Genomic DNA, 133,837 nt, shown 5'->3' on the forward strand with positions numbered 1-133,837 from the left:
GGCCCCGGAAATAACATTATCCCCCAAAAGAGAGAACCCTGATAAGTAAATCCAATGTACACTTTAAAGTCAATAATATCATAAACTGCAAAAAATATTTTTTTACGAATTTTATTAAAATTACTATTTTTTGTTGGATTAGAAAATTGCTTTTCGTAAATCACCGATATTATATATATATATATATATATATATATATATATATATATAATATTCGATGATTTTAACTATAAAGCAAATTGCTGTAAACAGAACGATCGCAACAATAATATTATAATTGCACTATTGTCTGTTTATCTGTCAATATCTGTTTGTAATGTAAAAGATTGCTACATATTGAAACTTAATATCTTATTAATTAAAAATTACAATGTACCTGAAATATAATGAAAGTTGCCAAAATTCCAAAAAGTAAAATTAATTGAAGTCGGACGAATTTAGATTGCTGATAAGGCCATAAACCAACTACAAGTAATAGAAGCCGATTGAGTCTGATATGCAAACAGTCGATACAGATCATTTCTTCATTGAGCATTGAAATGCAATTGACGGAAAAGAAATTGATTCGCTTGTTTTTTGTTTACTTGTCGGTTGAATTTTCTTGTTTCCTTTTTTTTAATTTTAATTTAACACAAATTGTCTAATTTAATGTACACGCAAAATATGACGATATACCACCGTGTGATCAAAGTACCTTATAAAACAATTTTAATGGCTATTTACACCTTTTTTTTAAGAGAGGAGTGTGTGGTGCAATCGATTGATTTGAGTATGGCAGCAACGTAATAATAATAACAGATGTTTATTTCCCATAAAGAAATTCACTTCGTGAAGAGGCTTGCGTGACAGCGGACTGCGCAGATGCGATTCCACCCCTTCCAGCGCGTTATACTGTAACGTTCCTCATTCTAGTGCGTGTTGTCTTGAGTTACGGTTATGTCTTCGCAATGGTACAACTTGCACACTTGAAATGTCGACGTAACGGTTGTCAATATATATTGCTGATAAATGTTACATATAATTCTTTCTTGAAAATATCTTTGATTCGAGTATATTTGTATTTCCTAAATGGTGTTTTCTTACTTTTGTTTGCTGATTGAATATTCTATAGTTTTGTTTCTTTTTTTATTTAAATATTCAGCTGAGTTGCCTAATTTTATTGACATGCAGTGCATAGTGAACGAAACACCGCCGTGAGATCAACATAATTGGCCATTTACATTTTTATTCTAGAAGGGATGCACAGTTAAGTGATCGATTTTTATGTGACAATAAAGTAACAGATGTTTCCATCAGCAAGTGTTTTGTTGAGGGACTTGTGCGACAGTTGACTGTGCAAGTGCGGTTCGACCCCTTCCAGCGTAATATATTTTATTTTAACGTTCTTCTTTCTAGTGTGTGCGCTGTCTTAAGTTGACGTTTGATTCTTGAAGAAGAATCTTAGCTCGATACCTCGACGTAATGATTATCAATATACATTGTTGGTAAATATGAAACTTTCAGTGAAAATATCTCTATTTTGTGTACGTTTGTGTGTTTTCTAAATTTTATTTCCCAAAATCTTACATCCATATGTGTTCAACATGCCTTATATCTGTACGATATATTTTATATTTACATTTCGGACTTCATATCGCAATATCACCGTTCGTAGGATACGTAGAGGAAAAATAAAAACACTTTCCTTATATAAATCGAACCCAAGCTATCGATTGAGCTTTTACTTAGAACTTAATCGATTTATAGCCAATTTCTTCACCGTCGGATAACTCTATCCTTCGGTTAACCGCACTCTTCATCTCTTTCTAAAGGGGCAGTTAGAAAGAAATGAAGAGTGAGATTAACCGAAAAATAGAGTTATCCAACGGTGAAGAAATTGGCCCTTAGCCGTTATTGAGATCCGATAATCTCGGGTACTCGCAACTCTTGGGCTCGCGTAAAGCTACACTGGGCGAACTCGCTGTGAGCATACTTGGCGCGAGACACTACCGTGTCCCTTGATATTATTTCTGTAACATTACTTGTGAACAAAGTTATAATTTTATAAATATAAACTTTTGCCACCTGTAGATATAGTAATTAATATTTTCTTTACATTTTTTTTACAAATATTGTTCTCAAGTTAATTATTGTGCAAATATGAATTAATTTGTGAGAAACTCTTTTATATGAAATAATTAGATATTGAACATATATCATATTAAATAGTATTCGAAATTAAATAATGTTTACGTTTATTACGTTTTATATGAGAATGAAACTATAATGATAATTTTCGATGTAATTTAATAGTTAAATTAGCCAAAAAATTTATTGTATTTACAAAAAGGAACTTATTTCGTAACAACAATTAAACAAAACTTGAATAATGACGCATTTATATTATACACAACATTGTCATTTTTAAATTCTGTAGTTTTTATAATTTAAAGTACCCCGATATTTTTATTTAACTAACGATTTTCTTTCGCGCAAATAATATTACAGAGAATATTATCTAAGAAAAAAATTAATTACCTTAAAACATTTAATTTGTGCAAGCTTTACTTAAATCACATTTTATTCTGTAAATTATAAAGATTTATAGTCGATTTTTATTAGATAATATACTTTAATATCATTGTTGCATAGAATACATGAAGGTGAAATAAGACATCGATGCTTTTAATAACTGTAATAAAATATGTCTTTTTACATTATCAGTGGAAGGGTGAATAGTCATTTTTAAAATACTGGTATGAATCTAATTATTATTACCATGGCGAAACATTCTAAAGATGCCACGAATATCTGGCCGACATTTAAAGCAAAGGCTTTGCTGCTTTTTCGTAATATAAAGAGTATCAACTTTTGTGTGTGCACGGGGACTACATACCATCGAACATTGTATCTATAAAATGATGACAACAAATGAGAAGAATTTCGCTTACTAACAAAATAATCAACTATATAATGCCTAAACACTTGCTGATATTTTAATTATCGTTAGTTTTAATTGCACACACCGAGAGAGAGAGAGAGAGAGAGAGAGAGAGAGAGAGAGAGAGAGAGAGAGGGAGAGAGAGAGAGAGAGAGAGAGAGAGATTGACCACAAAAGTAAGCTGAAATTTGAAACATGCATCCAAACATGTGTTTTTTCAAATTATCACTCTTATTACTGCAAATGTATAAATACGTATCCTATGCGAAATTAGAGTTACAACGTCGCGCAATGAGATGCTGTCAAATATGTTCGTTTAAGGCGTAACCGACGTTTTGTTCCCCGGAAAAAATCTCCCGGAAATCAGTTCCCGGAAAAAATCTCTCCGGAAAAAATCTCCCCATCAAAAAATCTCCCCCGGAAAAAATCTCCCTCGGAAAATATCTTCCCCGGAAAAAATCTCCCCCGGAAAAAATCTCCCCCGGCAAAAATCTCCCCCGGAAAAAATCTCCCCCGGAAACATTTTCGGTGCCCAGCAAAAACCGAGGTGCCACATGGGTTTACAACTTTCCACGTGTGAAAAGCCCACGCACGTACTTTGCAAGGCACACTATGTGTATAGTTTAATGATAGTGGAGCCCCCCGCAGGGCCGTGACTAAAAACAAAGACAATAAATACATAACTCATGATAATTTAAAACAACGAAAGATTGACAGCAACATTCCTCAGGAATTTAAACGCATTCAACAAAGCGCAATTAACATAATACAATCGGCGTAACTAACAACAAAGATAAATAACACATAAATCATAACACATTTTTATAACGACAGATTGGCAGCGACATTTTTCAAATATTGTAACACATCCTGTCGGTTGTATGCTGCAACGAGACTCTTCAATCGCGCATCGTTGTCTTTGTAGCGCTTGTTTCTATTATTCGCAGGAGCGTGAGCATTCGCGCGCGCAATGTGAGCCTCGACGAGACCCTGCTCTGCCTGAAGCAACTCGATCATTTTCCACAGTACGAGATGCGAACCATTTGCTCTCCGATTTAGTGCATGGTGCCATCCTTCCACTGCATTGTTGGTACGAGCAACAGCCACCATCACTGAGGAGTAGTGGTTCCACAAAGAAACATCAAACATTGCGCCGCGTCGTACTTTACGACGACCTAACACGCCAACCCAAGTGTGCTCAAAATAATCGAGGAAACCTCTCAAATCCTTCTCATTATCAGTGAAAAATTTCGACTGTAGCAAAGCATCGTACGCGTAATGTACATCGCAGAAAGGAACGAATGCCAATGCGAATAACATTCGTAAATTACGAGCCACGCGGCTGCTCTCGCGGTACAATGGCGCAAGGTCGTGATCTTGTATACTACGCCAAAGTGCTTGACCGAAATGGAATAAACACCCCTTGAGTTCACATTCGGGAAATTCTAGTGTAACGGCTTTTAAAAATGCCATCTCAAAATCCGACATTACATTTTTTGGGGCCACCCCGGGAATAGCATCTTTTAGAACCCGCAACAGAGTTTGATATGTTCTCTTGCGTCGATTAGGGCATAACGCATATACAAGAGGCACAACCTTGCCATTCACCTCCCCATGTACGGTGTACAGTTGGTCGAATATTTCAGGCACTACTTTAAAAGTACCATCACAATACTATGTGTCACATCCTCGCAACACCTGCAGATTATCCTCCGTAGCAAATATAAGCAGTCTGTTGTTAATATCCTCAGAGTCGAATAACAAGAATTTCACGCTCTTCAATGTCTGTTGAAAGTGTTCTGGTATTTCATACAGTGTGTTCTTCCTGGGATTAGGCGGTAAAGGATTGTTCCTTTGACGGATTCCTCGGACAGTCCGACTCAATGACTCAGCACTCGGTAATTGTGCAGCAACAGGAGACGACACCGTACCCAGCACAGACGCCACTAATGACGATGATGCTTCCTTGCTTGTCACCGCTTTCTTCCGTAATTTTGCAACAACGCGCTTTGTCTCAACTGCTGCAGCGTTAGGAGCGTGAGTTGTGTGCTCAGTTTGATGCAAAATGATGCCTATAATAAGCAAAAGTAAAAGAGTAATGAAAAATTTCCGATACTGCTGTTAAGTACATTAATTTACGTACCATCGCGTAACACCGACGACGTGTGACAAATCCCACGACACCCGGTTTTATACTGCACACACCGCCAAATAACTTTTCCATTAGACCCCTCCCCATGCTTGTAATACAATTCACCATCAGCAATCAGCTGATTCTTTCCCTTGTTGCTTTTTACAAATTTGAGCGGCATGGTGCACGATAATATCGCTACCAGTACTTACAACAGACTGATTACTGTTAATCGAGGTGATATTGCTGACGATGAGTAAACACAGCACAATCAGTTGACGGTTCCGAATAATAACATATACAAGCACCAAATAAAGTCGCACAGTCTAGTGTAACGGCCCTTCAAAATGCCGTCTCAATTTGAAATACAGTAGTGCTGGATTTTTTCCGGGGGATATTTTATCGGGGGGAGATTATTTCCGGGGGAGATTTTTTCCGGGGGAGTTTTTTTCCGGGAGAGATTTTTTCCGTAGGAGATTTTTTCCGGGGGAGATTCTTTCCGGGGAGATTTTCCCGGGAACTTGTTTCCGGGGAGGATTTTTCCGGGGAGATTTCTTCCTAGAACCGTTTAAGGCGGCCAATGAAGAGTCAATAAAACTCTTCCCTCCCCCTCAAATAATTGAGGAGGTTAATTATCGTAATAAATCTAATATTTGTATAATTACTCATTATTAATATTTGATTTCACTACTCAAATACGTACGACACAATTAATGATATATAATTATATGGACATTATATAAAGCAATTTCTTACGCTGCAACATATATGTAGTTACTGTGATCCATAACTTCTTGTCCGGTATAGTTAGCTAAGAACATATGGAGGGGTTAAAGCCATAGTGGTGTAAGTCAATTTTTTTGACCACTTTTTTTTTCTTCTTTTTTCAACATATCTGCATGTGTAGACTGCATCTATGAACTTAACTCGATAGGTAAAAAAAAGTGACTTACACCACTATGGCTTTAACCCCTCCATATATAAAAGAATGACCGACACCATCAAAAGATGAAATAGGAATTCCTCTTTGTTTGATCCGAGCGACACACTCTGAAAAATCTGAAATATTATGGTTATAATCAATGTTCTAATTATATTTAATAATTATTTATTTTATATGCAAATATAAGTTATTATAAAATTACAAATAAATAATACAAAAAATAATATCCATAATTTTTTTCTCTTTTCTCAAAAATTTTGATTGATTAAAAATAAATTAACACTTGTTTTCAATTACTTTTGTAATTATTGATTATATTATTCTTTATCTGCAAAGTCTTTAAATATTATGAGATAATTTACAGAAGTCATTGAATAATATGTTTAAAAATGTGAGAAAAAACTCACTGCAAAAAGATTGAGACTCAAAGAAATTACATTAATCACTATTAAGAAGAAGAAGGATTCCTTAAAGCTGGATAATAAAAATTGAGAATACCTTAAAAAAGTAAAATATTATGACAAATACTATGTAAATAATATCATGTATGAACACCAACTTTAAAGCTTTGCTTTGAATGTCAACGGCACAAATTATTTCCTTGTAAATCATAATCTCGTTTTTTGTGGGGGGAAGTGGGGATCATTGATACAATTTTTTTCAAGAGTTAAATAAATAACTTTGCAGATAGATTAAGATAAATGTAATAGGTTAAATTTAAAGGCTTGTCCTTCTACTTACGTGTTTTGATTGCCTTTTTGCTGTAGGTTAATAATAAGAAATGTTATAACATTTTTTGTAAAAAATGAAATTCGTATCAATGTGCCTCATATGCGGGGTACAATGATACGAGCATGGGGCACTGATTCTCAATGATCTATATTAATATTATTCAGAAATAAATTGGATTATTATTAAAACAAGCTATGTTTATTGTATATAAAGATATAGAGATATTTATTTATACGGAATTAACAATTTTACGGCATCTTCATCAATATAGACCCTTCGGTCTTTTTTTGGTACGTTCTTACCATTTTCGTCTTAATAAAAAAAATAAAAATAAAATAAAAATATCTTACTTAATACTATAAACTACATAGATACATATTGATATGTATCAAAGTGCTCCACGAGTCAGTGTACGAATCTGCCCCACAGCGTCATACATAATAAAATATATTCTCAGCCGAAAATAATACAAAGTCATGTCAATATTTTCGACAAATTAGTAAGAGATATACTGTTTCTTACTTTTGACGAAATATTTATTTAGTATTAATCAGATTAATGTGAAAAATCACGCTTCAAAGACTTTTGAAAATATTTACCTGAGAGTACGCAAAACACGTTTATACCTGTCATTCATCAAGTGGCTACTGCTCGCGTACGAAATTTGGTTAGGTTATTCGTGTATCATAACGCCATATATGCATGGATACGTGACCTTCTTAGATGTTTCTCATGCAGAGATATGATGACTGTATCAATGTTCCCGCTGTATCAATGATCCCCACTTCCCCCTACTGATATTTTCGAGCATTTTTATCGTCATCGCTTGCTCGATACGATAACTATAAATTAATTTTAGGCTATAAATACATAGTTCTCAGTAATTTGTTTGTACGGAGGCATTTGATGCAAAATAAGTTTTATTTTCAACTATATAACTTTTGTATTTTTTCGTAGATTTGTTTTTTACCTGGCAATTTTAAACAATCCGCAAGCGTATATGAGATATCCTCTGAGTAATGTCCCTGTTGCTGCCACTGTAGTTGCTCCTATACATATGACTGCATTTGAATGTAACAAAATTATGTAGAAATATTTTTCTTGATCGATAAAATATTCAGTCATGAAATGCAGTACTCGACGTGGCTGAGATCCATTTATATGCAAAGCAATATCAAGAACTGGCATCAAAATTGGCAATAAAATAACGATAAATAAACAGCACATGCAGAATACTAAGAGCATTTAAAAAAAATTATTATATAAATTTTGCTTTTTTTAATGTCACATTTTTCTCCTTTTATTGAATACTTTATAACTTACTACTTTCTTATAAATTGCATCATAAATTATCTAATCTAGCATAAGCGTAGCAAAAATTAGCGAAAAATATTACTCTGAAATTGGAACATTATAGCAATTGAACAATTTTACTGGAGAAGAGGTCGGCGATTAAGCGATCAATATAATATGGGCAATTGAACGGATGTTCATTTCTCATAGAAATATACTTGCGTATTCCCTGACAGAGAGCCGCACAAGCATTTCGCCAATTTTCAGTAACGCAATAACATATATGTCTCTTCGTTGCATGATGCGTGCTCTCATAAGTTATGTTAAACCATTTAGAGAAATGGTAATCGCTTAGTCTTACATATCGCACCCCAAAAAGAATACTGTCACAACTCAAAAAATTTCGATTTTGAGTTAAGTATGCCATAAAAAGTATGCCTAAGGTGTTCCCTATACATGTTATAATAGTGTTACAAATCTATATGCAAAATTCGCTGCACGGGAGCAGAAGTATCGTTATTCTTTTAAACGGATTAAGTTGCAATCGCTGGATGAATAGTGTCATAAGTGAATTGACAAGTGAATCACAGCAGACGTCTTCAAAAAAACAGTATAAGTTTCATTATAACAAAATGTCGTAATTGCAATTGCGTTAGTTGTCTCACAATTCAATAAAAAGTTGAATTGTTTGTTTTTCCTCTCTCCCGAAAATTGTGAATTTTTGAGTTGTGACATTGTTTTTTTTATGGTGCGATATATATATTGATATATCAATTATTAATATATTATTGCTAACTTACTGTAAACATCACCGTTTTACACACTTTTATATTTTCTTAGAATTAAGAGTTCTTACAATTTTATCGAGATTATCGGTCAATACAACTTTTTAGATTATAGTATGTAATTTGTTTTAGTGTGCTAATTAGGTTCTCTTAACTATCATTATTTCACTACACTATATCAATTGATTTGCTTTACATCAATTCTGCATCGAATGAAGAACGGTGAAATACGACACTGCCGTGCTCAGTAACTATAATAACACGTAACTTTTTATTTTTATGTATCTATAAAATATATTTTACATTTAACACTGCTATTTTGAAAGATATTTTTCTTACCGTAGCAGCACCTTCTAACGATCCCACGAATAGTCCAGCAATATTCATAGTGAACGCCTTGGTACCTCTTTGCAAGAGGAACAGGATCATTTTTTGAATTTGCAACGGAGTAACGTACCACTGGACATTGTATCTACATTATGATAAAATAATTAATGATTGAGAAATATAAAAGAAATCTGCCAATAAATTTGATACACGTTAAGACTCCTACTGGCTTAATTGCCTAGTCTACGTTGACAGTACAAACAGTGTTACACGTTGCAAAATTGTGAACTGAAAAGCGTAAAGCTAAACTATTCTTTCGACGTACAACGTTATTTTTCGTTTTAGTGCAGTGTTTTTATATTTACTAGCACCACAGACGCGCGCTTCGCGCGCGCTATTTAGCTTTAACATTATGCTATTACTATTACACTATTAATTTCTTGATACACACAACTGTCAAAATATACGATGACAGCTGCAAATGAAGTAAGCGCAGCGAGAAAACCAATCAGCATCGCGGAAAAGCGGCAACAATAAATTCGACTATCGACTTAACATGCCTTTTTTTAGAAAGGACTAGACATTACAGACGCGCGCGCTTCGCGCGCGCCATTTAGCTTTAACATTATGCTATTACTATTACACTATTAACCCTTGATACACACAACTGTCAAAATATACAATGACAGCTGCAAATGAAGTAAGCGCATCGAGATAACCAATCGGCATCGCGGAAAAGAGGCTTCAATTTTTCGATACAAACGAAATTCACTCAGTTAACACGCCTTTTTTAAAAGTGGATATAAAATAATTGTCGTAGTGTTATAGAATAGGTACCAAAGACTCCTGTTTATAATATGTGAAAGTAAATATTTATTTCAATTTGGCAGCTATCGGCTAAGGATGGCTTGTTTTCGTCCTTAATTAAGTACAATTCAATTCGACATGTAGATTTCGCTAACAAAAGGGGAGTTTGTGGTATATTCTATCGATTACAAACGCTATCTTATTGAAAAACATTTTTATTTTAATATACGTCGTAAGAATTTTCATGATACACCTATTTTTCTCGCTTTTGATGTCATCAATTCAAGATGGCTGCAGTGAGTGAACAGAGGCCTTAACTGTGTTTTTTTGCATTGATCGATATAAATGCGCATGTAATTATATTACATAAATATTATCCTTACACGGTGGTAAATACATCATTATTGTGATTCGTAATTTCCTGTGCGAGATAGTTTGCTGCAAACATGTAACAAAAATGGATGATGAAAAATATTAATCGTAACGAAAGTTCTTTAACGTCACAGCTAAGGGATACCATCTGAAAAATCTAAAGTACAAGTGCATCTTAATGATTGTCGTAAAACTAAATTAATAACGTTAAACAAAATAATAATGAATTAGAACTCTTGATGGAAATTTGATAATAATTGGTCTCCTTACTGTTATTAAATATATTATTAAAAGAAGGCGATACGTACCCGAAAAAAATTCAGACTCGCGCAAATCACCCCGACTATTATCAACAAGGAGAACATTACTTTAAATCTGGATATTATCGATTCGGAGAATCTTCAAAAGAAAGAAAACATTATTCTATACGCGATATTATCGATTATTATAAATGTTGTATAATTACTGTTGTATGAATACCAACTTCATAGCTTTGCGATGCATATCCACGGCATAAATTAATCCCTTATAAATTAAATTCTCATTCTTCAAGCTGTTTTTTTGCAGAATTTCAATTGTTATTGCTTGTTTAACGCGATAACTGCAAGTGATTTATTTTCCATAACTATATGGTCTCTTCAAATTTACGATAGAGTTTTCTTATATTTGATTTTATATTTATATTTTTACCTGGCAATTCGAAACATTCCGCACGCATGCTTTTGATAAACTATGAACATTGTTCCTGTCGCTAACATTACACCAACCCCTATGGTAAAGGCCGTGTTTGTATGCAAGCTAATCAAATAGAAATACTTTTCTTGGTCGACAAAGTATTCTGTTACAAACAGTGGTGAAATATGTGGTCGAGTTTCATTCATAGGCAGTAAGATGTCAAAAATGCGCGGCCAAATTGGATATAATAATAAAGCAAATACGAGCAATATAGCAGACACTGAAAAATGTTTAAAAATAAATTCTTTCGAAATCCTAGGAAAATCCATTATAAAATCGCTGGTTAAGTCTCCAAATATAACAAACAATTCGCGTTTAACTGAAATCGAAATCAGTTATCTTACATGTAAATATAGCCGTGTAACGTTTTGCACCGCTGGCGTACTGTTTCATGATGTTGATTTCATGTTTATCAGTTAGTTCGTTACAAATATGCTGCAGTTGCTCCAGCAAACACTTTATCTGTTGTTTTAATAATATTGCATGCTCTTTTTTTTATCATGTTGGAAAAATATTATCGTATTTAATTTATATATATTAAAAATTTTATCTCGCGGAAATATTTATTCACATACACACGTGAATATAATACATAATATACAGGATGTTAGTCGAGAAATTGCTGAAACTAAATAGTTATTATTTTTGTAATGAGTAAACAGAATGGAATAAATTGAAACTCTGGAATCCCATTATTTGCGCAAGTGCGCATCATATGTCTCATGTAGTGTGAGAGTTTTTATTTTTAAATATATAAAAAGACATTATAAAAAATAAAAAAGAATCTGGTTGATTGCAGGATTCAGCGATATGCATATAATCATGAAGTTTTAAGATAGCGAAAGCATAGTTATAGTTATTAATGTTAGATAGCGTTTATTTAAGTTTAAAAGTTTGGAAGAGCGTTTCGATTATTGTGTCAGTTCAAATAATTATTTTGAATAAATTTTTGAGCTATGCAATCAGTCGATTTGTTGGCCATTCTTATACATAATTAATATACATATTTATTCTTACAAATATACATGTATATATATCAGGGTATCTCACAATCATATAATACTTTATTATTGTGTTCTAAAGGTAAAATAGAGTAAAAAATTCTAATTCAAAAATTTTGAGGCTGCAATAGTTTTTGAGTTACGAGCGATGAAAGTTTTCCAATGATATCACGTAAAACTTGCTCGCTCAGTCCAGTAACTACACCTACACCTACACTGGTATTGATTTGTCATCTCTCATTGATTTTCTCAAGTCAGGTGATATTGATTTTTACTGCAAAGCTGATTTTAATTTGTCATTTCCTGTACGTGTGTATTACGGCTACATCGTACATTATGGCAATAGGACTAATATTAACAAATTATAAATCTTATACGGAAAACATTTAATTCTAATAAATAATTTAATTAAATAATTAAATAGTTTAATTAAATAATTGATCATTAATAATAAATATTAATAATAATAGATAAAATTATTAATAATAATATTAAATAATATAAATATTAATAAAAATAATTATAAATATTATTATTATTACTAGAAGAAGTGAAGTGAAGTGTATACGTATAGGGGAGACCGGGGCAAAGTCGGCTGTATTTTTTCGGTGCCGATTTTTAACAACAAAATAAATCATTTTAGTGAAATATAGTATATCATTGTAAAGAGTGAACTCTTGGCTACAAAATTTATATAGGCATTTTTGGTCTACGTCGCTTTGTTCAACCGGTATAGAGTAAAAACGACAAAGGTGCAAAAATCGAAAAGTCAAAATTCCCGGAGCGGAGTCGTGTCTTCATTCTCGGACTGGATTTTGAATAAAGATACATAATTTTGATCATAAAAATTAATAGAATACACTTTATTCATTGCTTTTTAATAGAAAAATGGAAAGCGGAAAATAATTTCAAGAAAATCAATTTTCTTTTTCGCTAACAGTTAAAGTATGTAAAAACAGAGTTTGACGAGCGCACGCAGTCGTTGTGTGCCTTACGCCTGCACGAAATGCACTGTTTTTTATCGGCTCTGTTTTCTATTATCTCCGAGCATACGCAGCACATAAGCTTTCTTGACTTCGTTTTAGCTTGATCACGACTTCGCCCCGAACACAAGTTTTAGGTTTGGTCGCTTATAAAATAATAGAAATCAATGAAAATAAAAAAACTGCACTAAATTCGTGTTCACAGCATGCATTACTCTTTAGAATCACTTACTTTGAGATTCGGAGAGACAATAATACTTAAGATATTACAAACTTTCGACGCGGAAGAAATTTTACTTTTGACCTGCGAAAACATGTTTGCTTCGATAAGAATCATAACATGGCACGTAACCTCACTAAACTCCGTTGGTCACGTGGGCACCATAAGCCGCGTTTACAGTATCAATGGCGAGTTCACACAACATACAGATTTCGAGATAATTGCAAAAACGACTCCGCCCCGGAGTTGACTTCGCCCCGGTTTCCCCTACACGCATATACATATGCATATATGTATACATAAGTATATATTGTATTGTGTGAAAATGAATACTTTTATAATATAATGTATTTGATTTATTTTATTCTGTTTACTCAAAATTACATCTATTTAATTTTAGCAATTTCCAATCGTCACCTTGTATGTTTTACTTACGACTTCAAAGTTAATACTAAATAAAATGTATTTAATCACGAAAGTAATAGAAAATAATGCGGAAGAAAGAACATTGATAAGAAGATCCGGAGTACATTGTGAAGTCAGAAACGTTGTGAGCTGCAAAAAGATATTTTTTATTTACCGAAATTTCCATTAAAATTACTATTTTCTTATGCAATTAGAAAAAGACCCCAAGTCATTAATTGATTGTTTTTCAATATGTAATAATTTAAATTAGAAATCTATTTAAATAATCAAAGTATAAAATTATAAATTTTGTTTTTTTCTGTAATACACACATGCGCGTGCGTATTATAATATTAATATTGATGTGTAATATACACAACATTGAGTTTGAGTGATATAATGGTTTTAATATGTGAAATTGCAAAGTCAATTGCTAAAAATAACTTTTTGTATTTTGTAATTAAGGATGTATGGGTGACATCTCAAAGCATTACCAAAAATCTAAAAATTTTATAGATTGTTCTATTATTACGTCTAAGTATCTGTGTAAAATTTCAGCACAATTCTCTTACTGGTTTAAAAGTTATTGTAATTAAAGATGTATTGGGGGTATTTCAAATATATTCAGAAAGTGCTGTAAATTGTTTCTAAATTAAATTAAAAATACTCTGTAAAATTTTGAAGTTATTTAAGAGTTATTTAAGTTTAAAGTTGATAAAATTAACATTATCTCTTATAGAGAATCGACACTTTGCTGTAAATATAAATAAAATATAAATAAACCATTAAGATATTTCTTAAACTTTTTTTATATGTAAAACATACATTATTGATATTGTATTTTAAGTTCCAAAATTTTTGCCACAAAAAAAATTTTTTAATTGTTTAAACAATACTAATTATTTAAATAACAAAAAATCATACTCAAACTGTTAACGGTAATCCCTTCTAACATATAAAAAATTTTGAGTTGTTTGACATACATGCAAAGTCTTCTTTTATTGAAAGTTTAACTTTTAGCAAGGACTGTACGACCCATACATCCTTAAAGTCCCATATCATGGAATTAAAACTATTCACGTACCTGAAATAAAATAAATGTTGCCAAAACACTAAGAAACAAAACTAATTGGAATTGAACGAGTTTAGATTGCTGATAAGGCCATAGACCAAATGTAAGTAGTAGATACCGATTGAGACCAATATGTAAAGAATTTATACAGATCATTTTTTCACGAGCATATACATGCATGTAACAGCGAAAGGGTCGATGCGCCTATTTTCTTCTTTCGACTAGTTTGCAGTTGCGTATTCCCTTATTTATTTAGTTTAAATTTTAATGTAAATTGCCCAATTTAATGCGATGTAAAATGCAAAAAAATGTTACCGTGAGATCGGAACATTCGTCAGGAGATACATTTAGAAAAGTTTTTTTCTTTCCTGAGAAATAAACGTTCAATTACCTTAAATTACATTGATCGCATTTTCGCAACGTCGGGACCTGGGAATAGGTCGACGAGTAAGCGATCAATGTAATTTAAGGTAATTGAACGTTTATTTCTCAGGAAAGAAAAATACTTTTCTAAATGTATCTCCTGACAAAGAATCGCGCAGGCGTATTTTCAGTAGCGCGTTTTGTCGTGTCTCATTCGTTTCGTAGTGCGTAAACTCATAAGTTACATTTTGATTTTAGAGGAAACGATCAGTTATAGGGTGAGTGCACCAGTGAATGAACAGTCACCAGTGAATGAACAGTATCACGTTTTTCTCGAAAAAATAAGGTGTCAGCGTAGTCTTTGGTTTCCGCACTTTTTTGAAGCGGAATTTATGTATCGTTATGTAGCAGCATCACTCGTCACATACGTGAAGTTCGCTCGTGAAGAGATATAATAAATTGTTTTCGACGAGAGTGTGCGGCCCATCGCGTGAAATTGATAAAAATAGTAAGTATGATCGCTTCCCCTCTTCACTTATAGGTAATATTATTTACTTAAGAAGTGTCGAACAAGTCATGATATTGTGTTCTCTGATCAATAAGATGCTTAAACCTTCGTTTTGCACAATTTTTATGATCCTATTTAACCTCAAAATACTCTCAAACTCAATGTTTACTTACTGGTTCTGACAACCGCGATTTTTCCAGTGAATGAACGGCACCGTTCATTCATTGGAATATGTAAATCCAGTAAATGAACGACATGAAATTCGATTATCTAGTAATGCTGTGAGATGTTGTTATTTGAATTAGAATGTTTTTTGATAATACTAATATCTATCAGAATTAAATTATTTTCGTTGCGGGGTACAGGAAATATCTAGTTAATACCTATAACTACTTTATTTGATAGTGTTCATTCACTGGATTTTGCTGTTCATTCACTGGAACGTAAATGAACGACATGAAAACGACGGCGTTCATTCATTGGAATCCGTAATTCCAGTAAATGAACGACATGAAATTCGATTATCTAGTAATGCTGTGAGATGTTGTTATTTGAATTAGAATGTTTTTTGATAATACTAATATCTATCAGAATTAAATTATTTTCGTTGCGGGGTACAGGAAATATATAGTTAATACCTATAACTACTTTATTTGATAGTGTTCATTCACTGAATTGGTCTGTTCAATTACTGGTGCAGGGGCTGTTCATTGATTGGGTCCGAGTGTTTAATTACTGGGGGAACTGCTATTTTCACTTTCAATAGGGTTTTTTATATATATTTCTGTTCGAATAATACGTTTTAACGATCTAATCCAAATATTTAGGATATAATATGTCGAATAGAATTGGTTTTGTCAGTCCATAACCGTCCAGTACAAAGAAAACCTTTCCCAAAACTGACCGTGCGCTTAATCGTTCATTCACTGGTGCACTCACCCTACATATCGATATATTGGCCAGTAATTTATTATTATTAAATACACTTTCCAATGTACGTGTTGCTATATATAAGCACCACTTGCTTTATAGATGTTTTCATATTTTTCCAACTTTTACATTCTCCTCAGAAGTATCGTTATATTCTTTTAAACCGATTAAGTTGCAATCGCTGGATGAATAGTGTCATAAGTGAATTGACAAGTGAATCACAGCAGACGTCTTCAAAAAAACAGTATAAGTTTTATTATAACAAAATGTCGTAATTGCAATTGCGTTAGTTGTCTCACAATTCAATAAAAAGTTGAATTGTTTGTTTTTCTTCTCTCCCGAAAATTGTGAATTTTTGAGTTGTGACATTGTTTTTTTTATGGTGCGATATATATATCGATATATCAATTATTAATATATTATTGCTAACTTACTGTAAACATCACCGTTTTAAACACTTTTATATTTTCTTAGAATTAAGAGTTCTTACAATTTTATCGAGATTATCGGTCAATATAACTTTTTAGATTATAGTATGTAATTTGTTTTAGTGTGCTAATTAGTTTCTTCACTATCATTATTTCACTACCCATACAGCATGAAATATTCCATGAATGTTCTATAAATATTCTTTAGAATATTCATGAATTTTCTATGAATGATCTATAAATGTGCAAAGAACGTGTAATGTCCCGCTTTGAATGTCCTTAGAAATTTCTGTAAATATTCTCGAATAATCTACAAATGTTTTATAAATATTTCCGCATAATCCATAATTTTTTTATATATGCAAAATATATTTATTGAACATTTATAGATTATTTTAGGAACATTAAAAATGGGGTATCGCATATTCTGTATACATTTATAAAACAATTATAGGATATTTGTGAATATTTGTGAATTTATTAAAACAATCTTGGAATACAGACATTTTTCTTAATATATTTGGGAATATTTACAAACATTTGTAGATTATTCGAGAATATTTATAAAATCTTTGTAAAATCTTTTAGAAATATTACTTCAAAAAATAAAATATGTTTAACCCAATCAGCAATAATTGTGTGTTTCATGTTTGAAAGATTTTTTTAATATCTGTAAAATAATATAGGTAGGGGAGACCGGGGCTAGACCGCTAACGGGGTAAATCCGCCAAATCAAATATCTCGGAACCTGTATAATGTGCGAACTCGCTATTAACATTGTAAACGCTGCTTATGGTACCCATGTGACCAACGGAGTTTCGGCAGGTTACCTGCCGTGTTATGATTTTTACGGAAGCAAACGTGTTTTCGTGGTGAAAAGTGAAATTTTCTGCGCGTGGAAATTTTGTAATATCTGCAATAATATTTGCTCTCCAAATCTCGAGGTACGTGATTATAAATGCATGCTGATTATAAAGAGTAATGCATGCTGAACACGAATCCAGTGTAGATATCTAATATTTCATGGGCGATCAAACCTGAAACTGATTTATCCCGGGGGGGTGGCGGTTCAACCTCGGCATTTTTGAGATTTCAATTTTTGCACCGTTGTCGTTTTTGCTCTATACCGGTTAAACAAAGCGACGTAGATAAAAATTTTCTGTATAAATTTTGTAGCTAAAGGTTCACTCTTTACAATGGTATACCACATTTAACTACAATTATTTATTTTGTTGTTAAAAATCGGCACCGAAAAAAAACTAACGGTCTAGCCCCGGTCTCCCCTACATCTTGATATTTGAAAAATATACATATCTTGCGAATGTCATACTCTTGCTTTGCCAGAGACCTGCTTATATTAGCCCTCAACTGAAATTTACTTACGAGTTAGTCTTACCATCATGCGCCGCTTAGCGGCGTCGTTCCAAACTAGCATGGAAAAATGCGCTACTATGCATCTTTTAATTAAGAATATTTCATAATATTTTAAAAATATTTTTAAAAAGATTATATGGAACCAATAATAAATTTAAAATATTTTTAAATATTTTGGAACGAGATTATAAAACAATAAATATATAGATTTAAATTAATATTTTAAAAATATATTTCAAATATTTAAGAAAATATTGTCTGGGTGATAAAAAAGAACATTTTTATAAATATTTTTAAAAGATTCTTAAAATATTCTTAAAAATGTTATCACAAAAGGTTTTTTAACTTTTTAAAAATATTCTTAAAACCATTTTAAAATATTTCTTGTAATATTTTTATAGAAATATTCAGAAATATTTTTTAAAAACATTTTGTGCTGTATGGGTAGGTCCGAAGTTAGAGGGGAGACTGTGGTAAATCGCTTACAGTAATCACGACGATGAACGTAGATACTAAATTTTTATCAAATTTTACGGGAGACCAGTGGCAACTTTCTACCTGTATAGATACATACCTGCTTGTGCAGATACTCCATTGAAATAATTATATTTATTCCAAAAAATTTTTATTAATGTTGATTTCTACGGTTGACGTTGACAGATACTTATCATATTTGTTTTCTTATTATCTCGATCGTTATGGAGGTTCTAGGGTTGAATATGAGCAAAACGTTTGCAGAATATTCATAAAATATTCTTGAAATATGCATAACATATTGTAGATACTTCAAGAAAATCACGAAATATTCTATAAATATTGCAGAAAAATTTCTAAAAAGTTTTTATTAATGTTTTCCAGAATATTTATATAATGTTCCAAAATATTCTTTAAATATTCCTAGAATAGTTAGAATGTTTTCAATATTTTTCCTAAAATGTTTATAGATTATTTTAAAAATATTCTACTAATATGTAAAAAATATTCTATTAATATTCTGAATATTTCATGTTCATCGCAATGTTCACAGATTATTATCGAAATATTTATAGCAATTCTAGAAAAGTTTCTCAGAATATTCATAGCACATGCTATAAATGTTTAAGAATATTAGCAAAATGTTCTGTAAATATTCCAAATATTCTATATTTGTCAAAATATTTATAGTACATTCTATGCATTTTTTAAATGTACTACATTTATTAGAATATTTGTAGAATATTCTATGGTTATTCCAAATAGACAAAATTTCATGGAATATTTACAGAACTTCTACAGAATATTCTGAATAACCCGTGGAATATTAAAATATTTATAGATTGTTTATAGCACATTTTTTGCATATTCCATGCTGTATGGGTACACTATGGGCCAATTCCTTTTAGCGACACAAGTCGACACAAACATCGTTCTATCCTTCTTGGCATTCAATGAATAACAAAGACAGAACGACACTTGTGTCGACTTGTGTCACTAAAAGGAATTGGCCCTATATCAATTGATTTGCTTTACATCAATTCTGCATCGAATGAAGAACGGTGAAATACGACACTGGCGTGCTCAGTAACTATAATAACACATAACTTTTTATTTTTATCTATTTATAAAATATATTTTACATTTAACACTATTTTGAAAGATATTCTTCTTACCGTAGCAGCACCTTCTACCTCCCCAAAAAATTCTACCTCTACTTCATATACAATTCTTTGAGATTCAGTCCGAATCTCAAAGAATTGTATATGAAGTAAGAGTAGAATTTCCCGGGAGTGCCATAAAGTGTATAATTTTTTGTTACCGATTTTTTTGGAAACCGGTATCAGAAATTTTTCCAATTTCTCGGGAAATATGAAGTAAGAGTAGAATTTCCCGGGGAGTGCCATAAAGTGTATAATTGTTCGTTACCGATCTTTTTGGAAGCCGGTACCGAAATTTTTCCAACTTTTCGGGAATTAATTGACCAAATCTCAAAGAATTGTATATGAAGTAGGGGTAGAATTTTCCGGGAATTGCCATGATGGGTATAATTTTTCGTTACCGGATTGCCATAAAGTGTATAATTTTTCGTTACCGATTTTTTTGGAAACCGGTTCCGAAATTTTTCCAATTTTTCCGGAAATAATTGACCGACTCTCAAAGAATTGTATATGAAATAGGGGTAGAATTTCCCGGGGAGTGCTATAAAGCATATAATTTTTCGTTACCGATCTTTTTGGATTTTTCCGGAAATAATTGACCGAATCTCAAAGAATTGTATATGAAGTAGGGGTAGAATTTCCAGGGGATTGTTTATAATTTCCCGAGATAAAGTTTATAATTTTTCGTTACCGATCTTTTTGGAAACCGGTTACGAAATTTTTCCAATTTCTCGGGAAATAACAAGTAGTTCGCGGTAAGACAGACATACAGACGTCAGTTACTTATATATGGAGGGGTTAAAGCCATAGTGGTGTAAGTCAATTTTTTTTACCACTTTTTTTTTCTTCTTTTTTCAACATATCTGCATGTGTAGACTGCATCTATGAACTTAACTCGATAGGTTAAAAAAAGTGACTTACACCACTATGGCTTTAACCCCTCCATATGTAGATAGGGATAGAAAGAACTAAAGAATGTAATAGAATTAGAAAAATTGCTAATAGTAAAGGGGTTTCCAATTTCTGTTAAAAAAAAAAATGTACGTGATTGCTCCAATTTCAGCAAACTTTGAGATATCAAGCTGAATTTTTTTATGGATAATTTTTTTTATGGATAATTTTTATGGATAACTTTTCGTTACCGATTTTTTAGAAACCGGTTTGGAAATTATTCAAATTTCGAGAAATAATGAGTATTAATTGACCGATTTTCTTGAAACCAGTGCCAAAATTTTTTTAATTTTTGGAGGATAAGTTCAATTTTTTATTAATGGATAATTTTTTATTAATGGATCGATTTTCTTGAAACCGGTACCAACATTTTTCTAATGTTTTGTTGATGATTTTGATGAAACTGGTACCAAAAGATTACTAATTTTTGTAGAGATGGTTACTATGGGGTTAAAAATTGGGGGTTTTATGGGGTTTTATTGGTGCTTTTAATTAATGGGTGAGTCTGGGGAGAGGGGAATAGATTTTGAGCCCGCGCAAAGCGCGGGCGAAAAATCTAGTATATTTATAATGTTTTACGCGGTAGAGAGATATTTATTTACAAACCATGGGAGGAGCCATGTTACTTCTCGCATCTTGGATCAGTTTCTGATTGGTCAAAGAAGATGACTACTGCGCATTGGACTTGCTACACCTGTCTTCTTAGGTTGCGTTCGAAAACGTCACCCGAGTGCACACGAGTATACTCCCTTCTCTCTCTATCTCAGCGAGTTAGAAGGAGAAGGGAGTATACCCGTGTGTACCCGGGTGACGTTTCCGAACGCAGCCTTACATGGGGTGCGTTCGGGGAGACGCTATTAGCGCTACCTAGCGCTACTGGCTGTTCACGGAGCTCTATGATAGCGCTACCAAACGCTGTCGTGACGTCATTACTGGTAGTGTTATACGTCATAACTGCTCGCTACCAACGCTCTTCCTTCCGAGGTAGTGCATTAAGGAGGTTCCGTCACTACAAAAATATGCAGTTAGTTTCATGAAATTTTAATATGTTGTTCTGGAATGCAAAATAGAATTATGTGAATTTTTGGGAAATTTTTCACCGTCACCAATTTAAAAAGTACAATTTTTGGAGTAGATTTTTTCAAAACGGGACGGTGAAAAATTCCCAAAAAATTCACATAATTCTATTTTGCATTCCAGAACAACATATTAAAATTTCATGAAACTGGCTGTATTTTTAACATAGGTTCTTATGGGAAATGACATATTGCACACCTTCAGAATGAAATAAGTGCAAGAAAAATGCAAATAATAAGGAAAAAAAATATGCACATGTAACTTAATAATTTACAAATAAATGAGTAAAAGAAAGGAGAAGGTTATCGCACATTTCGTAGAAAAATTAATTATTAAAGCATAAATTGCTTGATTTTTCGTCTGCTAGACTGCCACGATCGTGAGCAGCTTCACGCACTATACACGCGGCGACCAATCAGAGCAATCCCCTTCTCTCCCACTACTTCAAACGCTAGTGCGCTGTTGCCAGAACCCCCGCGTCCCACTACTCCCCCCGATGAAGCAACCGAACCTCCTTAAAGCTAACAAGCTGGCCACACACACTTTCCGTAGAACGTAACAGTAGGATTTCGATTCGGAAACGTACGACCGTACGTTCCCGAATCGAGCAACGCGATTGGTCGAAATCTTACTGTTACTGTTACGAAAAAGTGTGTGTCCGCCCTGGCGAAAATAAGAAGCCTTATAGAGCGTTGACAAACGTTTGGTGAGGGTTTTCTGAGCGTTTATACGCTTTCAAACGTTGTAAGAACACTTACACAACGCTGTTGGGTTGTAAACGCTTTCGGAACGCTTATCAAACGCTGTATAAAACGTTTCGTGAAAATTCTGTAATGCTAAGCCAACGCTTTTCAGAGAACGCTTAGTGAACGCTAATACAACTTCGTATAGAGAGTTTGCTGTCAGACTTTACAAACGTTTATCAAACGCTTTTCCCAACGCCGTAAGACAAGCGTTTTCCCTTTGCTCAGCAAATGCTCTTCTAACGCGGCGAATTGTAGGGCGTTTGTGCAAACGGTTTGAGAACACTTAAGAAACGCTTTATCCGGCGCCGTAAAGCCTTGTGTACACGATACTAGAAATCGGTCCGAGTTTCGGTTTAAGCCAATGAAACTGCTGCTTTTCTGTCAGAGCTGCAATTTGATTGGCTTAAACCGAAACTCGGACCGATTTCTAGTATCGTGTACACAAGGCTTAAGCCCGGTGTCCACGATGCAAGAACTGTGTCCAAGTTTCGGTTTAAGCCAATCAACTTGCAGCTCTTACAGAAAAGTAGCAGTTTCATTGGCTTAAACCGAAACTTGGACACAGTTCTTGCATCGTGGACACCGGGCTTTATGACAAGCGTTTTCCTTCCGTTCAACAAACGTTCTTCTAACAATGCCGCTAGACGGCGCATCTTTCTCGCATTTAAATTACATCTAGCCGCGTATATAAGCAGACCCTCTGCGAGGCGAAAAGCAGATTTTAACATTTAACGCTCTTTCCGCCGTTTCTTCTAACAACAAGAGTAAACGCTTGTTAAACGCTCAATAGAGGCTGCACGCAGTTTCCAATGATGAAAGCAAACGCTTTCGACTTATTAACAGAGGATCTCTAAATGTTTTAGGCCCGGTCTACAATGGATGTATTGTAGGTCGTAATTCGTAAGAATTGGCCAATCACAGTTAATTATTCTTCGACCGCAAGAAGAACCCTAAAGCGATGCAATTTCCGCTTTTCAAACGCTTTTCAAACGGATTACTGGCCGTTTTCAAACGCTCAACAAACTCCCGTAAACGCTGTGCAAACGCTGTGAGAATGCTGTGCAAACTTTCAAAACGCTTAATACAAACGTCTTTCAAACGCTAAAGCGTTGCAATTTCTGCTTTTTAAACGTTTTACTGACCGATTCTAAACGCTCAACAAACTCCCGCAAACGCTCACGTAAACGCTTAACAAACGCTTATAAAACTTCCTATTTTCGCCAGGGCGGGGCTTTAGCGTTTACAGGCTCTATGAACAGCGCAATAATGAATGGTAGTGAATTGCGGCGTTTGAAGCAAAATAGTTTGGCGGCGGCAAAGTTCGCCGATAATTTTCTCTTTCAGCGGCGGCGGAATTGGCAGATAATAATTTATCGGCGGCGACGACGAACGGCGGCGTTAGTAGGTACATTTTTTTAAATCCTCCTGACTTAAAATAAAGTTCAATTTTAATTTTTCATAAATAATATGAACAAAAATAGCAAACAATAAATACTCAGCACTTGTTTTCAAAATACGATCACTTTATTAGCATTACTAATATCTTTTTTTTAACAAAAGAAAATAAAATTTATCTTAAAATTTTATTCCTGACCATCATACGTAACAAAAATAAAATGTAATTCACTGTATAACCATCAGATATCAGACTTCTTTCTCTCTTACTTATTAAACATTTCTTCACATATTAAGTTGTATAAATAATATGAATAATATAACTTATACTTAATGTAAAACTTATTTTACTGACTTTAAATACATATCTTTTATTAATTGAAATTATCGTGAATAAATAATATTTTATTAGATTTTGATGGTTTTAACGAAGAACGTTTTGCTGTGATAAGCAAATCTGCAGAAGAAAACGCGCGTTCAGATGCTGAACTTGTAATCGGTATGGCATAAATGCAGCATACCAATTTGTACAAATTCGGCAGTGACAACTTCATTTTATTCTACCATTGTAGAGGATCTTCGATAATAGATTCTGACATATGTAAATACTTTTTAACTTCGACATTGCAAGAATAGGATCTTTAGGAGGAATAATGCTTGTATGTTTCGCAGCCAACTCCAATCGTAATTTTTTAACTCCAAGAAGCTCACACTACCCTAAAGCCGTGATCAGACTACGGATTGGGATTGAGATTGGATTGAAATTTGACCAATCAGAGCAAAGTTTACTAAACTTGAGATCAGTTTTCTCTGTTCTGATTGATTAAATTTCAATCCAATCTCAATCCCAATCCGTAGTCTGATACGGGCTTTAAGAGCACAGTTGACGGAAAGTCGACGGCAAGTCGACTTTTATAAGTCGACTTCTAGTCGACTTCTAAAAATGGCGGAAAGTCGACTAAAAGTCGACTTCTAAATAGTCGACTTCTAAAAATGGCGGAAAGTCGACTAAAAGTCGACTTCTAAATAGTCGACTTATAAAATTAAGACGGAAAACAGTCAAGCGGCGGGTCATGCATCATGGCGGCGAATCTCGAGGAGGCTGGAGGACCAGAGTGGACTAGAGTTTACGCGAGTGCGAGGAATACGTGCCGCGAGACAGGACACGATAAGACGTCAGATAGTTCTTGCAGGTATGGCGGATCAAGTCGCGAGAAAGGTTTTGCCCGACGAGGTAAAAGAGGATCAGGATAAGGCCAAGTGGAAACATGCTTACAGGTTAGGTATGGTGTGTTATTAATTATCATCGATAATTAAGACCTATTGAATGCGACCTTTCCATTCTGTATCATCTTTCAGAACACCAGAAATGAAGGAACCTGTGTTCATGCATTTTTCGTGCGTTCTACGGAAAATCAGTCCGGAATAGGTGGTTTATAAAGAGGTGTACGAAACGAATAAGATGTACATGCGAGGTGTCACGGTGATAGAACCCGAATGATTGCCGAAATTCGCCCATGCTATGCCATCTTAGTGAACCATTGGTTGATCCACCGCCAAGGTATTTTTATCACAATTGTTGCTTTATAATGTTTTTCCTACTTATTTATAAAGATATTTATAGATATAATCAATGAACCGGGAAGATCATTTGCCGCGTGTCTGGTACATTCGGAAAGGCCGAATGGGCACTACCATCGATGGATATAGAGCATCCGTGGACGGTGTCAAGTGGTTAGCGTATTTCTTCTTGGAGGGTCAAGTGTGCCCTAAGCTGAAACGATTTGTCCCGTCGCTGCTGACGACACCTGGGAGCATCACCAAGTCATGGGCCAGGTAAATCGTTATTCTATCTCCTTTCGATTTCACGTTGATTCATCGAATAGATTACATTAATTCAATACGATTTTTTCAGGTTGATACCACGCACTCAAGCAATAGTACAAACGCTGCAGTCGCAGGGAGTCGTGTCCAAACACAAACTGCTAGAAATCTGGGGTTCGGATAAAAAATGTGAGATTTTAATTTATAAAATAATATTTAGATATTATCATAGACTTCTATATAATACTAGACCGCTGACAGACATCTCGGCCGTGATGCTTGCCGCCATGTTGATTTTAGTCAAGATATGCTATACTACTATTCTATACAAGTGGTTTTATACAAGATTTCTATACAATAGTCTGGCATATACAGAATGTCCAAAAGAAAGGGTTTAATACTACAGGAGTAGTGGTTCGATTTCGGCATCCAAGTACGCTACACGTCGAAGGCATGACTTAGGCCGGTATTCATAGTCGGTTCTTATATTTAAGACCATCTTAAGTACAATCTTAAGATGTCATTAACCAATCACAGAGCCGTATTAGCATCTTAAGATATTACTTAAGACTGTCTTGAAATAAGATCTGATTATGAATACCGGCCTTACAAACTTATTGATAACATGTACCAATATTTAACACAAAAACATTCGCCTGCTTCGTTATGTACTGTAATAACGAATGCAGATAAACGCACATCATGAGCAACTGAACACCCGATAGTGACTTATTGTTAATTCAATATGGCCGCACCCTTTACTAACACTTGCACCTTGCACTCGCATCAGCTTTTCGGCAGTGCGTCCATAGATGTTAGTGGTCTAGTATAAAAGTCTGTGGATATTATATATTTATAATAATATATATATAATATATATATATAAAACAATATTATTATATATTTACAACATTATGATAATAATATGATATATATTTATATAGCTAATTTTGCATATTGTTTCGCGATTAACGCTGGAATGTTTTAATTTTAGTTCTGTTATTGTCAGCTTACCAGAAGTGGCTGCCGGAATCCGCGCACGCAGAAGTGGCACAGATATGGCCGCCTTTGTAATTAAGAATAAAACATTAGGATTGTAATTATACAGTTTTTTAGATAATTAAATTATTTTATATATGAAAAAAAATCGAAATGCATCAGTTTTAGCCCTCCAGCAAGTGGTCGATTGTGTATCTTGAAATAATGAGGTAAAAATTACAAAAGTGAGAAAATTCATTAGCGTATCTACGATTTTATTTATCAAAATCTAATAAAATCTGTTAACTTTTGTTATTTTTACCTCGTTTCAAGATACACAATCGACCTCCAGACGTACGCGGCGGTTTATTTTATCGACTTTAAAAGTTGGCGGGAAGTCGACTTTTCGTCATGACGGGAAGTCGACTTTTCATCATGACGGGAAGTCGACTTTAAGTCGGTGGTTTTTGCGACATTCGCCGACTTCAAGTCGACTTCAAGTCGACTTTCGTCCTTAAAAATGTCGACTTCTCTGCCAAGTCAGTTTCGGTAGAAGTCGACTTCAAGTCGACTTAAAGTCGACTTTTTGCTCTTAGGGTACTTATTAAGATAATCTGCTTCTTTATTAGATGCCTATTATAAAAAAGTAAAACTAAACATGAGAATCTAACTTATGTATATATCATAAAAATAATAATCTTATATTTGGTGATTAATATAGAAGCTGTTGCAAATATAAACTATGTAAGACTTATATATACGAGGCTTAAGGGGTAACGCCACTCTAGCGCCCCCTAATTTTGACAATTTTTTATGGGAATATAGTGAATAAAATACAAAATCTGTTTAAAGGCCTTTATTGCACATACTTTAAAGTGTGTTCACAATTTTTTTCAATTTTTTTTTTTTACAAAATGGCGGCGCCAGAGCTCAGTAAAGGAAGCCGGAAGTGTTCTGCGGCCGGAAAGATTTCTCCTCCAATTTTTGACCTGGAACAAAAAACCAAAAATTTTTTAGTTTTATATAAGATTAGCTCGGGAAGTACATACGGAAATTAAAAAATAACATTTTTTGTAAAAATGGTCCCTTAAGCCCGTATCAGACTACGGATTGGGATTGAGATTGGATTGAAATTTAATCAATCAGAATAAAGAAAACTAACTTCAAGTTTAGTGAACTATGCTCTAATTGGTCAAATTTCAATCCAATCTCAATCCCAATCCGTAGTCTGATACGGGCATAAGCCGTGATCAGACTACGGATTGGGATTGAGATTGGATTGAAATTTAATCAATCAGAATAAAGAAAACTAACTTCAAGTTTAGTAAACTTTACTCTAATTGGTCAAATTTAAATCCAATCTCAATCTCAATCCGTAGTCTGATCACGGCTTTACTCGATTGGTCGAAACTTTACTGTAACGCTAGGTCTACAATGCGAGTCGTAAAGTCGTGAGTCGTAAGAATTGACCAATCACAGTCGATTATTCTCCTCAAATTCGATTGTGATTGGTCTATTTTCTACGACTCAAGACCCACGACTCGCATTGTAGACCTTGCATTAAGGTGCGATTTCACGATGACGCTCGACGCTGGATTCGAGCGTCAAATCTGGTCACGTGATAGATTCAGAGGGACGCGAAATATAACCTAACCACTGGATTGGCTGGAATCTATCACGTGACCAGATTTGACGCTCGAATCCAGCGTCGAGCGTCATCGTGAAATCGCACCTTTAGCGTTGATAGTGCAGTAGCGAGCTCCCCGAACGCACCCATGGTAGGCTCGTCTTGTCAGCTTGTCCTTTATGTAAACACAAGCTGCACAAAGCTAACCCCAAAGCTCTTGCAATATATGTTTCTTGCTCAACAGTTATAACGGTTTTGTATATTTAATATATATGTGTGACAAAAAAAGCAAAGCAGATTAAAAAATCGTATAAATTGCTTACAATGGCGTTGTCAAGAGGTAAGTGAACGACTCTGCAAGTCTTCAGGATATGTGTCAACACGTGACTGCATAACCTGTTATATACATACAATCTGTTGTAATGATAATTATTACTGGTTGACGGCACGTTAAACTAAAAAAAAATAATGATAATTATGCATTTTTTACAGTAATTTTTACTACATACATTTTATTCATACATTTAATGCATGCATTATTTATATAGTTATTATATACATTATTTATATATTTAATGCATAATGCATACATTATTCATACATTTAATGCATACATTATTAATACACTCAATGCATACATTTTACAGAATTATTAAAGCGATTAAACTCGGATGACTATCCTTTAGCGAAGCGATTAAAATTAGCGGAAACAGCGTTTTGTACAGTGGATTTGCCACTCGTTCGGAAAGAGGACTTGCTTCTGAAGTGGCTGTGCAATAGTTGTGCTACGAATCAACATGCTTGGCAAACTTTGAATAATTGTTTGAAGTTTGACCATATCAATATTAGGCCCGATGTAAAACAATGTTTGATCGATATACTTGTACAAACATTAGAGAGTGATATGGAAAACATATACGAGGAGGTCCTCCAATGTTGCACTTTAGTTCTCGCTAATAATAGTATACGACAATATTTTACAAACAAGCCGAAGATTCTAGGTCTGTTAATGAAAGCCCTGTTAAACAACGTGTTAAAACGTTCCAGCTATGGCAGTGTGACGCAAGAGGAATGCAGTCAATTGTTTGAGCCATGTAAATTGTCTCCAACAGAAAATAATGCTATAATAAATATTATCGAAAGTCTAATGCAAATATATAAACAGCTAATTACTACGAAAGATGAACTGAGATTAATTTTTATACAGGATATTTTATATCCTATATGCACTTCGGTTGATCACACGCATACAGATAATAAAAACCGGCTTGGTATAGCAGCGTATAAGTGCATCCAACAGTTGTTGCTAGGAAAAAGCAGATCTGTACAAAATAAACAGATTGTAGAAAGTAATCAAGCAATGTTCTCAGACTTATTTTGTGTGTTATCCGAACACGTGAAAACGTCAAATCTTCAGAGTAATCTTTTAACTTACCAATTTATTTTCCGTACCATAATAGGTACTTATAAATCGGATGCTGCTTTGTTGGATACGTTCTTCAGAAATCTAATTAACTCCTCTGGAAAGTATAAGTGGGAAATCATGGATTCTTTCCTCAAACTACTGACTGACATAACGCTCGATTTTGATAATACCATAGATGGTATGACATTGACCGGGTACTTCCAGAATTTTATAAGTGAGATTTTGACGCTTGACGACGTAACACGTGTGCATTATAGAGTGCTTGCACAACTTTCGTATATCAATCCACTTTTGATAGAGAAAAACATCTCAGATATCTTAAATAAGATACTTATGAAAGAACAAACTGTTGATTACACAAATTTGTTAATTGCACTTTTGTACGCTAGCACGAAATTGCGACGAGAGCAAAAGTTTATCTCACAATTATTAATATCGTTGAAGCAGCACGCTGCAACAAAGAAGACATCTGAAGCAAGCACGTCTGCATTTTTCCCAGATGAATTTAAAATCAAATTAATGAAAACAATTAGTAATTTTTCCAGTTCACAAACTATTGCAACTCTAAGAACATTAATATATTATTTAAATACAGATTGTGTAGAACTTTTGCAGTCTAATACTTCATGTAAGTATCTTGTATTATTGAGTGATTATTAATTTAATGACAAAGAGAATTGTAAACACATGTAATATTGAAAAATAAATTAACTTCTCTTTTTTAATACGCAGGTAAAAATATATTGATATTAAGGGCAACAGTAGAATTGCTTATTACACTTTTCGAAGGTATGCAGGTTTTCGAATATACCAGAACATTAGCCGCTCATGAGAAATTCGTCAACGGCCTAGATGAAATTGGGAATGCACTATCGCTGTTGATAAACAAGGCATTGTGTTTAAGTCATAACAAAACCGTTATCATAATACTGCTGAGTGCAGTGCAATCGTTGAGCGAAATACAGAATATGTTCAAATATTACATACTGAAAGATGCTACCGTTACAAAGAAGCTACCGTTTCCGATTCTGGATGATCCTTGGCAACAATTAATTCAAAGGATTACCAATTTCGGAGAAGACAATTGCAAGAACACCATGGTATCTTTAGAAATTATATTTATTTGAAAAGAAAAATTATATTTTTGTCAAAATGTAGTCAATTTTGAAAATGGAATGTTATTCAACACTCTTGCAAGAACTTATCCTTTATGTTTCTATATCAAAATTTCAGAATAAACTTATTTCACGTCGACTGAAACTAGGTATATCAGATAAACCTATTAAACTTCATGGGTTAATAGGTGGCCTTGAGTATTCCTGGAGTGCTATTTTGAAACATGACACAGATATGCTTTCCTTGTTACATGATAAAGAGATATCGAAAGTGACGAATTTATTGTTGGCTGATATAACATCGAGCGAACAGAATTTTCGTGAATGGCTTAACATATTAGATAAAGAATGCCTTCAAGAAAATAGACGCTTTGTAATGTGTCTCTTAAGCCATATTCTTGTCCAAATTGGACAAAGTTTTTCATTAACTATTACCGAATACATTAACGTTGTAAGTAACACTGCATATTTAATACTGTCAAAAATTTTTTATTTTTCTAATCATTATAAAGCAATCCCTGGTTTTCATACCCTAATTATTCTAATAAAATTTTAGAAGCTGTTGATGGAGAACGGGCATAATGATAAATTATTAGAAGTCTTACAAGTTCTAAAAGAACAGATATTACAGGAACAATGGATGCAAGCGGCAAATACAATTTCTTTTAATATTGATTTATATTTAGAAATATTTCTTCATTTACCGACTATGTATTTCAGCCCTAATGTAAGAATGTTAATATTCCTGATCGTGTATTCCATTAGTACAAAATATGAAAAAAATGACAAAGTATTAGCGTTATGCAACATGATATTTTCAGGTAATTTAATTTTATTTCTTCAAAACACTTGTATGTTTGACCTTAATTTTGTAATCACTATTCGCACTCAGAAATTTTCAATGAAAACATACAATAAAAATATTTTTCTAGATTTACTAGAGAAAACCGGAATGGACATATTGCAATATATAGAACCAAAAATATTGATAAACCAATTAGCACAGCAAAATAAAGCATTTTCAAGAGCTTGCGAGTTCTCTCTTCGGAATGTGAAAACATATGTTACTTTAAAGAATCTCGTAAAAAGTTGTGCTCAATGCAAGGAAGCTATGTGCATTATTTTGGAATGTATGGAAGTAGTCAAACCAAAATTGGATACTGAACAAAAAGTCATTTTCAGAAAGGCAGAGAAAAAATTAGCCAAAGCTATTTTAAAAATGTTACCTGAAGACATAAACGACACTTTTGATGTGAAATGTTTAACAGCAGTGTTAAAGGTAACTGTTCGAACTGGAAAAGTTACTGACACTTTAAAAAGATTCACTGAATTAACTCTCAAAAATATATTCACGGTAAGTAATATGGAAGGAATTATATTTCCTTATATGTGATAATTTTGCCATTCAGACATTAAATTTATGGAGAACATTCAAACGATTAAAATAAATTTTTTGTTACAGGCAAGAGAAAATTCAAGCAGTACAAATAATAGTAAATTGTTGCAACAAAGTGTACAATTGTCTATCATTGTTTTACAACATCGCAAAATGTTTGAAATCCAAGATACGATCATCAGAGACTTATGGTTTGTAATGTTGAAGCATCCTTGCAAGAATTTAATCGAACTTTTATTAGCATCTACCAGATTAGAAGAATTTCACGAGCTTTTAAGACGGTTACACGATCAGACGGTAATATCCTCATTAATATATTTCTTATTTATATAGCAGTTAATAATATTTGTGCATATTTATAATTTATTTTTTATTTGTGTAGATCAATAGCTTGTCGCAGAAAGATGAATCAGTATGGTTAAATCTGTTTATCATTTGGAGCAGCATAATGAAAACAGACATGAATGTTAAACGTAATAAAGTACGTTTGGGTGCGATCAATAATCTGATTAAAACTGTATTAATGTTGGATATCCCACACGAATATTGGTCAGGACTGTTGCGTTTATCTCAAGATGTAATCAGTGCCAAACACTTGCTTATTCCTGACATTACGGTCGATCTTATTACGCTGATCAGTTTAAAGTCGCTCGACGAAGCGAATATATCGTCGTGCAAAGATGTGCTCGCTATATGCAGAACGTTGATAAAAGCCAAAACAGACTTGATAATAGACAGGCTACCTAATTTATTGCTGTTGTATAGACATATAATAAACATCGTTGTCCTTGCATCGAAAAATGTAGCCGATAAATTCGACGAGCATCGATTTAGATGCTTCGCACTCGATATCACAAAGTAAGTTCAATTAATTACAAAATATTTTAATGTTACATGCAAATAGTGTTGACGTGCTCGAGAGTATTTTGGTGAAATTTACTTATTGATAAAATTGATTTGATAAGAAAGTCATAGACATTTTCTCTTAGATTTACAACCATGCTGGTAAAATTGAAGAAAGATATGATCCGGCTAAGTCCGTATGTGATCGCTGATCTCTTGCAATTGATTGTGGAAGGCACTATACCATCCTACATCAAGGTAATATCTTTACTTCCATCATTATCCTATTAGATTGCTCTTAATCCCTTTTATTATTTCTGTTGCAGATGGCTTTACACGAATCTCTATGTCAATTAATTAGCATCTGTGATCAGCATGGACTTGCATTTTTATCCCGTACATTACCAGCATCATTGCAGGAAGTCTTCAAAGTACAATTAAATACGTTCAAAAAGTTTTATAAATACTCTGGAAAAATTTAAGTGTCTCTCTTTCTTGATTGAATTTAATTGTAAGAAGCTCTGAGACCCCTTTCTCTTGTCTGAAAGGTAAAATTAACAGATTACAAAGAGAGAAACACGCATTGTATAAATCTAATTGTACAACTATTATATGTATATATATATAAATATTTTCTGGATAAAAAATATATGTAAAAAAGATATGTTTTAACAAATTATTTTATATATTTCCTACAATTCAATTAAAATAATTGTATAGACAATGGTAATTTTAACTGATAAAATAATTATTGCATTTTTATAAAATTTATATAACGACGAACATTATTTATTGTTTGTTCTTTGCACGTTCAAAATTTCCTATAAAGCGATTCGAAGCAAAATTCCTTGTGATAAAACACAAATAAGGTCATCATGTGCACTGGAAACTGCGTGTGTATATATGGAGGGGTAAAAACCAGAGTGGTGTAAGTCAAATTTTTTAAAATATTTTCTCGTGTGCATAGATGCAATCTGAACAATATATAAATTGCATCTATGCACACGAGAAAATATTTAAAAAAATTTGACTTACACCACTCTGGTTTTTACCCTTCCATATATATCTGGTGTATAACGTCGTTTGTGTTTATGGTCAATCTGGTCGTCTGCGACCACGGTCGACCGTGTCTGCGACGTAGGATCCAATATGAAAATTAGAGTACCACGAGGAATAACCAAGGATCAGATTTATGTCGTAATCTTTTTAGGAGTGACAACCGGTATTTACGGTTGGAGGGGTCTATTGCAGGATTATATGAAAGAACGTGAAAAGGAACTGCAGTTAAATGAGGTAATAAAGCAAATTGCTCCAAACATTGGCTCTATAACCTATACATCGATTATATCAATCAAATAATTTTTCGTGATTATGTGATGACTTTTTCAGTTATATTTAGCGTTTACAATACTCAATATATATTAGTAATATTATTATCAATATATAATATATATTAATAGTATTAATAATATTTTGTAGCAAAAGAATTTAAGTTTGTTTGCACATTTACTTAGAAAAAAAAAACGAAAAAGATAATAAAATATATTGCAAAGTTTCTTATTATTTACTCTTTGTCTTTAAAGAAAGTCCGTCTTTGAAAATCAATGTGATTGCGGGCAGACTTTGTGAATGACATTAAAATATAATTAATTATTTACTTAAAAATATAACATACCATAATTAATCTTATTTAAAATATAATATAGGTACTGTAATTAACATTTTATAGTTTGATAACACAAAGTAAGAATCTACTATCTAATAAGTATGGACGGTGGGGACTTCTGGGGATTGGCGCAGGCTTTTCTATAGCAGGTTTCGCGTAAGCACATTTTGCTCTATTTTTTATGAACAATGAAGACGAAGTAGGCACACGTCAGATTACGCGATTCACACTTTCCTTTGCAGATTTTACATAAAGCCATGGTACAAACGGCGGAAGGCAGCGAAAGCGGAGGAATTTGCCAACTTTGTTTACGAACAACGCGAGAAAAGAGCCTTGCAGCAGAGCAAAAATTAAACTCAAGCTCATCAATGTTACATACGCCGTCACCAATTGTACATATGTTTCTTTATTAATATCTTATAATTTAAATAAACAGAACATGTGTAATATAGTAATGGTACAATAGAGTCTCTATCGTTCCAATACGACTGTTACATAATCTTGTCGAGGAACTCTGTAGTCTATTCTGCTTCTTCAAACTTGCTGCCGTAGAATGGAATATATCGCACTACTACTTTCCAGTCCGTGAAGTACAATAATCCTAGCCACGCAGTGGCTCCATAGGCCACTGCAGTTGGAGTCCTAAAATGCAAAAGGATCACTCGATATAACTTAGAGATAGTATTCATGACATAAGATTCTATTTGTATTGGAATCAATTAAATGGATGTGTCCTCCAAAATACGTTTTGACAAGAGAGAAAATATAAAAATTAAAAGACCTTTGTTATTACGCTTATTTCGTGCTGTTACTTATTAGACATAATGCGAATAAAGACAATAATCAAATTACTCGCACCGTTAATTGGGTGGTTTAAATACGCTAAAAGTACCGAAGGACTCACCACTTCGACGCCAACTCGGCGTGTTTTCGGGTTATTCGCAGAGGCATTTTTCTCGATACCGCTCGTATTCGGCAGTAACAAGTCTTTTATTTTTATTCCGAGGAAAGTAAAATCGGGGAGGAACAGAGAACAGAGAGACAGAGAGGTCAGACAGGTAAATTTAGTTCAGGAACATGCTGCGAGACGGCGAGATTCGCTGTCATCGCTAAAGCCCGGTGTCCACGATGTAAGAACTGTGTCCAAGTTTTGGTTTAAGCCAATGAAACTGCTACTTTTCTGTAAGAGCTGCAAGTTGATTGGCTTAAACCGAAACTTGGACACAGTTCTTGCATCGTGGACACCGGGCTTTTGCCAATCAACTTGCAGCTCTTAAGCCTTGTGTACACGATACTAGAAATCGGTCCAAGTTTCGGTTTAAGCCAATCAACTTGCAGCTCTTACAGAAAAGCAGCAGTTTCATTGGCTTAAACCGAAACTCGGACCGATTACTAGTATCGTGTACACAAGGCTTTAGAGCCTGGCGTACATACACCGCAAGAACATAGCGCAAACGTAAATAACGATACACAGTGAGTATATTAAATACTTGAAACTTGAATATTACGAACTGAATTGCTTGCTCATACGTTTTATAGTCCTGGAAAATAACGTATATACAGTTTCAGATGCTTGTGACGATTTTGAAGAATGAATAGCTCAACCACAATGAAAAAATTAAAAAGGTTGTTAACGCTTGCAACTATTGCTATGGCTGTAGAACATCATGAAAAGCAGCAAAAAAAACAAGAAAAACAAAAGCGACGACGGAGATGGTGGACAAGAGAATGGATTCTACGAAGACAACTTCAATTAAGTAATATATATTTATTATATTATATTATTATATTTATATATCTTATATTATATGTTATACTATACATATAATAATTTCAGGATCTGTGGACTTAACAAAAGAGCAAACCAGGATGTTGGTGTTATTATACCAGCAACATCCTTGTTTATACGTACAAAAGAGCGAAGATTATCATAATCGAGATAAAAGATTGAAAGCTCTGCAAACAATAGCTCAGCAGCTCCTCGAACTGAGTGGTTGTGTGGTTACCGTAGATGTAATAAAGAAAAAAATTGCTGGTTTAAGAACACAATACTTGGAGCAAATTAATAAAATTCAAAAATCTAAATCGAGCGGAGCTGGTGCAGACGACGTATTTAAACCAACTTGGTGGCTATTTGAAGAATTAAGTTTCTTGGCACCTCATGTAGCATCCAGAAAAGGCGAATCCTCTGTATCAAAAAATATTGTCGCAAAATCATATGTTGATACATCTACATCCTCTCAAGAATGCGAAAACGATGAGAATATGGATAACTTATTTTTCACGGATGTACAAGTATTGAGACCAAATAACAGCCATAATATATCAAGAAAAGGTAAAATCAAATCCATTATTTATTTGAATATGTATCAAAAATTACTGGTATAAGATAAATTTACGCACTAATCTATTTTATTTTGCAACAAGCCATGACTATAAAGTCTTACTTTACAGATTTTTGTAATTCAACCCCTATCAAGACTACAAATTCTTCAGCAACGACGTCTATTCCACATAATGAAACAGAAGAAATGATCGAAACACAGAGTGTGCATTCTGAAACTTCCAGTGCGTCAGGTTCGCAGCTCACATCGGGTAAAGGAAGCAAAAGAAAAAAAGTAGAATCAAACGAAAATACTAGCGAAGCATTTTGGACAAACATCAACACTGCGTTGAAAGACATAAACAAAGATGATCAGAAACAGGAAGATGCTGGTCTTCATCATTGGATATTATTTTTGAAGTCAGAAATGCAGTGCATAAAAGACAGACGACGTTTACGGAGACTACAAATTAATATTTTAAATCTCGTTCAAGAAGCGCAGGATATAGACAGTGCTGTGGAAAAGTGAAAATGATTAACAATAATTTCAAACTATATCGATTACATTTTTTTATTTTTATTTTTACATGTTCAGATTATAATGTTTCTTCGTTTTTTTCCTCACAGTGCCGCTCACTTATGCCGAACAAAGTTTTTTGTAAAAAATGGTATCAAAAAATAAAAAGTATAACTATATTTGAGCTATATGTCTACAATTATTCTGACGACCTAATTATTGTTTCAATATACTTGAGCTAATTCTCATTACTTATATCTCATATCTCATTAGTTCATTACTTATATACTTATTATTTATTACTTATTACTGATACACTTACTATTATATAATATACTAGTTATACTTAATATACTTATTATTATTATATACTTATATTACTTATTATATATATTTATATAACTATACTAAAATATATACTATATATTTATACGCGGGCGTACATGCGTTTCTTCAAGTTTATTATTATTAACCGGTTATTGTGATAAATATTACCACATGCCTCGGTAGTCGAATTAGTAAGACGCCCTTCACGGAATGAAGGAGGTTCCAGGTTCGAATCCTGGCTGAGGTAATATTTTTCGCAATAAATTCTTTACAGTTTTTTAAACAATTAAATCGTGTCGATTTAATTCCGGGGAGGGAAGGGTATTAATGTTCCAAGATAGCTGTGTTTCAAGTCCGACAAATTTGCGGCGCGCAGACTATTAAGTTGGAATATATGATGTATATGTACAGTATGTACCTACATTATAATTCGTTACTTCTTTACTTAAATATAGAATATACGAACACCAACACCTTGTTACGGCTCAACGCTCCATTTTTCTTCGATTGATTTGTAATCTTGTGAGCCTTTTTATTATATATTATATTATTTATATCTCATTACTCATATTATAGTACCATATTTTCTTGCCAAGGAACCGAACCGACTGTATTAAAATATTGTTTAAACGTTGAACGTACATGAAGAGAATTTCGATTTGGACGAACATTAGTTACATGTAGACTGATATTATTATATGTTGATGAGTCAAAATTGATGTCTTTGACATTTGTTATTCCATTAAATGCTGCTTTACCTATAAAATTATGCAATGCACAGCAAACTAAAGTTACATTTTGTACTGTCTCAACCGGTAAGTACATTACAGTTTGCAGTACACGAAATCGGTTTGCCAAAATTCCAAAAGCATTTTCTACAACTCTACGACCCCTAGAAAGTCTATAATTGAAAATGCGTTCACTATGCGTCATGTTTCGGAATGGATACGGCTTTAAAATATTGTTGCGAAGAGGAAAAGCAGCATCCGCTAGAATAACATATGGCATTGGTTCAGTCATCCCAGGGAGTGGTTTATTTGGTGGAATATTCAGTGGATTTGCAGGACTCTCTAGTAATCGAGATAAATCACTGTCTCGAAAAACTCCACCATCACTCACTCGCCCATTTACTCCGACATTTACGTACAGAAACTGGTAATTCGCATCTACTAGTGCCAGAAGGACTATACTGTCAGTTCCTTTATAATTACGGTACAACGATCCTTGGCTCAGAGGAAATTTAAACTGAATATGCTTGCCGTCTAATGCACCGATGCAGTTTGGCACATCCCATTGTGTCATATAGTCGTCAGCAACACGATTCCACTCATATTCTGTATCTGGAGTCTACAATATTATGTGTTTTACGTTAAGTATTCTTGATGTATTTTGTACTAGAAAATAAAAATTATAGTTTAAATATTTACCTTCAAATACTCATCTTTTAGGACTTCGTAGATTACTCTGACCGTTTCAGGTATGATGCGTGATAAGGTACAAGTAGGTATCCTTGTTGTGAATTCTAGACTCCGATATGATTCCCCAGTTGCCAAGTATCGTAGAGTTATAGATAATCTTTGAATCGGCGGAATGCATTGTCGCATAATTGTGTCTTGTCTTTGAATGAATGGAGATACTTTATCCAATAGAATGTTAAATAAACGCGGATCCATCCTGAAGAATGAATGAAAAGATTCAACATCTTCATAGAGAAGTTCACTGTGTGCTAAATGAAGAGATCCTCTTAATTGAAGTTGTCTTCGTAGAATCCATTTTCTTGTCCACCATCTCCGTCGTCGCTTTTGTTTTTCTTGTTCTTTTTGCTGCTTTTCATGATGTACTACAGCCATAGCAATAGTTGCAAGAGTTAACAACCTTTTTAATTTTTTCATTGTGGTTGAGCTATTCATTCTTCAAAATCGTCACAAGCATCTGAAACTGTATATACGTTATTTTCCAGGACTATAAAACGTATGAGCAAGCAATCCAGTTCGTATTCAAGTTTCAAGTATTTAATATACTCATCACTGTGTGTGTGTGTGTGTGTGTGTGTGTGTGTATCGTTATTTACGTTTGCGCTATGTTCTTGCGGTGTACGCCAGGCTCTACGGCAAGTAGCACGTGATGGCTTACAATCTGAATCGAGCGTTGATACGTTGTCCAGGGTCCAGGCGTGGAGCATTAGCAGTCGTGGAACCACATAAAATACCAGTCCCCGTTACCAATTGCCACGAAACTCCTGAAGACGTCGAATCGTTTCGTTATCGAACATGCGAATTGCGTGGTATGGGAACACTAATCGGAGATGTAACGATTTGCAGGCAATGATGAACGCGATTCTTGTGCAGCATCACCTTCTTCACTCGGAGATGTAGAAAGTGTCCCATGTGCAACATTTCTATATATGTATATACAAAGATATGTTAGAAATCTGATCAAAATACATAAAAGATGACGTTATTATGAAAATGTTGCAATAACATTTTTTTTGCATAAATAATTAAAGTAATCATACACATCGTTTCGTGCATCATCTTGATTGTCCAAGGAGTCAGAAAAAAAACACAGCTAGCAATGAATAACCATCTACGCTATTTTGTTCAATAGAACTGGATGAGCTGTTCTTGAGACTGAAACCAGAGTTTGTAATGATTTCAAAAGAATCGATGTCAATAACAAAAGTGTTCGATTCGCTATGCTTGGACGTTCTCTCGCAATGCTTGTGTATGCTGAAATACTCGTTTTCAATGTATTTCTTGATTAATCGAAGATCTTCCTTCTTTCAGGTTACTGGCACCGGGCGGTTAGATCCGGAGAAAAATCAAAGGTAAGAAGGTAAGAATTTGTTAAATATTACAGAATATCTAAAAAATTTTGTAGATTGATTTATTATTATTTTTCATATGGGTTTACATCATAGATACACAACGCTATTAGAATTGATTACAAAGTCGTATGCACTGTCGTAGTTTAAAATTGTATCTTTAAAGTCTTTTAATTTGATAACAGTGTGTTTATGTACTTTCAAGTTCTTCCTTTTGTATCTTACTACCGTAATCATTTTATCCAAGATGTAATGTAACCACAGAACATTCGTATATGGTTCAAATTTTCGCCAATTATTCCTACACACATAATGAAAATACGGTATAAAAGAAAAGATAAAAAATAAAACATATGCAACTTACTGAATTTTGTCACGCATAAGACGATAAATCTCAAATTGATATTCGCCATGAGCAGTAAATAAAGCTGGATCTCGTGCAAGATCATTATATATGCAGCACCCTTGGTATAGCATTCTCGATAATGTAAAATCTATTATAGATACCTTGAAAAAAATTCATTAAAGTTATCATCAAAGTTGTAATAGTATTTGAAATGTCTTTCGTAGAACACACCTTTACACCTTTGCTAGGAAACTTGACCTCTCTCCCGCCAAGATTGTAATATATATATGGTTCTTTTGTTCTTGATACCAATACATTACTCCAATGCAAGTCTCTATGTTCAAATTCAAATGCCTTTTCTGCAATTGCTAATGCCAATGCTATCTGTAAAAAAATAAAAATTTAAATACTGATGGATGAATAATTAATTAAACATAATTTTCGAAAAGTGTATTTGTACCTTACCGTAAATATAAATAACAGACCTGTAAAAATAGAGCATAAGCCTCTTCCGCGGTTTCGAAAACGAAGGCTTCGAGATCTTCTCCACCGTGCCCAAGTTCAAGAGCAATATATAATTGATTTTCACCAAACATCGATGGACAATCGTTATCGGATGTTTTATTATTATCATAAATATTCCAAAGTTCTACGAGTTTCTCTGGATATTTTCCTTTAATACAGCTGATATTTTTAACTTCTACGAATCCATTAGTTTTGTATGTAGCATTTAATTTCAGATCATCCAATTCTCTGCAAACATCCTCTTTATAGTGATTTTTATCAACAATGTCTGCATGCAATTGACTCACATGATAAGTTGACTCACTTTGCAATCACAATTTCTGACAATATTTCACTGAATTTCTTTTGTGGCTCACCATTGACTAACTGTTCGTTTTCTATAGGAATAATTTTTATAACAGATTTTTTACCATCGTACTCATAAAGAAAAACTTCTCCATAAACACCTTCGCCTATTTTGCAACAATGTTCCAAATAGCTGCCAATATGAACAATTAACAATACAGTTTATATATATTATATAGTGTTAATACAACTATACAAATATATACAAAGATTTACATACGAATCTGGGAAACGATCCGGAAAAGACATATAACAGTTTTGGGAACATTTCTGTAAGACAACGTCTCTCGCAATTGTGGAACTACTGATAATTCGATCATCATGTATCAATGATTCCTCTTGATCTGTAATATTCGTTTTATTCATATCAATTAATATAATATTCCGTGTAATATATAAATATGCAGTGTCGTAAAACGAATAGAATATAGCAATATATGAGTGAAAATACTTACATGATAGTTTCAAGCTTGGAGATTTTTCTGTTGTTATTCCAAATGCTTCAAGAAATGGAGTATCTTTGATATCACGCTTGATGCTTGTATTATTAAGCACAACTCTCACTGAGATTATTTTAGAAAATCTAGCATAATTCGTTAAATTGAATTCTTTACAGCTGTTACTGTCAAATGGTGATACGTTTGACGCATTGAGTCTATCACTAGATAGATCCGTATCATTTTTGCCTTTTTTCAAGCAACTTTGGAAAATTCCTGCAAATAATGATTGTTATCTGCCACAATTTTACTAGTTGTCTACTGCCACACTATATACAGGGTGTAACAAAAAAGTTGTCCGCTACTTTAAGGGTGAATAGTACATATAAAAATAATGAAAAAAATTCTTAGACACAAGTATCATTCTGTCTTTGTTACATTTAATGTCAAGAAAGATAGAATGACGTTTGTGTCACTAAATAGAAAGCATTGTCTGTTATAAAAATAACTGAAAAATTACATGTAAAATAAAAATCATTTTTATAAAAAAGATATAGCTTAAATTTATCGATTTGATGTATAAGAAATGATTACTTATAATAATTTATGTAAGTTGCATTACGATATGCATGCATACATATGTACATTCTTTAACGTGTTAGTATTATAATTATTTAATATAAAAAATTACCTCTTTTCTGCATATCCAATATATTTCTAACGCTGTGCCTCCATTTTTTCCCTTTTCCAATACTTAACTTGTCTAAATCGGATCCATTGTTTATATTGTTTAATATTGACAAAGATCTAGCCCAATACTTGCCCGGTTTAAAAGAAACAAATTTCTCTATTTGTTTATTTGTACTATTGTATTGAGTCGTACAATTGAATGATTCAGAATGATCACAAGACGAATTTATTGCATTTTTAGAACGCTCGGAATTATATGCTGATTGAACATTAGAAAAATCTTTATCAGTTGCAACACAACAAAATATTTCGTTGTTCGATTGTGTGGTTTCATTATTCAAACTATTGGAAATATTTGACATACTAAGATGCCATTTAGGATACTGTATTCTTCTTCCTATTCTGATCGGATCTTGCAATCGTGTAAAAGAACAAGCATCAACCATGTTATCTTGACTTTTACTGAGTACACTATGTTTACTAATGTCAATAGTTTCATCTTTAAGATTCTCGTGAACCGTTTCTACAGCATTTATTCTTGTATTGTAATTTTCTTGAAATTTACTGTCATATTTTTGTCTCATATACATGTCATTATCTAAATCTCTGAGTGTTATACATACTTTGGAAGGTATGTATCGCGAGCTTGCATCAGCTTGCTCATTGTCACTTAATAATTGCTTTTGTTCTAAGCACAAGTCAACGGATGAATCCGCCTTATTTATTTTTGCAAATTTACGTGCCAGCGCATCCGCAAAACATCTTTCTTTTATGTTATTTTTATTTGTACTTTTCGCCAAATGATTATATGCTGTATCGTCAAATAATGATCGTGATTGATTAGTACTTATAGCAGACATATTTAAGGAATACGGAATTTCAACATTACATTTTGTTTCATATTTCTGAGTAACTGTATGAGTATTGTCCTTGTAAGATGTTATTTCGTTCTCAAGAGCGGAATCTGTAGACATTTGTGATTTCTGGGACAACAATAAAACTTGTGTTTGTTGTTCCTGTATTTCTGCAGAATCGAGTTTATAGCATTCTGACATCGTAATCAAAGAACGAGAATCTTTCCGATCAATGTTGGAAATATCTTCCTTTGCAGTTACTAATGAATATTCATGGCTCCAATGTAACTTGTCATAAAGATTAGAATTAATAGGTGAAAAATTTATTAAATTGGTGGAAGGTTTGACTCGTTTGCCAATAGGAGTGCTAGAAGCCAGATTTTGCTTTTTTTCATTAGATACTGTACCATTTTTCTTTATAATCTCTTCTATTTTTAATCTTTCCACTTTTACAAAACTATTTTTAATTTTTTTCGTATCATTATACGGTGCAAACTCAATACTTTTATTGCAATTTGGAATAATTTTAGATGGATTATGGGAAACTAAATGCAATATATTTGACTTGTCACTTATATTGATAGTATTTTTCATGTTTCTTTTACTCTTCAGTACGTAGCAATCTTTAACAGTATTATCGCATATTGCTACAGAGCATTGTTTGACTGACTTGTGTTTAAAGTTTCCAAAGTCATTATATTCAGTTGAGACTGATCGCGAAATAATATTCTGTGTTTTAGAAACATCTTTGTCAGTCTGTAAAGTATCTGTACACAAGAATTTTACACTGTGCAGTATATCTTGCTTGTTTTCTGCAATCTCTTCACGATTTAATGTGTAATTTTGAACAGCGCAAGCATTTAGCTTAACAAAACATGGCTTGATGATTTGTTGATAATTTGCTATTTGTTTGAAATCTGTGATGGAATCACTTGTTCTAATTGATTTATTTTGTAATGTAATTCTCTTGTCGATCTTTAAAACATTTTGATGCAAACGTTTATAGTTATTGTCATGTGAAATACCATTCTTATATGAGGCGTCTTCCAAATTATCCATAGTGTTAGAATTTACATGAGATACCTGTCCATTGCACACGCGACTAGACTTGAACTTATCTTTTAGCATCTTTTTCTTTTGTATCTTATTTACTTGTCTCTTCAGCTCCTGCTTATTAATACATATTATTAGAAACAAATTTAACTGTTTATTCCTATAAATATACTGTAGAAATATAAATAGAAAATATATTGTATGTACCTGTGCTTTTCCTGGCTGCGTTTTATTTTTTATTGACATCACTCTTGTTCTTTTAGGTAATATTATTCCCGTGAAAATTTCTGGCTCCCATCCTTTTTGTTTTCTACGTTTCTGAGCTACTTTATGGCTAACATATGTTGGACTAGGTATACTATTGCACGTAAAAAGATTGGATGTATGTTTAAGAGATTTTATATTTGTTACATCATTAATATCACTATCGCTACTACTGCCTTTCCATGAATCATTTTTGTTTATATCCAATGGCATAGGAGGCACACTGTGTTAAAATAAATTCAAGATTGAATAAATATACATATACATAATTTCCAATATATGTATATTATATGTTTTACAGGGTGGGCCATTTTAATTAATCTACACGATTATCTCTCAAATTATTCGTTATTCGAAAAAATGTTTCATACAGAACTTACTCTATTTTGAGGGGTCATCTTAAGAAGATGAACACAAATCTTGCATAGGTAGAGGTAGAGGTGTCTGTGAGATTTTAAGATTATAATCTGTTTTTTTTAATTTTAGAAAAGGATAAAACCCTCTATTTTTTATTTTATCACCTTTTTCTATTAATCAATTATCATCTAAAATTTATACAATAATTCTATTTTCAGGCACTATTGCAACTGCACATTCTTGAAACTAAATTAGATCAAAAAGTTCTGTGTCACTTTTCCCTCAAACAATCATCGAGGTATTGTAAGCTAAATATTGAAAAATGTACCAAATTTTCATTGAATATCTCATAAAATCTTAGACAAATAAAAAAATGTTTTAGATAAAAGTTGTTCAAATTGATTAGTAGAAAAAGGTGATAAAATAAAAAATAAAGAATTCCATTTTAAAAACACGAAGGTCACCTTGAAATCTTACAGGCACCTACGCTTACGTAGTGTCCATAAAATGTCTCTATCAAAATAAAATAAGCTTATTTAAAACATTTTTTCGAATAAGCAATAGTTTTGGAGACAACCGCATGGATTAATTAAAATATATAGATTTATTCGTGTTGCTTAAAATTTCCACAAATTCCTACACTTTAAACAAGATAAATATACATTGGACGATGGAGAAAGAAAAAGCGAAAATTCTAAGTATATAGAGGCAACATGAACAGATCTATATACATATATACATATATATATATATATATATACACACACACATCATATATATAAAACACAAAAGCACTGAGTAAATTCATATTAAATATAAATGCATGCTTAAAAATATCTACTTTATTACAAATTTTTCTTACACTGCTCCTTTGGCGATTCTGTCGAATGTTGTTTCGAATGGATCATGATTTAAAGAATTATTATAAGTTCCACTTTTATCGAAATGATCGTTTTCCACAGAATTATATTTTTCACTGGATATGGCAGACAATGCTAATGAACTTACGAAAGGTTTTTTCGCAGTTTTTCTTTGATAAGTTCGAATTGGTTGTTTGCTCATTGTTTTATCTAACAATGAAAATAATATTCGCTTTAGTTTATAAGTCAGGTTAAGTTAGGTTATTTCAGAACATACAGATAAGTTACAAAAAATGTTTAGAAAGTTATGGCTTCTGCCCACAAGACACGGAAAAGTCGGAAACACTTGCCGCGCGGCGAGAAGCGACGCGGTACCCAATAAACTTTTGGTTCTTCTTACGAAAAAGCGACACGTCGATTGGCTACCGCGTCGCTTCTTGCCGCGCGGCAAGCGTTTCCGCGTCCTGTGGGCAGAAGCCATTAAGTTAGGTAATATTTAAATAAACGGTAAAGTAATAAACGGTAAAATCAATATTATTGAATTTATTTGCGGTTAAAAAAGGTTAAAGACTTGCGAAAGCTTCTTTTATAAGTAGAAGTAAAAATTGAGCAACGCGATCGGCGATTGGTCGAAACCTTACTGTTACGTTCTACAAAAAGTGTGTGCCCTGCTTTAAGCCCCTTGCACAATGCCAGGCAACAGGCATAGGAACAGGGAATAGAAATCAGAAATCATAAATGCAGAATAAACAGTGACACAGGCAATAGACACAGAGTTTCCGTCACGTTCGAAATTCTGTGCCTATTGCCTGTTGCCAACCAATCATAGCATTCGAATTTTTTAGGTTGTAATTAACGATTTTTTGGTTATTTCCTGTTCCTATTGCCTGTTGCCTGGCATTGTGCAAGGGGCTTTAGGCCCAACGAACCTACGGCTTCAACCCGAGTTCAGGCACCACGGACATACTTATGTACATACATATAGTCATACATACGCGCATACACAACACATTTCCGAGTTTGAAGATTTCCACTCAGAGTTCGTTACACAATCACCGATCTAGACTTAAGGCCTTCATACATAAAATGCCGTAAGGACGTAAAACGTAAGCATAAGAAAATCGATCAATCCCAATCGAGTATTTTCCCCTACTGGGGTTACGGACAGCACAATACTTAATTGGGATTGGTCGGGTTTCTTACGCTTACGTTTTACGTCCTTACGCGATTTTATGTGTGAAGGCCTTTAGTTAAACGAACAACGATCAAAACAGGCCGTATTGTCCTCTGAAAAGAGGCAGGAAATATAAGAGCCAAGAAATATAAGAAGAAGAAGAAGAAGAAGAAGTGTATTGAGATAATCTAAAAAATCTGAGACTACATTTTCGTTAGGACGTATCTGACGTTGTACAATAAATTTTCGATTCTTCATTAGCATTGGAAATTTCTTGAAATCTTTATGACCGTTAAGGCCATTGCACGTAACAAAGTTTTAGTTTTAATAATCGTAAAGCCCCTTGCACAATAGGCGATAGCGATAGCGATAGCGACAGCGACAAAGCCCGTATCAGACTACGGATTGGGATTGAGATTGGATTGAAATTTAATCAATCAGAATAGAGAAAATTGATCTCAAGTTTAGTAAACTTTGCTCTGATTGGTCAAATTTCAATCCAATCTCAATCCCAATCCGTAGTCTGATACGGGCATAAGGCCGTAAGAAAATAGACCAATCACAGTCGATTATTCTTCTCGCGCTTGAAGAATAATCGAGTGTGATTGGTCTATTTTCTTACGGCCTTAAGGGGATGCTGGAGACAGCTCTGTTTTACCGCGATATTTTCAGACACACTAATCTTTTGATTGATTTCACCGAATTAAAAATGTTTTGTCCAGAATTAAAGTATGGACGATAACGAAGACAGCAGACACCATTTGCGTATGAAAAACGAAAAGACATTAGAAAATTACAGTTTTATTTTCGATTCTGCGGTCGACTCATGACAACATTTGCTGCACATAAAAGTTTTAGACTGTGTACGTATACAAAAACCTTGCAGCTGTCTCGAAAATACAATAAAGAAGAATCCTGCGCTTGCAGAAATGAGCTGCGAGCTTTAGTATAAGAGAAAAGTGTGTTTGAAAATTTCATATGCACATGTTACGCGTCTCCCCGAATTCAGTCAAAAACATACGGATCAGTATAACGGGTAGCCCTAGAGCAGGCGCTCTGTAGGTATGTGTAAAGCCTTGTGTACACGATACTAGAAATCGGTCCGAGTTTCGGTTTAAGCCAATCAACTTGCAGCTCTTACAGAAAAGCAGCAGTTTCATTGGCTTAAACCGAAACTCGGACCGATTTCTAGTATCGTGTACACAAGGCTTAAGAATCGGTGAGCACTTCTTTATCGACGCTGATCGAGTTCGCCTGCGTTCTGTATGTGTAATGCTGGGTCTACAATGCGAGTCGCAAAGTCGTGAGTCGCAAGAATTGACCAATCACAGTCGAATTTGAGGAGAATAATCGACTGTGATTGGTCAATTCTTGCGACTCACGACTTTGCGACTCGCATTGTAGACCCAGCATAAGAATCGGTGAGCACTTCTTTATCGACGCTGATCGAGTTCGTCTGCGGCTCCAGCATCCCCTTAAGGCCATCGCACACAAAATTGCATAGGGCCGGTTTCACCATCTCCGATTAACTGTAACCTTCGATTAAACTCACTCTTCGTCTCTTTCTAGGGGGACAGTTAGAAGAGTGAGTTTAATCGAAGGTTACAGTTAATCGACGTTGGTGAAACTGGCCCATAGTTTAGCATAAGCGTAACATAAGACCGGTAAACCAATGAGCATCCAGTGTAAAGTCCGCCATATTGATTTACGTAAGATGCTCATTGGTCCAGCGGTCTTATGCTACGCTTATGCTAAGCTATGCATTTTGTGTGCGATGGCCTTTACGATTCAATTAAAACATTGTTACGTGCAATGGCCTTTAGTAATCAATTCTTATTGGTCGTAAGCGTTTACAACTTCGACCGAAAATGGCGCATCGGCGGTCTTTCCTTCATAGCGCCTCTAGCATTTCATAACGGCGCATGCGCGTCGCTCGCGATGGCCACCGTGTCGCGGGCACTCGCGGCTACTCGCAAGTCTCGCAACGACGTTAACAGAAGCGTCGGCGTTCGCGTGTGTATCACCGTGCGCTCGCATTTGCGCGTGTACAATCGCGCGTTTCCCAGTAACGTCCTATGACGTAGCGCGCGCGCGAGAGAGAGGGAGAGAAAGAGAGAGAGAGAGAGAGCGTGTATCGAACGGCCGATCGACTCCGCTGCTCCGCTCCAGAGTCCGGTCCCGTGACCGACAGTCCCGACGGCTCGCCGAGCACGCCCGACGTAAAACGTCACTCCGGTGTGGTGCGCGAGTGCCGCGACACGATTTTTCCCCCCCTTCAGTGCCGCGGGACGACGCGTGCGGCGAGGACGAGGGCTTGGGCATTCTCTCACGCGCGTTTCTCCACGAGTCCCACGTACCAACGCGTCTGTTTCTGCTCGCGACGCGTACGGACGTCTCTCGGTCGCCTCACCGAGGATCGGATGTGCCTGGATATGCGCGCCGAGCGTACGCTCGGCGCGGCGGATCGGCGTTCGGCTGCACGACGTGCGAACGCAGAAGCGGCGACGGCGGCGGCGGAGCCGCGCGAGGCATTCGGCGCGTATTGGTGAGACGTGGTACCAAGCGGTGCCGGTACAGTGGTGTGCCAGCGGCGGTGCCAGTTGTGGAATTTTCAAGGCGGCGAACCTTGGGGAAGCCGCGTCTTCGTCCCGGAGCGGACAGGTAAATACGCTACTATACGCGCGTGGCACACGCTTGACGAAGCCCCAACCGAAGCCCCAGCGATCGTCCCGCGTTCTCGCTTTGTGTCACGTCCCCGTCTCCCCGCGACGCGGACGCGACGGTGACACGATGCGTCGCGTCGCGTCGCGTCGCGTCGGCGGACCTGTTGATATCGCGCCGCTTATCGGCGATATCGCGCCGACCGCGACCCACCTAGATCTTTCCACTGGCAGGTGTTTGTTTGACTTTACGGAAGAACGTGAACTTCGCGGATCGCGCGTGTCGTCGAGATTTTTGGGAAACGGCACCGATCGCGTCATCACCTTGGCGATCAAGGTGACGTGTCGCGACGCTCCGTGCAAAATTCAATCTCGCAGAGGCAACCTGCGAATTGTTGCTTATTTTCGTATATAAACGTTATATTTATATGTTGAAGGTAAACGATTTAAATTGCCACGACTCTCGAGAGTGCGCAGCACGGGAAATTAGGTCTCGATCCGCTTTTACGCAGGCTCGAGGGTGATACAAGTATACCTAACCGGAGGAGAACAGGAGCGATTGATCAAACACATGGATATACGTATAACAACGCCGCCGTAAACACAAAGAGCGTCGATGGAATAGAGACGTATGTTGACCTCTCCGTCGCGACTAGTCGCGACCAAGTTTTGTTATATCACGCGAGGAAATAAAATAGCGACGCTGTAATTGCGCACCGCGCTTTTAAACGCTCTCGCTCCCACGCGAGTGTGTGTACGTACGGCGACAGTAGTGCGCGTATACGCTAACTTTTTTAACGACCCTTGTAAACGCCGCGCCGATTATTAGCGCCTTTCACTCGCGGGGTCCCTTACGGGAGCCTTCGGCGATCAGCATGTGCGTGTGTATATACGTATATGTATAACATATATCGGTACTGGATTTCCGAACCTCATCGACGGATCTATAACTTGAGCGATCGATACGAAGCGGATATACTTTCTAACGAGACTCGAAGCGATAGGTATACCTGCTCGCGGATCGCCTTCGTCTCGTACGCGAAGAATGCGTCCTCGCAGATGCTATCTGGGATTTATGTTTGTTTTAGCCTCGAGATAAACGCGAGGACATATATCTTTCGAGTTTCAAGTGTCTCAGCGAGAATTCGCGGAAATCAAACGGAATATCGTACGGCTACTTATCGTGTGTGTATTAATTTTCGTTTGTGTTTTACATGGATTTTTTTTATCGGCGACACTCACCCGCTGAAATATTACTCAATTCGCGTATTTGTTTCAATTAATTTACCTTTGGTTTTCGAACTTATGGTTTATCTTTGTTTAACAATTGCAATTTATCCTTGATTTATTAATAAAAAGCAAATCGCGACTCAATCATAGCGACGTTATCAAGTTATAAATCCGAGGTTGTTTTGGATTTAAATCGTCTTAGAAAGGATTTGCCATAGTAAAGCTTCACATTTGCAGATACAGAACCTTAGTCGATCGAGTTGACGTATGAGAGCCGCTGGCTCTTTTCATGTCACTTTATTTCCAGCCCGTTCTCAATGGCTTCGTGAAAAAAAAAAAAAAAAAAACGTTTACGCGGGCATATGAAAAATATCTCGGATTCGTTGGTCGGGCAGCGACATGTGTCGCAGATTTAACGCACTTGGAGGTATTCATTGTAATGACGATGCACCGCGACGCAACGCGACATACCCGCGACCTTCGTGCTCCTGGGGCTTCCTCCGGCAGTGCCGTAGGAAAGATCTGTGAGAACCGGAATCGGCGCGAGAAAAGAGCCCCGGGTACCACACGCGTGTCGTGGTAAACGTACCGCGTGCGAATCGAAAACAGTAGTACGAACGAGCGGTCAGCACTTCCACTGGAACGGCGATAATGTTTATAGAAAGTATGAATGGGTTAGAAAGTATGTATCCAACGGCGTTAAATCTGACGGCCGCGGAACGCGAAAGCGCGACGGCGAATTAAAATCCCGCCGCTCGTCGCCGCGCTCTCGCCCCCGGAGCGAGCAGCTGATAAAATCTGCCGACCGTGCACGGTGTCCTGCGCTGTGTCATCGACGACACAAGTCTCGACGGAGCCGATCCTTCACTGTCAAAAATTTGAGTCGCGATCTTCTTGACGATCTCGTGGCGATGAGGCCGCGTAATTGTCCATTTTTACCAATGCGGATTAACACTTTAATCACGGCTTAATTTACTTTTTATCCTTTTCTAGTTGTAAGAATTAGAAAAAGATAAAAAGTAAGTTAAACCGAGATTAAAGTTAATCCGCGTTGATAGAGGCTGCGGTCCACTTGACGCTACAAATGCTTCGAAACATTTCTCTTCTCTTTTCTTTCAATGAAGAAAGAAGGAGAAGAAGAACGCTCCAAAGCATTTGTAGCGTCAAGTGGACCGCAGCCAGAAATGGACATAAATCTCTGTTAATTTTCCAGTGAGCGCGTGAAAATTTGAAATGTAAAAGGGCCGCATGGGGTACAAATTACACCCCACCCTATTTATGCTATAAATATTAATATTTTTTGTTCAATATTATTCAATGTTGCACACATCTTAAAGTATATTAAGATTGAAACTTTAATTTTAAAGTTTTTTCAATAATAATCTGTTCTACATTGAAATGAGTCCAGGAGACTAATTTTTTACAAGCAGTTGTGGGGTGTAAGCTACACCCCACGCGCCCACTGAAGAATAAAAGCAAATTCCACTCGAAAATTCTGCGAAAAGTGCTCACGTTTGTACTTTCAAATTTTAATTTGTCGAAACATTTTATTTAAATTATCAAGTAGATTCGAGGAGGAACAGACAATGGGAAAGTAGGCAGGTAAAGTTCACTTTGCCTACGCGCGGTTGAAAATGCGATATGTTTACTGTACAGGGCGCGCCAGGCATAACGTTTGTACCACAGAGGTTTTTTTCAAAGAATCTGTTGGCTGAGAGAAAGCGCGCGGTGAGTGTGGCCACCCTGTATAATTTGCCGTTTTAATTCACAGAACGACGGACGCGTGTTTCGTGATGGGGACACTCGCGAGTTAACGAAGAAGGGGGAGGGGAGGGGCCAGGGGAGCGATGCGTGCCTCTTTTGCCGCAAGAATGAAGAATGTGCATCACGGAATGTGCACGGAGGGGCGATATACCTAGATACACGAGGACGCGGCAGGAAATGGCCGCTTAAGTGCAATAAACAAGCCGTTAGTACATATGTACGCATCGTCTGCGATGTATATTAACGCGATAGCGTAACAGTATGGCACAATTAAACGCGCGATAATCGCTACTCCGCGCAGAAGATCCAGCATCGCGCCGAGCGTCAGTCGAGAGATAAAATCAGTCGCGACCTAACGAATACGAGTGGCCCTTGGTGGCCCTTGCATTAGATTAAGGTAAATATATAGCAATGCCGGGACACGTATGTCAAAAATAAAAATATATTATTATCTTTGATTCTTTGATTTTAATTTGCGTTATACTTATTTAAAAACTAAAATGATAAAGGTGTCCAGACATGGGTCTTAAGTGTCTCGGCATTGCTTACATTTACCTTACGTTATATATCTCGTCGAAGAATATCTCTTTCCGAATCTTATTGTTAGCATTTCCGGAAGTCCTGATAAATCCACCTGATAAATGCTAAAGGCAGTAGTTCCCGTTTTCCCATCGCCGTTCGATATAAACTATTATCGTAAATAAAATTGTTTGTACTCAGCAAGAATCAGGTGCGAAGGCATGAAAGCTACGAAGATATGCTAATGAGAGTGAGAGATATTGTTGTTGTGTCGCGCGATAACATACGTAATAGGCCAGACGCACAATGGCGCGTGATTTCGCAATGGATAATTCTGGAACGATCAAGTGTGACAGCAGTTGTCAACACGAGTTGTCCCCCCCCCTCCCTTCCCGAGGCGAGAGAGATCGAAATGTGCACACCTTTGAGAAATATTCTATACATACACGTAACGCCGGAGACAACATATCTGACATATTTTTCAATCCTTTATCAGATAACAGTGATTACATCGGGAACAGACAAACATTGAATAAACTGGAAAAATCATTCGCGATTACTCTTCGTCGATAACATCGTCGTAAACGTGTCCAAGAAAACTGGCGTATAAATTATTTTTTAATAGAAGATTTCGCATTTTTCTATTAGATACTTTTGCAGAAACTTCCCCTTGGTCGTCAGATTTTTAATTTAATTTCTCTTCTTCTGTGATAACAATTAAAAGGATGAACCCTATATACGTAGAATATATGTGCAATAATCCTTTTTTAATAGCAACAACGGTGTTTTTGCGAAACCGTTGCGATCGGAATTAAACGTTCTTCTTCGGCAACTTCGTTCCGTTAAAAACACGACAGCCGAATGCACTCCTCAAATCGAGGAAGTGGTTAATCCGATTCATCCTGCAGCTCGATTCGGCTCGCCATTATTATATAGGTACTATCCGATTGCGAATCGGTGATCGAAACGAGCGCGATGACATTCGCGGCGATCCGCGTTATTATATCATTATACCAACGAGCACATATGCTCACCCTTTCGAATGCTCCTGCAAGGCAGGTATTATATTCCCATTGACTGTTCCTCGCGTCCTACCGGTTTTTCGAAGGATAAAATCAGGTATTACTCGTCCGAGACGGGGCCGTTCATCGATCGAATGAATGCACCGCCGAGTATAACTCGAACTTTACGCAAAATAATAACTTTGTCGCAAAAATATAATATTATTTAAATATAACAAAGAGAGGGACAAGTTTAGATATCGCGATATCTTTAAAGATACTCGAAGAAATCGCTTTTATTAACGATATCGTCGCTATTCTCACCGTAATATTAATTTGCGATTTAAATATCTTTCTTGCAGAGCGGTTTATACTTCGGTATGTTACGGACGTCTCCTACGAGCTATTAACGGTTATTGCTTCTCGTTCAACGGTGTCTTATCGCATAATGTTACTAATACCCGAGTATTGCTACTTGAATGGGAATTAGGGTGGAGATTTCGGGTCAACGATTCACGCGCGACCTCCTCCGCTCTTTATTTCTAGATCGACCAAATCTCTCATGCGAACATTTTCTCGATGTCACGTTACCGAGCTTTCCGGTGCGCGCCGCCGCGTCAGCTAAGCACGACGAGCAGCAGCATAATGAGCATGATACGCACGACAATTACACGCACCACCGAATCCGATGGTGCCGGTATGGAGCGTCTGGTATATCTGGCAGCGGTCTCTCCAAATCTTTTTCTCGCATTGTCGCGAGATCGGAAGACGGTTGCAATCAATTTATATGTGTGTAATCGTGTGAGGAATTTAGAGGAATCTTCAAATCTTTCCGCACGGAGCACCATAAAGCTTCCGTTATTGAAGATGATGCTGATAAAGTGAAATAATTCGCAAGTCAAATTCGACGTGGTAAAGTACGTGAAAACATAATTTTTTGATCGCGATATTTACACGATACGTCGATATCGAATTATCAATTTGATATTAAATTGATATTTCTGATTTTCTTCTCTATCAGAATTTTATTTTACCTCGTATTGAAATCTTAAAGCTAGCTATCGGAATAATTATATTTTGAATAAGAATGTTTGACGCAAAAAATTTGCTGACAAACAAGGCTTTGTTGTCTATCGCGTTGTGGAAGTATAATTTACAATGGCTCTTTGTTTTTAATCGGCTACAGCTTGAAAAAGTATTTGTGTTTCAATGCTTTTCTTTCTTGTCTCAAGAACAACTATTTTAGCGATATGAATGCGTTTACTTTCCGTCACTCTATATAAGCTCATCTACATACGTGTGTGTCACCGAAAGATTTGGGAACCACTGGAACGGTGTACGTCACGTGCGTGCGTACGGTTGGGGCCGGAGAGGGGAGGGTGAGAGTGGGGGGCAGGGGGGACGGGAACAGGAAGGGAGGGGAGGGAGAGGAAAGGTGAGCAGGTAGAGAAGCGTACTACTACCGCCGGGTGCGTATCCAGAGAAATTCGACGTAGCGTAATGCACGACGACGTTGAAAATTCGCGACGTAGCGTAGCAAAGCGGAACGGAACGGAACGAAATGGAACGGCGCGAAACAGAACGGCACGGCCCGGAACGGGACCGCGAGCGGGGCAGGGGCCGGTTACGTCCGGCAGGTCCAAACGAAATCGGGCGACTTGCGCATTTAACGACTCGCCCCCGGACGATTAATCGCCCCGGCCCCAGCCCCGGCCCCTGCCCCGACTCGGCGGCGGGTGTAACCGGAAAAGAAAAGGACCCGTGACCTCCAGGCACCTTGCCCTACAAGCTTTCGTTTTAACCCTTTATCTTCGCCTTACCTTCATCTTATATACCTTCGTTTTACCTTATTCGTCTTACCTTCGTCTTGTTACCTAAAAATGTCGGTTTTTCGGTTCTTTTTTTCTCTCTCTTTTTCTTTTCGATTAGTGGAGGCTGCATGGTCAAGCCCCCAATTTTTTTTTCTTTTTTCCCGTCTTACTTTCGTCCATTTCTATCACCATTTCTATCGAATTAACTTTAATTTCGGTTTAACTTATCTTTTATCCTTTTTTTAATTTTAAGAATTAGAAAAAGATAAAAAGTAAAAAAAATAGACGTTATGTCCATTTCTATCAATGCGGATTAACTTTAATCTCGGTTTAACTTATTTATCTTTTTTTTTCCTTACCTTTTTCTTATAACTTATTTTTATTCTCCTTTTTTAAAATTATTCTTATTCTTTATTATTCTTGTTCTTTTTTCCGTTATTATTCTTACTCTTAGAAGAGTATAGGATAATTCTTTTCTTCTTAGAAGAAAAGGATAAAAAGCAAGTTAAACCGAGAACCGAGATTAAAATTGATCTACATCGGTAGAAAATGGGCATTACTCTGACGATGGATCGAGGCACCACGAGGGACCACCAAACGACCCTAACGGCCGGTGGGACTCTAGCCGGGAAGCGGGAACGGGAAGGCCGCGTAGCGAGGGAAGGCTCTTCTCCCTCCCTCCATCTCCCCCCATTCTCGGGGCCCGACGGAGTCGCCTCGTCGGTTTGTCAGTCGCTTTGCCGTACGCGCGAGTGTATGGCCGGTCGTCACACACGCGTGGAATTCCAACGAGCGTCGTTGGGTGTGGCGGGCGCGAGTACGCGACGCACGCACGGCGTGCGTGCATACTTACGGTATAGCGACGGTGCACCGTATCGCCGAAAAAATAAAGAAGAGAGTGCGCGGCATTCTCTTTCCCTTCTCTCCCGCGCTTCCTTTTCCGCGGGGCGAACAAGGAGAGGCGCGCGAGGGAAATTCCGTCGCGTCGCCGCGCTCTCCGCGAAAGTGAAAACCGCGAGGAAGGAGAAAAATATTTTGGGCGTGAAACACCTTGCTCTCGGAGTTTCTCGTGCAGAGCGAGTAAGAGGGAAGAGTCGATCTTGAATCGGAATTCGCTGGAGAGCCACTGGAGGAGGAGGAACCCTTCGAACGGAGAATTTTCTCGCGCGACGGTTCTACGAGAGATAATCCAGAAGCTTACCTGTGCTTGTTGAGGAATCTTATCGTAACTCGCTATCGAAAGGAATCACTAAACAGGCATGCGACCTGATAAATAAAGAGGGGCGAGTTTGTACCTATGTTGGACATTTCCGTTATCGTGGAGTAAACATTCTTTGTTGGCGACGATACTCGAGAACGCTTCTCCAGTATCTTTCTTTCGAAGAATACCGGCTTTGAGCCGATAAAAATATTCTCGAGGGAGAGCATAGACTTTAATTCACAATTTTCTTTTATGAAAATCATCGTTATCTATCGTCGAAAGACGCTTTCGAGTATACTCATTACCGAACTGGTTTATCCAGTGACGTAAATTCTACGTTAGAATTGATCCGAGGAATATATATACTCGTAGATCTTTTTCAAGGAGTTTATTTTTACGAGTCACTTCTGGCAAAAAAAAGTGACAAATCGACGGCGTGTCCTTTAACGTGGAGGAAAGTGCGAGGAGCGTCTCTCCGGAGCGGAAAGAATGACGGTGTCTGAAGAGTGAGTACTCTATCGAAATAACGAATGAATGCTATAGAATAATCGTCTTTCATCGCGTGTCATTAAGGAGGGTGGTTGCTCAAATCAATATGATAAGAATTAGTTCAAATTTATGAAGGATATTCGTCTATGGGAATCTGTCGTCCATGCCAAAGTTGAAGACAATTTTCTGCATGGTTGTCGAGTAATTAATTATTGAAGTTATACTCTTATACACGGGCGACATAGCAAAAATGTTACGACACCTGTAATGTAACTCTCGAAAGCATACTAAAAATAAAATTGTAAAAATAAAACAGCATATTGTAGCTGTTTTCGTGTAAAGCTATCGAGCACGCTACGGAAAGCGTGCATTTGAGTCGGGCAACGTCACATTTGAGTCGGCCCTGACAAATGGGCGCCAACAAGTATAACTTCAATAATTAATTACTCGACAACCATGCAGACAATTGTCTTCAACTTTGACACGGACGACAGATTCCCATAGACGAATATCCTTCATAAATTCGAACTAATTCTTATCATATTGATTTGAGCAACCACTCTCCTTAAGAGAGGTAGAAATAATATTGGGACGTTTACAATTAAAAAAAAAAAAGGAAGAGGAGAAACCAGAACGTACGAACGCGTAAATATTATCGAAGCGAATTGCCGTTAAAAAGAGCAATGTAAAGTAACGAACGACATTCGTTTCGAGAGAAACCGGAGTCGGAGTCTTAACAGGACGCACGTAGCGAGATGCCATTCCAGGGCTTTTCGAATGCGTGATCACGGACGAGTGTGCCGGTGCTATAGGGTCCCGTGGCGATCCACGCGGGTGCTCGGAAAGCGGAATTTGTCCTCGAACAAAAAAGACAGGTTGTCTCGGACACGGGTGTCGTCAAAGATTTAAAAAAAAATGAAGAGAGAGAGAGAAAAGGATCGCCGTGACGCGTCTAAATAGGCACCTTTAAGGTGCAAGGCGGTCGCCTTTCGTTCGGTGTTTACCGATGGCCCCGAGATGCGGGAGCCTTGAATGCTCGTCGGTCCTCCTCTCATCTTACGGCGCGTAATAGTAAGGAACGGAGTAGCGGAGTAAAAAACCGGGCGGCGGGGAGGAGGATGGGGGAAGAGGGGGCTACGCCGGTGGTCCGTGTCGGAACTTGTCGGGACTTGTCGGTGGCGAGTCGGACAGTCTGAACTGAATAACGGTAAAGAACGGACGCAATAACAAGATGGACCAGGAAAAATTAATTGAAATGGTTAAATCTTGTGAGCCATTGTATGTAATGAGCCATTCAAAATATAGTGACAATACATTTAAAGAAAATGCTTGGAGAAGAATTGCGAAAGAAATGAACCAGCCAGGTAAGATGAATATAATTTATTCTATTGTATTAATAAAATAGTTTTTATAAAATATTTTTTAATTTATTGTGTCTTGCCATTCAACACGGCCATGCTTTGTCATAAAAAATTCCTTGAATGCATCTCGAACAGTAAATGCAGTATTTGTTGCACTTCCTCCTTGTCGTGGTAAATTTTGTAAACCAATGTCAGCTCTATCAGCTCTATGCGCATGGTCTTGTTGTGTGGCATTAATATTATAGTCTCGGATATAATTGTGCAAAATGCACGTAGTCAAAATGATTTTATCTGCATTTTCTGGTTTTAACTTCAGTCTTCGATTGTAAAGCTGAAATTTTTGACTCAATATTCCAAATACGTTTTCCGACACTCTTCGTGCGCGTGAGAGACGGTAGTTAAAAATTCTTTTTGATCTATCTTCTTGAATTTGAGAACCAGGATATGGTCTTAATAAATATTTTTTTAACGGAAATGCCTCATCGCCAACTATGACATAAGGCATAACATTCTGCGTATTAGGAAGCGCATTATCTTTCGGGATATTCAATTTATTTTTTTCGAGAGCTTTACCCAATTTAGAATTGGCAAATAGGCCTCCATCGCTATTCTTACCATATCCGCCTATGTCTACCGCGATAAATTTGTAATGTGCATCGACTAATGCTAAAAGAACAATGGAAAACGTTTTCTTATAATTAAAAAACTGAGATCCACTATTTGCGGGAGCTTGAATGGTCACATGTTTCCCATCAAGAGCGCCTAAACAATTTGGAAAATTCCAAATATCCCAAAATTCTTCGGCAATTTTTTTCCATTTATCCACTGTAGGCTTTGGCATTGTTAGTGGCATCAAATTCTCTATTATCGCTTCGCATACTTGAATAACAATCGATTGCACCGTTGAATGTCCGAGTCTATAACTGGTAGCTATTGTTTTATACGAATCACCAGTAGCTAAGAACCTACGAAATATAAGATAATAAATAAAAAATTATAAAATATAAAATATACAATAAATATTAATATAAACAAATTGTTCGTTTTTTTCCAGCGACTGCTTGTAAAAAAACATGGACAAATCTTCGAGATTCTTTTAGAAGAGCGTTAAAAAAAAAACGTGAAACAAAAAGTGGACAGTCCGCCTCAAAAATAAAAAAATGGAAATTTGAAGATGAAATGTCGTTCTTACTACCATTCATGCAAGAAAGAGACACGTGCAGTAATTTAGAAGATGTCAGTGATGATAATAATGAAGATGAACCGAATGAAGACGAATATGATGATACAAACAATGGGAGAGAAGATGATAGAAACGATGATAGAAGAGATGATCGAAACGATGATAGAAGAGATGGTAGAAGAGATGATCGAAACGATGATAGAAGAGATGATCGAAACAACGATAAAGACAAGGATGATAATGTGGATGAGGAGTTACACGTTGAAAATGAGAAAAAGAGAAAACAAAAAGACATTAACAGAAAAAATATCACTAAAGCTAAGAATAAAGAAAATAAATGTCAAACACAACCAGAAACGGCATCAGAAGTGATGATAAAATATTTTTTGGAGAAAAAAACTGCAAAAGCGCAAATAACTCCACCGACTCAACAATCTAATGATTCTAATGCAATAAACACGTTTTTTTCAAGTATTGCAGCAACGGTAAACAGTTTTTCTCCTTACTATCAAAATATAGCTAAATCACAAATATTTTCCATTATCTCTGATCTTGAAATGAAACAAATTTTGCAAGAGCAACCTCCTAATGCACCTATACAACGTCAACATTCTGCCGAATTATATCACACTAGGCCGCATGTATCACGTCCTTTATCATCAATATCAGTATCACCATCGTCACCGTCATTGTCAACTATACCAGCATCTCCTTTAACAACTCCAACTGTATCGCCATCATATTACGATATGTCAATGCCAATGCCACATCTCGGTGAACAAACAGGTTATACACAGAATACAATGTAAATTTTATAAAAAATGTTTACCTTAAACAAACTGCAAGCCTTTCTGTCGGTGAAATTGCTTCACGAAACGACGTATTTTCTTTTTCTATCGCAGGCTCAATTAATTTTAACAACTCAAAAAATTTGTATTGCGGCATTCGAAAATATTGATAGAATTTATCTTCATATTTTAATAAATTCTTGAACAATGTGCAATACTCTCCTTCAATTTTTTTTTGTTTCAATATGGGATGTACCCATTTTCTCTTTTTCTTGATTTTCTTTACCTTTCCTTCATCATCGTCTAGAAGTACCGGTGGAGTAAACCGTGTGTGGTACAGACAGGCGCAGAAACGGTATTTTTGCGCGCGCGCGCTCAAACTCTCAGCGATCGGATATCACCGCGATGCTTTTTCGTTCTTTGTTTTTTTTGTTACTCCTTTTTGCCGATCGCTTCGCGCTCGAACGGAAAGGAAGTCGCGGTGAGTCGCGAAGCCGCAAACGCGACGCCTCTGGCTGCGTCAATTTTCGGCGTATTCGTACTTCGCGCGAACACGTACGGATGTCCGTGCGTGCGTCATGATTTTCGGTCGTTCGAGGAAGTCCGCCTCTTGCTCAGGCGCGTTTAGATTATTATTTTTTTTTTTAAGCAACGATAAGCATTGATACTAATAGCGATATTGATCGAAACTAGGTGAGGAATGTGATCGTGGTTGTTTTACTGTCGATCTTTTTGGCATTAAAATTAAATGTTATTCAATTTTACAATGTACGACTGGTTTGTGCACTGTAAACAGTGTAAACTTATCATATGGAATGTAGTATTGGATGTAGAACATTATAGTGACTGTTAACGTTCTCATATTGCCGCCGAGTCTTATGAATTACCTATATAGGAGCAAATTTTGGTTGTATATATGCAATATAATAAATATATAAAATGTTGTATAGTATGTGACTGTATCGCATAATAAATATAGTATCATAAATTTTACTTTACTAAAAAGATCGATGCGAATAAAACGGTTGCGTTTTCTCATTTTATCAATGTTCATTAATTGATCTATGTACCTATATTAATACATATCGACCAATATATCGATATATATCAATATCGTATTGATTTATATTGATTGATATATTATTATCAATGATATAAAACGTGCATCGCAGGATGACAATACTGTAAATCTCTCACGTCGTCTTGAATCATCTTGAAGCATCAATATAACCGACTGTACAAGCGGCGAGAAAGAAAGAGGGAGGGAATGAGAGAGATGGGGGTGAGGAGGGAGACGCGCGTCATGTAGGTACTTCGCGCTTTGAATGTATCATGAGGTTGACACTCCCGAGATCGAGCGCTCCGCGATCGAGAAAACGGCAGGGGGGCAGAGAGGAGGGAGTATCGTTGAAGGGCGATGAGGATCGCGACGACTGACTGATCGCGTCGAGGACGGGCGCTCGCGATACGCGATCGCGAGATCGCGAGATCGCGAGATCGCGCGCGGCTCGTCGCTCGTCCTCGCGTTCTCGCCGGATTCCCTTTCCCTCCGCGCCGTCCTTCCCCCTCGCTCGCGCCTGATGCGAAATACTCGCGTATACGCGAGGCGAACGAACGAACGGCGCGCTCATATTTTCGCGTATGAGTCATCGCGCGGGTTTACCTGCACGCGCGGAGTAAAACGCGTCGCGATGTTGACGTACGCACCTCGCGGCGTTATCGCGACGTCGATCGCGCGGTGATAGGCGGCGGCGACCTAGAATCCGCGATATTCCGCGATCTTCTTCGTCGTGGAGCGCATTTAAGCACGCTAAAACGCTACTTTCCAATCCAGAACGGTCCCCCCGTGTTTCGTACAATTTTCCTTCCGCGCGCACGCGCGCGCAACTTTCGACATTACCTTGCAACATCTTATTTTACTTTCAAATTACGATTATCTGTCACTTTTAGTACGGATCGTTTGAACGCGACCTTTGCACGTTACCTTGGACATGTTCGGTCGAAATTCGGTCTCAGAAAAGTAGCGTAGTAGATTGAATTTCCTCCTGTCTTTTAATTTTACTTGATTTACATTATATTGCGATTCTCGTCCAACTTGCATTATTCTACAGAATAAATTAACATTGACATTTACGATCATCGAGCGGAATCTTATGTCTGACGAACTAACTTTTGTGAATTTTATACACAGAAAAACAGGAATATTCTTGATTTGAAAATATCTTGAAATGAGATTATATTGCGTTAAACGAAGAAAATTTTCTTGCATGAAGTCATTATATTATTCAACCAAGAAAAAAAATTTGAAATAAAAAGTTGAAATTCTTAAAGAAGAATAAGATGTAGATTGTTTCGTATATACGCAAGATTACTATAATCTTCTTATAAGAATTTCAACATTTTATTTCAACATTTCATCAGTGTTGATTTGACACTTTTTTTTTTCTGTGTATATTTTGCCTTATGCCTTTGAATGCTTTTGAACCAGGTGTTAATTATTCGGTTGTAAAACACAATTTTATACTAAAAATGTAATATTACATTATTGAATTGACGATCAATTTAATATCACTTATGCTAATAAGTATCTAATAAGCCTATAAGGAATTTACTTACTAAAGGGTTACGTTATTTTACAACTTTGTGTCCTCTGAATTATGAGCTTTCTTTTAAAAGCTCATTTAAATTACTTTTAGATGTCAGGTCAGGTGAGAATTAAATTGGTGCGTCAAAGGGTTAATGCTTGCGGTGCAGTGAACCCTTAAAAGAAATGCGCGGACGCGCTTTTAAGGTTTTAAGATCGAGGACAAGAGACGTGCCGTGAGAGGGCATGAGGCGGGGTACGGGGAGGGGCGACAGGAATGCATGGCACGTGACTGCCTCTCGAGGATCGTCTCGCTGTCCGGAAACTGCGAGGCACGATCGTGCAGTCTCTCTGTTTGTTAAGATTTAAGTTAATTAGCGTCGCCGCGGCCGGCCTTGACGAGAACTTCGACCTTAACCAGCTAAAGTTACTCGACAACTAATCGAGCGAAAAATCGATCGAGCGAATAGTTTAAGTAGTTAGCGATATAAATTAATTCACTCGGATTATTGACCTTGTTTAATTAGCCTTAACATCAAATAATTGCAGTAATCGAATTCGTAAATGACGCGGGTTTGCCAGCGTCACCCGGTGCGCATTTTTTTTTCCCGGGCACCTTGTATTGTTGCACTCGAGGAGGGTCGTTTCTGAATGCATCGCATGCATCGGACACACTCGTGCCGCGCAGTGCCGCATAGCGAGAATCACAACATACCGAACGTGATACCACGGTGCGGGGTGCGGCAGCGGTGTGGTGCGGCCTGGCGCACCGAACAGACGCCTCGCGCTTTACGTCTGCTGTGATAATTTATCTCGTGGGTATCACAACAGACGGTGCCAGCAGCCCCGCGCCGGAGGCGGAGGGAGGCCTGCGAAGAGGCGTGAAACAAAATCAAAGCGGCCGCGTGTTTCTTGGAAAGTTTATTTAAAAGTTCCCCCCACACGGTTCTCGAAGATTTAAATTCGGTTTCTAGAGACAATAGGCCTGTTTTATCGAGACGGGAGCTTGTGCGATTAATCCGGGAACGAGCGCCTGATTTTTTTTTTGCATGAATGGTTACCTGGGGTGACTTTTACACCCTAGTTAAAAATCATTGTTGTTAATTATATATCGCATATTTTTTGTATTGTTCTATATAATTTGTATTAGTATTTGAGGACAATATGTATATACACATTTACTCCATTTTTTCTGAGAAAAAAGTAAGAAGGAACCAAAGAAAATATTTAAGAAACGAAAGAAGCACACATTAAAATGACGTGAACTTATTTTTTCGAGACTGGAGTGTAAAAACCACCCCAGGCACCCGTTCTCGGGGTTAAGGGAACGAAACACAAGAGAATAAATATTGAGAATTTTGATCCCATGGTTTTGTAGCGTACAAAACTTTCTAAAAATGTATCTGTTCATCCGTTTGGTTCTTTAATTAAGAAGCCAAGTTCGCGATCACGCGGTCTGCGGCTTCCAAGAAATCGTGACGCGTTCAGTAACGTTAGACGTTCTACAAGTTCCGCAACTGTGTCGGCTACTTACAATTACATTTATGTCGTCCGTCGTGTTTTTCAGAATGGCAACGGAACTGGCGAATAAAAAGGCGGAGCGGGAAGCTCTCAGGGGGGTCATACAGCAATGGAACGCCAATCGCTTGGACCTGTTCGAACTTTCGGAGCCCAACGAGGTGAGTGTTGCCGAGACGACGCATTCAAATTTCGCGTGATCGTTTAGCTCCCGCAAGATTACTCGAATTATGCTATTTTTTCTCAACAGGATCTGGAGTTCCATGGCGTGATGAGGTTTTACTTTCAAGACAGCGGCCAAAAGGTCGCTACCAAGTGCATCAGGGTCGCCTCGGACGCGACCAGCCAGGCGGTGATAGAAACTCTCATAGAAAAATTTCGTCCCGACATGAGAATGCTATCCATCCCAGAATACGCCCTTTATGAGATTCACGAGAATGGAGGTGAGTAAAATCGTCGAGATTACGTGAAAGAACAATATCGATTAAAACTAAAACTGCGCATTTAGCGAGAACTTTTTATAATTAGATTAAATTAAAAACTGGTTTATACATCTTTAAAGTAACGTATAACGTATATGTACGTTCCTTAATTAATAAATTTTAATATACTTTTAACATACCATGAGTTTCTGTTAACTGAATTATGCACTTTAAATATTATACGTTTATATTTAATTATATTTGAATTAATGACTTTTTTTTAGTTGAAGAGAGATCTCAGTTAATTTTATCTTTTAGTAATGTTATTTTTTCTAAAGTGTTTTAATATCGTTTGTACCTTGGTTTGTACTTTGTTTATAGAAGAGCGTAAACTCGATTTAGAAGAAAAGCCATTGCTGGTTCAACTAAATTGGCATATAGACGATCGGGAGGGACGCTTCTTGCTGAAGAGGATCGACGATAAGACCAATGCGCAGGGCGTCGGTTTTACTTCAGCCGAGGGTTCTAGCTTCCGAAGAAAGCTGAGCAAGCGGGAGAAAAAGCAGATCAAGAAGCAGGAGAAGCTCAGTCGACTGAAGAGCTTGGAGCAGGACGAGAACGCGGCGCCTGGCGATCAGAACGGTGTCGCCGAGAAACTTTATACGGGTTAGTAAACATTATTTTTAGACTGTTTGTATAAAATTACTATTTATATAAAATTATTAAAGGATTAAATAACGCGTGAATATAAATAATAATAAATACAAATATAAATATAATCTTTAAACAATATTTTGACTGAAAAGTGTTTCAAAAAGGGATTGAAAAAGGTTATTATGACTGCAGTCCATTTGATACTACAAATGCTTTGAAGCGTTCTTCTTCTTTTTCTTTCTTCACTGAAAGAAAGAAGAAGAGGAATGCTTCGAAGCATTTGTAGTGTTAAGTGGAACGCAGCTTATATTACACTCTATAGTTTAAGTATTTTTGTGCTTTATTGTTTCGTTTTTCTTAATGCAAGATTTAAGAATAGTTTAGTATATTACGTAAAGTACAATAATTCAATTATCTTAATTTGATTACTGATTATCGTGTTGTAATGAAAATAGCAAAAACGAAATAAAGATACTTCTTTGTCGTGACTCGTATGAATGTTTTTCTTTTCTGTATTAATGATGTTATTATCGCTTTTAGAATTGCCTGAGACCAGTTTTACGAGGAGCATCTCGAATCCGGAAGCGGTGATGAGACGCCGCCGTCAACAGAAACTTGAAAGGAGACTCCAGCAATTTCGCAGTAAAGACGGCGGTCCTGACACGGGCGGCACATTGAAAATTTATGGCGAAGCGTTGTGCAAGGACGTGCCATACAAAACGCTGCTGCTGAGCGTGCGAGATTCCGCCGCTCAGGTTGTGCGAGAGATGCTTTCTAAATACGGCCTGGATAAAGTGGACCCGCAGTTATATTGCCTTGTGCAGGTATATACGAGACTGTCGTTTATCCGCGGATAGATCGTCATATATGGCAGATAAATTTGACAGATTTTAGAAATTTACTTCTTCGACGAATTTTGATCAAAAAGATAGCGCAATTCAAAATTTAATAATTAATGTTAAATTGAACTTAATTGTTAAGATGTTTATTGCTGAATATTAAAAAATATTAGCATCTATTCTGCAAATAAAATTTTACAAAAAAATATCTCAATTTGTTAAATGTATGATTTGAAAAATGAAGGCAAATATAAAAATATAGAAATTTGTAAAATACAATATGTATTTAAATGTATACACATCTAAAATATATATTTATAAAATAAATTATTATTATTAAAGGAAGAATAATATAAAGCTAATAAAAAATAAATAAATGCGAGATAGTTACAATAATGAGATAAAGTATATTAATAGTTTACGAGATATTTATGAAGTTAATAAAAACATTTATCAAATAATAATAGTATATTTTGCTTAATTTAGTTTAAATAAAACATAATTGATAAGAAAATCTATCCTCTGATATCATATGAAAATTAAAGGAACACAGAAAACATAAAACACAGTTTTGTTAGTGAGCTGCGTAAATACTAAATATTGTAGACAAAAATATTTTTTGTATAATATGATACATTTCTGTACTTGACATTTAATTACCTTCGCAATTTCTGGAAATTATGCATAAATATCAGATACTTTTTGTTAAAAGCATATATTGCTTTTAACAAAAGCAATATAATCAATTTTAACAAAAGCATACAAATCACTATCTTATTTATGATGTAGGTTAATAGTGAGAACGTGGGTGGCAATGCACATCAGGAGTACATATTAGACGACGACGAGTGTCCTTTGGCGATATTAATGAATCATCCTTCCACGCGAGGTAAGAACACTTTACTTTTACATCAATACTTTATGCTTAGCTGCACAATCGCTGCATAACTCTAATAAGCAGTGTTCTGTGTATATTCTAACTATTAAAATGAAAAAGAGGAAAGTGGACTTAATACGATTGGACTTAAATAATTTTGCATTTAAAGTGTTTAATATAATATAAGTGTGTTTGCAACGATTTAACTTTGCCCAGGATATATTATAAAATTAATCTTTGTACATTTGGAAATACTAAATTTGTGTCTTTTAATATTTTTTTATTGAGAATTTAATAGCAAGCTAATGCCGCAATAATAATTTGATGTAAAGTACGTCAATAATGATTTAACAAACTTGCTTATTTTTATATTCAAATTTAAGAGAATTATGACATAACTTTAATCTTTCATTGAGAGAACGAATTTTTTGCAAACTTTTTACTTTTGTTGATTCTAACAAAAACTAATTTAATTTAATCTTTAGTTAATTTTATAAATTTTATATAATACAATTTTAATTTAAATTTAAATAATAATATTAAAAAGTTAATTGATATTTGATTATGTAATGAATATTATTGCACGAAGTCAAGTAAAAATTCTGAGACATTTATATATTACGAGAATAATAAATTGGATATAGAGAGTTTTGCAGACTATTTTAAGTTATATTAAATATAGAGATTTTTAAAATATTCGTAAAAAACTAATTTAAAAAATAATCAACTTGGAAGAGTTACATATGTCTACAGTAGAAAAGAACGGTAGAAGAAGATAATAGAAGTTAACGGGTGCGGAGGAGGAAAGAATTCTTGAAACATAGATGATGGAACAAAATAGGAGGATTGATCTGATGAGACAGATTGACATCAGAATTCACGAGATGAGAACAAAAGTTTAATGAGAAAGAAGGCTAGAAAGGAAAAAGATCGCATTAAAGTGAGGATTAAATTTATAAAGTTGACCGTAAAAAAGAGCTTTTAATATCAGCTGATAAGGACGAAAGTTTGTCGAGAGGAGCGACAGAAGGGAGAGAGGAGAAGCCGAAGTATAGAGGGTAGTTGATGAGGGGGACGTAAGGGTGGCAAAGAGAATAACCGATACCAGCATCGCCTCAGTCGGCTCATGTCGTCGGTACCAGCGCCAGTGCGCGGGCGCCGTCGTCGCCGCCTTGTCGTCGTCTTTGCCCTCGTTTCGACTTCGTCATTCACGGCGAAATAATTGCCCGTGATGTCCGACAATTGAGTCGTTTGAGCCTAAATTCGTGCAACGAATCGACCAGTCGTTAATTTTACCTGAGACCGAATTACAATTGATCCAGCATATCTTGCGTGAAATATGTGAACATTTAGCGCCGTGTTGCCTTCTCTGTACAGTAATCCGTACATTAATTAGTTGCCTAATTATTTTTTTCACTTACAAACGTTTGTATGTCGAACCCGGAGTCCTTCAACCATCATCGAATTTACGTGACGAAAGTGTACTCGCCTACGCGTTTGGTGATCCATTGTAGCCTGGATTGAGTAAATAGACGTGTTATTCTTTGCAACAACATGTATAAATACGACGCAACATATTAATAACCATTCGTTTGACTTGTTCTATCGAAGCGCAGCAGAGAATTCGGAGTGACAAAATTGGATCCATCCACGGCTGCAATATCCCTATAATTGCACGAAGAAGTGAATAGTCGTTACAATTACACGCGCATAACGCGGAGCGACCAAGGCGTGGCGTCATCGAACACGATTAGCTCATCATCGACGTATCAAAGACTTTTCATAGTAGCGAAAGTGGAACCACCCACTCACACGGTCGCGATAATGCGCCGTAATCCGCACGAAGGAATAAATAACTACGTACGTGACTGAAGGAGTAAATACGATTATACACGCGAACGTAAAGCGTTAATGACCAGCGTCATCGAACCCGAACACGACATATCAAAGAGAGTGAATTGATGAAAGTGAACCCTACGCGTATAATAACCCGGTCACTCTGCGCAATTTCGTGAAATTCCAAGTGACGATCTTGAGTCCGATCTACTAATTAAGTCATTAGTAATCATAGCTCAACGTAATTGAACTTATTCGATTTATTACAGATAAAGAAGACATGAAAGATTTGTAACAGCAACGTGATACCTATTGTCTCGTGATTCACGTAAAGGACAGACGGCCGGCTATCGATTACATGCATAACTTAGAAGCGGAGAGTGCAAAAGAATTCGATTGGTCTGTCATTACTGAGGCATCATAAAATAATTGTACAAATCGCGCAAAACCTTGACGAAGTGCGCAGGTGTCTCCTTGACCAATAACACATGACACCTGATTGCAAGTCTCAAAGTCGACCTAATCAAACGATCGAATATATCTCATCGATTATACTTCTGGCGGACAGTGGTTATTATGGCTATTATAGGATACCTCCGGGAGATGCCGAGGCAACGACTTTATCTGATCACTAATTATCGCGTGATCATTACAGATTACGGATGGTGCATCGCTACGTGAATTAATGCGTGAGCTGTTCGCCTTCGTTTTAACGCATCAGCAAAGTTAAATATCAGATTTGCATGAACAACGAAGAGACCGATTTGAAAACTGTCAATTGCGTGATCGACAACGTACTATTGACCTATTGTTGCACGTCAGTGCAATCATTCAATTTAACGTCCCGAGTAAGCTCTTTATCGTCGATAAAGGCTTTCATATAAATCGCGCAACCTGCAGTTATGATCTGTAAATATCCTGCAATCTGCTCGAGAATTATAAAAACGATCCACTACGGTCAATATCAGCACGGTCCAATACTGTGCCATGATGTGTCACTGTGAGAACCCGAAGTAACGTTTTAATGCGACCATCAGCAACCATCGTCCTGACGATGTTTACATGACTATCAACAGATCGTAACTCGTACCTGAATGAACGTATCAATATTTTCCTCAATATATCACCACCAATATCGATTATCATATCTATAACGTTAACATCGAGATTCAATTAAGAACACGACCAATTGAGCAGATTTATAATTTCTTCAATCGAGCTATTATTAGAGATAGGAAGCATAGAACGGTCTCCAGTTTGCTTTCGTAGTCTAAGCTTGGACAATGTCAGCACACATATAAATCAAACATCGAGCAGATCGATAGAGATAAGATCAAGGATAAATTTGAGTCAATTCGCTTTAAGTTTATCAGCATTATAGAGAGAATTGATGCCGAAGAGATTTGATTATACGTCCTAACGTCCTAACGTTCGTGGACAATTAATTGATAAGATTCACCTGACCAGTTTGAGGGGCCAGCGGATCCTCAAGTTTCACGGGAAAACGGAGCAACGAAAGAAGGGAACAAAGAGGGGACCAATATTTAGCAGCAGCAATAACCGACGAAGGGACCACGAAATTTAATTAAATAAGGCAGTCGTCATGATGGATTGGGGAATACGACGTAAGCTCCTATTAAAGCTGACCGAATCATGCATGACGCATATAAAGCTGAACTTTCTTCTTGATGTGGTTCTATGTGTTACCTAGCCAATGTTAATTTGTTGAAATATATTATTTAAACGTCCCTGCTGTAAATTAGCAATGTTGAAAACTTGAAAATTACTTAGCGGCAATATACATATTTTTTTTCCTGTTTATTTAATTTTTTTTGGTAAGATACCTCCTCTGCGATCATACTCGTCTGCTTTTTACTGAAGGAGAATGACCGTTAAAAGCAGCAAGATTTTATGTTTCATTATATACAAATTTTGCGCATTATTGAGTTTTTCGATAACTGTTGATAAGGTTTGCAGCCTGTCCTGTTTGCATGTATATATTCCTCGTTGTATTAAAAAATAATAGCCCAAGAGATAATATTAAATATTATTAGAACTTAGAACACATAAAGCTTCATTACAGACAATGTATATCAAGAGACAAGATATCATCATCATTTCGGAAAGAAATATCGAGATTTTATCGTTCGATATCGTCGAGCGTATAAAATTTTCTCGATTTAAGACAACCATTATCTGTTTAATAACGAATAGATATTAAAGAGAAGATTAATTTTAAAGGGAAAGAAAAATACGCGGGATATAGTTATACATGATCAAGTAGAATGTTTCTCTCTGGATTAAGCAGGTTTTACGCGCCCTAAGGGCGAACGAAGGGCCGGTAGGATAGAGGAGGGTCAAGGGATGAAGGCACGCCGATCTCTCGTGATCTCTTTTACGTGCGTCGTGCGTATATACGCATCGCGCGACGGCACGTCGCGTCGCGGCGACGACGACGGCGACGGCGTGTGTGCACGTCGGAATTGGGTCCGCGGGAAATCAATAAAACGCCGGAACGATCTGCGTTATATGTCGACCTACATTCGAGCACTAGCGTGCTACCTTCGTTTTTCTAAAAATATCTCTCGGGTAATTTCTCCTTTCCGCCTGGCGGAATAGTCGCGTGCACCGATCCCGATCGTTTCGACGTGTTGCTCCGTGTCGAAGCGAAATTTCCAAGTTTCTCGATTGCGAGCGGCGATGACCGAAACCGCGATTTCCGATCGAAACGATTCGGATCGCATTCAGCGCGGACTAAATCCGTGGAACTTTCCGCTACGATTTTAGTACGATGAATTTCAGTCGAATCAATTATTTTTAGTTGTACAATTATTTTTATGCACATATAAATAGGTACGTGGATAATTTTCTCAAATAAACGAATATTTTTGTGTCTTTTTCCCGAATCAATTTGCATCTATGTATAATATTGAAACAAGTATTTTGACATAAAAATAAAATTTTAATGTCATAATTCTGATGTGCTTTTAGAGGTATTAAATTTTTCAATTTGTGAGAATTTCGAGATTATGTTTTTAAAGAGACTTAACTTCTAAACGACTTAAGATAAAAAGCCTCGAAGATCAATCAGTTTAAAGTCCGTTTATCACGCTTTAATATGTAATTTTTTAATGTATAATTTCTGTGTGTGTGCGACAAAGTTTTATTCAAATATTTTCTCATAGGATTATACCTTCTCTAAAGATTAAAAAATTAAATAATGCGACATTTCTTGAGTTCTCAAGAAATTAAGGAAAGAATTTTATATGAAATAACAAGAATTTTTAAGGAAAGAATTTCTTAGGAAATGAATTGCAATTTCAAAATTTTGAAAATAACAAAATATTTGAAAATATCGTAAAAATCATATTTATTAAAAACTTGCTTAGCCGTATAAAGATAAATGTGACTGATTTGAAAATAATTAATTGGCAAACTTTTTTTTCAAACCGTTTAGAAAAACGCTTTAACTTTGCGAATTCTTAATTTAAACTAAAAATTTTATTATCTTACAAACTAAACTTAATTTAAACTAAAATAAATATATTTTTTTAAGAATTACGATTATTGCATTAAAATTGTATTTAAATTCACGTTTCGTTATTATGTGTACTTAAATATAAAAAGGAGAAGACAAGAAATACTCGCAACTATTCGGTATCGGATTCAATATATAAGACCCGCCTAAGTACATAAATCTCACTTTAAGGGTGTAACTGTCTATTTATGTATTAATGTAATATTACATCAATACAAGAATTGTTAAACAGACAGTTTATAAATGGACTAATCTTTATATCTGAAGAATCGCGTACTATTTCAAATCTCTTTTTATCGATATCTTTTTATCGACGTGAAAATTGGACCGATACTTATGAATGGTCGGGCCAATATGAATGGAAAACATTTCTAAGAATACCTGTTATTCTTAGCAAAGCTTCCGGTAATGAAGTTAAACTGAACCCCACGGAATTCTTATAAAACGAAATCTTTCTTTGATGATTGGGATATATTAATAGTACAAACCATTATTTGATAACGTTCTATAAGATACAATTAATCATAATTTAAATGTCATCGTATGTTGGCTCTTTGATTATTTAATTGACGGAAATATTTTCGCTTGTCTCACCGTCTGTACTTACACCGTATGTAATTACACCGTAATGTTATAATGTATAACAATTCGATAAATTCGGAAAACAGGATTATATCAGGATTGTGTGGAATATTGTATCGTTCAAAAAGTGTCTTTAGTCGTAGACATTAAAGACCAGGCCAAGAGAAAGTATCAATAGTTGTAGATTAGTAATTTAAAGAGTCTAGTAAAAGAAGAGTTATTGCCTGCTAATTAAATAAAAAAAATAGTTTTTTTCTTTCTCTCGGTGAAGTATTTAAATAAATCCTTGCATGAATGTTTCTGTATATATATATATATATATATACATATTTATATATAAGAACCAACGCTAACGATAAGCATATATCTTTTTTCAGCGTTTTTTTTTCTTACTTCTATTTTCCATTAAAAATTAACCATCGTATGAATCCCATTCGATTTAATGCGGAAGCTAATAAATAATTTCGCAGCGAATAAATGAAGCCGGCTGCTATAGTTCCGTATAGTGCAAGGGACACTCGTCAACACGCTTGCGCCGCGCCGGTCTCACGTGTGCAGTCTATCGTATTCTTGTTTCTATATACACACCTGTGTGTTGTACGGGACAGAAAGTAACAAGAAGTTATACACCAGTGTTGTTTTAACGGGCGAGCCGCGTAGAGTATCGTCCTGCCGTCCTGCGCGTCATGGACATTAAAGGTGTTACGCTTTCGCTTTCGCGCGTATGGCTGTTTCACGCGACGCGAATAATTACGTGCGAACAATTAGCATTTTTCGGTTGCGTTTATAAACGACGTGCTTGAAATAAAAAAATGCAAGCTATTAATTCTCTCGTAAAGTGCGCGATTTATCGAATGTGCTTGACGATGATTTACGTCGGCTAAAATTTAATTAAAATTTTAAACGGAATTTTTAAACATATATTAATCCCTTATATAATATATATATAAATTACAAATATAATTAATTAATTCCTAATAATGTCTGTGTGAAACTCATTACTTAATTACGTTATCTTTAATCTTGTTGGATTTTAACATTTTTCTTCACGCATTACGTCTCTCTCGTTTTTGTGTTGCTTCTTGTTCGATTAGAACTTTCATAGTTAATAAAGTACAATTTTTTAATGAATTTGATAAAAATAATATGCCGCGTAAAGAATTTACTAAATGATAAATTACGCGTATATAATTAAAACGATGAACGACGAAAATTCCAGCAAATTATTTTGATTAGGATAATGCGTTGCCCTAATTGAATTGTTCTTCGGCAAAAAATTGATTGACAATTTAATCGATTTTTATCAATGACAAGAATCACGAAAGTGAATGAGAGTAACGTGGTTGAAGATGCTTAAAGATTTATAATACAGTATAAAAATTTTTAGTTATTTGTAAATTCAGGATTATCAGTCAAGTATATCGAGCTATTTTCATTTATTTGATTCTCGCTTATCGTGTATTGTTTACGTGTGTATCAAGCTAACGTTTGTAATGTCTATAGTCTATATAAATCTTTTGCGTTGCAATATCACGTTGGCATTTACGCGTGAACTGAAAAGTTTAAAGCTATGTACAAATTGCAACAAGTGCTTTACTGACATGTAACGGAGTTGTTTTATATCGTTCCCAGAACTTCGTATTTTATAAGGATATTTTATAGCGCTTTGATACATACTAATCGATTTGTAAATGTACCGTTCTGGGAAAATCGCCATAAAACGTACGTGTATACTTGTTCGCGATGTCCTCGGATAAAATTGATCTATTAAGCCAATCGTTTTCCTGCTTATCGCTTTATATTGCGACTTTGATTCCAAATGATATGAACTTTTACAATATACTTTTTATGCACCGCTTACAAATATCTCACTGAATAATTCTTCATACAACATAAATATTTCGCTATTAATTTCTCACAAAAATCTGGTTTATTAATAAATACTTTACCCATAAAGATTACATATAACTATTAATGGAAAAACATTATGATCGACAATAATAGAGAATTTAAGATAACATCATATGTCGATTGTTGTTTTTGTTATATTAAATTAATAATAAAAAATATAAAGTTTGAATTAAAGAAGTGAAAAATTTGCTTTACAAAAAAGGTATATTTTTGCGACAGTTTGATGTGAATAAAGAGACACAAAACGTGTCTACAAAACGTGCCACTGATACGAAACTGTTGGAGTATCGGTTGTGATTCGAATAGAAATCTTCTCGTGATTATATATCTATGTTATTATTCGTGAATCGATCTAAAAGTGTTACATGATTGGACTTTGGCCATTCAAGCCACGCCGGAATGGCAAGGCGGAGGTGATGTTAGGTGAGTGCCGCGTGTGCTTTTAATGAAAATTTTAAGTTTCTTTGAGTTCTGGAACAATTTAAATTCAAGCAAATTTCAATCTAAGATTGGACAATCAGGTTCGAAACGAATCGAAGACTTTCAAGACGTTCAAGACTTAATTATGAGTCGATTGTGCGATTAAAGCCTTTAAAATCGCAGATTGTTCGGCGAGTCTACGAAGCTCGCTGATTTCCATCACTCTCGAATATCGAACGCTTATTTATGACTCTCTGAACTTGAGAATTCTTCGAGATTTGGAAGCTATTAAATTCGATGATTCGTCGGATATATATTCCCTCGTAACGCCTACAATTTAATTTAGAACTGCGATAAACCCGATATTTGACATCGCGACGAAAATCTTTTTAACGCTAATTCTTACAACAAATTTTGAAGACTGCAAATTCTAACAATATAAATAATTTTGGACAATTTTCTAAACATTAATTTTTACAATAGATTTCTTTCAAGAAATAAAAGTAATTTTGGACGGAATGAAACTTGCAACATGCCGTATACGTGCAGGTGAAAAAAGTAAAAAATATTTTTTTTACAACTTTAAACATAATTTCTTTCTTAAAATTGCGATAGAGCATTTTATACTCAAATTATATGCAGTGAAACTACTTTCTTTCTACGGGTTTGGGAGAAAGCGAATTTTTTCTTTCGTCGAGCCGTATAATACTCGATGGGTTCGCTGCCGAAAGCACGAGGCGCCGCGCCGTTTCCAGATGCAAGGACGAGGGAAAACGTGATGAAAACGCCGGCGACGGCGGGTGCAATGACTGTGCGGCGCGCTGACCCGAAGCCGAGAGTCATTCTCCCTTTCCGTTTTCTTCCGTGAGAAGCCACCGTGTGCTTTGAAGCACGCACACGTGCGTTGCCGCGTAGGAAACGCACGGCAGTGCTGTAACGCGAGAAAAATGCACGATCGCTATCTAGCCCATCATACTAATTCGACGATTTACCGCGAAGCTTCTCATGCGCGATTATTACACGCCACGCATCTTTAAATCAACGACGAGCGTTCATACGATGCCGATATGAAGGAGGTCCCCTTCCCTTTTTTATTTCCCTTCTTTCTTTTCAACCGCTCTCATCCTTCGGCTTCATTCCCAGAACTGTACCGATAAGATCTCTGATGCCCTTCATTGCGCTCATTATCTACTTTTATTTATTGGCGAATTATATTTATTTATTAATTTCTTTATATCCCTTATCAATTTCAAGAGAATTTCAAAGATCCTTTTGTAAATTTTGTGTGTACATCAATTCTTGAAATATTTCTTGTTCCTCAGCAAGTTATTGTAAATGTATCAATATTATAATCTTTATGATTTGTATACTTTTCAGTATACTGTATGAAATGTATTATAAATTATAGTATAACTTTTTTTTTGTTTTTATAAATTTATAATTTATATATGTATTAGAATAAGAATATATATATATACATATATATGTACATAGTCTAATTTGTTCTCGGCGTGCTTGAATAAAATTTTACGACATGCATTCTTCTCGCAGGTTCCATTATGTTTCACGTGAGGAGGAGGCCCGCAGATTACATGCCGCGGAAACGTAAAAAGAAACCAGCCGGAAAGTGGAACGAGTTGGATCATAGGTACGTCACAGTTTTGGGGGAAATTGTTATTCAAAGGACATCACAGACACTGCCTATAAACGTTTAGTCCATTATTAATTGCTCATACTTTGATGATGAGTTTATGATTTATCCAGATATTTAATCCTGCAGTAACGAACATTTTAATGATAGCTGCGTTTGCTTTTTACAGGTACGAGGACGAGAGGCTACCATTCCTACTGGAGCTTAATCCTGATGGCAGCGATATCCCGAACGGCGCCGGAGTGCGACACCGATTACAGCCGAATGTCACGGAGGTCGGGTCGGAGAGACCGATAGGGCCGCAAGCGGTGCAAGCGCAGACGTTGACGCTGCCAGGACCGACGGTGATGCCCAGGCATTGCGTTATAGCCTTTACCGAGAACATTGTGACCCTCACGCCGTGTTCCAGAGACGCACATACGTACGTCAATAACCAGAGGATACATCAGACGACCATTCTGCAGGTGCGTGTCTCGTCCGTTTTTGCAGTTGGGATATATTCGCATTTTGTATTTATATGACCGTTTATGTAACTTTTGGTTGCTTTTTTAAATATGGATTGCAACGAGTAAAGAAATTAATATTTAATTTAATATATCGAATTGTTGGCGCATCGATTTGAAGAGCAAATGTAATGATAAGCTTCAACGTTGCATGCTTACAGAATGGAGCTATCATCAAATTTGGCAGAATGCACACCTTCCGATTCATCGACCCGGCGCCGGAAGAGCGCATTAGGCAGAGACAGGATTCTAACAAACAGATCGACTACGCTTACGACCGGTAAGTTCGAGACACGTATTCCTTTCTCTCGTCATTGCATTCAGGTGAGAAATAGACGTGATGCACGAATGTTGCTCGTTCGTTGCGATTAGTCGGTACATGTTCTTTTATGTATCTCAATGTGAATGCACTTACAACAATAGTGTTCAGCTTATTACAATTATCAGATACTCTTAATGCCGTATTGCATTAAATTTCATGTATATAGATTTTTATTAGTTACTTGAATATTAAAGTTCTTTATATGTTGGCTATGAAAGTATGGAACACTTTCAATAAATACTAGAATTTGTAAATTGAAAAGCATACTATAAATCTCTTTATTAAATCAAAAAGAAAGAGAAGATTATATATAAAAAACTTTTTGATATTAATCAATAAATTTATCATACTTTATTAAAGATCTTCCATACTTTCGGCGGAGGCTGTAATTTGTTAGAGAATTAAAACGCATTTTCCCACGAATTTTTATTACTTTTTCATTTACGTTTATTTCGCTCGATGTGCTTTACGTTTGCTTTTCCCGTCGTGATGTTCGCTTCGCACGCGTGTAAACGATAGACGCTCGCCGGACGCGACCAGTCAGGACGTCAGCTCGGAGAAGTTTCATCCGGGATCTGGAACACCGAACGGCGGTGGTCAGATCCCGGGTCAGGCCCAGGAGCGGGCGGCCCCGTCGAGCCCCTCGAAGTCCGCTGTCGCAGCAGTCCGTAGCCCTCGTAGTCCCACGCATCCGCCGGAGCCTACGCACAATTACGAAACCACATTCGATCTGGATGGAAACGTGGAGACCGCTAGTCTGAGCAGCAGCAGGGACGGCAACAGGTAGCAAATCGGAACGATAAATCTACGACGGTTTATGATACTTGACCTAGTCGAAAAAAGATACTTAGAACTTATTGTTAATATATAGAGTCGCATTTATAACGAAGAAAATCTCGATATAATGCAAAGCTCTTTATTATGAAACCTTCTTCATCACGAACAGTTACGATGTAAAAGTGTTCTTAACAAAATTCTGTTAATTTTTTATAAAATGATTAAGAAGTATGCTTGATGTAATTTAATTATTTTCGCGATTTAGAAGCTTCTCTGAAATTCTACCCCTTTACATTTACAGCTTGCCGATTTAGCCAAGTTTTTTCAGTTTATCGAGTGCACAATTATGATACATTATTAAGCATTCTTTTAGAGTAGCAATGCATCGTAGAATGTACACTATTAATGCTTTCTTACAATATATTGCAAATACATAGAATTATTCATATTTAAGGCAGATGTAAAACACAATGTTGTATGAATTTATGTCGTTAAACTATTCTTTCTCGAAATATTAATAACATTTACTTTTGAAAAAGAAGATTTAAAAGTTTGAAGCCAAAGAAAGGAAATTAACGTCTATCGATTATTGGCAGGCACTCACAATACGATCGGCAACCGCGAGGCACGGATCCGATCCTGCCAGCTGTCTTAGAATTCCTCGAGGAGACAGAGGAGACCTTCCTCCACGCTGTCATCACCGATGTAGAACCCTCGGCGCCACAATTTAAGTTGGCGCCAACCTATACCCTCTATCTCAGCGCGAGATATCGCGCCAGCACTCACTATAAACCAGAATTGCAGCCCACGGAAAGAGCGCACCGACTTACCGTCATGTTGGCGAATGTCGCTACCATGATCCAACGCGTTATTCAGGTATTTTATTATGAATTTTATTCTTCTATTTTGAGCAATAAAATACCTGATTTGGAAATTACTCATATAAACTTCAGAATGTTCCTGAACTGTTTCAGTGAATATATTAAAAAAGAAGTGTACTAGTTCAGATATTTGGAAAAGTATAACTATAGCATAAGTTATGATAGTATATGTCAACAGTAGTTTTTTAAGGAAGATTATGTTCTCAGGAACGTTACATGGACGCTTCGTCGTTGGCCTTTTGGTTGGCGAACGGCTCGGAACTGCTACACATGTTGAAGAGTGACCGGCACGTGGGCGCATTTTCCACACGGGCACAAGACATCCTAGCGGATGCGGTGCATACAGCCTTCGGTTCGCTAGTGCGTTGCGTCACATTAGAACTCACGCCAGCAATGACACAGTTCATGGCGGACGCAGATGAGCCGGCAAAGGAAGCTGGGGTGCTGCAGATCTTCTCAAACACGATGGCCCTACTGCGACGATGTCGGGTGAATGCTGCGTTGACGATACAGCTGTTTAGTCATCTGTTTCACGCAATCAACGCGACAGCTTTCAACACTCTCGTCTCGAACGGAAATCTGTGCGTCAGATGGTTCGGACGTAGACTCAAAGCGAGGCTGAACGCATTGGAGACCTGGGCCGAGAGGCAAGGCTTGGAACTTGCCAGTCAATGCCACTTGGCGACGATCATGCAGGCGACTCATCTACTACAGGCTCCCAAATACAATGCTGAGGAGCTAGCAACGCTAAGCTCGACCTGCTTTAAATTAAATTCTCTGCAGGTGAGGGCGTTACTACAAAAATATCAACCGGCCGCGGACGAGCCTAGGCTACCTGCCGAATTGATCGAGAATGTGGTGAGAGTGAGTACATTTAAAAGTACAATAATCTGCGTCTTGTTGACATAAAATGTCATTCTACAAAATATATATTTTACACAATATTATAGGTAGCAGAGAGTGTCGCGGATACACTTGCACGTGCAGATGGCCGCGAAATAAGACTGGAAGAGGAACCTGTTCTAGGATTAGCATTATTACTTCCTGAGGATGGTTACAGCTGCGAAGTAATAAGAGGAGTTCCACCAGGACTGGCGGAATTTCTGGCACCTCTGCAACGAGATGGTTTATGTCGAATGGCAGCCCAACCCACCAGTAGTGGCTATTGGACCATTTACATGATAGACCATCACAACAATGTAAGCTGCAAATTCTTATAACTTTAAAAATCTTTTAATATGAAAATTAAGTAGTAAGCAGATCGTAGCGTTTATCATCTTCATGTGTGTTAGATCTTGGATCTAAGATCCAAGATCTAATTAATAATTATTTATAATTATATTAATTAATTTAATATAATTAATTTAATTAATTAATTATAGAGAATTTAATTAATAATTATAGAGAAATATTTTTATACACACATATCTTTATACACAATTTTTTCAATTTTTTGCAGTTGCGTAGTCCTAGCGCAATGAGTAATAGGTCTGGTGGCTATATCAGTCACATTAATCAAAATCAAACTCACCCTGAGATACACGTTATTAAATTGCACAAGAGTACCAACGGCATGGGCTTAAGCATCGTTGCAGCAAAGGTGTGTATCTTTAGCTGCATATACTTATTTATTATAATGTAATTTTATTATAAAGTAATGCTATTTTAATTCTGGTACACGTAGGGCGCAGGACAGGACCGATTAGGTATCTACATCAAAAGCGTTGTTGCTGGTGGTGCCGCTGATGCTGTAAGTAACCGTCATTTATTTAAAAATACTTTACATTTAATGTAGATATTAAAATTGTGTTTAAAATGTGTAATGATATTCAATGCATATTAATTATTATTAAATAAAATTTTGCATATGATAGCATTTTAAAAATATGACAAGTTTTAATCACAACATGATACGCTTTTAAATTAAATTAAATTATGTTATATAACATTGAATATGATTAATTAAAATTTTTTCTTTGAAATAAAAAGTAATTATACATTGAATATAATTTAAAAATTTTAGTTATAAAATTAGAATTTAAATTTACAAAAACAATTTAAAAATCAGTCTATGTTATTAAGTAAGTTAATTTATTTTTATGTATGTTTTCAGGATGGTAGATTGACGGCAGGCGATCAATTACTCAAAGTAGACGGACAAAGTCTGGTCGGGATTACGCAAGAAAAGTACGATATAATTTTTAGACTTTGATCTAATTTTAACTTAATAAAATTATTTCTTAACAATGTTTAAAACACTATATCATTAAAATTGATTCGCAGGGCTGCCGAGTATCTTGTGCGTACCGGTCCGATCGTGACATTAGAAGTCGCAAAGCAGGGCGCTATATATCATGGACTCGCAACGTTATTATCCCAACCTTCTCCTGTGATGACAAGAGGTAAGTTCGAAGATTAATAACTAATACCATAATTTCCAGAGCTAATTTTGCCTTTGGAGCAAGAAAAAGATAATGCAGATCTTATAATTAGATTCTATGTAATCAGTTTTTCAATTGCTAAAGCTCGCGAAGAGAATATATTTAGTCATACGATCTATAATATCTTACAAAATATTAGTCCAATTTTTTTTCTATTGTAAAATTATAAATAATTTATTTGTATCGAGACAGTAAAAAATTATTAAGTTATTGTAACAAAATTCTATCGTGAAATTATGATAATATACAATTAAAATAATCTTATTACAAATTGAATTAATTTAATGATATATAAAATAACTCTAATTTAATGATATATAAAATAACTCTTCCAAACGATTAAGCTTATCACTTTCTTGCTTCAAGTGCACACGTGTCAGCAAGATCCTATTTTCTACGAAATATTGGCCAGATTTATCGCCAGCGGACATTTTCTAATCCGAATAATCGCTCCGTCAGAATAACGCCTTTCGCTTCGCTTCGCTCGAGAAGAGCCTGCTTTACTAACGCTTGACTAACCACTTGTTTCATGCAGCATATAAGACTCGGCCAAGATCCGAGCTCTTAGAGCCGGCGGTAGAGACGACGGAGACGACCAATAGTCAACCAGCCACGTCACACTCGATGGGCGACTTATTGTCCTTCCCGAAGCAGGCGCCGTGTCAGGATTCAGTTCAACCAGGTGCGATCCCGTCTCAATGCGTCGAGACATTCCCTTACTATAATCAAGTTGACCGAGGTTTCCCACGAGTCAACGTCGACGAGTACCGTTCCACGCGGCAAGATCCGTTCTCCATTTTTCGTCAGAGAGGCGCGTTTCGCGGCGTCGTCGACGAGAAAGAACACGTCTATCGTCCTTCCACCCCCACCGTATCTCCCGTGCGTCTCCCGAGATCTCGTATGCCCTGTCCCTTAATCTCTATCACGAGCGACAACGAGATATCATCCATCTTGTATCAGGACGAGAGCGACGAGAGCGACGATAAAATCATAGAGGAAGAAGAGAGTAACGTGGAACAAGGCGGAGCTGCGTCGAGTAATTCGACGGACACTTTAAATCCATTCGAAAGGATCACCACTCCGCCGCTAGAGTATGCGGGGACTACGAAAGATTACAAACACTCGTTACTGACTTTCGAAGAAAATTTTTTCGATGCTATACCCTACATCGATCAAACTGAAGATATTAATTACACGGAATCCTCTGAATGTGTTCAAGTAGAGCCGAGTAAGAAATGCGAGCATTGTATTAAAGCTGGTTGTGACGACAACTTTAATCGTAGAAATTCTCAGAAACGTATAAATGTAGATCGCGATAGAAAACAGACTCTAAGTGTTCCACAATCTAATTTTGAGTTAGATACGGGTAGCAATCAGAACTTTTCATCAATTTCTAGCTCCTTCCCTACAAATAAATCAATATTGTTCGTCAAAGACGCTACAGCTGGGTCAAGTTGCATTACAGAATCTAAGTCGGGTGACTTTTCGCGTCTTCAAGGTGTGGACAATATCACAAAACGTACGTTGAACATCGATGAACGATATGGCGATAAATTAGACGACATTTCCAATTCCGAAGATTGCGCGGATGAGTCTAGTTCCACGATTAACGATGATTGTGCGTCGAGCAGAGCCGATAGAGACGCCGAGGGAGGAATCTCGACTCCTAAGATGTACACGATAATGCCAGAGTTGCATCTCGATCTGAGCGGACTGAACAGCGATGTGTCCAGTGACGAATCCAAAACGGAGAAATGCTGGAAGTCGCCGGAAGAAGTGCGTTTAGGGTGCGGCAGAGTTGCAGCGCTAGCGAAACATTTCTCGAAGCTTGGCGATGCCGGTCTGATCAAATTCAAGTCCACCAAGTTGAACGGTTCCCGTCAGTTTGTGTCGGAACCGAATATCATAACGCCGGATAAAAGCGACGAACATTTACATAGACCTTGTCACGCGCAGAAAGAATATAAATCAGATTCGGACTTGACAAAAGAAGGAGATGAGAACTTTCGAATCTGCTCAGCTGAGAGGCGCAACAATATCGTTCTAGTTGACGTTGAAACCGATGGCGATTTCGCGATCGAGGAATGTAGATTTCATCATTGCGGCGCTAGACGAGTTACAATTGCCAGGATTCCAGTAAAGGAACAAGTTACGACTGATGCTAAGGAAAGTTCAATTCTAGCAATAGACGAGAATCATGATAAGAATATTTTCAAAAATAAAAATCAAAGTTTAGTTGGTACGAAGAACATAGCTTCGACTAAGGTTGAAAACATATCGAGTAATGGTAGCAAAGATCAAGTGTTTCTTGGTATCAAAAAAGACGCAACTTTTGCAGAGGCTGAAGATAACAATATGGCAATCGATGACAGCAAATCCCAAGCTTCTTTTACAGTGGAAAATCGAAAAGATGTGGAAAAGTTGTTTCCAGCAGAAAAAGATAATATCAAAGATAGCAGTTCCAGACTCTCGCTCGAACAGCAGCAAGTAATCGCAGAACAACTCGAGCAGTTCTCAAATCTGGATAATACCGATGCGCCTTTATTTATTCCGGAGCAAGACTTGGCGCGATCTTCTGCCGTTTCCACAATAAATGAGAATAACGGTACATCCGCTTATAGCGATTCGCCTCAGTCAAATTTGATAAATCAATCAGAAACAACGCCTCGAGAGAAATTATCGTTGTTGACCGATAACTTTCAGAAAATGTCGAAAGCTCCTGACTCTTCATTATCTTCTTCCCTGCCTTCCGTTCATTCACCTTCCCATTCTTCCATCGTACTGTCGCTATCGAACGTTGCGAAGAGTTCTCGGTCCTCGGAAGATATCAGGTCACAGGTTCGTCAGTATTGCGAAAAGCATCCCAAATGCCTATTCATAGACATTTCTCATTCCGCCGCTAAGAATTGCTCCAACAGCAGCTTTTTAGAGAGCTCGTTGATACTTCCGCGACATGCGAATGCGTATTCACGATCGGGTGATAACAAACTGAACGTCCTGCGAATGCGAATTGCTAAACCTCTCTGTAAGAGCGAAAGCAATCTGATCGGTACTGCAATTTATGGAAAAGAAGAGATTGAGAAAACCATAGATCTTCACAAGTCCACTAAGACGCGAAGCTGTGAAAGTATCTTGAACAGCAAATTTTTATCTGATTCTGACGATCGATCGCGATCTTCCGAAAATCTTCGCGAAGATCTTGATTCATCTCACAAGTCCTGCAACAGATCGATCTCGAGTCCCAAGGGAAGTACGCGATGGCAACGTCATCGCTCTCTCGAAGAATTGAAATTGAAAAAAGGCTCCAGGAAGCGAGACAATCCGATGAATTCTACTTCAGTTCAAACTGCCGAAGACCAAACAAAATTTGGTGAATTCTTTGGCGAAAAATTAGAGAACGGCACGCGATGGAATCGTCATCTGTCGCTTGAAGAATTGGAATCAAAGAGAGAACCGCGCGAGAAAGACAGATGGACGAATTTAGATCGAACTACTGAAGTACAGAGATCTGACTGGAAAAAAAGAATTCGTACAAAGCGCAAGAGCTACGATCGGCTGAAAGATAGCTCTTTTAAATTATCGCGTGAAAACGAGACAAAAAATATCGGACGATTAAGAGCGGAACGGAAATCTCAGAGCGAGTTTGACATTTCGAGACGGAAGTCCGATTCGGAGAGGGACGGTTGGAGCTTCCGCGAGATCAGCTCGCTGAAAGATGATGACCGGTCCGCCTTGCGTAAGCTACCACCACGTGTTATACATTGAATGTGCATTTAGTCGAATTTTTCTTTCTTCAAGCACTTTCATTCCGCCTGAATGAGACGAATGGAAAATCGACGTTTGCAGACGGATCAGTGTCGCACGATTTATTATATCTGTTTACATACATTACGTTTGCTCCTATATTTATTTATAACGCGGCCGTAGTGCCCGAATGATTTTCAACATAAATCATTTTCACATCTTTTTTACAATACTTACGTTGTTTTCTGGCATGGTTTATAAAACGATGAAATCAAAAACTGATCAAATTATTTTTATAAAATTAAGATAATAAGCTAAAATAATACAAAATTTTTAGAACAATATGTTTTCCGTCTTGTCATAATGAACTTAAAATTTTTTTTCCTAAATGAAGTTGGGGAATCCGAAGACTTGAGCAGAATTAAGAAATTGATTTGGCCAGTTTTTGATATAAATGCATCGATTAACATTTATGTTTAATTGATTTCATCATCTGGTTTTAATTCAGAAATGGATTTGCAAGTATTATCCTGCAAATTATAAAATATGACACTAATAGATATACTTTTGTTCCATAATAACACGATGTTCCGCTGATACGCAAGCATGATATATTAATACAATTTTCAGGTACTTTCTTTTGTTGCATTGCTATGCCTACAGTAGTGATATATTTAACAACGTCTGCGATATTACGTGCACATAATCATAGTTATGTGCGTAGAGAGAATACTTTATGTAATTCGATGTGATTGTTTAATTACGATATTGCACAGTAATTGCGACAAAATAAGTACCCTTTATTTTATAATTATATATATATTTTTATTTAATTAACTTAATCACATGAAATCAAACTCACGAATTAATCACATGCAAACGTGCACGCATGAAATACATGTTTAAATATTTAATATTTACTATGTATAATACCTTTTCCGCAAAATCCAATGCAATAATTTTTTATTATTCTATTGCAATTATAAACTATATCACTTTTAAACATTAAGTAATCATATCATACTTTGTCCAATCACTGCATCCAACCAACGAGAATTATTTCATAGTTTTGTTGAAACAATATCACAATGCATATCACAATATCACAATATCACAAATTTGTTCGCTGTAGCTCGTCATTGCCATAAGTGTCTTTACAGTTGGCCGTATGACATTTTCTTTTTCCACCGCTTTCAACGTGTCAAAGTTAGACTTCGATGATCCAAAAGAGAGCGTTCTCGTTCTCGACAAATGTGTGCTTTGCGTATGTGCATGAGTGATCATTTTAATATTGCGCCTCGGCACCTTCGTGTTCACCGATGCATTAACTCAAAGCTGTCTCTTTGTGTACCCGCTTGGGCTACCGCAGGTCCTCGTCGCATGAGCGAGCGAGATTTACCGTCGCGGCTTGGACACGACGCCACTCCTCAGCAAATCCACAGCAGCAAGTCTGTGCCGGCATTGCATAGTAAGTAAGAGCGAGCTTTGTGTGTGCATATCATGCCCGAATCACACAGCTTTAGCGAGTTTCACTAGACAGATTAGCATAAGAGGAACGTCTATCTCTTATCGAATCACGCAGCTTTATCGGGTTTCACTAGGTAGATTAAACGTAAGAGGAACATCTACCTCTTATTAGACGATTTAAGTAGGATAAAGATGTATCTGATAGAAGAGTATGCACGGCTACGTTTACTCGTTTGTACATAAAAATTGGATTTACGTAGATATGGGTACCGAGACCAAGCAACAGCATGAGGTGTTTAATCCTGGATACAGCAGAGCTTCTTCCAGTAACAGCGTTACACCGCCTGTTCAACCACCTCCTATGGCGACGATCAACAGTGCAACTTCTTTACGTTCCAGGTATATATCTTCAACTCAATTCAGATCGCTCTCGATACATATTTTAATATATCTTTGTATTTTATACAACTTATCCCCTAAGCAAACTGGAAATAATTTTCAAGAATTATTAAGCGCAATTTTTCGAAAATGTCTTTTATAGGACAAATCAAAAGATTAATTTAATCAACTTTTTCTTTATTTGTTAATATATTCAGTATCATAATTGTATGTAAGTTGTAAGTTGTACATTCTGCTTGTAAAATATCATAAGAAACAATATATTTATCAGAATAATGTATGCAATAATGTATTCTAGGTCGAGCCATAATTTGCACGATTCCATGAGAATCGGAACTTTACCGCCCACTGGCTTAGTCAGCAGGCAGCAATCGTCGCCTAATTTGAATCCAAATGCAACGCACATGAACGCACCGTCGAGTGCACAGGGCACAGAAGCAGAGCGATTTTATCAGAATCTGAGTATTTATCGAAATCAAGACCCGACTGTGAAACAACAAATTAGTTTACAACAACCAGATGACAGGTATAGATATACAGTACAACTTTTATATATCTTTAATTTTAGATTTTCCTATTTTAAGCACTTCTTTTCTTACATTTGACATTTGATTATACGTGCATAAAATGAAAATGTCATTGTGCACATGGATCAATTTAGAATAATCTCATAATTTTTCCTAAATGTTCTGAACATTTTCTAAATTTATCGTTGCATATTGCAGGAATCCTCAGCATATTCAAAAGAGTTCCCTGAGGGGTTCGCAGAACTCGTTGAACCGTCCATCTACCATGGAAGTCGGCGGTCACATCCGAGACCGTCCGACGTCCGCGTATGTCACCCCAGGCCAGCAGCAAAGCTACTCGGCGGTCAGCAATCAGATGCAACAACACAGTGGAGGACCACCGCCGCGTTCCCAATCGTCGCGCGACATTATCCGCCAGGAGGCGAAGATGCAGGAGATGCAAGAGGAAGTTCGTCGACGAGAGTTGCGCGGCGGCGCGCCGCTGCTTAATCAGCATAGACCGCCGGGGATGTATAACATGGGCGCTCGAGTGGCAGCTCCTCCTGCTCAACAAATGCCGAATACCTTGAATGTACGCACGCCGAGACCACTCGGTTCCACGTCGAGCCTGGGCACGACCTCCAGCTACGCCGCGAGACAAAACGCGCCCAGTTACAATTATCCGGATGCCCAGCACACTCAATATAACAGCACGCAGTATGGTCAGTACGGCCCGTATAATCAGTACCCTAATCGGTATCCGGTAATCGGAGGTCAATACGGCCCGATGATGCCCAAACCGAAGAACGAGGCGATCGCGCGCGGCCATCAACCGATGCCCAATGAGAATCTACTCGGTAGAGACTCGAGCGGTCAGGAGACGAAGTCGTACGCCGAACAGAATCGACATTTCGCCGGCTCGCAAAACAGTCCACATTATCCAAACGGCAATCTGGACCAGCGCATCGATCAGTATGGAAACGATAACGTCAATCGCGCGCAAAACGGAGAAAGCCACTCTGTGACGACGTCGGAAGTGCCGCCAACGAGACCATCTTTACCGTCTGGGGAGTTTAACGAAAGTCCACCACCACCACCGCCCAGTACTTCGACGCACCCTCTGTACAAGCAAGCCGACACAAGGTATGTATCTTAACGCATCTTGGAAGTTGCTTGTTGATGATTAAATTTGATCCTAAATAATGGAAGAAAATGTTGCAGGTATACCGCAAGCATGCAAGATCCACCACGAGGTAGTTATTACCCTGCGGGAGGAATCAGTGCCATGCAGCAACCGCGTCAGTATCAATATAGCGCGACAAATCCTTGGCAACGAGAAGAAAGAGAAAAGGTAATAAGTAATAGTAATTAGTAAAGGAAAATAATAAATGAAATGGTAGCTTTAATAAATGCAAATAAATCTCCTTAAAGCAATAATTTTTAATTTATAGATTTAGTTTCTTACATTGAAATTTTCTGTTAGTAATTATTGTGCAGTTAAGAATTTCAGTAACAAGTTTTTTGGAATTTGTAATTTTATTTTGTATTTTTCTTTAAGAACATTTTTATTTGACATTGCTGGTATCTTTAGGAACAAGCCCGTAGGAGAGAAGCCGCTCGACAATGGCGAGATCAGCAGATCGCCGAGCTGAGCGCGCTGGCGCATCGAACGCAGCAGCAGGAAGAGCAGCTGCGAGCTCTCCAACTGGAGAGAGACTTCCAGAAGAGGGCGGAGGAGACTGCCAATCAGGACGATGACGAGGAGAGTAACGATTTAGACAACGAGAGCGTGCAGCGCGTTCAGGGCTTGCTGAGAATGGCGGCCAGTCAAGACAGAACTGTCCAAGGAACTATGCAGCCACCAATTTTATCGAGAACGATCGCAGGCAACCAGTCTATGAGAGGTGGTTTGCCTCTCCAGCCCCTCAACAACCAACCTGTCACCAGTAGCCATGCTCATATTCTATCCAATCAAACGGTGTCTCAGAATGTTGGGATGAGTGGTCCTGGTCAAGAAAATAGTGGCTTGCATGTGCAACCAAATCAGCAGCAACACCAGCAGCCGCAACAACAAACAGCAACAAGTCAGAGCGAAGAGCATGTATCGACCCCTAGTTATGGCACACCTATTAGCCATTTCAGTTCCGGTCAGAAGTCCTATTCCATAGGCATGTCACACTCCGTGGAAGACAGGGAACTACAACGGAGAATGGACGAGGTGAAGCGGAAGCAGGCTGAATACGAGGAGAACCAGAAGAAGCAGGAAGAACAGCAACAATTACAGCAGCAAACGTATCAGCCGAGCCAACATTCGCGAAGTCAGCTGCACCCCGGCATGTTACGCTTGGATAACTTGATTATTAATGGCCCCAACGTATCTATGCGTTAGTAGATTAAACATAAAGCTTTTAAAACCTTTATGGATTAAATATTGAACTTTGATTCTCTGTATTCTCATATTTCTTTAAAGAGAAATTGTCTTGAAATATTTGTTTTCTACCAACGAAAGATTTGCAAATACACTATATTTTTGTTGTGTTTATTGAATGTATTACATATTCGACTCATGTATTTTTATTATTTTATTAAAGATATTTTTTTATCGTAGCTTCGCAAAACAACGTAAATGATGCACCCCCGCCACCAGAACGAGGCTCCAGCTACGCTGTTATGTCTCAGCAAAGTGCTCTCAGATCAAACGGCTCGACTACATCTAATCTACCTCCCACTTCTCAACAGCCAGCATCTATGAAAAGGGTCTCTTTTCATGATTCGAATGCAAATAGCGAGTCCATGCTGCGCAATGTATCATCTGGAACATCAAACCCGCCGTCAATCTCAATGGACACCATTAGAGAAGATCCCAACGTGAGTAATTTTCTTATATCCATTTTTGTAATTCTTATCATTTCCCTGCTTTAATTTACTTCTATTTTATCCTATGCTTTATTTTGATAAGCATAATTGAGCCACATATTTCACATAATTGATATTGTTTTAAAAAATTTGAGTGTTTCGCGTTTCCTTTATAATATTTTAGTATCTAGTCATTATCACATTATCTTTCATATTAATTTCAAGAGAAGTAATTTGAGATCATACCATACAAATCTCGTTCCTATTTTCTGATGTACGGTCTGTAGTTTAAATAATTAATTAAGAAATTAATATCCCCTTAAGGGATTAATTTATATCGCCAATACGAAATTTATTATAAATATGAATATCCTGTCGAAATGCTTACGATGGCAGATAAACAAGTAAGGTACAAATGTTAAAACAGATCATGCTACATCATGCTGTCTACATTACGATGTTTACAATGCATGAACTGTCAGTTATAGTAATTATCATCTAATGATCATGTATCTCTCATTCGAGCATTATTCGCTGTATCTAAAATTAGATGTTTTATTCATATTTTTCATCCTATGTGATCTACATTCATGGTTTCATGTTGTATATGACTGATGCTAGTCTCTATGATTGTTGCTTTACGCGTATACCACGCTGGTTGCTCCCAAAAATTACATACTTGTTGCAATACGTTGCAATACGTTTGCATTTAAACTCGACATTTCTTCGATAAGAATTTAATCTGGGACTTATCATACATCATAATATGTTAGATATTAGACATTTTGCATTGAGTGTCAAATTTATTATCCATTAAGCTAAATTACATTAATTCAACGAACTATAATAGTTTAATTTATACAACACTAATTGATAATGGTGATGCACTCTTATTACTTAAGATTTTTTAATTTAGTTTATTTAATAAATTAATTATAGCATCCTTCAAGTTTTTTGTTTATTGTACATATATTAAATAGATTATTTATTAATCTTAGCTGTCTTGGATTAGATTCCTATCGAGGTCCTTGCATACGCAAATTACGCAAGACATAATGTGCTGCTATATTGATATTTGGAGACTTTTTGGAGTCATTTACCCCTGGGTTCCGTAAAGCGCATATGCACGCATTTTTTATAGTAAACGTTACGTATGCTATAGATAAATGCGCGCATATGCGCTTTACGGGGAACCCGGGGTACATTAATTTATATTAGACAAGTGCAAAAGATTATGCCCGATTTCAGTAAATGTTGTTATTGATGTTGCACAGTGTGTTCGACAGTGTCGACAGTATTATATGTATATCAATATATATTGGCAAATATATATTAGATATATATTCCATTATTCAATTGTGCTTTCAGAATTTTATCAACGACGCGGAGAATTTATTAGCCTCTCCCAAGACACCAGAAGGGTCCGGGACTTCGTTTACTGGCGCCACCCCCGGTGTGATCGGGGCTCAAGAAGTCTATAAGTAAATTTTTGTTGCATACATACACTTAAGATTTAAAGAGCTACTACTGAATAAGCAAGTCCTTTGGCACAAGTATGCTAAACAATTGGTTGTTCCAGGGATCCGAGGCAAAAGCGACTAGCGGAGAAGCAGAAGCAGCAGCAGAACTCACAGATTGGCGCGGTGCCGGAGAAGCTCAGCTTCAAGGAGAAAATGAAAATGTTCGCGATGGAGACTGGCGAGGACGGCACGCCGCGGGATAAAGTTAAGATCTCGCGCGCCCAGCGTGAGATCGACAACATCAGCAGTCCGCTTAATTCCAATAGTAACAACAATAATAACAACAACACCACCACCACCAGCGGCAATAACACCAATAACAATAGGACCTAAACGTTGCATTCTTATTTTCACAGGCCTTAGCAATTAAGATAGATCAAATATTTTTCGAAATATCTAGGACGCTTGGAGAAAAGTCATGATTGCGAACTACGAATTGAAGAAGCACGATGTACGTGAAGAGGTAATCTTTTTAACATTTACATTATCTAGCCAAAAGACATCATTGTCTCGCTGCTAACATAATAATACATCTGTAGATATATATCTCAATTTTTTACAAGAATGACAATTATTTAATTGAAGGCGCTATCGTTAGCAAAAAGTAAAAAAAGTTTACACAACTTACATTTATCTTTTTTATCCGAGAGTTCGTATCATACATAATAATTAAGATTACCGAATTTCTGCCTTATTTTTCCCCCGAACGTCCTAGATACTTTGTCGTGCGTTTTCCGCTCAGATAAAGAAAGAGACATACAGAGAAATATGTATACCGCGCATAGTTGTAGTTCCACAAACGACGCATTAATTAATTTTATTACTAATGATACCACACGAGGGCTACTTTGCATTCAGAATGAATCCGATTAGCCGGCGGCGACTCTTCACACAGCGTTGAAGTACAAATAGAAGCTTTTGTATAGCTCTTTGACCAAAAATGTTGTGTGTTCTGCGAAGAGAAGGACCAATAAATAACGTAACGTTGCGGACGTACTGCGTTAGTCGCGACGAGAAAGGAAGCTGTCCGGCCGTTCTCGTACGCGACGCGTACCAATATTCCTGACTACTTCCGGACCAACATAATCTTATTATAAAGTAACTGATATAATCTGTCGAGACTAGTATGGCATAGGATAAAGGCTCGCGAGTACTAAATAAGCTTTTGAGAGGCGCGGATTGTTTCGCGAGGGTAGCTCGCGAGTGTACATAAGGAGGAGACAGACGGTAGGCCGGGCAGCATGATTATCGTACACTTTAGTTTTATATTTATCTCTCGGCAGTGGAAGATTCTGATAGATATATATATATATATATATATATATATATATATATATATATATATATTTAAATTGGTACCACTCTATATTTACACACTTATGCCATTATGCACTTAACAAAGTACGACAAAGTAGCGAAGGTAGATAGAAAATAGAACGGAAAATAGAAAAAAGAGAAGGGGAGAATATGTTCGCACGAGCGGGAGCGTATGTGCGTATAAATGAGAAAAATGAGGAGTGCGAATATAACGAAAGATTTATATTTATATATAATACCTGTCCCAGCAGTATAGACGGCACTAGTTTAGCTCTCGTATTAAAGCTCTATTTTGCGTAGAGTTCGAACGAGAGTTCTATTCCTCATAGAACTCGAATGACGGCCCTACCATTCTGTAGAACTCTGACAAAAGCTCTTAGAATACAAACGGAGGCTCTACTTGCATAGAGTGTAGAATAAACGCGTTACGCGATATGGATAATGCAACCATGATGAAAGATTCCTATTTTGAAGTGTCGCCATTCGTTTCATTGACAATTTCTAAGGGAACCGAAATCTTAACGCGATGCATTATCGATATTTTATTGAATTTAGATGGCGAGAAACCAAATTTAGTTCTTGCTAATCTTCGAAATATGATTAAGAATTGTTTTTCTTTTGTTTCATTAGTAGTACTTAGAAAGAATTGTTTTTGTCTATTAAGCTTGTTCTTACAAAAGCCATCTTTTGCTAATGTACAGGGTGAATCACTTAAGATGTTTATCGCAATATAATCATCACTTATATATATATTTTTTATACAGATTTATAGAGCTAATTAGCATTGCTTATTTTTATTAATTGGTTAATTAAGTGCTTATATTTACTTTGAGATGTATTTGAGGATATCACATATAGAGATATAAAATAAATCATGGATTGTTCGCAAAATTTATATTGTAATAATTAATATTTTTATTATACATATAAAAATGTTATTGCAACATACATTTTAGCACATTGCCGCAAAATTCAATATTTATTTTATATTGAATATGAAGAATCACAAGGAGTGTTGGAACAAATTTGTGTTCTCAATAAAATGTTTCAACGTATTTTTTTATTATTGAGCGATTTTTTTAATTTACGATAAATAAACAACGCACATAGGCGGCATTTTTATTTGTCACATAATGTATTATTATTTCGCAATTTCTATGATCATTAATAATATATTGTAAAATTAAGAGATATCGATTTTTTTAAGAACGCGTAACTCTCGAATTGCAACGCGTCGCGTGTGATCAGCCGAGAATCGACATCTTAAGTGCCTCACTCTACGTAATCCCTCTGTTAAGCGCCTCAACGCTAAGTGATAATCAAATTGTTATCGTTGGGCGCGAGATTTGCTCGAAATGTTTCTTCGCGTAATTCTAAAACTTTTAAGTTTAATCGTATTCGATTTTTTCACACCTCGAGTATTTCGCGGATGTGGAAGCAGTATTCCAAAAAAAAAAGAAGAGAGCTTAGTGATCTAACGTGAAGAACAAAGTGTAGCAATATTAGGATGTAAGGAACAACTTATGTAGTAACTGTACAAACGATCGTTGAGAATGTTTGTTGATTGATCTTGCGCGATAGGAATCGGCACTCGGGTCGGTCCGACTGACGCTGGAGAAGTATTTCACGTTCCACTCAGTGCTTCGGTTATATTTGTTAAAATTGTGTGACATTCCTCACCGTCCAAGTCTGTGTTCTGTGTTACGACATTTTACAACGTAAAATTATCGGCTGCTTTCGTGTTTTCGACAGTATTCTCGGGAACTCCGAGTATGTATGTGTGTGTGTGTGTGTGTGTGTGTGTGTGTGTGTGTGTGTGTGTGTGTGTGTGTGTGTGTGTGTGTGTGTGTGTGTGTTTCGAGTATTATTTGTAAAAATAATTTGTTTCCGACGTTTCTCTTTTTGAAATTCATGAGTATTATAAAGCTTATTTTCCGGCACACAGAGATAGAGAGAGAAAGAGAGAGAGAGAGAGAGAGAGAGAGAGAGAGAGAGAGAGAGAGAGAGAGAGAGAGAGAGAGAGAGAGAGAGAGAGAGAGAGAGAGAGAGAGAGAGAGAGAGAGAGAGAGAGAGAGAATGAGAATGAGTGTGTGCACAGAATGCAATACTAACATCGCGTAACTAACAATACAATATTAATACAGATCAATACTAATATCTTCGCTTCCAAGAGAAATCATTCGCGTCTCTATTCTCATGTAACATTCTCGAATTTGTCTGTTCAGCTCTGCTTGAGAAACGGAGAGTTGCGTTGCGATACGGAATATCTATATGGACGATCTCTTAAAAAAAAAAACAAGTGACTAGCGCATTAAATTGTTCGCTTAAATAAAGCATTTAATTTTCTTCAGAGAAAAGCTCTGCGATTAATCTCCAGCGATTTCAGTAATCGCTTTCCACATCCATAGAGAATGTCTTCATAAATGCGCTTTCGTCTTATTTATCTGTCTCTTTTTATATATATTTTTCTTATTTCTTTCGCGCGCTTATGTCGAGATCCGATATTCCAGTCTTTATCATTCCTCCACCTGGGAACGATAGTGATAATCTTGAGCAGCTTGTTACACACCGTCGTGCGATAAATTTTGCTCGTGATCACAACGAATTTCCGCTTTCGAGCTGTACGCTGATTGTACAATTGTCGCGCGAGCGAGGTTCCATCGTCCGTAGTCTTAACTTTTTAGTTTTAATCAGCCATATCGTAGGTCAAGATCGACGTTATTAATAGCGACTAATTACTTTTGAAGAAAGGCTGTAAGAAGGATCATTCAAACGTATTCGTCGAGGTAAATTTTAAACTCGATGTTAATCAAACATACATGTATTAATAGATGAAAAAAAAATCAGAGGGAGAGAAAGAGAAAGAGAGAGAGAGAGAGAAAAAGAAAGAGATAAATGATAAGAGATAATCGAAAACTCCCTTATTGTTGTGTATAGCGAGCGTATATATTTGCACTATATTTTGTAAAACTGTTTTCATAATCTCATACAGAAATGAAAAGAGAAGAGCGATGATATCAGCCGTTAGGTTGACTAAACGCCGAGAGCGAATCAACACGTCACGAGGATGTTATTAATATTACTATATTTTACTTATAGTACCGATTGTAATTTCGCAAAGTACAGTATATTTTTTAATTATTGTATCATGTAATGTTATTAGCGAAATACGATATTTGACGGAAAATATATGTCAGCTGTATTCAACGCTCGATGCCTCCTTCCCCTTGTCTCTCATATTTCTTATTTATTTATTTTTCTATCGACGGAACGCGCTGATATCACCAAAATGCATTTCCTTTCTACTGACGCGACGTGCCGAATAAAGTCTCGTAATATCATTTAAAAAAAGACATATATTCATACATTGAATATTCACACAAGATTAAGAGTGATTATATTTGGTTTCGACGTGTTTCGCTTGCTTTAAAAATATTGCAGTGTTCCGCTTTCGCGGAAAATATCGAAGGGCAGGATATAATTTGCGAGAACTGTTTCTGCAAAAGAAGAGACGATTTTATTAACATTCATCGTTATAAAATACGTTGGATTGCAATGCATTTAATTCATTTCGTTAAGGCTATGCGCTTTAACAACAACGATTACATTAACGTCGTTCCACTTTTAACTTTTGATACTTTTATTTCTACATATATGAAGCGATTAACAGGGATCGATAATGAATTGAGTTTTTTTATTAGAGATTCAACGTTACCAAAGCTAATAATAGGCTACGTGAGCTTCTGGCAGATCCGATAGACTGTCATCAATAATAGCAAAATCTTTATATTAGAAAATAGATTTATAATAAAATAAATAATATATAAGATCCTTTTTTTTTAATATACAATTCCTATAACTTACATTCTGATTGAGTAGATAGACTAGAATTTCGTAAATAGTTAAGCGCGATTAATTGTATCATTGCGGATTAATATATAGGTACGTATAACTATAAGGTGTTACATCTTCACTGTATTTCGATAAAAGATCAGATTAATTTCAAATGGATTTCTCATTAACAGAGATATCATATTCGAGACGTAATACCTAAAGTCAAAGATCAAGAAGATCTGGGAAGTGATTTGTTCGAAACCCTGTCGAGAGGAAAGATAGTTTCGAATTCATTAGGGAGTTGTCATTAAAATTAAAGTCTGCGAACACACTGTGCGTAGATCTACGAGCTTTCAAGTCGTCATGTTCAATATACATATAAATGAAACGACGTTTCAGTATCGATTGTCAACAGGTGAGCGTACACGCACTTTAAAATACTCCAGTCGCAAATTTATTTTTAACAGCTCGCATGCGTACGAAAAAAAAAGACATTCAAAAGCGACGAACAACCGTTTCAACCCCGTCGATCCTCTCGGTAATCGTAATTTTATTTGATTAACATTCTTAGATTAGTGAAAGCCTCTTAATTATCACATCGAGCGATTGTTATTTAACCCTGTGCGCTATGATAAACATTATTATCGGCATTGTGGAACGCACGTCGTTTTATGCCACGAGCTCACGGGCGACGATCTCACATTAAATTACACGAAGCGCGATTAAACTAATTGAGTAATTCGATTAAGCGAATCGTTAACGGGTATTTCATATGCGATCGATTAATCAACGATTTTATCGTTTCATATGTAGCATCACATAAGGTTCTACGGAAGCGAAAATCTAGTCGTGAGACTAGAAACTCTAAAGAGACAAAAACGTGTCTCCTTATAGTTTACGCTTTACATTACATTCTATTTTGTATGTTTGGAAAAGCGAGGTACTAGTCGGTCGACTATGAGCGAAAAAATAACTCTTCTTCTCTCTACAACAATCTACCTGTGAAAAATAATTTATGTTTTTTGTAACAATCTATCTTTAATATATTCTCTATATCAGCGAATCAAGGTCCATCAGGGTCAAATTATAAAAATCGCTGTAAATTTGCTTTTACTAGAACCGCCGTAAGGTGTAACCGCAATAACTTGCGTACCTGAGAGACCTTCCTCTAATATAATCGATGTTATTTCGATCATTAACAATCTCGCCGTAGATCGTGTGTCATATGTACATACATCTTATTTAACGCGCTAAAATCGCTGCAACAACATTTGAAGCAACTACTACATCAGCCTAAAAATTTTCCCCAATTCACTGATTGATTTAATTCTCCCGCGTTCGTTTCTCTTTTCATTCCATAGGAATAATTGGGGAGTGGAAGATTTAATCTCGTGTCGTAATTCACGATAAATCATCATTGAAGGCGAAACGTAAAGCACCGATGTGTAACCGCTCAGCGTCGTCTCTCTATGCTAATGATTATCAAACAGTCTGGCAGTCTGGCAGACTTCAGACCACGGTCTTACATACCCGTGCTTCAGACGTAGGATACGTATTTGTGTTTGTCCTATGTTGAAAGCGAGGGATTCGTGATAATTATCGCTTTCAAACGAATGCCTGTCTCAATTAAAGACTTCGTTTTGTTCAACTTGTCCTAGAGCGATTAAGCCTATTCAATTCCATTTCCGTTGGAACTTGAAAATAAATAAGGACAGCACTAATCTACTTAATTAAAAAGTCTATATTCACATCTGACATTTAGCGCTGAATGTCAGGTATGAATATATATGGTGCTGAATATAGCTTCTCTTTTAATTATAATTCTATAAATTCGCCGTATAAAATTAAATCCTGCAAACTTCCTTTCCGATCGGTTTCCTTCTTTTCATTTAGTATTATTTAAGATTAAATATCGCAGATCTTCCTTCTAGTGCTATTCCAGGATTAATATCCTATAAATACTTCTAACAATACGTAATGTATAACGTACTGTGATTGTGGTCTCTCTCGTCTCAAGGTGTTCTTTCAATTTTGATTTTAATTATTTTCCTAGATCAACCTCTGGGGAACACACTGATCCTCACTACTCGATAGGAACATTCGTTATCGTTAAGAAACTTAAACGCCACTCCGCAAACCATTGATTTTTAAGTTTTAACAGGACGGAAAGGTATGTGCAAAGTATTATATCTCCTCGCTAGGCGCAATTCGTCATTTAGGCTTCTCAAATATATCTTACATAGCTATAACTATCCTTTAAATGAGTGCCAACTCTAAACCGTCGTATAAAATAGAGCTTCTGGGTGTTTTGAACAATTCCAACTTTCAAATACGTGATATGCAATGAATAATCAGCGAATAAATTAAGAAAAATTTGAAAACAAGTTACAAACTGTTCGATCGCTTCTAACTTTTTTGCCAAACCGGAAATAAGTATGGCTATTCTAAATTTGAGCTTCTATTATCTATTACAGACAGTGACCTGACTCTTTAAAAAATAGCTTCTCCCTGCCATATACACACACAAAAGGAAGAAATTGAAACTTTGTCAAGAGAAAGGAATTTTATACCACTTCAATATTCATTAGTCTTGTTACTTTAATCCTATAAAATTTTAATTGTATAATTGTCCTCTTGATATTTCTTCAATTTCTTTTCTTCTATCTTACTTTTTTTCATATATCCTGCCTTTCTGCTTAGCGCATTACTTTTTATTTTCACACGGGGCTTATAAACAAACGAAAAGTCACGCCACTGTCAATAATTACGCCGCAGATTGTACTACTCGATTTAATTATTACATATTATCAGCTATCACGACGAAGCTCGGTGTATCTTTGATTATCACTGCTTTTGCAAGCGGTAGCTGAACCTGGCAGTAAAACCTGATGACCGACATTTCGTGGGAAATTACTGAATACGATCGAGTCGGGATAAAATTGCAACAGTAGGACACAATGTTGCAATATTCTTCAATAATTAATCAATTGCTTATCAACTTTATGATAATAATTGAGCTATATCATCGAGATGATATTTTTAATTATATTGTTATGTTTAATTATATGTTACTTTTTTGGAAACTTTTCAGAAGCTTTCCAAGAGATGCGTGTCAGTGCATTAATGAAAAGCTTCTGAAAAACATTTCGTTCTTCCCAACAGAAATATCGGTCATCGTGTTTCGCGTGTCCGAAGTCTTTGATTCGCGGCACGCGAAGGGTCGGCCCCTCTTCCTTTCTTTCTCCTCAGCGTCCGGCCCATCGCGCGCAAATACAGAGAAGGCATTTCGCACGGCCGTGGTATTATTGGCCGGAGCTGACGGACGTGGTGTCGCTGGCGGTGGACGCGGTGTCCGACAACAGAGGCGGTAACGGCGGCGGTAACGGTGGCGTCAAGGGTTGCGCCGTTGGCCTCAGTAGCTCGTACTGTCCCCGCGACACCCGCACGGAGGGTGGCGACAGCACCACGTTCATGTTCTCGGGTAACGGCGGGAACACATTGTTCTGAAATTGACCGGACACGTTGCCCACCGGCTCGTAGTTCGCCACCACGATCACCTTGCCGCTTCTGCTGCACGCCTTGCCGACCCCGAAGTAACGGCTTCTCGCCCATATCAGCTGGGTGAAGTGACCTAGGCAAACGCTTCTTTGCATGAATTATTCTTCAATAAAATTAATAAAAAATTAATAAAAAATATATAAGAATGTGTAAACCTACAGAGAAGAAAAAGAAATGTTAAATCAAAACTTGTATACTCGTATATACGCAACAATCTATAATCTTCTTATAAGAATTTCAATTTTTTTTCTTGGTTGAACTATTTAAAACTTCGTTTAACTATATAAATGACTTTATTTAAGCAAGTTTTCTTCATTTAAGGCAATATAATCTCATTTCAAGATTATTGTTGCGTATGTATATACGTATACTCGTATAAGTATATAAGTGTTGATTTGACGCTTCTTCTTTTACTGTGTACGAATATAATTCTAACAGAACATAAATTTAAAAAAGTCTAATTAAAATACTAATACAACATAATAAATTAAATCAAACAATATAAAATTTATCTCCTATCATTTCTAAGAAAGACATTATAATCTTTCTAACTTTAGATACTGTTTTATTTTATTTTATTTTTTTTACCTGCGTTTACATTGACGTGGAGAATGTCCGGTTCCTTGAGAAAGTCGTACTGCCTCACGACGGAGTACCAGTAGGACGCGACTTCCTGTCCCGTGACATCGCTTGGTACCGCGCCACCGGGACGACAATAAAGATTGTGACCTACGTTCCGATCGTTCCTATAATAGAACGTGTTCGTGTGCGCCAGATGATTAGCCCATGATTGAGCGTACTCGCACAACTGTAACATCGAACAATAATGTATAAGTGTCGTTTAAGTTCTCGGCATGTTCTTGGGTCGTTTTCCGCGTTGCCCTTTATTACTCTTGATTTACTACCTGGGGTGACATGGTCAACGGGGGTGCGTTGTGCCGTTGCCGATAAACGTTGTGCCAGCAAAGGCACTCGGTGATGAATTCGCTGTCGCGCCAGTCGGTCTCCAGATCGCTGCTATCGTGCGTGATACTCATCGGTCGGTTGCTGAGTATCTGCAAAGAAAATCCATCTCTTGATACGTGCGAGGGGCACGCAATAAATCCATTCTACACGGAGAGAATTTTTTGTTATATTTTACCCTTAAATTCACTACAAACTTGGGACAACTTGGCAAACACCAAGGAATTTTTAAAATATACAAAAGACATTTTACAAACAACGTGATAAAAATTACCAAGCAGATTGGTAAATTTTGACAAATTATTGAAATTTCCTAGATATATTTTAGTAAAATTAATCAAACATATTTTATATTTTAATGTAATAGATATTAATATTTTTTATTATGGTAGATATTAATCAGAATAGCTCGCATAAAATTCTTGGTGGTACACGTTGTCCCACAACTACCATGATTTCAGGGTTTTTAACAGAAAATTCTCTCCGTGTGCGATCTATGCGATATGCCGCACGCGATATCGTACAACTCCGTCCTCGGGTTTCGTAAGGCGCTCGATCGCCTCCTTCGGGCCTCTATAAATACTGGAGTCCGCGAATCTCGAGCCTTTCAAGTTATAAAAATTGTAGATCCTTCGCGAACCCTAGCGAATTTCGGGATTCGCAAATCTCTAAAACCTGAAAATCTTGCATTCTTGAATTTTTAATCTACACAAGTTGTACAATCCTTGAATTCTCAAATCCTGAAATCATTGAGCTTGAGATTCGTAAGTTCTCTTTATAGGTTTCTGGATTCTCTTTGGATTTACATCTAGAATTTTAAATTTCGAATTACTGCGCTTTTGCATCCTCAGATGTCTACATCTCCAATCCTGATTCTCTTTCTCTTTAAAATTTAAAGGACACTATGGTATTCAGCCTTCGGGCGCGGAGCATCGCTTCGTGTCTCCTCAGAACCGAACACGAAGGAAGCGTTGCTCCGCGAATAAAATTTTGTGCAAAAGACAAAAAAACCAACAAAATCGAAAGATCGCCAAAACGAAAGTCAACCGAAAGTCCGAACAGACCAATTGTGCAATATCCCAATTGCACTTAGGAACCGAGATAACGGTGCGCCGCTCCTGACTTTAAAGTATCGACCCAAGTCCTTTGCGCGCGTGCTCCTTCGCTCTTTTGATTTCGTATTCCATTTCGAAAACAGTCGCACGTCAGATGAGCCAAGGACACAACGGAAATTATATTCCGCGAACCTGAGACACGTAATCCGGCGCGCAATGTTCGTCTTTAGCTTTCTACCTGGATTTACAAAAAGGCGCGACATTATTTGCTCTCTCACAATTATTTGCTATCAACTTCATTTCGTAATTGTTTTCAAAATAACATATAGAATAACAGAAAGATCATTTGGCAATGCGGTATGATAATTTCTCACATTTCTAGAAAGTATACTCAATGTAATTATCCTACTGAAATCAATTAACGCAGTTTAAAATCCAAGTTCTCAGTTTATCAGATCATCTAACAATTTAAAAGCGATTCTCAAGACAAATATACGCGCTAAAAAAAAGAAAAAAACAGGACTTAATTATTAAATTGAGGGTCAAGATCGTATATACTTTAAGATCATTACTTAAAATTGAACGAAATAATATTTTTCTGAGAGAGCGTATTCGCGATTTCTACCGTCTACCTTCTTCAGAAGTTTCGGCCGATTGTCCAACTGTTGTTGAGTCAGCTCGTAGTTCATCGAAGACGTGGTGGCTACTACGGGATCGGCAATTCGCTCCGCTTTGTACAACTTGCTCTGTTCCACTCTTTTCCTGAGGTTCTCCAGAGCTGTTGCCTCCTCGCGCTTTCTTGAAGGCGGCCAGTTCGAGGTATGGATCATGCTGATTCCGGCACATGGTGAATCCTGACGGGGACGAAATTAACAAACTGTTGTCTCAGTCATTGTAGCTTCATTGCGCGAATATAATTCGCCGAACACGATACAAATATATATTAAATTTAAATTGAAAATTAACTTAATCCTTTCTAAAAAAAGGCATGTTAAGTCGATAGTCGAATTTATTGTTGCCGCTTTTCCGCGATGCTGATTGGTTTTCTCGCTGCGCTTACTTCATTTGCAGCTGTCATCGTATATTTTGACAGTTGTGTGTATCAAGAAATTAATAGTGTAATAGTAATAGCATAATGTTAAAGCTAAATAGCGCGCGCGAAGCGCGCGTCTGTGGTGCTAGTATAATAAATTAGAGTAGAATAAAGAAATAAGCTTTTATATCCGAATGGAAGAAATTAGAACAATTTTCCGCTTGTGTGAGCTAATGAACTAATTAACTCACTGATCAATTAAGGGACTTTTGTAGAGATACTGTTCATTATAATTTATATGTACGACTCCTTCGGAGTACGACAAATCGACAAGAACCTCCGAGAACCTCTTTCGTTTCCCGAGAATAAAAAATTGCGATTTAAAAAATTCGTAAAGATACGGGATTGATGAGATAAACTCGAGAAAAACGCACAGAAGTGTAATGCGGTTTTCTGTCTATAACTTCCAAATCCTATAATTATAAATAATTAATAATATAAAAAATATTAATGAACAAATATTAATAAATAAGTGTTAATTTAATATAATTAAACATTGATAAAATGAAGATAATAGATTAATAATAGTAAATATTCGCGAATTAATTATAACTGTGGGAAAAAAAAATTGTAGATTAACGAATGTCGTGCGTAAAGTAATATTATTATAAAAAAAACACGTGATATGTATAATTAATTATATTAATAAAACGGATTAAAGATCATCAAAGAGTGTAAACATTTATGTAATCTTGCGTAATACTCAACGTCGTGAGATATAATCCAAAATAATGCTTCATCTATGTTAAAAGAAATGATTGATGATAGTGAATTGGATGATGACATAGATATGGAGAATGGTTCTTTGTATCTCTCCTTTGTCTTTCTCCTAGATTATCAATTCTTAAGTTGAAAGAAAAGTAAAAAGGGTAAATATGTATCTTTGAAAAACCCTCTCTGCTTTCCTAAAATAATCTTCCGATCTTAAGACACGCAAGTTCTAGGCATCCCGTGCCACTCTTTCCGATCATTAGTATCATTCGTGAATCTCTATAGGTTCTATAGAGCTTATGCACAGAGTTCCTCGCACGAAGGAGACTACTCTTCCGGGACCGTAAAACTCCTCTCCGAACGGAGGAGAGACGTGGACAGCCACGATCCCCCGTGGCCGCGTGGGGCCCGTCGAGGACCAACCTTGGAGTGATTGCTATTGGAAAAATTGAAATCCAGGTGTGCGGCCTGGCTGAGCAATCGTCGGCTCGCGGGGCACCGGTTGCGATTGATCATCTCCTTCTGCATCGCGTACTCGATGAAGTAGCTCTCGAACTCGGACGCGCTGTCGCGCTGCGGCAGGAGCTCCGCGGTCTCCTCCGCATTGCCATACGCGCGGCTCATCTCGCGCAGCTCCATCGCGGGCGGCCCACGCGCCTCGCACCACAATCCCGCGATCCACGACCGTGCCGGACCAGGCGCGTACTGGCCGGATTCAGCCTCAGCCCGCTCAGCCGCGCAAAACCGCGAGCGAGAGCGGGTACGTACCGCGGATACCGCACACTGCGGACGTACAACGTATGCGCGCCAAGTTCGCCGCGCACGCGGCCATCCGGTCTACGAAATTCCGCCCGAGATGTTGACACGAGGCTCCTCTAATAGTTTGCGAATCACGCGAATCTCCCGATTGATCAACGCCGCCGATAATGAGATGCCATTAAAAATTGGACATGCATCCGAAGCGGCTGGTTGAGCGGGCCGTTGTACTGTAAAATTAATATCAATTTTCTTTCGAAAGAGAATAATATGAAATGAACCGAGTAACCGAATTCATTTTTGGTCATTACTGATGGTGCTATAACTATAATTATCCCTTTTTCTAATTTTTTGGAATTATGAGATCTGTAAATTGAAACAGTGATAACATGATAAAATATTGATAAAACATTGATGCTTGATAAAATATTGATAGTTTGGTATAAGTTGAAATACTCGTATAACCACTATCTTCGATGCATTTTTAAAATTGTCAATAATATTAGCCTTCTCATAGTATAATTTGCGCAGAGCGTTTTCATCAGTTTTAGTAATACCTCGTCGATAACTATCTGCTTGAGTCGATAATTCTGATAATTATGGGATAGTGTGTAGTCTCGATTATCCTTTTTTGCGAATTATTCGTACGTTGCTAGTGATTAATAATGAAGAAGTGCTCTTTCTCTCTTTCCTGAATTATTACAATTTTCAATTCCCTGTCTAAACTAAAAAAATTACTGAAAAAGAGAAATGGGAGCAGTAAAGCTATATTTCGAAAGAAATAGGTATCAATATAAGAAGTTTATGTATCTGTCACTGTCAAAGATATCGATACGAAGATTAGCTTAGATATTTTATTTTATAATATAATATAAAAGAATACTTCTCAGAAGTTCACAGAGATATTATTCTTATCTAGGATATACGGATTCGGTATAAATCGTGTGATGAGAAGAATACCTTGCGAGTTTTCAGTTCATCGTTATTTATTATACAGAAATACATTAATCTTGGCTAGCATCCACATTCTCGGTTTGAAGTCCCTTGAACGACGAAACGGATATATATGTGACGAGGGTATACAGCTTGTTTGCAGAGTCCTCGTCGTCGTTCCTCCTCCTGCTCAGTCTTACACGAACTCTGAAGGGAACGTTTCTGAAAAGAGGAAAAATAATGTGTGATATATTCCTAGAACAAGACCAGGAGCTCTATTCTCGAATCGTTTTCATAAAACTCGCATGCGAAATTCAATGCATTTCAAATAGAAAACGATGAAAACGATTCGAGAATAGGGCTCCTGTTCTTTATCGCTGCACTGGACTGCACTAAAACTTTCTATCTCGCTTTCACAAAACTTCCAATATGTATCTATTTCATTTTAAGTACGAGTGTACACTAGTTCAGCAACAGAAAACAAGCCTATAGTTATTTGCACTCATTTTTCCACGATAAAATTGCAAGATACAAAGTTATATTAGACTGACAAATTTTCTCATATATTCAAAGATGTTCAATAACAATTAATTAATGCAAGAATTAACTATGACTGTATTAGCACGGTTTTATTTCTTGTTCTCAATGTACTTTATATTTTTGGTACAAATTATTACGTCAAATAATTCTAATTCGAATTGTATCCGAACAAATTATTACTCCAGGAATTTAAGCATGCCAACTTGAAGTTCTTAGGGCCGATTTCACCGTCTCCGATTAACTTGCTCCTCCGATTAAACTCACTCTTCGTCTCTTTCTAATGGTGCTTGTCCACCTGCGAGTAAAAACTCTCGATAGTAGCTCTCGAGAGTGATTCTCGCACATGGACATACTCCTGAGAGTACCTAAAGGTACTCTCCATTTACGAAAATCACTCTCGAGAGCTACTCTCGAGTTTTTACTCGCAGGTGGACAAGCACCATAAGGGGAGAGTTAGAAAGAGATGAAGAGTGAGTTTAATCGGAGGATCAAGTTAATCGGAGACGGTGAAATCGGTCGTTAGTTTTGTTGAGTTTTTATTGAAAAAAATACCTGATGCCTTTTGACCACAATTGTTTGTTGAGGCGTGTGTCTATTCTAACATCAGGTGTTCCCATCTGCTTCTCCGCGAACTTCCTGATCTCCTTGATCGCTCGCGGAGCGCGTTTCTTAAATCCAACGCCATGAAGGCGCTTGTGAAGATTTACGGTGTATTCGCGAGTCACCACCTCGTTGATCGCACTCTTTCCCTTCTTCTCAGAAGACTTTGCCATCTTTCACCTGCAATTATAAAATTATATCGTAATGACAAACTATATACGATCGTATGCAGACATAACCATATCGAAGCAACCAATCTCACGAAAAAAAAAAATTCAGAACAGAAAAAAAATCTCGTCAATTGAACAGAATGAAAGCCGGCATGTATCTTACGATGGAATAAAAATTTAAACGCTATTTGGTTCATTGTAACTTTGGACGTAATGCATCGTTGAACAAGTGTCACACCGAGCAGCAACAAACGCAATAAACGTCACGTGCTCAGCGCCGATTAACGGCCGAAGAAATCAGATGTGACGATTATTTCAACATTAATTCACGAGAGGAAGATTTACCGGATAATATTTTTGACAATCTAAACGCACGTAAACAATATAGAAAAGGATGTTTAAGGATTACAATCTACAAGAAATCATAACTACCTCCTCGATGCACGGTTAAATGCGGAAAGAACTAGAGGACTAGAAGATAGACGTTCTCTCCATCGACGTTGACGCGATGTAGCGGGGCGACTGGATATATCTGCCCGAGGCCGAGCTGTAGGACGCGCCAATTGGCTGGGCCACTCTAAAGCTGCAATTTCATGGTCGAATTTGAGGAGAATAATCGACTGTGATTGGTCAATTCTTGCGACTCACGACTTTGCGACTCGCATTGTAGACCCAGCATAATTTTTTTACGAATTAGTACCATTTAGCCAAAATATCGAATGAATCTTATTCCATTTAGGATATTTTTAATCAGTAAGCTCATATGTAGTTCCCGAAACAGCCCGATTTTGCATTTTTGCTCTTAAACATTTATAATAAATAAAATACGAGTTAAAGTGTGCACTTAGTGCATAAAGTGCACTGCCGCTATAGGATCCCCTTAAGCCAATGAAACTGCTGCTTTTCTGTAAGAGCTGCAAGTTGATTGGCTTAAACCAAAACTCGGACGCAGTTCTAGCATCGTGGACACAAGGCTTTAGACCCCGCATAAGTTTATCCGGGTCGCCAATCTATTTATGTTACTTGCATCGTGTAGAGACGCGCGAATGTTGAGCGGCTTTGATTTCTGATCGCCATTAAATCGTATCTTTTTCTATGAAGAAATAGCGTCCGAAAAATCAAGTTGAATATATACAGAAGTAAGTGTCGATTTCTATAACGTATATATCTAGTAGATAAACTTTATTTAACGCCTTTTACGCATAACGAAGAAATTGTTTCAATCAAAGATCACCAAGTCCGTTTTCGAAATTACGATCATTGTACTTACGACTTGCTTTCCAAGTAGAACAGCAAGTCACAATAGAATCAAAATAATGGCAAAATGACGGTGTTTGGCCACTTTATCATCATTTTAACCTCATTTTGACTTCATTGTGACTTTCTGTTTTACCTGGGTTGAATCGCAGAGAGATATCAGTAGTCTCATAAAAATTACATTACATGTTATGATATCAACTTTCAGCAAAATGTCGGAGATGAACTTGATAACGTGCAACAAATGCTTCGCCCCGTTGTACAGAGGGAAGCGTTCCTATGTCATCACACAGTGTGGCCACATTTCCTGTCACAATTGTTTACAGCAAGGTAAACTTTGAGAACAATTTTCGCGCGTTACGATTTATTTTCCGCGATTTCAACCGTTTACCATTTGCGACTTACAGCGAGCAGCAGTGTCCGCAATGCCAGCGTGGTACCAAGTCGCTAGCTCTGGAGGAGCCGCTCGCCGAGATTTTTTACCGCTTCACTCGTATAAAGAATTCTTATCGTTTGGTTTCTCCTAGTCCTAATTTCTTACGATCTTGTACCTATATCGCTTCTATTATATCTTAAATTTATACTCTTCTGAATTTTTGTACCGACGATACACTCTAAGGATAAGAAGTACGAGTTGCTGAAGACCCAATTTTGGCTGACACAATGCAATTTTGAGGCACTGACGGATAAGTACATGAGCGTGAAAAACAAGAAGGATAAACTTGAGAAGAAACTGATTACTGTCAGATGCACAATCTGTTTATTTTTCCTGGTTTTCAAGCTTATGTATTTATTGTTCGCGTACGTGAGCGTGAAGAACAAGAAGTATCCTTTGTTCTTTACTCTCGTGTACGCGAACTATAAATAGCTTATCAGCTTAAGAAGAAACTGATGTTCTATCAGATGCATAGAAGAACTCCGCGATCTGCATACCGCGGGGTGGAAACGCCATCCGACTCCAGTATCTCTGTGCCGACCTCGCAATCAGGTAAAGTGCAAAAGCTTTGAACAATACAAAAATGACGATCGGTACTGCATCTCCGAAGATCGGAGTAACAAAAACGGATCTTCTTTTGAGATTTATACATATAAACTTAACACATAAACTGCAGTCCACTTAACATTACAAATGTTTTGAAGCAGCAATGTATTACTCTTCTTCTTTCTTTTAATGAAGAAAGAAGAAGAAGAAGAACGCTTCAAAGCATTTGTAGCATCAAATGAACTGCAGCCATAAAATTGTGCCATTTAATAGTATAAGTTCCGAGTCCCGACAAATGGTTACTGCTACGTATCGTCATCCTGCATAATTCGAATATCTGTAAATAATTCAAAAATAAAATGATATCGTGATATTCGTTTTCATTGCTGTTTGCAGATACTCCATGGAATCATCGGGTTGTCCAAAGTCCATGATCATAACGCCTATGGGGTCGTCGATCTGTTCAAAATCCATTGGATTTTGTATAATGGATTTTGGACCAGTCGATGATCTCATACGTCTCAAAATCAACGTCCGTAAACATAACGTCCATGGGATCGATCGTTTCGAATAGGAAAACGTAAAGAACTGCTGATGGTTTGCGCATAATTCGCCTTCAACCGTAAACCTCCGCAATTTATGGATTAATTAATTAAATGACATTGCGAACTCGAGATAACATAGTCGTGTTCGCATTGTCATTTTATTTAATTAATTACGTACAATCGAGAATGCGAACTTTCGTTGTAATTAAAGAAATACGATCTCAAATATGTGTAAAAAATATGAATTATTTTTATTGTAAAGGCGAAGAAATGTTACGTATTTGAGATATACGTTTAACATAGATATTATTTCTTGTCAAAATACATTGAGTTTTTTTCTCTTATCAGTTTCGTATTCGCAAATTAGGTACCTGTATAATTGACGTGAACACAACATAGATATCGATATATTCTAAAATTTTTATTGGTCATTTCGATATACATATTATATAATCTATTACTCATTCTTCAGACTTATGTGTCATACATCTATTATAGTATTGATACCCAGATTCGAATTCGCATTTAAATCCACATTTTGAATTTAAAGCGACGTTCGATCGATAAGATAGGCGAAAATTCTTCCGCGATAAAAACATTCGCCGATCATGTCCGGTTTTCACAGGCCTATAGTTTACATCGATCACTTGATACGCGTATTAAATAGTAAATAACTAGTAAATTAGTTTGTTTGTTGGCTGATCAGTTCAAATATACTATTTGATACGCGTATCAAGAGATCGTTGTAAATTAGGCCATTAGTCCAGTTCTCGCCTCGAACCGGACTTATATTGAGTAATGCGATTTTTACGAATAAAATTCATGATGTAGTATATCGGCTTTCTCGTGAAAACGATTCAAACGCATTCTTTGTGCATCGTTCATAGTTTGCGACCTTCATGAGTAGCATTTTAATTTTCATATCTATTATAATATTAATTATTCTTAATATTATATAACATTAATTATAATATTAATTATTCTTCTTGTTTAGTTGCTACATGAAAATTTTATAATATATAATAAAAATTTTGAAACCAAATTCTATTATAATTAAATTATACGAAAAACATAATCTTTTGTTTTAAGAAGTGAACATTCATATTTCAAAGCACGGTATATGTATAGAAATGTATTTAGAATATAATCAAACTTATATAAACCAACTCATTTCTTTATTTATATAAATAAATTACTATTTAAGTTTAATTATTATTTTATATTTAACATTTGAATATTATTTAAATTATATTATTATTTTCCAAGAAGAAATAAATTCTGAGTATCTTTTCGCTGTTTTTGTGTACATAACGCGTATATATACATATATAATACAATAAATATTTTTTGTTTATCATATTAAAGTTATTGATTCGAACTAACTCCAAGTCAAAACTCTGAAATAAATATATTAACCATATATTTGTTATAATAAAATAAGACACTAGTATGACAGGTGCGTGCGTTTCAAAAAAACAATGAAAATGGCATGAAAATTTTAATTGGTCGCCGCGCGAGTCACGCGTTTCTTCCCGACATTGCCATTGGACTGCGTGACGTCACTTGAGCATGACGTATCAAATGAGATGTCTCGTCGGACGTAACCGCAGGCATTTCCGCAAAGACAGACGACTTCCGATTGGCGGCCGCTAGCGACGACATCGCCGCCGAGCGATCGCGGGACCGCTTCCGATTGGCCGTTGCCGCGCGTCCCCATGACGTGTGTACGTCCTCCGTCCTCCCCGGGCGCCTCGCGGCCTCGCGCCGTACTTCGTGGCTTCGGGGACGCGCTCGGTGGCTCGGTGCTAGCTTCGCACAGTGGCGAATCGAAGGGAAAAAATACGCTACGCACTCTCTCTCTTCTCTCCCCCCCGTTAACCTGCGATGTCGAGTTGATTTTTAATCCCTCCGGGTTTCGCACGCTCGTAGCTCCATTTTATTTAAAAAAAAAAACGGACCAGAGCGCTAAATATGGCCAGCAAAGTATGGCATACAGAATTGTGGAAGTCATGGGATAAGCATGGGAAAAACGATTTGTAAGTGGTGTTGTTAGCGCGTCGCCTGGTCGACGCGATCGACACGGTGCATTGCTGGTCGCGAAAACACTTATCTACCCCCGTTAACTCGCTCTACCGAAGACTTAATTTGTCAATTCACGACTGTTTGCAGCCTCAAGCTAATCAAGCACAAATTTAAGGAAGGCAACAGACCAGGTAATAACGTGCTCCGGCTGTGCTCCGCTCCGCTCCACTCCGCTCCGAGCCCCAGCATGCCCGTTCCGATATATCATTGTCGTTTCCACGCGAAGCGAGCGCGCAGCCACCCTCATACCCTCCAGTTCCTTAGCGCATGCATATACTTATCACACAATGCTCGCTTCAGCACAATGCATTCTCATACATTCTTTCCATCTTGCGATAACAGCATGATTATCAGTTCCTTATTTATTTATTTATTCATGAGTTATACACACTCGTGAATAGTCGGAACGGATCTGATTCTTTTGAAATTTCTTTTGACCTTGTTGTTCATTTTCTTCTGTTTAATTCACTTTACATGTTGCATTGCATTTTGTCGTATAGATCATTTTATATATGTAGTGCGTATGATAACTTTTACACATGGAGTAACGACTACGTTAGACGTCATCATTAATCGGGTTCAGTAACATCTGTAGTTATAACTTCCCAAAATGCTTGTTTACACAAAGAGATGTTATTTCATCTCCAAAGAAAAAGGTCTCGTGAAAGAATTACTTCTTAGCAGATATACTTTTCATAACATTTGCTTAGCATTTACGTGTTCCTTTACAACCCTGTAAGTCTTTATAAGTCTAGATCTCTTCGTCAACAGGTATGGAGTAATAACTGGTATTATGAAACTGGATTTAACGAACGTTTATACAACATTGTATGTCAGCACAGTGACTACTGATATTATTAAACCCAAGTAATAGTGACGTGTAAACGTAGTCAATGTTACAAAGATGTGTTTTTCTATTTTTCACACGGAATTTGCAAAGGAGATAGAAATTGATAAGAGCTACACGTTTATTTCAAGCTTTTATATTGCACTTTTATATCTTGTACTTTTTTTCCCCACATATACGCGGGCATTGTTTCATATTTACATTATATCTTCTGATTGTATAACTGCCTTCGATATTGTACGTTATGATGATGGATCTTTATGGTTTTTTTTATAGAATGGAGACGCGGAATATACGAATTAATATCAAATGGAATCCATGGAAACGTAAAAAAGGACAGTGTAGTTCAGACATTAGGTGAACTTTCGGTATGATTCTTTTTATTATCTTAAGCTTTACACGTAACCGTGCCGAAATTAAATGATATTGTAATAATATACTAACATGTGTAATTTGTTTGTAGACTTTTGATGGTTCCGTACCATCTGCAATAGTAGACATATTTACTTTAATCGATGCAGAAGCGCATAATGAGGAAAGGAACAACTTTTATTATATCGTGAAAGAGTGTGAGAAGGTATACATTCACTTTTACATATAAACCTATATTATATCTCACTTTAAAAACATAACGAAATTATTGAGAGAGAGGAATATTAAAAAAGATATTAAAGGACATACTTTTAAAGTAGTCAGAATTACTATTTTCTTTTAATTTAATTAATTAAGACTGAGTTCCAATACATTACCTTAACTTCTTATTTATTCCCCACAGTTTTTGACCGATAGAATATTGAAAGAACGTTTAGAGATTGAAACTTTGCAAGATGTAGGGACATTGAAAAACAAAAATTTTCAAACCAAGTTTATAAAAGTAAAAACAAAGCTGTAGTGAGTATTTCCCTATCAATTTATATAAACCATATTTATTGCTGTAAACGAGTTTCTTATAGCCCGCTCGCCTTCTTTGCAGTTATAAACAAAGGAAATTTAATTTATTTCGTGAAGAGAGCGAGGGTTACTCCAAGCTCATTGTAGAATTAAATCAAGAGCGTCCAGACAGTGAGGTGGCATCGACATTGGAAATTGTTAAATCTCTTATCGGTATGATTATCAAAGTTTTTACCGCGAGTACAAAAATATCGCTCTTTTCAGAGGATCTGTACGTTGCGAGAATCGCTACATCTAAAAAACAGAAATAAACTCATGAATATCCTAAGTAGATGGAAAGTGACGGAAGTACAAGGTGGTATTGTCCTTTACAGGTTATTTTAATCTTGATCCTAATAGAGTACTCGACATCTTATTAGAGACGTTTGAAAATCGACCGCAAGACGATGCTCTTTTTATTCCCTTAATACGCTCGTACATGAGCGATCAGCAGGTACTTTGTGAGGTCTTAGGATTCAAGTACTGCTCCACCATCAACGCTACACCGTTCTCGCTGCAGAAGGTCACCGCGCTCATGCTGCAACATGGTGTGATTAAACTAGATGACATATTACCTTGGCTAGTGCCAGATGATAAAACTATCATATCAGATCACGAGCAAGTGATGAAGCAGGCCAAGGAATATGTGCGGAAGTTGAGCGTGATCTCAACGAAAGACAAAGAGGATGTTGTAGAAGAGAAGGAAAATGCACAAGTAATAAACGAAAAGAAATTTTATGAATTATTTATGTCACAAATCTGAGTTTAGCTGATTGTTATTTAATAAAAAATAAATACTGAAAAAGATTGGATCTCTATTCAAAACTTACAATAACTCGCAAATTAATTTTATAATTAAATTTTTGAAATTAAGTGCAAATTCTTAAAAAAAAAAATTGTTTCAAAGTTGTACATAAAGATATTGACCTGTTTTAGTAATTATATGTGATTGATAGGTCATATTCTAATCTCTTTTGTTTTGAAGGACAAGTATGCAAGCAATCAAAAATTTGGATTATGTGAAGCGCTTCTGGAAATTGGAGCTTGGGAAGTGGCACAAAGTTTATTCAATCGCTTGCCAGATTATTGTTTTACGGATCAACGCCCCATAGCTCTAGCATTGTGCAAAATGATGCAAGCTCTTGTCGAATCTGTATACAGAAAGTAAGTTATTAATATATCTATTTAATTTAATTAAATGTATCTGTTTAATTTAAGAAGGTAACTTGTGGAATTGTATCTATATTATTAAACGAACACTACATGTCGTAAATTATTGATAACAATTGTACTCCAATCTAGTTAAATTATTTTGCAAGTTTTCAAAATTATTTCATTCCAGACACTGTATTGTTTCCCCAAAATTGCCGGGTCGTAAAGTGCCCCCATTGAAGAGTTCCCTTGCGCCGCCGTCGTTACGCGATCTGGAGGACATTCATGACTACTTGTTGCCAATGCTGATCGTACTTGGACCGAATCTGCACCAGGATCCTATTCTAATGTACAAGGTGATGAGACTATGTCACGCCGCTATCAAGCACTGTCCACTTGACGCGAGCAAGCAACCATTGAACAAGAACTGCCGTCTTTACTACGATGTACTGACGATACTCGACGTCGCGCTGCTACCATCCCTCTCCTTCATGGACTGTAACTGTTGCGTCGCCGAAGAACTATGGAACATTCTCAAGTACTACCCTTACCAGAATCGTTATTGCCTATACGCGCGCTGGAAGAACGATACACCATTACAGCACGCCGCATTGCTGCGGAAACGTGCGGATGCTCAAAAGAAGATCAAGTCGATTATGAAGCGCGTAAGCAAGGAAACGATCAAGCCAGTCGGCCGGTCAATAGGCAAGCTTACGCACTCCTCACCGGGCGTATTATTCGATTATGTTCTCATACAGATCCAGTTGTATGACAACCTGATAGGTACGTATAGAATGTGTCCCTTCTGCCGTTATAATCATCTTCGCAAAGGAAAATTGTAACATGTTCATCGTATTGGATGCAGGACCTGTGGTGGACTCCTTGAAATACTTGACAAATATCTCGTACGATGTGTTAGGATATTGTCTTGTAGAGGCATTAGCGGGTGCTGACAGGGATAGATTTAAACACGATGGCACCAGTATATCTTTGTGGCTGCAATCTCTGGCTTCTTTTTGCGGAGCGATATTTAAGAAGTATAACATCGAATTAACAGGGTTGCTACAGTATGTAGCGAATCAACTTAAAGCTCAAAAGAGGTACGTTCTCAGATAAACGAGATACGTAGATAAACGAGATATTACAGTAAATCTAACTATTAAATCAATTTGCTGCTGCTGCTTTAATATACCGCTCTGCTTCCAGCCTAGATCTATTAATATTAAAAGAAATAGTACAAAAAATGGCTGGTATCGAGGCAGCCGAAGAAATGACGTCTGATCAACTGGACGCTATGGCAGGCGGAGATCTATTAAAAAACGAGGTAAAGTATGGCAGTCGCATGAATATGCAATGTCATAATGTAATTCTGACGCAGACAAATTCATATAAAAACTGTTCCTCTCAAGGCCGGTTACTTTAGTCAAGTCCGCAACACGAAGAAATCCTCGCAGCGTTTGAAGGAAGCTCTTGCCGAGCAGGATCTCGCGGTTGCTCTGTGCTTATTAATGGCACAGCAGAAACATTGCGTCGTTTACAGGGAGACCGATAAATCTCATTTAAAACTCGTTGGTAAATAGAATTATATGCAGAGTCAAAAGTTTTCCTTCATAGATATTATTTTCAATTTTTTTTTACAATAGGCAAGTTGTACGATCAATGCCAGGACACGCTGGTGCAATTTGGGACTTTCCTGGGTTCGACTATGACAGTAGATGAGTATGTGGAACGATTACCCTCGATCCATTCTATGCTCCAGGACAATCACATACACGCAGATGTCGCATTTTTTCTGGCACGGCCAATGTTTGTGCATGCCATAAATGTAAGCGAGCCACTTATATATGAATGTTCGAATCTTCTTGACAATAATATTGTTTAAACAAATCATCTATCCAATTTATTGAAAAGATATCTGTTTAATTTTTTAATCAGACGATTTGTCGTGGATTATTATATCTTATTCTATGGATCGTCTTACATTGATTTTCTTTCAAAGATAAAATATGACGCCCTCCGCAAAGCTGATCCAAATTACAAGAAAATGTCCACGGCTATGAAACAATTAAAGTACGCGGAAGCTGCGCAAGCTGTTATGGCACCTGTTGCTCAGTCTGTCAGGCCATTACACCCTCTAAAAGTTTGGGAGGACATATCGCCGCAGTTCTTAGTCACGTTTTGGTCTCTATCGATGTACGATTTGTACGTGCCAGGGGAAAGTTATCAAAGGGAAATTAGCAAGTTGAAGCAACTTGCAGCGCAAACCGCCGACAATTCCAAAGACATGGTATGCGAATATTACACATTATTACTGATTACAGTACTATGACTGACAATAGTTTATTTTAAACGTACATTCTTGATTTAAACCGGGAGTAATGCTGATTTTTAGAATGTAAGTAAAGGAAAGAAGGAACAAGAAAGATATACCACTCTTATCGAGAAGCTGCAGGATGAAAAAAAGAAGCAAGAGGAACACGTTGAAAAAGTTTTTGCGTACCTGAGGTAAAATATCTCGTAATCTCTTTTAATTAATGTAATTATCGTGATTATATAATGTAGCAATTCAATATTTCGATAATAATATCCGTACGTTTGCAACTGACTTGTAGACAAGAAAAGGATACATGGTTTTTGTCACGAAGCGCTAAATCTGCGAAAAACGAGACGATAACGCAATTTCTACAGTTGTGCCTATTCCCACGGTGTACATTCACAACTGTGGACGCCATGTACTGTGCGAAATTTGTACATACCATCCACTCCCTCAAGACTGCAAATTTTTCAACTCTGCTTTGCTACGATCGTGTAAGACAGTTCTGTCTAATATACATTCATGTGTTGTTACAGCACTAGAACGATAAATTATACTTGTTTATTATAAAGCAACTTTCGTTTGCACAAGACTATTGTACAAAATAAATTTATAGTTTGTTATACGTTGCTACAACTATTTTTATGACAAAATTATTTGTTTCTCTTTCAGCTTTTCTGTGATATTACATATTCAGTCACTTCGTGCACAGAGAACGAAGCAAATCGATATGGCAGATTTTTATGCGCTATGCTGGAAACTGTTATGAGATGGCATTCCGAGAAAGCCATATTTGATAAGGTAAGTAATATGTAATAGCAACGAATTAACACATTTCTCGAATTTTTCAGAGAAAAACGAAAAGATGCTTTACACTTTTAAATATTGGTTCTGATTATCTTTTGTATTTTTATTTAACACTTTGAATATGTATTAGCAAATATCTTATGAATATAGGAATGCAGTAATTACCCTGGCTTCGTAACCAAGTTCCGTGTGAGCAATCAATTTTCTGAAGCGAATGATATGGTCGGATTTGAAAATTACAGACATGTGTGCCACAAGTGGCACTATAAGATCACAAAGGTATTTACGCAATCTTATGAATATATGTGCTATATATAGGCTACGTTCGGGGAGCGCGCTATTAGCGCTATTGCATCATTCTATCTTTATCGCTTATCAGGTATAAAACAAGGATAGAATAAGCAAATAGCGCTAATAGCGCGCTCCCCGAACGCAGCCATAGTTGAATATGAAAATGTTATTTCAGTGCTGAGAAAAAGCACTTATGATCGAATTAATATTTTCTTTGACAGGCTATCGTAGTGTGTCTAGATTCTAAGGATTATGTGCAAATAAGGAATTCTTTGATAATATTGATCAAGATATTGCCACATTTCCCGGTCTTGGCGAAACTCTCTCAGATCCTCGAACGAAAGGTGGAAAAGGTGAGGGAGGAAGAGCGTGGCCAGCGTCAGGATTTGCACGTTCTAGCCACATCGTATAGTGGGCAACTGAAAGCTAAAACTCCCACTATGATACGCGAATCAGACTTTCACCATGTGGGCGACAAGGTAAAAAAAGATTTTTTTTTATATAATCGATATAAATTCATAAAGAGAAAGAAATTATATCTCAAATGTGTTTGAGAAAGTTATTTATTTTATTATTTGTACAGGCTAAGACACAAGACACAACGAATAGTGAAACGAGCGATAAAGTTAGCAATGGAGTAGGAGTGAAAGAAAATAATAACGGAGACGCTCGACCAGAAAAGGAAAACAAGGAGCAACGAGAAAAACGAAGTTCCTCCAATCAAACGCATCAGTAAGTAATATATAAATATTTAAAAATATATACACAGTTGCATTGGAACTTGTATTTTTTTTATTCTTTGATATTTTATGTAGAAAATTATATACGAAAATTTAATAAAAGACATGCGGATATAATAAATGGGAACATAATAAAATTTCAAAATTTCTGTCGGAGCTATGGGGGGAGGGGGGAGGGACAAATAATCTAAATAAATAAGATCAACATGATATGCAATCAAACTAACGAAAACGCTGTTAAACGGTCAAGACCGTATCTTGATTGCTTAATAATATTATTTGAGTAAATTTTACGTACAATTCTTTGCCTTAGCAAACCACGTGCCGTTACTTACGGACTTAAAACGCAGTCTCAACCAAAGCTAGAACAGCACAATTGATAATCAATTTAATTACACTATAACACATCTTTTAGAAAATTAGAAATAAACGATATGAGAGAAATACGAAATATATCGGATATATTACGAAAAAAAACACTCCAAGATTCGAACCTGGATCTCTCTCATTCCGTGACTGGCGTCTCAATTCGACCACTGAGGCATAATTCAATCAGCAGACTTGTTTAAAACAAAATTTTTAATTATATAATTCGTTATCTCTAATCTTTTTCTCATATGTGTTAAATAAAAAAAAATAAATAAAATATATGCCGTCTTAGGGATATGAGATCTTTTATAGCTTAATAATATTTCTGTGTGCATTTATGTACTTTTTCCACTTTAACTGCGCGCCGATTATTTGTCGGTCTTGAAATACAGTTTTTCGTTGGAACAGTAAATTCAACACATTTAATCCCAGATAGGATTCGAACCTGGACTTCTTTCCAATCCCTCCGATAGTAAGCTGCGAAGATCTAAGTAAATCCAAAGACGACATAGTCTCTTTACTTATGAGATGAAGACATGTAGTGATATTCATCGCAATAACCAGTAAATATTTAGGAGAATGACCTTATTTCAGATGACGTAAATAAACATTAACAATAAGTGAAATTTTGGCTAACAAGTGATTCTCGTAAGTAAAGAGACTATGTCGCCTTTGGATTTACTTAGATCTTCGCAGCTTACTATCGGAGGGATTGGAGAGAGGTCCAGGTTCGAATCCTACCTGGGATTTAAATGTGTTGAATTTACTATTCCAACAAAAAACTGTGTTTCAAGACCGATAAATAATCGGCGCGCAATTAAAGTGTGTGTGTGGAAAAAGTATATAAATTTACACAAAAATATTATTAAGCTCTGGTGACTCCTAAAACGGCATATATTTTATTTATTTATTTTTCATTTAACTATTTAACATATGAAAAAAAATGCGGTAACGAATTACATAATTAAAAATTTTGTCTTAAACAATTCTGCCGATTGAATTAATCGGTATGCCTCAGTGGTCGAATTGAGACCCGTCACGGAATGAGAGAGATCCAGGTTCGAATCCTGGCTGAAGTGTTATTTTTCGTAACATATCCGATGTATTCCGTATTTTTTATATCATTTATTTCTAATTTCCTACAAGATGTGTGCTATAGTGTGATTAAATTGATTATCAATTTAATTATATAATTGTACTATTCCAGCTTTGGTTGAGACTGCGTTTTAAGTCTGTAAGTAACGGCGCGTGGTTTGCTAAGGTAAAAAATTGTACGTAAAATTCACTCGAATTATATTATTAGGCAACCAAGATTCAGTTCTGACCGTTTAAGTCCTGACAGCGTTTTCCTTAAGTCTCAGTCACAAATCACAATAGGTATTTTAAGCCCTAAGCCCTAAGAAACTCACTAATCACAGTCGATTATTCTCCTCAAAAATTTGACTGTGATTGATCAGTTTTTTAGAGTTTGGGGCTTAAAACATCTATGGACTGGGACTAATTTGACAAATGATATGTTAAGTATGGAAATCTTACAGCGATATCAATTCTTTGAATAGCGAAAACTCCGAGAAGTTCAGAAAGAAAGAAGACAGTAAGGATGTTTCGGAAGCAAAAGAGAAATATGTGAAAAAAGAAGAAGTGAAAGACGATGAGGGATTAGATAAGAAGGATCGCAAATATTATAAGGTAATTATTATGTTAAAATATTTTTACACGGAATGTTCCGAAAGGAAAAGAGAAAGTTAAGATGGAATTTAATAGAAAATGCAATTTGAATAAAAGAATTTCAGTAAGCGTATAGTATAATCGTAAATGCTTTCTTATAAAGTTAATGTTAATAAAAAGCTTTGTTCCGTGCTTTTGTAAACGAAATACCGTAATTTGTATCTATATATATATATATATCAATATATATCAATATATTATTATTATATGATAACTTATCTCGAAATTGATATTCCATATTTTCTTTCAATTTTGGTATAATCAATTATACAATATATAAAAATGCAAATTTTATATTTTCAGGAAGAACACTATTATAGCGGTGGAGTAGACAATTTAGACCGAGATCTTTCCAGCGTGTCAAATAGTAGTGCTAGTTCGGGTCCTGTACAAGAAGGTCCCGAGAGAGGTTTGTACTATGACTAAACGATCAAACATTAAATCGTGTAATTATAAATATAAAAAAAAATTTTATTGCTCTCTGTATATTTTAATATTATAAAATTTTTATTCAGTTTCAGATGTAAAAAGAAGAAAAGTAGAGAGCGTCCCGAAGGTGATGATACATTCTACGTTATATCTATGTTTTAATTGTTATATATTTCCACGTTTTCTCTTGGCATAAATATTTTTGTATATTCAGCAGGAAGGAAGACGCGCAGAGGCTGTTCTTGATAAGAAAGAACGTTCCAGTAAAGGGAAAGCACGTGACGAACAGAAAGAACTGCGTAGGGAAAAGAAACAGGGACGGAAAAGGGTAATTATGTGTTTATCATTTAATTATTGCATACAATCATTACACATACCACACGATTCAGAATGCATATACTATTTATTAAATAACCAATTAACACAGGATCGTGCAGAGGAATCCATAGCAACGACTGAACAAAAACGAAGAAAAGATGACGAAAGAGGTTTGTGTGATTATATTTCCGCTATTATTACAAAAAATATAGACTCATCAACAAATATTTATTATATATTGAAATATATATCGCATTACATATGTTACAGCCAAAGGCACGCATCAGAACGGTGACATTCCTGAACATAGAGAAAAGCATCATTACAGTAAGGTCAGTAATATTAATTAGCATTTTTGTAATGTTATTAAACAGTTAAGCTTCTATTCAAAACGTAGCCTACTATTTATTTTCTCTTGAATTTTGTTATAAACTTTGATTTTTTAGTTCTGCTAATTTTCATTTATATTTTATGAATAATTATTTCTATTTTTTTTCTCTGCTTACTTTTTTATAATTGTTGGAATCTTGTTATAATATACCAGAATAATATCTAGAATAATCCAATTAAATTTAATCTTGATCTTTAATTTTCTTACTTTAGGATACATTAATTTTTTTATCATCACATTATTATATATTATGCTTTAACATTCACACATTTACTTACATTTTGGGATGCATAAAGTACACAGAGTAGGAGAAACCCTTAGCTATAAGAAATATACAGCATAATCAAATCAATAACGATATGAAAATGTTGGACAAGAAGATACTAATGCACTTGCAAAAGTTATAATATATAGAATATATAGAAAAATGTATACAATACATTTGTAGCTCCATGTCCTATGAACATGTATATTTTCTTTTTTTTTTACGCGTACTTTGATGAGATTTATTACACATCGTATATCGTAAGTTTTGTAACATAGAAACTGCTGCAATTATTTTTGTAGTTCTTATTAACTAGCTGACTTGTTTCATGAAAAAAAATCAAGTTATCATTTTTTAAAACAATTTTCTATTACTTCATAGTTGATAAAGATGTCTACTTCGAGTACATTAAAAGGACGAAATGGGCGGCTATAGCAAAAACAAGAAAGTATAGATGTCAATTACCCCCCTCCCCCAATATCAGTCACAAGAAATCATGGCATTCGGAAGACTTATTCAAGAATGTATTTTCAGGAAAAATCTCCGTACGCAAAGGATCGTCCTCATGAACGTGAAGGCCGCGAAAGCCGTGATAAACAATATCCTTTTCTATACATTTAATATATTCAACAGCTGAACACAAATATTATTCTTGCTTTTTTTACAGCTAGTTGATTTTATTACAATAATGTCATATAACATTTGTGATACATACTTGTGATACAGTAGTATGTTAAGCTTTGTAGCTAATTAAGTGTTAAAGTAGATTATGTACTATGTACACAGAGTGAATCGTACAATTATTGTGAGTTAATAATTTTTTATATAACATTTTCTCATTTTAATTAAGAAATCTTACTAACATTTATTAACCGTTTATAAGTAAAAGTAAACATTGTTTTATTAACTGCATTTTTGTTAAGTAGAAGTGAAATAATTTAACACTTAATTACATTAGTTCAATGTAATTGTTCGAGTGTTTATTTACTCTGTTTATGAAATTTGTAATACATACGTTTCAAACTTTTTAAGACAAAATATATTCTATCTTTTTTTGTAACTATAATTTCCATTTTCTTTTTTTTTGTTTTTGAGAAAAAATCCTTAACTGCTCAATAACTGTATGATTTATCCTATGCACGAAAAAACACAAGTGCTCGGTATGATCCTTAATTCAAGTGCACTAGGAGGAGTTCAGACCCGAAACGGAGATGATGTACAACAACAGAAAGGAGCTCGACTTAACATTTTCTATGCTAATGTTTGATGTTGCATGTAATGAACGTAGAATTCAAAATAAAGCAAAAAGATAGTCGGTAATTTGTATATTATATGTTTTAACACATCCAATTTTATAAAATAAATTATCTAAATGTCCGATACTTTTTGATACATGTTTCGATTTAGTCTTTTTTTTCTTCCGAAGATGAAGAAAATCAAAACCCTTACAAGTGATATGCGTGATATGTAATGTGCACGGTTGATAATTGTGCGTGCAGTAATGATAATAAATAATTAATAAACAATATTTTGGAATGTCTTATTCGCTACGAAGAAGTGCTGACGAAATTACAGAAATACTGATCGGCCTTGGAGCTCTCTTCCTCCAGGCGCTTTAGTCGCATTTTGGCGTCCTGAAGAATATCCTCCGTGGAACTGCTCTCGCTGACGATCGCGTTCGCGCTGACAATTCGAGCCACAGAAATCGGCATCTCGATCGGTTGAAATAAACGCACCTCCTCCAATTGGCGTGATAATTGGGCGCTGCGCTGCGTAATCTGTTCTATCTTCGATCGTTGCTCTTCCACGAGATTCGTCAGCTCCAGCTTCTGCCTTTGTAGAGTTCTGCATTCGTCCATTATCGTGCGGTTCTCCGCGTCAGTTTGCACGTGAATGTCCCGGAGATTGTTCTGAGCGCACTGGTTCGTCGTGCCTTGCGACACTTCCTTCTGCATTTTGACGAGCTCTCGTTGCAGTTTCTTCAAACCACCCTCAAACTTTCTGTAACTGTCTCGTTCTCTCTGCAATCTGTAGAAATTTATTTCAAACAAAAATGAACAAATATGAACAGAATAAGATTAGAAAAATAGAAAGAATTAAACGGAGATGTTAAATATTAATTATTGATACTGTTTATTTGCCTTTAGTATTTCTAGTTATAGAGATGAACTATTTTCTCGGTTTCGTCAAGTACCTGTTAGTTTCTTGTGTTAAGAAATTTTGTTTCATAGATAGCTCCATTTCCTTCTGCAAGATACATTGCGCATTGCTCTCTTTCTTTTCTTTTAGTTGTTTTTCTTTCAGGGTCAAAGATTGCATTACATTCTAAACACATAAAGGAAAATAATATTAGAGATAAAGTAATATATTTAAATTGTTTCTTATCAGACTAGATCTTTTCCTAAATGGAAATTATGATATATACAATGTGAGAAAATCTTCTCTGTTTATCACAGAAAACTGCTTATTAATTGAGCGATTACCAAAGAATAATGTGATAATTTTATATGGAATATCTTGTATCAAATATGTACATGATGGAAGGCATTACCTGAGCTTCTTCCACTTTTGCATTTAATGAACTCAGTTGATATTTTATAACCGTGGCTTGCTGCTTCAATTTACTTTCCTTAGTCTTCAACTCGTCATCGTACAGTTGTTTCTGTTGCATAATTTTCTTCCTCATTGCCCGCATTTTCGTCGCGTCTGCAAGATTCGCTTCCAAAGCTAAGTCAGCTTGCGTCTCTCTGTCGCACATGGACCTTCTGGTTGACGACTGAGCGTTGACAACGAGCGAGGCTATCGAGCTCAGAATGGACAGCAACAGCGGTGCTTCGCTGTTCATGTAATTCGATATAATGTACTGGCCCTCGGGCCTGTTGGGATCAATGCCCAGGGTTTCCAGCGTGTGCGCTATATAATCGCTTTGCAACTTATTGTGCCCGCTACCACCGCCCCTGTCACCGTCGTCGGCGGTGCGCTGGGGCGCGCTGTTGCAAAAGTTTACTAAAAGCGGAACTTCGCTAGCGAATATCGACAGGGTGAAGGAGTAATTGTGACCAAACAGATACTCGGCTATTAACATATCGTAAACGTACTGTTTCGCCGACTTCGCCTCTCTGCTCTTGCATAGCCTCAGGTCCTTACGCTTCAAAGCGTTCACCAGGTTCTGCCGCAGGTGCGTCCTGATATCAGATACAATCCCACACTTCTCAAACCTGTGAAGATACAGTGGATACAGCCTTATTGGTACAACCAAAACGAACAAAAAATATAGAATTATTTATGTTGCGAGTTAGGTACACAGACTGATTCATAATTGTAAATTGTAAACAGCACTTGATGTAAACATTATTTTGAAGGCTGGGAGTAGATAACCTTGACGAAAATTTTTTTATCTTAATGGCAAAATTGAATACAATGTTACGTAGACTGTTTACGTACTTACCATGTATATACGGTGGAGTAGTAATCACTATCCATGTCGAATAAAAAGTACCTGACACGGTTATGACAGTTAGATGAATACAAACACACGGGACGCTCAAATTGGGATTGATACAATACCCGCCAATCTTACTCCGTGGATAAGGCAACACTTTTATTATCCAGCATTCTCAATTCACCGTAGATTACCGATAGTCGGTTGATACTTTACTTAGTTGATAATCAAAGCAATAAATATCAAGATTGCTTGCTGATTGACAGTCGATCAATTAGAAATTATTATCGGCATCGAAAAAGTTTATATACCGATTAATAATAAATGTATAATATTATATTAATATATTTATTAATAATACTTTAAATTAAAAAAATTTGTTAAATATAAATAATAAATAAATGTTAAATATATTAATCTCGAAGAAATAAAAACCAACGGAAAAATAATTAAAAGCTCGAAAAAACACAATTAAAAATAAATAAGGATGTATGCGAACAGGTAATAATACATATAGAATTTTCTTTATTAACGTCATCGTAGTGAAATTGATTGCGAATTATCGTATTGCGTTGTAAAATAACACGGTTGCGATCAGTTGCGATACCGCGATTTTCTAGGAACTCCGATTGCGACTCTGTCTGTGTTTCGCAAACGGCGTTTACGATTGCGCTCGTATCATATTTTCGCACAGTGATTATATATCGCATTACCGATAAAGCGATAAAACGATATTTGTTTACGTCGCTGTGGCTACGACATATAGAGCGTCGATATTTCGGTCTCGATATATAACTGCAGGAAGGACGACGAAGGAAGCAGGAAGGTGGGAGGGAGAGAGAGAGAGAGAGCGAGGGGAGGACCGATGGATGGAGAACGGGCAAAATAGATTCATTAGCACGACGCTACTGCAGCTGCGGCCGAGGCGAAACCTTCAATCCTGTATTCTAAGCTCGGTGGTTTCCAACGAGTAATTATTGCCTGAAACCAATGTTGCGAAAATCCCCCCTTCTCTCTCTCTCTCTCTCTCTCTTTCGCTCCCTGATAAGGGGCGAGGAAGATCCGCCGCTGAAAAGCCGCCGGGGAATAAAGCGGCAACAAAGAACGTCAATTTTCCGCCGTTCCTCGGCGAACGGTGAGCCGATTAACCCTCCGTTGCAACGCGCAACGTTTCGGTTGCAAATTCAGGCCGGCCTGATGAAATGATATCATCCCCTTTTTATCGCGAGAAGATATTAAGAATAATAATAATAACATCTTTATTGCAATGTATTACATTTCTGAAACTATACAAGAATTTAAGATCAAGACAGATAAAATATAAGAGTCGTGCAGAGAAAAGTACATGCAAATTATTAGATACTAATTAAAAATATCTACTCTGATACATCGTGAAAATTAGGAGAATTTACTCCTATATAAATAAACATATATTTTTTATGCTCGTTCCAGGGTCGCTTTTTAAATTAAATGCGATTTCAAGCGCATTTAATCCTTTGGCGCTTTTTTTTTGGAACAGTAGTCTCTTTCCGAGACTATTATCTTTTTTTATGTCGTATTTTCTTGTCGCATTTATTACAACACGTACATTCGTTCGCGAGTGAACGGATTCAAGAATAATCCTATACTTATTCGTCGCGATACAAATCGCGTGACGCGTAACTAAAATTATGCTACGCGAGCGAACGCGTCTAAGAGTTAACAACGTCGGCCGAACCGAGAGAGGGTTGAGAGAGGAAAGCCACCCCCCGCGCGCGGGGGGGGGGGCGAGGGGGCCCACGGTGCTTTGGTCGACGGTCAACCTATAGGCGTGCCGCAGCGTGTGCCGGGAACGATTCGCGCGCGTTGCGGCTAGCTGATTAATTAGAACCTCTACCTCTACACACCGGCCCCTTCCCTCTCGCGTTCCCCCCATCGTCAAGGGAACTCGATGTAATTACGGGCATCGGGCGCGCGCGGCCCGTAGCTCCGCGGTCGCGGAGGGGGACGAGCGGCAGGGGTAACGGGATAGGAGGAGAGATGCAAAATGACTGCGCGGGTTGGCCGCCGCCGCGGGGGTGGCACCGAAAAGCACAGTGATTCACGTAGCGCAGTTACCGCGGTGTGGATGGACGGATGGATGGATGGATGGAGTGGTTGGGATGGACGGTCAGGATGGTTAGGATGGCTAGGTCGGGAAAATCCAACGGCGAAGCCGGAGAAGGCGGTGGAGTTGGACAAACTGGATTCATTACGCCGCGGAAGGAGGTGTAGCGGCGGCGGCGCGAGGGGTGGGAAGTAGCGCGGGAAGGCGGGAGGGAGGGGGTGGTAGCGCGCGTCACAGCGTATTCGCCACCGGCCGCGGACGTAAAGGGGTGAACTCTTCCGCGCCGATTTTCGGGCCATTACCGGGAACCTCTTCGTCGATCCTTTCGTTAATCCTTTCGCGAGTAAGGCAAAGCGTCTTTCCGTTATCGCCGGAAACGGAATATTTTTTCGTCTTTTGCGTTTTGCACGCAAAAGTTTACTTTATTTGCTTTATTTCTTTTTAAAAGCGTGATAATCGCTCATTTGCTGCGTAACGATGAAATAACTCAAAAAACGAAGCTTTCCAGAAAATGAATTTGAATGTTTTAAATTATTAAAATTTTGTAATATTATTTTTAAATGTAATAACTGATGATTTTGGTGCAATAACTGATTGTAGAGGAAATAAAAGTATCTAATTATATGTATATTTTATCTCTTCATTAATTCTTTGGCGACTGATAATATAGGAATGGTTAAAAATCACTGAAATTAAGTATAATTTGACACGACGAATTTAACAGTGTAGAAGAACTTTATATCCAATCTCCTGGTATAACAGATTTCGCGATTACATCGAACACAAAAGTGGAAAAAAATCTAAAATAATGTAAAATATATAAAGCTTCTTTTGTCCACAGAGAGTTGGAGTAAATTTAATTCGACGGATTTGCGTAATATTCCCGCGGATGTTGCGCGAAAGGGGAAAACGGATAGTAAATTTCCTCCGCGAGGAATTTCTTAACCGCAACCATCCTGAATCTTACCCCTGAGACCTCTCAGGAAGATTTCCGGTTAATTTGTTACTCATTGGACTGGCCGGCATTGCACTCGGAGCCGTTGCCCACCTATTTAATATGTCGATCTCCCTTTCCATCATCTCCTCGATCGATCTCTGCCTCCTTCCGTCTCCCTGCCTCTCCCCCCTACCCCTTTTCCTCCTCAAACTCAACCCTTCCGCTTCCCTTATCCGCATCTCTTTCCTCTCTCGGTATTTATGATTTCGAAAACGTCTATTCCTGGTTTTCTGCGAAAACACGTCTTTAAAAATCGTCTTTTGTTTCTTAGCCCTTTATGTATTTCCTTACTGTACTTTTATCGTCCAAAAGTAAAGATTTAAGAGACAATTTATACAAATTAGTATACTTAGATATGAGGAATATTATTATTGAGATTAATCGAATCATCAAGAAGATTATTATGATAATAACTGTTAATTATATTGACTTAAATCACACTGTCTTGGATGTCGCTAAACTTCATCGACTTCCATCGACATAACAACCGTTAATTATTGATTTAAATCATTGTCTTGGAAATCGCTGAACTCCATCAACTTCCATCGACATAAATGACTCGATTGTTTTACTTCGGATTATCAAACTTTAATCAATATCTTTGAATTATGCTTGAAATTATTAAATCGGAATTTAAGACGGACCTATGTTTTGAGTTAAAAATGTTAAAATCATACACAAGTTTCATTAAATAATCTCAGAACACGATTGTCTTGGATAATAAGGATAAGCATATAAATAATCAATAATCTGAAAACTCTCGATCGTTCTTAGATTTAAGATTTAACCAAGTCCAGCAAATGGAGTTCAATTATTGTTGGTATAGCGAGAGTTATTAAACAATTTCTTCCCAGAGTGACGAAGTACGAAGAATCGTGGCGACTCACGAAAGCTGGGCCACGAGATCGCATACAATAGCCCGGGTCTTTTCCCGCCCGATGACGATGGCCGTCAGCACAGATCCGCTTTAAGTGATTACTGCATTTCCATACGCGGGCAGAACGCCGAAGAACGGAAACAATGTATCCCCGGAACAAGCGGCTTGGATATCGCGCATTGTGCTCCGGATATCGCGGCGATTCGCTAAACAAAAACGGCCACTGGTTCGCCATTCCTCCACCCGCCCCAACCACCGGCGTCTTCCCCTCCGACGGGGGAGACGCCAAAACCCGCCCGGATCCGTTTCTTCCGCCAACCGCGAGGAACGAATGGCATTCGTTAATGCGCGGAAATAACAACGAGATGCGATGCGATGCGATGTAATGCGCTTTCACGACGGCGGGCCGTAAACCTGCACGCGTATATCGCCTATAAGTACTTATTGGGATCGCGTTACAATTCAGGATCGCTCGATTCATAATGTGAATCTGTAATTGTGATTTCCATCACGATTGACTAGCATCAAATATTACGTCATTTTCTCTCTTCTTTTTAAATTATTTTTTCTTTATATATCTTTACGTACGTATTATCTTTTTTTATACATATATCTTTATACATCATTTTTTTTATTTATCCTCGGTAAAAAATTTAAATTTAAACGTGTATAATTATATCGAAATTATATATATAAAATATGCTTATACAGGTTTTCTTTCTCTTGTATAATTTCTGTTCGCATATACAGAAAAATAAGATGTATTATAATAATGGTATATGTATATGTCTTGTATGTATAATTAACGGAATTTTAAAAACGAAATCCCGAGTGAAATCTTAAACTTGAAAATAGATAAAAACTGAAAAATTACTTTTATTTTCTTCATAAACGTATATCGAGCTTTGTTAAAAAAAAAGAGTGACACTGCTTATATCTTGTCAGCGGATACTATTCTTTTTATTTTTACATTCTTTTTCTCTCCTTTCTCTAAGAGCAATATGTTTCTTTTCAATTGTTTTATTTTTGCAATATGCTAATTTGATTTGTGTGTACATATTGTGCTGAACATCGAATATACGTACGTATAATAAATTTGAAAAAGTTAATATATAATTTAATTATAATAAATTTGGAAATTTGAAAGATAAATTTTTAGATCATGGATATAGTCGTAATATAGTTAAAATAGACAAAAATCCTCTCCACGGATAAAAATTCATTTAAGTTATAATTTTTTAAATTATTCTTACTGACAAATGTTAATTTTCGAAGGTTTACTCAAATCTTTCTTTTTATT

The 133,837-nt window shown here is 36.6% G+C and overlaps 13 protein-coding genes and 2 long non-coding RNA genes across 42 annotated transcripts; 7 read left to right on the top strand and 8 right to left on the bottom strand.

The window, feature by feature from the left end:
* Positions 1-3,381: 3,381 nt before the first annotated feature.
* On the bottom strand, positions 3,382-6,117 carry LOC139780553 (uncharacterized). Its single transcript, XM_071719207.1, has 2 exons — positions 5,064-6,117; positions 3,382-4,992 (listed from the first exon to the last, which is right to left on the bottom strand). The coding sequence occupies exons 1-2, from the start codon at positions 5,230-5,232 to the stop codon at positions 4,595-4,597; spliced, it is 567 nt and encodes a 188-aa protein (XP_071575308.1). The 5' UTR covers positions 5,233-6,117; the 3' UTR covers positions 3,382-4,594.
* A 2,712-nt stretch (positions 6,118-8,829) lies between these two features.
* LOC139780554 (uncharacterized) lies at positions 8,830-14,906 on the bottom strand. The gene is made up of 9 exons (XM_071719208.1): positions 14,739-14,906; positions 13,685-13,804; positions 11,390-11,507; positions 11,001-11,265; positions 10,795-10,911; positions 10,619-10,709; positions 10,322-10,467; positions 9,144-9,276; positions 8,830-9,055 (listed from the first exon to the last, which is right to left on the bottom strand). Exons 1-9 carry the CDS (start codon positions 14,904-14,906, stop codon positions 9,002-9,004), a joined length of 1,212 nt encoding a protein of 403 aa, XP_071575309.1. The 3' UTR covers positions 8,830-9,001.
* Positions 14,907-25,189: 10,283 nt separating this feature from the next.
* LOC139780559 (probable ATP-dependent RNA helicase DHX37) lies at positions 25,190-27,103 on the top strand. 4 transcript variants are annotated; one of them, XM_071719232.1, is made up of 5 exons: positions 25,190-25,415; positions 25,492-25,693; positions 25,757-25,968; positions 26,048-26,145; positions 26,951-27,103. In XM_071719232.1, the coding sequence occupies exons 3-5, from the start codon at positions 25,766-25,768 to the stop codon at positions 27,028-27,030; spliced, it is 381 nt and encodes a 126-aa protein (XP_071575333.1). In that variant the 5' UTR covers positions 25,190-25,415; positions 25,492-25,693; positions 25,757-25,765; the 3' UTR covers positions 27,031-27,103. The 4 variants fall into 4 exon arrangements, 2 of the variants coding, with proteins under 2 accessions (XP_071575333.1, XP_071575334.1); XM_071719233.1 differs by having other exon boundaries at positions 25,191-25,415; positions 26,207-27,103; XR_011720276.1 differs by having other exon boundaries at positions 25,196-25,420; positions 26,207-27,103.
* Positions 27,104-28,631: 1,528 nt separating this feature from the next.
* LOC139780538 (uncharacterized) lies at positions 28,632-34,005 on the top strand. The gene is made up of 11 exons (XM_071719191.1): positions 28,632-28,712; positions 28,806-28,901; positions 29,209-30,615; positions 30,720-31,087; positions 31,221-31,553; positions 31,659-31,923; positions 32,035-32,456; positions 32,565-32,795; positions 32,881-33,356; positions 33,488-33,599; positions 33,668-34,005. Exons 2-11 carry the CDS (start codon positions 28,886-28,888, stop codon positions 33,821-33,823), a joined length of 3,786 nt encoding a protein of 1,261 aa, XP_071575292.1. The 5' UTR covers positions 28,632-28,712; positions 28,806-28,885; the 3' UTR covers positions 33,824-34,005.
* A 285-nt stretch (positions 34,006-34,290) lies between these two features.
* Positions 34,291-35,458, top strand: LOC139780540 (uncharacterized). The gene is made up of 3 exons (XR_011720272.1): positions 34,291-34,634; positions 35,071-35,163; positions 35,250-35,458. It is a non-coding gene; the product is annotated as an uncharacterized lncRNA (long non-coding RNA).
* LOC139780539 (uncharacterized) lies at positions 35,398-36,143 on the bottom strand. Its single transcript, XR_011720271.1, has 2 exons — positions 35,912-36,143; positions 35,398-35,649 (listed from the first exon to the last, which is right to left on the bottom strand). It is a non-coding gene; the product is annotated as an uncharacterized lncRNA (long non-coding RNA).
* A 249-nt stretch (positions 36,144-36,392) lies between these two features.
* Positions 36,393-38,031, top strand: LOC139780543 (uncharacterized). Its single transcript, XM_071719195.1, has 4 exons — positions 36,393-36,480; positions 36,571-36,764; positions 36,845-37,342; positions 37,462-38,031. The coding sequence occupies exons 2-4, from the start codon at positions 36,599-36,601 to the stop codon at positions 37,857-37,859; spliced, it is 1,062 nt and encodes a 353-aa protein (XP_071575296.1). The 5' UTR covers positions 36,393-36,480; positions 36,571-36,598; the 3' UTR covers positions 37,860-38,031.
* On the bottom strand, positions 37,876-47,136 carry LOC139780541 (uncharacterized). 5 transcript variants are annotated; one of them, XR_011720274.1, is made up of 14 exons: positions 47,007-47,136; positions 46,732-46,939; positions 45,456-45,735; positions 43,343-45,362; positions 42,670-42,927; positions 42,435-42,558; positions 42,174-42,347; positions 41,830-42,097; positions 41,576-41,728; positions 41,363-41,505; positions 40,690-40,804; positions 40,308-40,572; positions 39,602-40,106; positions 37,876-39,521 (listed from the first exon to the last, which is right to left on the bottom strand). XR_011720274.1 is itself a non-coding variant. In XM_071719192.1 (11 exons), the coding sequence occupies exons 2-11, from the start codon at positions 46,929-46,931 to the stop codon at positions 41,089-41,091; spliced, it is 3,831 nt and encodes a 1,276-aa protein (XP_071575293.1). In that variant the 5' UTR covers positions 46,932-46,939; positions 47,007-47,136; the 3' UTR covers positions 41,038-41,088. The 5 variants fall into 5 exon arrangements, 3 of the variants coding, with proteins under 3 accessions (XP_071575293.1, XP_071575295.1, XP_071575294.1); XR_011720273.1 differs by having other exon boundaries at positions 39,602-40,112; XM_071719192.1 differs by lacking the exons at positions 37,876-39,521; positions 39,602-40,106; positions 40,308-40,572; positions 40,690-40,804 and adding an exon at positions 41,038-41,299.
* Positions 47,137-49,868: 2,732 nt separating this feature from the next.
* On the top strand, positions 49,869-98,682 carry Cno (adherens junction formation factor afadin). 16 transcript variants are annotated; one of them, XM_071719214.1, is made up of 28 exons: positions 49,870-50,564; positions 51,001-51,192; positions 66,062-66,173; positions 66,263-66,455; positions 66,816-67,100; positions 67,629-67,912; positions 68,717-68,816; positions 78,643-78,739; positions 78,912-79,206; positions 79,407-79,525; positions 80,087-80,350; positions 80,941-81,220; positions 81,433-82,089; positions 82,176-82,424; positions 82,685-82,825; positions 82,910-82,975; positions 83,339-83,412; positions 83,509-83,627; positions 84,202-87,402; positions 88,780-88,878; positions 89,138-89,276; positions 89,575-89,802; positions 90,002-90,925; positions 91,004-91,133; positions 91,374-92,166; positions 92,391-92,650; positions 94,007-94,119; positions 94,218-98,682. In XM_071719214.1, exons 3-28 carry the CDS (start codon positions 66,063-66,065, stop codon positions 94,489-94,491), a joined length of 9,495 nt encoding a protein of 3,164 aa, XP_071575315.1. In that variant the 5' UTR covers positions 49,870-50,564; positions 51,001-51,192; position 66,062; the 3' UTR covers positions 94,492-98,682. The 16 variants fall into 16 exon arrangements, with proteins under 16 accessions (XP_071575319.1, XP_071575315.1, XP_071575312.1 ...); XM_071719215.1 differs by lacking the exon at positions 49,870-50,564 and adding an exon at positions 50,813-50,900; XM_071719211.1 differs by lacking the exon at positions 51,001-51,192 and having other exon boundaries at positions 91,374-92,115.
* LOC139780557 (uncharacterized) lies at positions 59,730-62,120 on the top strand. Its single transcript, XM_071719228.1, has 2 exons — positions 59,730-59,942; positions 60,994-62,120. Exons 1-2 carry the CDS (start codon positions 59,810-59,812, stop codon positions 61,929-61,931), a joined length of 1,071 nt encoding a protein of 356 aa, XP_071575329.1. The 5' UTR covers positions 59,730-59,809; the 3' UTR covers positions 61,932-62,120.
* Positions 59,944-62,075, bottom strand: LOC139780558 (uncharacterized). The gene is made up of 2 exons (XM_071719229.1): positions 61,952-62,075; positions 59,944-60,904 (listed from the first exon to the last, which is right to left on the bottom strand). Exons 1-2 carry the CDS (start codon positions 62,065-62,067, stop codon positions 60,001-60,003), a joined length of 1,020 nt encoding a protein of 339 aa, XP_071575330.1. The 5' UTR covers positions 62,068-62,075; the 3' UTR covers positions 59,944-60,000.
* Positions 98,683-98,969: 287 nt separating the features above from the next.
* On the bottom strand, positions 98,970-107,445 carry LOC139780556 (uncharacterized). Its single transcript, XM_071719227.1, has 5 exons — positions 107,113-107,445; positions 105,518-105,739; positions 103,773-103,922; positions 103,456-103,675; positions 98,970-102,940 (listed from the first exon to the last, which is right to left on the bottom strand). The coding sequence occupies exons 1-5, from the start codon at positions 107,326-107,328 to the stop codon at positions 102,612-102,614; spliced, it is 1,137 nt and encodes a 378-aa protein (XP_071575328.1). The 5' UTR covers positions 107,329-107,445; the 3' UTR covers positions 98,970-102,611.
* A 968-nt stretch (positions 107,446-108,413) lies between these two features.
* Positions 108,414-110,272, bottom strand: Rpl31 (ribosomal protein L31). The gene is made up of 3 exons (XM_071719206.1): positions 110,121-110,272; positions 109,471-109,698; positions 108,414-108,600 (listed from the first exon to the last, which is right to left on the bottom strand). Exons 2-3 carry the CDS (start codon positions 109,689-109,691, stop codon positions 108,450-108,452), a joined length of 372 nt encoding a protein of 123 aa, XP_071575307.1. The 5' UTR covers positions 109,692-109,698; positions 110,121-110,272; the 3' UTR covers positions 108,414-108,449.
* Positions 110,273-114,237: 3,965 nt separating this feature from the next.
* Positions 114,238-126,455, top strand: Tho2 (THO complex subunit 2-like protein). 6 transcript variants are annotated; one of them, XM_071719258.1, is made up of 28 exons: positions 114,238-114,508; positions 114,642-114,685; positions 115,678-115,769; positions 115,865-115,978; positions 116,177-116,292; positions 116,375-116,505; positions 116,667-117,046; positions 117,317-117,495; positions 117,674-118,266; positions 118,349-118,583; positions 118,690-118,807; positions 118,893-119,055; positions 119,127-119,308; positions 119,483-119,770; positions 119,876-119,988; positions 120,096-120,291; positions 120,470-120,598; positions 120,755-120,883; positions 121,117-121,374; positions 121,479-121,627; positions 123,543-123,693; positions 124,036-124,141; positions 124,248-124,288; positions 124,376-124,489; positions 124,589-124,649; positions 124,750-124,811; positions 125,670-125,734; positions 126,277-126,455. In XM_071719258.1, the coding sequence occupies exons 1-28, from the start codon at positions 114,444-114,446 to the stop codon at positions 126,299-126,301; spliced, it is 4,299 nt and encodes a 1,432-aa protein (XP_071575359.1). In that variant the 5' UTR covers positions 114,238-114,443; the 3' UTR covers positions 126,302-126,455. The 6 variants fall into 6 exon arrangements, with proteins under 6 accessions (XP_071575359.1, XP_071575357.1, XP_071575358.1 ...); XM_071719256.1 differs by having other exon boundaries at positions 126,320-126,455; XM_071719257.1 differs by having other exon boundaries at positions 124,379-124,489; positions 126,320-126,455.
* LOC139780569 (uncharacterized) lies at positions 124,689-128,867 on the bottom strand. Its single transcript, XM_071719262.1, has 4 exons — positions 128,584-128,867; positions 127,687-128,353; positions 127,330-127,460; positions 124,689-127,163 (listed from the first exon to the last, which is right to left on the bottom strand). The coding sequence occupies exons 1-4, from the start codon at positions 128,616-128,618 to the stop codon at positions 126,683-126,685; spliced, it is 1,314 nt and encodes a 437-aa protein (XP_071575363.1). The 5' UTR covers positions 128,619-128,867; the 3' UTR covers positions 124,689-126,682.
* Between the last annotated feature and the right edge of the window lie 4,970 nt (positions 128,868-133,837).

Source organism: Temnothorax nylanderi, unplaced genomic scaffold, assembly GCF_030848795.1.
Source record: "Temnothorax nylanderi isolate EJ_2023f unplaced genomic scaffold, tnyl_v1.0 TNYL_tig0284_pilon, whole genome shotgun sequence".
NCBI lineage: Eukaryota > Metazoa > Arthropoda > Insecta > Hymenoptera > Formicidae > Temnothorax > Temnothorax nylanderi.

Excerpts from the sequence above, each read along its gene's own strand:
- Cno (XM_071719213.1), top strand. Across the intron at positions 66,456-66,815 it reads TGAGATTCACGAGAATGGAG|AAGAGCGTAAACTCGATTTA; the intron begins GTGAGTAAAATC and ends CTTTGTTTATAG. Across the intron at positions 83,413-83,508 it reads GTCGGGATTACGCAAGAAAA|GGCTGCCGAGTATCTTGTGC; the intron begins GTACGATATAAT and ends ATTGATTCGCAG.
- LOC139780559 (XM_071719232.1), top strand. The coding sequence starts at position 25,766 with ATGAACCGGGAAGATCATTTGCCGCGTGTCTGGTACATTCGGAAAGGC. Across the intron at positions 25,969-26,047 it reads ATCACCAAGTCATGGGCCAG|GTTGATACCACGCACTCAAG; the intron begins GTAAATCGTTAT and ends CGATTTTTTCAG. Across the intron at positions 26,146-26,950 it reads CTGGGGTTCGGATAAAAAAT|TTCTGTTATTGTCAGCTTAC; the intron begins GTGAGATTTTAA and ends TTTTAATTTTAG.
- LOC139780569 (XM_071719262.1), bottom strand. The coding sequence starts at position 128,618 with ATGGATAGTGATTACTACTCCACCGTATATACATG. Across the intron at positions 128,354-128,583 it reads TACTCCACCGTATATACATG|GTTTGAGAAGTGTGGGATTG; the intron begins GTAAGTACGTAA and ends GTATCTTCACAG. Across the intron at positions 127,461-127,686 it reads CAAAAGTGGAAGAAGCTCAG|AATGTAATGCAATCTTTGAC; the intron begins GTAATGCCTTCC and ends TTATGTGTTTAG.
- LOC139780541 (XM_071719192.1), bottom strand. The coding sequence starts at position 46,931 with ATGAGCAAACAACCAATTCGAACTTATCAAAGAAAAACTGCGAAAAAA. Across the intron at positions 42,559-42,669 it reads TCCAAGCTTGAAACTATCAT|ATCAAGAGGAATCATTGATA; the intron begins GTAAGTATTTTC and ends CGAATATTACAG. Across the intron at positions 41,506-41,575 it reads TTCCTAGCAAAGGTGTAAAG|GTATCTATAATAGATTTTAC; the intron begins GTGTGTTCTACG and ends ATTTTTTTCAAG.
- LOC139780543 (XM_071719195.1), top strand. The coding sequence starts at position 36,599 with ATGAATAGCTCAACCACAATGAAAAAATTAAAAAGGTTGTTAACGCTT. Across the intron at positions 36,765-36,844 it reads ACGAAGACAACTTCAATTAA|GATCTGTGGACTTAACAAAA; the intron begins GTAATATATATT and ends TAATAATTTCAG. Across the intron at positions 37,343-37,461 it reads CCATAATATATCAAGAAAAG|ATTTTTGTAATTCAACCCCT; the intron begins GTAAAATCAAAT and ends CTTACTTTACAG.
- Rpl31 (XM_071719206.1), bottom strand. The coding sequence starts at position 109,691 with ATGGCAAAGTCTTCTGAGAAGAAGGGAAAGAGTGCGATCAACGAGGTG. Across the intron at positions 108,601-109,470 it reads TTGTGGTCAAAAGGCATCAG|AAACGTTCCCTTCAGAGTTC; the intron begins GTATTTTTTTCA and ends TCCTCTTTTCAG.
- LOC139780553 (XM_071719207.1), bottom strand. The coding sequence starts at position 5,232 with ATGCCGCTCAAATTTGTAAAAAGCAACAAGGGAAAGAATCAGCTGATT. Across the intron at positions 4,993-5,063 it reads GTCGTCGGTGTTACGCGATG|GCATCATTTTGCATCAAACT; the intron begins GTACGTAAATTA and ends TGCTTATTATAG.
- LOC139780556 (XM_071719227.1), bottom strand. The coding sequence starts at position 107,328 with ATGGAGCTGCGCGAGATGAGCCGCGCGTATGGCAATGCGGAGGAGACC. Across the intron at positions 103,923-105,517 it reads GGCCGAAACTTCTGAAGAAG|ATACTCAGCAACCGACCGAT; the intron begins GTAGACGGTAGA and ends TTTTCTTTGCAG. Across the intron at positions 102,941-103,455 it reads CCACGTCAATGTAAACGCAG|GTCACTTCACCCAGCTGATA; the intron begins GTAAAAAAAATA and ends GCGTTTGCCTAG.
- Tho2 (XM_071719256.1), top strand. The coding sequence starts at position 114,444 with ATGGCCAGCAAAGTATGGCATACAGAATTGTGGAAGTCATGGGATAAG. Across the intron at positions 115,770-115,864 it reads AGACATTAGGTGAACTTTCG|ACTTTTGATGGTTCCGTACC; the intron begins GTATGATTCTTT and ends ATTTGTTTGTAG. Across the intron at positions 118,808-118,892 it reads GAGATCTATTAAAAAACGAG|GCCGGTTACTTTAGTCAAGT; the intron begins GTAAAGTATGGC and ends GTTCCTCTCAAG.
- LOC139780557 (XM_071719228.1), top strand. The coding sequence starts at position 59,810 with ATGGACCAGGAAAAATTAATTGAAATGGTTAAATCTTGTGAGCCATTG. Across the intron at positions 59,943-60,993 it reads GAAAGAAATGAACCAGCCAG|CGACTGCTTGTAAAAAAACA; the intron begins GTAAGATGAATA and ends GTTTTTTTCCAG.
- LOC139780538 (XM_071719191.1), top strand. Across the intron at positions 32,457-32,564 it reads CTCTCAAAAATATATTCACG|GCAAGAGAAAATTCAAGCAG; the intron begins GTAAGTAATATG and ends TTTTTGTTACAG. Across the intron at positions 33,357-33,487 it reads TTCGCACTCGATATCACAAA|ATTTACAACCATGCTGGTAA; the intron begins GTAAGTTCAATT and ends ATTTTCTCTTAG.
- LOC139780554 (XM_071719208.1), bottom strand. The coding sequence starts at position 14,906 with ATGCATGTATATGCTCGTGAAAAAATGATCTGTATAAATTCTTTACAT. Across the intron at positions 10,912-11,000 it reads GGAATGTTTCGAATTGCCAG|TTATCGCGTTAAACAAGCAA; the intron begins GTAAAAATATAA and ends AATCACTTGCAG. Across the intron at positions 10,710-10,794 it reads ATGCATCGCAAAGCTATGAA|ATTCTCCGAATCGATAATAT; the intron begins GTTGGTATTCAT and ends TTTCTTTTGAAG.
- LOC139780558 (XM_071719229.1), bottom strand. The coding sequence starts at position 62,067 with ATGCCGCAATACAAATTTTTTGAGTTGTTAAAATTAATTGAGCCTGCG. Across the intron at positions 60,905-61,951 it reads AGGCTTGCAGTTTGTTTAAG|GTTCTTAGCTACTGGTGATT; the intron begins GTAAACATTTTT and ends TATATTTCGTAG.